We start from the raw sequence: 144,179 nt of genomic DNA, 5'->3' as shown, positions 1-144,179 counted from the left end.
CAAGACAGACAGAGAGAGAGAGAGAGGGCAGAGAGAGACAAGACAGACAGAGAGAGAGAGGGGGACAGAGAGAGACAAGACAGACAGAGAGAGAAAGGGACAGAGAGAGACAAGACAGACAGACAGAGAGAGAGGGACAGAGAGAGACAAGACAGACAGACGAGAGAGAGAGGGACAGAGAGAGACAAGACAGACAGACAGAGAGAGAGAGAGGGACAGAGAGAGACAAGACAGACAGACGAGAGAGAGGGACAGAGAGAGACAAGACAGACAGAGAGAGAGAGAGGGACAGAGAGAGACAAGACAGACAGAGAGAGAGAGGGACAGAGAGAGACAAGACAGACAGAGAGAGAGAGGGGACAGAGAGAGACAAGACAGACAGAGAGAGAAAGGGACAGAGAGAGACAAGACAGACAGAGAGAGAGAGAGAGGGACAGAGAGAGACAAGACAGACAGAGAGAGAGAGAGGGGGACAGAGAGAGACAAGACAGACAGAGAGAGAGAGAGGGGGACAGAGAGAGACAAGACAGACAGAGAGAGAGAGAGGGGGACAGAGAGAGACAAGACAGACAGAGAGAGAGAGGGGGACAGAGAGAGACAAGACAGACAGAGAGAGAGGGGGACAGAGAGAGACAAGACAGACAGACAGAGAGAGAGGGGGACAGAGAGAGACAAGACAGACAGAGAGAGAGGGGGACAGAGAGAGACAAGACAGACAGAGAGAGAGAGGGACAGAGAGAGACAAGACAGACAGAGAGAGAGAGGGACAGAGAGAGACAAGACAGACAGACAGAGAGAGAGGGGGACAGAGAGAGACAAGACAGACAGAGAGAGAAAGGGACAGAGAGAGATAAGACAGACAGAGAGAGAGAGGGACAGAGAGAGACAAGACAGACAGACAGACAGACAGAGAGAGAGGGGGACAGAGAGAGACAAGACAGACAGAGAGAGGGAGAGAGAGAGAGAAAAAGAGAGATACACACAGAGAGAGAGACAGATATCCCCCATTTATCCTAACTACTATTAATGTAATTTAATGCTTGTACAGAGACTGAGGCACCATTATTTGCTGTAGTATCACAGTTTGATGAATAAGTCATTGGCCCATTTTCATTTGTTTCAAGATTCCACAGCTACTTACCATAAATCAACCTGCTAACACAGAGAATACCCTCTACTGAACACTGAAGTAATACGAGCATCATTATCTGGCTGCAGTGTGTGTGTGTGTGTGTGTGTGTGTGTGTGTGTGTGTGTGTGTGTGTGTGTGTGTGTGTGTGTGTGTGTGTGTGTGTGTGTGTGTGTGTGTCTATGTGTGTGTGTGTGTGTGTGTGTGTGTGTGTGTGTGTGTGTGTGTCTATGTGTGTGTGTGTGTGTGTGTGTGTGTGTGTGTGTGTGTGTGTGTGTGTGTGTATGTGTGTGCGTGTATGTTATTCTCTTCTGTCAAGCCCTACTCAGACAGCTGCCATAGGTTTGTTATGACAGAGAATACACTACTAACACACGTGCCTGCGCTCACGCACATGCACATGTTACAGAAACACATACACCGTCTTGTATAAATAACCTTGTGGAGACAAACAATTCAGTCCCATTCAAAATCCTATTTCCCCTAACCCCTAACCCCTAACCTTAACCCTAAACCCCCTAGAAATAGCATTTGAACTCGTGGGGACCAACAAAATGTCCCCAGTTGGTCCATTTTGTTTTCATTTACTATAGTTAAATATGTCCACACACACACACACACACACACACACACACACACACACACACACACACACACACACACACACACACACACATAGACACACACACACACACACACACACATAGACACACACACACACACACACACACACACACACACACACACACACACACACATAGACACACACACACACACACATAGACACACACACACACACACACACACACACACACACATAGACACACACACACACACACATAGACACACACACACACACACACACACACACACACACACACACACACACACACACACACACACACACACACACACACACACACACACATAGACACACACACACACACACACACACACACACACACACACACACACACACACACACACACATAGACACACACACACACACACACACACACACACACACACACACACCACACACACACACACACACACACACACACACACACACACATAGCACACACACACACACACACACACACACACACACACACACACACACACACACACACACACACACACACACACACACACACACACACACACACACACACACACACACACACACACACCATCCCTGCAGGATCAATACTACCAACACAGAACACTGGGGAGGAGAGCCGTTATACATTACACACCTTCATCAGGAGGAGGAATGACTTCAGATGACTGATTTTTATGGTTATGGACTTTAACCACAGTGTAGGTTAATTGGGATCTCGTTCAACTACTGAATAATGTTGATGAATAATGATGATGTATTTCAGAATCATGATTCTACTCTTAAAACATAGCCTAAGTTCCATTTTTTTTGTCTCAAATAGCCTGGTTTCTACGATCAGACTTTCTGCTGGTGTTTTCTAGTCAGGTCACATGATCTGGAAAACTCCTGGCCCTATAAAAGCTACACTGAACCATCCATTTAAGACATCTCCTCTAAGTGATAAACCTCTAAGATGAAAACAAAAGTTCAGAGCTGGACAGCTGAGTAAGAAATAACAAAGCAACTCCGACAGCATTTCCACACTATCCTAAATTCGTCTGACATCTCATCTTCTATGATCTCTCTTCTTTACCCATTTTACCCCTATACATGATCTATCTTCATCACTTCTGTCTGATCAACCTGTTATATCCCCTGTATTCTGTGACATTTCACTACTAGTCTCAGTCCCAAATCGCACCCTATCCCCTACATAGTGCACAACTTTTGACCAGGGCCCTACAGGGAGTAGGGTGCCATGTGGAATGCACCCCTAGTCACCTGCCAGTCAACCTGCATTGTGGAGAACACTCCAACCCTATCCCATTCACACAGATGGGCTAAATGTCTGTGGCAGAGAGAGACAGAGAAACAGACAGAGAGAGACAGAGAGAGATGGACAAACGGACAGAGAAACAGACAGAGAAACAGACAGAGAGAGACGGAGAAACAGACAGAGAGATATGGAGAAACAGACAGAGAGAGACGGAGAAACAGACAGAGAAACAGACAGAGAGAGATGGAGAAACAGACAGAGAGAGACGGAGAAACAGACAGAGAGAGACGGAGAAACAGACAGAGAGAGATGGAGAAACAGACAGAGAGAGACGGAGAAACAGACAGAGAAACAGACAGAGAGAGATGGAGAAACAGACAGAGAGAGACGGAGAAACAGACAGAGAAACAGACAGAGAGAGATGGAGAACAGACAGAGAGAGACGGAGAAACAGACAGAGAGAGACGGAGAAACAGACAGAGAGAGACGGAGAAACAGACAGAGAAACAGACAGAGAGAGACGGAGAAACAGACAGAGAAACAGACAGAGAGAGACGGAGAAACAGACAGAGAGAGACGGAGAAACAGACAGAGAAACAGACAGAGAGAGACGGAGAAACGGACAGAGAGAGACGGAGAAACAGACAGAGAAACGGACAGAGAAACAGACAGAGAGAGACGGAGAAACAGACAGAGAGAGACGGAGAAACAGACAGAGAGAGATGGAGAAACAGACAGAGAAACAGACAGAGAGAGACGGAGAAACAGACAGAGAAACAGACAGAGAGAGACGGAGAAACAGACAGAGAGAGACGGAGAAACAGACAGAGAGAGATGGAGAAACAGACAGAGAAACAGACAGAGAGAGACGGAGAAACAGACAGAGAGACGGAGAAACAGACAGAGAAACAGACAGAGAGAGACGGAGAAACAGACAGAGAGAGACGGAGAAACAGACAGAGAGAGACGGAGAAACAGACAGAGAGAGACGGAGAAACAGACAGAGAGAGACGGAGAAACAGACAGAGAGAGACGGAGAAACAGACAGAGAAACAGACAGAGAGAGACGGACAAACGGACAGAGAAACAGACAGAGAGAGACGGAGAAACAGACAGAGAGAGATGGAGAAACAGACAGAGAGAGACGGAGAAACAGACAGAGAGAGACGGAGAAACAGACAGAGAGAGACGGAGAAACAGACAGAGAAACAGACAGAGAGAGACGGAGAAACAGACAGAGAGAGACGGAGAAACAGACAGAGAGAGACGGAGAAACAGACAGAGAGAGACGGAGAAACAGACAGAGAGAGACGGAGAAACAGACAGAGAGAGATGGAGAAACAGACAGAGAGAGACGGAGAAACAGACAGAGAGAGACGGAGAAACAGACAGAGAAACAGACAGAGAGAGACAGAGAAACAGACAGAGAGAGACGGAGAAACAGACAGAGAGAGACGGAGAAACAGACAGAGAGAGATGGAGAAACAGACAGAGAGAGACGGAGAAACAGACAGAGAAACAGACAGAGAGAGACGGAGAAACAGACAGAGAGAGACGGAGAAACAGACAGAGAGAGACGGAGAAACAGACAGAGAGAGACGGAGAAACAGACAGAGAGAGACGGAGAAACAGACAGAGAAACAGACAGAGAGAGACGGAGAAACAGACAGAGAGAGACGGAGAAACAGACAGAGAGAGACGGAGAAACAGACAGAGAAACAGACAGAGAGAGACGGAGAAACAGACAGAGAAACAGACAGAGAGAGATGGAGAAACAGACAGAGAGATGGAGAAACAGACAGAGAGAGACGGAGAAACAGACAGAGAGAGATGGAGAAACAGACAGAGAGAGACGGAGAAACAGACAGAGAGAGACGGAGAAACAGACAGAGAGAGATGGAGAAACAGACAGAGAGAGACGGAGAAACAGACAGAGAGAGATGGAGAAACAGACAGAGAGAGACGGAGAAACAGACAGAGAAACAGACAGAGAGAGATGGAGAAACAGACAGAGAGAGACGGAGAAACAGACAGAGAGAGACGGAGAAACAGACAGAGAGAGATGGAGAAACAGACAGAGAGAGACGGAGAAACAGACAGAGAGAGAAACTGAGGTCAAGTCAATCTTGCAGAACCCTGCAAATGAAACATCAGGATATGATTTGAATACAAAACACTTCGGGTTTGACTGACTGCAAAGAGCTATAGTACCCATTAACAGCTGCACTGATTTACTGAGGTATTGAGGTATTGGTGTTTCTTTGAAGTTCATCATTTGCGATGTTTGATTATTGTTCTGCGTTGGATAAGGGTAGGGATGTGCTCATGAGGGATAAAAGGAAAGATTAGAGGTAACATTCAGTCCAAACATACACACACACACATAGACCTTTAAAAGCGAACGTCTCTCCCAGCATGCATCATCACATCAATAAACATGGCCTTCGGACATAGCTCAGGCCATTATCGGTGTGTCACAGGCTACCTAACAATACACACACACACACACACACACACACACACACACACACACACACACACACACACACACACACACACACACACACACAGGCTCTGAGCATCCCCGACCCTGTCAGACAATAAATGTCAAAACAGTGATCCGTGAATAGACATCTGGGGATGTGAACCAATTTCTTACAGATCTCACGGGTTGTCTCTTTAGTAGTATTCTTTCCTAACCATTTTTATTTTAGAAATATTTATATGCAATCAATACAATTATGTTTGCAGATACTGAGATTTACAAAATACAACCTCAAACTATTGACTATTTAAAAAAAGAACAGTGTCATCCATTCCTTTTCGGAATAGAAAACGCTCTGTCACCACCAATGTAGCCAACAAACCAACTTTATGTGGGGGTAAAAATCCCAGACATGCAATATACTACATAACAACCTCCCCACGCCTCCTGCATAACACTTGAAGAGTTTCATTCCAAAACGCTATATACATGTATCCACTTCCGAAATGTTGGTAAATTAGCTTTTGTTGTTTAATAAAGAAATAATGAAAGCGATCGGTAGGGATTTTCACTATGTAATCCTGGCATGGGGTTGTTCAATGACAGACATGCATTTGTCTCAATTCTACCTCTTGATGGTTTCATTTCAGAAAGACAAATGTTTTTTGGCAAAATGCTAATATATATCTGCCTCACTCTCAGAGAAAAAACTTGTACTGCTAGGTTTTACAAAGTCAAATGTAACAAATAAATACATTTTTGTAAAAACAACTGTACAAAATGTACATTTGCGACATCAATTGTATATATATTTTTTCATTTCATGCAGTAATATGAGATCTGTATGTAAAACATTTACATTTTACATTTTAGTCATTTAGCAGATGCTCTTATCCAGAGCAACTTACAGTTAGTGCATTCATCAGATAAGATAGCTAGGTGAGACAACCACATAATCACAGTCAAATATACAGGATACAAACATTCCATTCCAACTAAACAACGGATATATAGCGTTTTGCAACAAAAAAAACCACATATTCATCCACACCTAAAATCTATTTATTAAAATCTGAGAACAGTAATATTATTCAGACACAAGAAGGTGGTGATAAGCAATCATTTCTGATGAAAAAACACAAATATGTAAAAATTGGTGGATATAGTGTTTTTGGAAATAAACTCTTCCCTTGTTTTCCAACATTCGCTGTTGCTTCCTAAAATAATGTCAGACAGCTGCGGTACAGGTGATTGTTGTTAGAGATGAAAAACACTGCTACTGTAGACTAGCTCCCTCTCCCACCTGTCAGGCACTTCTAATGGGACAAGAGGAGATGAGAGAAGAGGTGTGTGTGTGTGTGTGTGTGTGTGTGTGTGTGTGTGTGTGTGTGTGTGTGTGTGTGATGTGTGTGTGTGTGTGTGTGTGTGTGTGTGTGTGTGTGTGTGTGTGTGTGTGTGTGTGTGTGTGCGTGTGTGTGAAACACAAGCTCAGTCACCACCACTCAGCCCCGACAATTACATGTCTAGCGCAGATGACAGTGTACTGTTTCACCGTTCCCTGCACAGGTGAAAGATTGTAGGCCACAAGACCACATTTAAGGTCTGGAGACAATAGATATCTGATACACAGACAGTCAAGGGCAATGGCAAGTGAATGTGGGTTGCCAAGGAAACGACAGGCGGCAGAGGGAACTAAATGTATCTAGCTAACTACGGGTTTCATTTTGAATTGAGAAGGAAAACAATAAAGTCCTTCAGTATCACCATTTCATTTTTATACATTTGGCTATTTTAGAGGACAAAATGGGGTGAAATGATGCAGTAATTCAAGTACAGGCTATACTGTAGATGTGAGCCGTTTATCAAGCTTAACTTTTTATTGGTTAGGGAGGATATATTGTATGTATTCACACCTCTGAGTCAATACTTTGTAGAAGCACCTTTGGCGGAGATAACAGCTTTGGGTATGTCTATCAGCTTTGCACATCTGTATTTGGGGATTTTCTCCCATTCCTCCTTTAAGATTTTCTCAAGCTCTGTTAAGTTAGTTGGGGATCGGCAGTGAACAGCAATCTTCAAATCTTTCCACAGATTTTCAATCGGACTCAAGTCTGGGCTTTGGCTGGGCCCCTCAAGGACTTTCACATTCTTGTTCTGAAGACATTTCAGCTTTGCTTTGGCTGTATGCTTGGGGTCATTGACCGGCTGGAACGTAAATCTTCACCCCCCCCCCCCCCATCAGACCACAGAATATTTTGTCTTATGATCTCAGTCTTTCACATGCATTTTTTGCGAAGTGTTATTTGGGTAGTTCCATACTTTTTCCATTTCCCAATGATGGAGACCACTGTGCTCTTGGAAACGTTCAACATTAGAAATTGTTTTATACCCTTCCCCAGATATATGCCTCATCACAATTCTATCTCGGCGCTCTACAGCCAGTTCCTTTGACTTCACAGTATAGTTTCTGCTTAGACATGCACTGTCAACTGTGGGACCTTCTATAGACAGGTGTGTTTCTTTCTAAATCATGTCCAAACAATTGAATTGGCCACATGTGGACTCTAATCAAGTTGTAGTGACAGCTCAAGGATGATCAAAGGAAATTGGATGCACCTGAGCTTAATTTGGAGCGTCATAGCAAAGGGGTGTGAATACTTACGTAAATTAGATATTTCTGTATTTAATTTTCAATAAATTAGCAAACATTTCTTAAAACATTTCTAAAAACATGTATGTGACACATGCTCGTTGAATATCTCATTCCAAAATCATGGGCATTAATATGGAGTTGGTCCCTCATTTACTGCTATAATAGCCTCCAGTCTTCTGGGAAGGCTTTCCGCTCGCAGTCGGCGTTCCAATTCATCCCAAAGGTGTTCGATGGGGTTGAGGTCAGGCCTCTGTGCAGGCCAGCCAAGTTCTTCCATACGATCTCGACAAACCATTTCTGTATGGACCTCGCTTTGTACACGGGGGAATTGTCATGCTGAAATAGGAAAGGGCCTTCCCCAAACGGTTGCCACAAAGTTGGAAGCACACTACCTGCCCGAATTGCACTATGCATTCGGGCAGGTAGTGTTCTCCTGGCATCCACCAAACCCAGATTCGTCCATCAGACTGCCAGATAGTGAAGCGTGATTCATCACTCCAGCCAACTTGGCATTGCGCATGGTGATCTTAGGCTTGTGTGCGGCTGCTCAGCCATGGAAACCCATTTCATGAAGCTCCTGACGAACAATTCTTGTGCTGACGTTACTTTCAGAGGCAGTTTGGAACTCGGAAGTGAGTGATGTAACCAAGGACAGACAATTTTTACACGCTACGTGCTTCAGCACTTGGCGGTCCCGTTCTGTGAGCTTGTGTGGCCTACCAATTCGTGGCTGAGCCGTTGTTGCTCCTAGATGTTTTCACTTCACAATAACAGCACTTACAGTTTACTGGGGCAGCTCTAGCAGGGCAGGCATTTTACGAACTGACTTGTTGGTGGCATCCTATGACGGTGCACCAGTCAGCAACGAGTGTGGCTGAAATAGCCGAATCCACTCATTTGAAGGGGTGTACACATACCATATAGTGTATGTCATAGCAATATGTCAGTCAATGACACAGTCGATGACATGGCACCGTACCTTTGATTGATGCATGCAACAGCTGAGCAGGGGAACGCGACCATGTTGTGGTGAGCTGATACGTAAAGTACCTACCTAGGTGTTGAAAGATCTGGCATGCATCAGCAACGCCTGGGCTGAGGAACATGTCCAATGGGAATTTCCCTGCTCAGATGCTGCATCCATCAACCAATGGTTGCGTGCCACGTCATGGACTGTTTTCTGTAATATATTATTGTGTTAGTTGTAAAATGCTTTTCCAGGCTTTGTAAGATCTGGCATGTGTCAGTAACACCTGGGCAGAGGAATCTGCAGTGTGATTAGTGAATGAGTTGCAAAAATCTGACCAATTGTGTTCAGACATAGACTGAGCAGTAGGAACCCATACTGTAGGTTATTTTATATATAAAAGCCTCCTTCATTTTTCCTTCTGTAAACCCCAATGAACTATGTAAGAGACCAATACAATTCGTTTTTATTTGAAAGTAAGGATGAGGGGCCTAAATGTGTTGGGTTTATCAACAAAAAAGCATCTTTATCACCTTTACTACCATCCAAGAGTTGCTGTCACGTCCTGGCCAGTATAAGGTTAATTGGTATTGTAGTTTGGTCAGGACGTGGCAGAGGGTATTTGTTTTATGTGGTTCGGGGTGGTGTTTTGGAAAATAGGGTGTTTGATTTAGTATTTCCGGGTTTTTGGTTTATGGTCTGTGTTTATGTATTTCTATGTGTTATCTAGTTAGTTGTATGTCTATGTTTGGTTAATTGGGGTGGACTTCCAATTGAAGGCAGCTGTGTGGTGTTGCCTTTGATTGGAAGTCCTATATTAGTTGGGTGTGTTTGTTTGTCTAATTGTGGGAGATTGTCTTTGGATTGCTGTGTTGCCTTCAAGGCTGTCATTTTGTCGTTCATCGGTTTGCTTATTTTTTGTATACGTGTTTGGTTTTTTTCCTTCTTTTCCGTTAAATAAAGAAGATGAGTATACACATACCTGCTGCGTTTTGGTCCGCCATTTCTAACGACAAGCGTGACAGTTGCTCCTCAGTTTGCTCCTCAATTCATACACCTTGGTTGGAGAGTGAGGTCGTGGCAGTATTCCCTTCCCTTTGCAGTGATTACAAAAATAAATGGCAATGTTGTGCAGTTTTTTTCTGCTCAAGTGTTGATACAGTGTGTTTGATATGCTTTGCAATTGATGGAAAACTTGAAATGATGCCATGCACATTCTTTGTGAGTCATGTGTCCAAAGAGGGAAATACCAGTCCCTTGGGGCCCTTTGGTAAGTATGAAAATAGATTTTCTTCACATGCCTGTCTGTAAAAGGAATACATATATGTTGGTAATGGTTGACAGTTACTCAAAATGGATTTAAGTTTTCAAGTGGTATACAGTATGTGTATTGCTGTTGTTTTTGTTTTCTTTTTTTTTTTCTTCAATAACAACTTTCACCAGATTGGGTCTGCTGGATGGTTGGAATTTCTCCCTAAGGATTAGCCCTCTAACTTCCTGACCCTGTAACTCTGCAGTGAGATCACCAAGATGATAGGAGAGTATAGGCCAATTTGGGAGATTTTTTTTCTTTTAACTATGTGTTGTTATTCTCTTTGACATTTGTGTTAGACATTTGTATTAAGAATATTGGTAGTAGTAATAATTTGTCATACAGTAAATCATTTGTCTGGATTTCCTGAATCATAAATGCCCTAAACTAAACTGGTCTGTCCTCTCTCAAGGTTATGGCGAAGGTGACCACAGATGGTATCTAGATGTATGGAAGGGATAATTTGACTAAGAACAGTGTGAACCTCAACAACCCCCCCCCCCCCCCCCAACCAGCTGAAATAATGTCGACAATGGCGTTCAGTATGGTCCTTCACCACTTCTACTGTGAGACCTGAGTCTGAGCCAGCAACCTGTACACAGCATCCAGTCAAAACTATCAACTGCCTTTTCTCTCATGCCTTTTCTCTCCATGAGTCCACATGGAGTGAGCATGGAGAGAGATTCAGTCCAAACGTCTCTCATTCTGCTGGTGTACTGGTAGGAAAATGGACAAATACATAATGGACTGTAAAGGACAGTGGCGGCTCAGATGAGAGACATTACCAAGGGTCATCCACTTTGAACATGTGCCATTGGGAGGACGAACTGAAATACCAAAAGGATGAGTGCCGGGAGGGAGGGGGTGGTCAACTGTGCCCGTAATTGATTGAGGCATATCAGAAATTGTTTATTTGGGGTATCAGGTTGATTGTGGAGATCTGCACACTGTGAAGTTTATAGTAATTTAGACTAAGAATGCATTGAAATACCAATCTGTCATTACCACAAATGGGGGGCGTGATGGGAAAACTTTTCCAGTACTGAGTCCAACATCGCCTATCGTAGTCTGGGACTACCAGCACGAGTGTTGTTGAGCACGGGGTGTTTTATATGTATAGGAAGTAGCGGCAAGAGAACCGTTGAAGATACATATGGTGCATAGGATGTAACGATAGAAAAGTCTACGTGTCTTAGAACCACTGATAACAGCACAAGGTGTTATTGTAGGCATTTAGAATCATTGAAGATGCACATGGAGTGGTGTGGATGTGAATACCTAAGTATAGTTATATAAGGAATATAATGAATACCCCAACCAGTTCTGTGTGAGCTAAGTTTTCAGATCTATGATGTTATCTAGGGGTTCTGTCCATCACCGCCCATCGATATACAGGTAGTGAGCACTGACAGGAGAAGCCATTGAAATATCTGAGAGGGCAACAGCCCCCGGACCATGATTTCCTCTATATGAAAGACATGTGTACTTCTCGGGCTGCTGCGCTGTGATCATTGCTGCGGTGTGGACATGAATAAGGTGGCAAGTAGCCTAGTGGTTAGAGCGTTGAGAGAGCTAGTAACCGAAAGGTTGCAAGATCGAATCCCCAACCTGACAAGATAAAAATCTGTTGTTCTGCCCCTGAACAATGCAGTTAACTCACTGTTCCTAGGCTGTCATTGAAAATAAGAATTTGTTCTTAACTGACTTGCCTAGTTAAATAAAGGTAAAATATATATATTTTTAATAACTAAAGATTTATATCGTTATATAGGGATTCTGTATGATATGAAAGAAGAGAGTATTATTTCTGAATATGCTGTTAAATAGAACACAAGTGAATATTTAAACCACTGTATGAATAGAACACTGGTGTAGAGGAGGAATCTATTAACTGTACATCATTTAAATAAATACACCTGACCAGCAGTAGGGGTCACAAGGGGCAGTGGAGTGGTTTCTCTTACTTAGACAACCTTGTCCAAATGAAAACCTTTGCCTGCTTTTTAAAGCTATTTTTACTTTTTCTTTGCTTGATCTCCAAGGGAAGGCTATTCCATAGACAAATGCCTGTGTGGAAAAACGTGCTCCTCGTAGTACTGTTTACTCTTGGGATTTTACAAGACATAACACTAGCTCTGGTATTGTGACTGTGTTGGTTATAGACCACATCAATGTGGTTTTTCATGTAACCTGGGGCACGATCATTTAAGATGTCAAACATATGATTAAGTTTAAGTTGGTCCACTCTGGACTCCAAAGGCAACAAGCCCACTTCCCGGAACTCCTGTACCCCCATGTGGGTACTAGGGGGGACATTCAGCATATACCTGATAACATTATTTTGCATGACCTGCATTCTCCTTTTCAGCTTTTTTAATAGCCCAAGCAGAGCAGGCATAATGACAAAATGACACTGAATCAAGGTTGAGACAAGCAGTTTCTTAACTTTAATGTTAAAATATCTGGTGTTACGATATAAAAATGTAAATTTGTTCACCATCTTAGAAAGAACTTTAGCAGTAATCAGGTCTCCAGAAAGGGATTGATCTAGGGACACACCAAGATAAGATACACTTGTTTTAGATTCAATCTTCTTGTCCTAACAGTTTATCGTTATCTTATCAGCCCTAAGCAATCTACGTTTTCTTCCAAACAAAATCGATTCAGTTTTTCCAGAATGTACTGACAATTTGTTGTCAGACAACCAATCTCTAACAAAATGCAATTCCTTACTCAGGGTCTCCTCTATGTAAACTATATCCTTCCCTGATACCAGTATGGCTGAATCATCAGCATAAAGCAAGAGTTTGCACTTTACTGTATCTGGCATATCATTAACATATATAAGAAATAAGAGTGGTCCTAAAATGGATCCCTGCAGTACTCCACAGGATATTTCTTTGGGCTCTGACAGAACATTACCAACATTACATACTTGTGTTCTGTTGGTCAGATAAGACCTAAACCAATTTAATGCTACATAATTTAGACCCATGCATTTCAGTTTCATTTCAGAATATCATGGTCCACAGTGTCAAAAGCTTTCTGCAAGTCTAGCATGACCATACCTGTATAGTTCCCCTTCTCACTTCCCTGCTTAATGTGGTCAAAAAGGTGGATAAGGCAAGTATCAGTGGAATGAGCTGTTCTAAAGCCAGATTGTAGGTCATAAAGAACTTTGTGCTCAAGAAAGTATCCCTCAAGTTGATTAAAAACTAATCTCTCAACCACTTTGGAAAATGTGCTGAGGATTGACACCGGTCTGTAGTTTCCTAAATGTGTTTTTACTGCTTAGCAGCAAGTAATATTGCTGATAATAAATAGTGATGTATTTAAGATTGACTTCATGTGTCCCTGTGTAGAATTTCCACGACAATAATATAGATAAATATTAAATTAAATAAATAATAGTGTGTTACATTTTGCCTTTTTGTTTGGCCTTAACGAGGTGCGACAGCTTGCTTGGTGGGTTCCATGGGGACTGTCAGTGAAAGGATCGTCCGTCTACCTCCCCTCTTCAGCTCTTTGAGTGTACCCTCCACACATCCACACACACACACACACACACACACACACACACACACACACACACACACACACACACACACACACACACACACACACACACACACACACACACAAAGCCGTTAGCTTCTGGATTTGATTACCTGTGAAACACCTCACGGTTAGCCTCTCCCAGTCAAAGGTGTGCCTGCGAGGGGAACTAGAGGAAACTAGAGGCTTTGAGGTATGGTTCCCTCCATTACAGCGGGGCCTGCTGCTGGGGGCTACCTGGTGTGATGTGTGCTACCTGAGTCAAAATGTGACACCATGCCCCCTGTGTTACAACACCAACATGGCAAAAGCTGCTGAGCTGCCTTGTTAAACATCCACTACCGTTGATCTGCTCACTCTAAGCTGTTTCTCTTCACTCCTGAGAGGCATTCAGTGTATAGCCACACACACACACACACACACACACACACACACACACACACACACACACACACACACACACACACACACACACACACACACACACACCTCATAGTTAGTATTTGTATCATGAACTGGATGCTGTTTTATGACCAGGGGCCAATGCTGCATACTCACCTAGCTGCTATTGCAGAGAGCCTATGGCCGCAGGGGTGGAAAGAGTACTGAAATATCCTACTCAATTAGAAGTAGGCTACTTTTACTTGAATTCAATTGTACTCACGTAGAAGTAAAACTAATGGAGTAAAAAAAAACAGAATCAAGTAAAAGTAAAAAGTAGCTCATTTACATAAGTGCACAGAGTACAAGTTGACAAACTTTTTGAATAAAAACACTGACCTTGATAATTAGCTAATTTCACAGAGGTTACCTGAACATTGTTACACATGGTCTTCTCCATGCATTACATTGATAAAGGATGAGAGGAAATGAATGTCCAGTAGGAACAGTTCATTTATCTTACGAGTTGCGACAAGGCACATCTGTATGTAAAACAATACTACAACGATTTGGCAAAAATATACTATTAACATTTGAAAATAAATTAAGCAATCAAAGCAATTACAATGTATTGATCAATAAAAAAGCAATACAAAATAAAATTGCCAGACTTCAGTATACAATAAATTTCACCCATTCAATCCCTCATTCACCCCTCCATGGGAGTGGCTGACATTCACTCACTCACCCATTCACACTCTTTCCCTCAGTCACTCACGCACTCCCTTTTATTCTCTCACACAAACTCTTTCACTCACAAATTCCGTCTTTCACTCACTCACCAGGGTGGGCTGTTACTTTAATGAAAGTAAAATGACTGACTTTGAGAGAAAAAAAAAGCACTCGGAAAAATGACAGTGAAAAGAGTAGTTGTAATTAGCTTCTTTACACCTCTGCCTATGGGTTCATGACCTTTTAAACAAAGCGTATGTATTCTTATGGCTTCAATCACAGTAAAAAAAAAGACCGACAATACGAGGCTGGGTCAAAGTTCACACAGCTGACCTCCCAACAGGACTCTTCCATGTCGCTGCAGAACCGCCTGAGCAACATGCCAGCTGAAAAGGTCAGGGGTTAGAGGTCACAATGATGAGGAGTGACGTATCGCCTGTGAAACCCAAATGTCAACTGCCTATTATGTAAATTGTGTTTTTATTAATAATCAGCAAGAGCTGGTAAAGATAAGTAGGCCACAACCTGAGGCTGGCTAGTCAATGGTATTGTCCTATATACATCATGGAATTAATGGAATAGGCCCTTATGACCCAAAACGTAATTCAACTCATATGTAACGTATGTAACATATAACAGCCTTGAATTCAACTGATAATCTTTTGTGTTTGTGTTCGAATAGCAATGCGTGTTGTCCAGCAGGCAAAAGTAGGCACGGGAAGTCCCAATTACATAATTGTCCAATTGTGCCCGTTGAGATATGATGTGTATCTTTCTGCTTTCTCTCTCTAACCCTCAGCGTGAGGAGGGCATACCCAAGCTGGCGGAGCTGTATCAACAACCAGGGTTCAGAGACGACATGCCCGTGCCCCTGCCACACAGCACCGCCTTCTCTACCATTGTCATCCACGTAGTGAGGGCACAGCCACAACTCACCCACAAGATACAGCACTGCCCCGTCTGTCAGGAAGCTCCTCATACTCAAATATGACGTCCTGAATTTAAGCATAGGTTTGAGTCTTTTCTGCTCTATCCAACACGTCTGGTTTTATGAGACAATTGTGGAGTGTTGAATCTGAAACAGTAGTTTTATACTCAGGCAATATAGCTGTTTAACATTCATTTTAATGTTCAATATTCCACAGTGGATTTTGAACCAATTTCAACCCTTTCCTGTAGCATAGGTACAAGGCAGTGTTCCAAAGTATCCTGTTTCTATGATGGAGGTGATTTTCTTTGATTTTTACTTGTTGGACATAAAAGACTGTAAAAACACCAGCAAATCAGCTCCAACTGATTTGAATGTTGGAAATCTGTTCCAACGTATTTCTACGCATAATAGAAAGAGAGATGTGATCATAACTTTTAAAATTATTGTGGTTTTTTTTGTCAACTATTACATCTGTGTGGAAAGATATCCCCTCGAGATTGTAGATTGTAGTTGTAGTCTGAATCTAGTTGATGATCCCTGCAGTACAGTCTACTGACGTGGAACCTGTAGCTGTCCCTCTCCTGTGTACAATGATAAGGAATAATCACGCGCACAACATTCAGTATTGTAGGATTCAACCGAGCACATGCACAGTGGTTTTTTATGTTTACAGTTGAGTTATTTAGCAGATGCTCTTCTCCAGAGCGACTCGTGTTAAGTGCCTTCCCTCAAGGGCACATCAACAGGTTATTCACCTAGTCAGGGATTCAAACCAGCAACCTTCCGGTTAGTGGCCCAATGCTCATAACCACTACGATACCTGCGGCCTATATGATCAAACCATTTTCCATATTGATATTATACAGTATATTATAACATCATATTCTAAATAGTAGTATTTCCTCGTCTCTGTCCTATACAGGAGTTCCCCAGTACCCTGGCCCAGACCGTAGCACAGCAGCACCATCCGCAGTGACACCCTCCTCATTCCGGTGTGCTTCACTGCCTACCAGTGGGCAGGAGGTGACGCTGCACACACTCATTGAGAATTAGACAAACAGAAATTACAGCAATTACAGATAATAACACCCAGAGAGAAAGGGAAGATTGCCACTTCCATGGGGTAGTAATCAGTACATTTTGTCATGGAATACCAATGAAGGAATGGTTGACCTTTTTGGTCTGTCTCTCTCTCACACCAGGTATCTGTCCAGCCCCTGATGTCTTTAAGAAGTGGGACTTTGAGACTCTGGAGCTAGAGGAGGCCACTAATGTAGATTTTGTGTCTGGGAATGAGAGGAATGAGGAAGAGTGAGGGAGAACCCAGTGAGATGCACACACACACACACACACACAAACCACATTGCTGATGCTGTATCTTGTGTTTCTCCGAGGTCATTCATTGCTGGGTAGTAGTAGTCACACCAGCCATCTAAAAGCACAGTTAACACAACCAGCAGCAGATCAGTCTCAGAAGGTACACCTCTCTGTCTCAATTTGGTAAGAGGAAGTAGAGCAAATGTAGCTAGTGGTTTCTCTACATAGTCTCTCTCTCTCTCTCTCTCTCTCTCTCTCTCTCTCTCTCTCTCTCTCTCTCTCTCTCTCTCTCTCTCTCTCTCTCTCTCTCTCTCTCTCTCTCTCCTCTCTCTCTCTCTCTCTCTCTCTCTCTCTCTCTCTCTCTCTCTCTCTCTCTCTCTCTCTCTCTCTCTCTCTCACTCTCACTCACTCTCACACAGAGAGAGAGAGAGAGAGAGAGAAAATGAGCACTGCCACTGGGGACCAGCCTATTCGAGGGGCTGAGACTTCCACAGGCTTCTCAAATGTTGCTGTTAGTTACCCACCAACAACTTGAGACCCAGATACACACACACACACACACACACATTGTGTGCACACACTCACACACACATAATATGCTTCACTTGCTCACACACACACACACACACTGGATCTCTCTCTCTCTCACACACACACACACACACACACACACACACACACAGAGAAAATGAGCACTGCCACTGGGGACCAGCCTATTCGAGGGGCTGAGACTTCCACAGGCTTCTCAAATGTTGCTGTTAGTTACCCACCAACAACTTGAGACCCAGATACACACACACACACATTGTGTGCACACGCTCACACACACATAATATGCTTCACTTGCTCACACACACACACACTGGCTCTCTCTCTCTCTCTCTCTCTCACACACACACACACAGAGAAAATGAGCACTGCCACTGGGGACCAGCCTATTCGAGGGGCTGAGACTTCCACAGGCTTCTCAAATGTTGCTGTTAGTTACCCACCAACAACTTGAGACCCAGATACACACACACACACATTGTGTGCACACGCTCACACACACATAATATGCTTCACTTGCTCACACACACACACACACACACACTAGCTCTAACACAGGAGGCAGAATTATCAGGAATATGATGGATTACAACAGGTTTTGTAATTAAGTTGCTGTAGCCTGCAGAAACATGCATGGCTGCCTTCCATGACAGGCATGTGACAGACACACACACATCCCAGTGGTAATGTCACCCGATGAATAACCAATGAGTGTATGAGCTGGGACTGTGAACATCACCATGCAGGCAACACTGCTACAGATACGTGCGCAGTCACACACAAACAGACACACACACTCACCTTTCTCTTTTTTTCATACCTCTCTCATTCTCACTGTTTCTCCCCCCTCCCCTCCAGTCCCATGTAATGTACTGGGGGGTGGAGTAACGTGTAAGGCAACAGTCCTCTGGGGCAGTAATTACATGTCTCTCTCTCACGTCCTCCCTCTCCACCCTCCCATCTCTCTCCCTGAGTGAAGGCTCCTGTTTTAGCCATTCTTGGACCTTCATATGCATACATGACATCACAGTCAGTGTTCCTTCCTTGAGGGACATTCTGATCCATGCCCAGGAGCGTTCTGTGGCCCACCGCAGGGACCAGAGGACCATGTGGGGCAATTAATCCCAGGACCTCTACCCACTCTACCAGAGGAAGCTGGAGGAGCGCTACGAAAACTTCAGGTGCAGTTAACATTCCCAACGCTACAGTAACATACATCTCTTCTAGACCTTGCAAGGCCTTCTGACTGAGAGCTGTAGTAGGATGGACTACAGTACCCATAATGCTCTGTGTAACATATCCGGTTTTATGTTAGTAAAGATGTTTCTGAAGTTAACATAATGATATCTCTCCTTTTCAATATGAGAACAACATTGATAATACATTTATTATGTTGTATATGTTCATGTTACCCTCTCCCCGAATGTATCTTTGCCTTTTTTTTGTCTTTTTCAGTAGCTGAAAGTTAACAAATGCATGCTTGACACTGTCCTGTATTGATGACGCTCCTTTCTCCCTCTGACTCAGGAAACAGAAAAAGGATTCTGTGCCAGCTACTGATCTCAGAGACCATTGTAAGTTCTACATGACTGCCCTGTAAGACCTCACTAGTGTCATATTAAAGGTGGTACTGTTGTGTTGTGTTACAGAATGTAGGGCTTAACCCGATCTATATGAATTTCTGTAAGGGGCGGCAGTGCCCTTACTACTGTAGAAAGAATGTAGCTATGCTAACCTATAAAACAGCTTCAGGTAGCTGTATGGCCCATTATTGACAGTTATGTCATTCTCATTGTAGAATGAAGAGGACACCATGACTCGCTCTGAGGGAATGGCTGTGTCTAGACTGGACAAAGTAACCCCTCACCCCCCAGTCTGACCTCTGACCCCCACGGTGTGTCCCTCAACCATGAACATGAACCCTTACTAACCTCATATTGGTAATGCATAAAAAAAAACTTGCTTCACATGTATTGGCTTTGATTGTATTTGGCTCTTCAAGGTACACTCTGTCTGTGCAGGGATGTTGTAACGAACTAAAGTAGCCACAAGGTGGCGGTATATACATGGCTAAAAACATCAGTGTCGATGTGGTTGACCGAGCTATCGTTTAAACTAGGACTGAAACAGTTTAAAACCTAGGATCCAATATGGTGGAAGTTTTGGACAGAGATCTTGGCTTGATGATAGACAAGATTTAATTTACCTCCCAGATGATACAACTCGAGGTCGACAGCACTGCTTTTGGAAACGAGAACAGAGATAGCACTGTAGATTGATTACATGAAACATAGATGATCAGAGAGATGAATTACTGAGTAAAAGTACATATCTGATAAAGAAAACTAATTAGGCTATTTTCATTCTCTGACGCCAGTTTAAGCTGAGGGCTGGATCAACAACACTTAGCTTGATCTGACCTGTGTCATCTAGAAAGAGACAGAGCGCGTGTGTGTGTGTGTGTGTGTGTGTGTGTGTGTGTGTGTGTGTGTGTGTGTGTGTGTGTGTGTGTGTGTGTGAGAGAGTGACAGACAGCCCAAATGACCTACAGATGGCCATTGGAATTCCCTAAATGTGATTTATAAACATGTGTTATTGTAAAAAAACATCTATCGCATGACATAGAAATATCACACTTCCGAGCCAAGAGAGACAGTGCTGTGAGTCCACAGGCCCTTTAAGGAGATTTAGTTGAACCAAACTGCTTCCTTTGGCCCTGTCTCTTGATTCTGAAGTGAATGTTTAAAAGGGGATTTCTGAGTCCGTTATGAATCTGTGGCATTACAGTTCAAGGCTGTTTGTTTACTCTGTAACACTCTCTCAAATAACAGACGCGAATGAAGGACTGAAACAATAAATTGAGCTCATAACTGTTTCAAACACCGGGCCTGTATTCACAGACATTCTCAGAGTAGGAGTACTGATCTAAGACCAGCCCCCCCCCCCCCCCCCCCTTATGATTTCAAAAAGCACAACTAATCCTAGATCAGATGATTGGAGATTTATCACCTGATATACAGTAGGTCACAGCTGTAGCCACACACCCCACGCACCTGTTGCGAAACGCAATGAACTGCAATGACGATTACAATGGAACAATGTCATTTTGAGTAGAGGGGTTGAAGGAGACGCATCGTTTGTTCATAAGTGGACACAGCATCTTGAAACTCCCCTGTAGACCAAAGTACTTACCTTGCTTTGAAAAGTACAGTACTTGAAGCCTACGCAAATCACTGACCTCGTCAACCTTAAAAAGGCAAAATAAAAAATACGGACATAAATAATAAATGATAAACCTGCTTTTCCGTAACATCACTTATGTAGCTCCTTTAATAGGGAGCACTTGTGCACTTGTATAATCCACTGTTCAAGTTCCAGCACACTCAAGTCTATCAGAGCACGACTAGGGTCCAGTTGTGAGTTAGAGAGGGCTAGTGAGAGAGAGAGAGATAGTCTAGTCGGTGGTGTGTGTACGTGTTCGTGAATGCACACTCCTGTGTGAATGTCCAATCATCCTAATATGCGGTCAGTAATCAATACAGCTGGACAGAATTAGTGGGAAGGTATTATTATCAGTACCTGAATATCTTTACATCTAATGAAGCTGCAGTTGGTCATGTTTTGTAGCAGAATGTGGTTTGAGCCGACATGCATTCCTATCAAATAATCTATCCAGGCTTTAGAAGATTCAGCTTGATCCTGTCATGAGTGATTCTTGTCTCGGGTTGCAAATGATGGCAACTTTCCCTAAATTCGCTGGTTCTCCAGGAATCCTGGTTGGAAGACTCCGGATGTCTTGCTTATTCCCGGGGAATCTTCCAAAACTCGATTTCTGGAAAACCTAAGAATGTTTGGAAAGTTGCAAATTTGCAACCCTACGTCTTGTCTAGCACTTACTGGTGGACAGAAGAGTGGATATTACTCTTTCCCTTGGGCCTGGCCAGGGTCACGCAGAGGTTGTCTCATCTGTCTGGGAGAAAAATAACCAAAGGGTATGGAGCTGGTGTGGTAAGTCTCAGTGTAATAGTTTTAGATGTCTTTATTTACACCACAGAATGAGGCGATCAACTGGTGTCTGGCTCGTTCAAATTCCTTTGGTGTTGTGACATCAAACAATGTCTCTCTTTGCTGTGAGCAATGGATCTGTCCTGGGAGGGACTGATATGTTCTCACTAGCAGATAGAGAGCTGGTTAAGTTACGTTCAGACATTTGTTCATCAAACTTAATGAGAGTGTCCATACACTCAGGAACCTGTATCTAAGCTCTTCAATGATCCACTGAGTAAGAGCACACGTTTTTATTCTCCTGGGTTCTCAGAGGAATACCGAGAATACATTTTCTTTGAACTAGAACTTGTTAGTCGCTCAGAGCATCATCGACTAGTAAAATGTGCTAAAACCTCCCTTGGGGATGAATGGAATGCGAGTGGCTTGACTGGCCACTTAAGTGTCCATCCACACAGATAAGACAAACCACTTAGCACACAGCGTAGCTACCGGCAAGTCCCTGTTCACCAGATAGACCTTAAAGCAGATGTCATCTCTGACATCATCCACTGAGCGGACGCGTGTGTCGACGTGTGTTGTGTTCCTGTCTCTCTCGCTGTTCCCACTGGGCAAAAGGGGTTGAATCAACGTTGTTTCTACGTCATTTCAACCCATACAATCTGTGATGACATTGAATCAACTTGGAGAACTGATTAGATTTACAAAAAGTCATCAACGTAAGGGCATATCGTTTTTTTTCCACCCAACTTTTAACCTAAATCCTATGACATGGTGAATTTTTTAGTTGATTTCACATTGAATTCACGTTAGTTGACAACTCAACCAAATGTAATTCAAAGCTAGATGTTGAACTGTTTTTCCTCTCTCCCTCTCTGGTCGCTTGTCTTCATGGAGGCGAGGGCTGTCTGGGATGTCCCATAGAGCTCTACTGTTTGTGTTATATCTCTCTCATTCTCTCTCTCTTTCTCTCTCTCTCTCTCTTACATCCAAGTAAATACACGTCTGTAACCTTACTGCGGATATCAAAATATGTCATAGGTGAGGACTGTAGTGCTATTAAAACGGCAAAGTGCATTTCACATTCAATCAGACTGCATGTTCACCACCCCAAGGCAGTGAAATGTACACTGCGTTCCAATCCAGTTTACTGTCAACACGGTGTATAGTAGCTGTATTGTAATGATATGGAAACTGTTCACTGACATGTGATGAGTCGCTGACAGAAAAGACAGATTGGAAAAGGATTTAAGGATTCCTGTTACAGACAAAATAATCTCTTATAATGTTAACTGCAGTGCTCATCCCAGTCTGATAGGAGATGGTGATGTACACCGGAACAAAAATATAAACGCGACATGCAAGAATTTGAAAGATTTTACTAAGTTACAGTTCATATAAGGAAATCAGTCAATTGAAATAAATGCATTAGGCCCTAATCTATGGATTTCACTTGACTGGGAATACAGATATGCATCTGTTGGTCACAGATACCTTAACAAAAAGGTAGTAGGGGTGTGGATCAGAAAACCAGTCAGTATCTGGTGTGACCATCATTTGCCTCATACAGCGCGACACATCTCCTTCGCATAGAGTTGATCAGGTTGTTGATTGTGGCCTGTGGAATGTTGTCCCTCTCCTCTTCACTTGCTGTGCGAAGTTGCTGGATATTGTCAGGAACTAGAACACGCTGTCGTACACATCGATCCAAAGTATCCCAAACATCATCAATGGGTGACATGTCTGTTGAGTATGCAGGCCATGGAGAAAATGGGACATTTTCAGCTTCCAGGAATTGTGTACAGATCCTTGCGACATGGGGCCGTGCATTATCATGCTGAAACATGAGGTGTTGGTGGTGGATGAATCGCACGACAGTGGGCCTCAGGATCTCGTCACGGTATCTCTGTGCATTCAAATTGCCATTGATAAAATGCAATTGTGTTTGTTGTCCGTAGCTTATGCCTGTCCATACCATAACCCCACCGTCACCATTGGGCACTCTGTTCACAACGTTGACATCAGCAAACCGCTTGCCCACAAGATGCCATACACGCTGTCTGCCATTTGTCCAGTACAGTTGAAACCAGGATTCATCCGTGACCAGCACACTGCTCCAGCAGGCCAGTGGCCATCGAAGGTGAGCATTTGCCCACTGAAGTCAGTTATGGCGCTGAACTACAGTCAGGTCAAGATCCCGGTGAGGACGACAAGTACGCAGATGAGCTTCTATGAGACGGTTTCTGACAGTTTGTGCAGAAATTCTTCAGTTGTGCAAACCCACAGTTTCATCAGCTGTCCGGGTGGCTCATTTCAGACCATCCCGCAGGTGAAGAAGCCGGATGTGGAGGCCCTGGGCTGGCGTGGTTACATGTGGTCTGCGGTTGTGAAGCCGGTTGGACGTACTGCCAAATTCTCTAACATTCTGGCAACAGCTCTGGTGGACATGCAGTCAGCATGCCAATTGCATGCTCCCTCAAAACTTGAGACATCTGTTGCATTGTGTTGTGTGGCAAAACTGCACATTTTAGAGTGATTATGCTGTTTAATCAGTTTATTGATATGCCACTCGTCAGGTGGATGGATTATCTTGGCAAAGGAGAAATGCTCACTAACAGGGATGTAAATACATTTGTGCACAAAATTTGACAGAAATAAGCTTTTTGTGCTTATGGAAAGTTCTTCTCTTTTATTTCAGCTCATGAAACATGGGACCAACACTTTACATGTTGTATTTATATTTTTGTTCAGTATAGTTTAGAGTGAGGCTGGCAAACTCCCTCAAAAAAGGCCCAGAATAAAATGCATTGTTGACTAACAAACGTAAAGATTTTTTGTGTCTGTGTGAACCCTGCTTTTCTCTCTTTGACTGCTCTCCTGTTGGTTTGTCCTGTCTTGGAATTTCCCTTCTGCAGGTTGATAAAGTTCATTCATTCGTTCATCAATCACACAAACATCCACCACAAAATGAACATGACACAGGGCATCTTTAAAATCTTACAAGGCATATAATTGACACAAGGTTCCAGGAACAAACAACAGCAAATTACACATATTTATTCAACCTCTTTTTTTCTTGCATCTATTGTCACCATAAACACAAAATCTCCATAGGTTTTTTTCTGAAAACAAATAGAACCAAAAAAAAAAAAAAAAGAATTTCCAATGGTTTTCTTTCAAATTGGCACCTTTCAGAAATGCCTGCCACATTCAACTCATGTAGGGGAAATAAACATGTCCAGGACCCCTGGTTATATTAGACCTGGGTTCGAATACTATTTGAAATCATTTCAAATACTTTATCTGTGCTTGATTGAGCTGGCCTGGCTTAATGGACCAATAGAATAGTCCCAAAACTGCAACCTCCGCCCATCTGCAAACCCAAGGCAGGGTAGAGCAAACACAAAGTGTTTGAAAGATTTCAAATAGTAGTTGAACCCAGGTTCAAGTTATACATTATGCTATTTCACCCTTCTCAAACTGCAGCCATCTCAGTGGTCCATATTTATCTGCATACACAAATACTCATCGATAGACGTTTATGGAGAGTGTCGACTCACCTATCGATCGCCATCTTGTGATCTCTGATCTCAGTCTTTGTGCAGACAATACCATCCTATCGACTTCCTAGGCCTCTTACGTCATAAAAGTGCAGCGTTTAAAAAGAGGGGGGATTTTGAATTATACAGACGAGAGCGGGAGAGGGGTTAGAGGAGGACAGGAGAGGGGGAGGAAGGGTGCTGGGGGAGGGGGGGGGTGTTGTGCAAATTTGTTCGGTGGCATTGAGAGGCGTGGCCATTAAAAGTGAGTGAAGTCGGCGTGAGTGAGTGAGTGAGTGGTTAACTGTGTTTTCGCATTGGAATGTCACTGTGGGGCAGCCACGGGCAGTTCACATGGTACGCTCCAGGGAACCCTATGCCTACTCACATAGTAACCTGTTCATCAGATCACTACCCAGTGTCACTATCATAATGCTTGTTTCTAGGCGTTTTCACCTATACAATAGATGTGTTCTGAGACCAAGGTTCATAGTCGGTCCGAGAGGACTCTTGTAGGTTTTCACCCAACCTTTACTTAATTATGTTCAATTGAGCCAATTGATTGAATAATGAAGTGCATATCAGATCAATGGAATAGAATTGTGTGAAGGCTGGAAGGAAAACCTGGATGCAAAGGACTCCGCCAGGACCGGCTTTGATGACAGCTGCAGTCCTCCTGCTTGAGTGCTCTGAACTCTATGGTTCTGAATGGGGTCATGTTATTTCCTGTGTGTTCCTCCTAAATTTTCACCATTTTCTGCCTCAGAAGCCAAAGTATAGGCATAGCGGACGTGTCCCACAGCTTCCTCGGTTCTGGTGTACAGCCATAGACTGAAGACCCTCAATTATAGTGTATGACCATATCTCTGGAGCCCTAACTCTCCCCAATCTCCTCCTTCATCGCACTTTCGATGTTGGCTATTGACGAGCACAGACAGTATCAAAACATCTCCATCTGTCTAATGGAAATGTCCACAACATTGTGTAGGAATCTATTGCTGTTCAAGAGACAATGCTTTCAATATCATGCGGAGTAAAACATGGAATCAGTTCTATATGCAAAATGTTTCTATCCGTTTCCATCTTGTTGAATAAGACCAAATAGACCTTCTTTATCATGCGACCACACACTTTTGCAGTTTAATGAAGCACTGTGTCATTGTCACGAAGCCACGCTGTCATGTCAAAGCGTTGGAGAACACGGAAGGTCATCATAACAAATGAATAGTATGCCATGAAGGACAGCCTGGGAGGGAGAGATAAAAGAGAGGGGGAGTGTGAGGGAGAAGAGGAAGAAGAACGTGGGAGATAAGACGGAAGGGAACGAGATCGGGGACAGAGGGAGGTGGGAGAATGCAACGGAAAGACAAAGAGAGGGGGGGTTAGAGACAAACACGAGAAAAAGTCAGCGTCACGGAATTTCCAATCGCTAAGTCAACTAGTTCAATAAGCGGTCGTTCAGACATGCACACAGTCTGCTTTGCAACAAGTGGTTCGAGTGCAGTATAACCCCTCCACTGTAGCTGACTGGCTCAGTCTGAAAATATTGGTCATAGGTACCATAACAACTCAGTCATTAGCTAGAAAGTAACACATTATAACGCTAACTGAGCTCCATTACCTGAAGACAGAACAAACACACACCCAGCCCTCTCCTAGTTTCCCTTCTTTCTGTAAGGTAGAGCACAAACTTCAACCTAAATATAGGTTCTACCATATACTGCCAATATAGTGTCGATACTGAGGACTACTGTGGTCACATTGACACAAATATGTTTTATGTTTCCAACAAATTCCCCAATCCAACTAAAGCCTAGAGAAACATATCTGCTTTGGGAAAGATAGAATGAGGGGTGGAGGGATGGAAGGAAAGATGGATAGAGGGATGGAAGGGTCAAGTTAGTCCCACAGCAGAGGATCAAGTCTTTGTGAATATGATCACGACTAATAGTACAGCTTACATTACTGCTGATGCAAAGCACTTTCATTTTCTCACTGTTGTGCCATGTGATGTTGTGTGGGTTTAACGCTAAGAGGTTTTCAGGGTCTTACCAAAACCCCTGGGGCCAGATTATCCTCCTTAAAACTCATCAATACTTTATTTCATTTGAGTTTGGGGTAGAAATACTTTTTGCCCAAAGACGCTTCAGGGGGTTTTATATGCTGTTTTTAATAAATAATGTCCTCAGACATAAAGACTGTTTAAATGAGTGGGAAAACAAACGTTTGGCTCAACGTGGCTGAAAAGTCCCCCCTACACAGTCTAAACCAACACTTACATCCTCTATATCGCTATGGTCTATAGACTGACTCCTAACATGTCTTAGGTACAGATATGTTAGAGCACCCAAACACCAGAAAGCAAAACTAAAGAAAAATGTGAAAAGACCAGCTGTAGTGGTGCCGTATACCGTAAAACAAAAGACAAGAACAGAACCCCAAAATCTATGAATAATATAATACTCATTACTCCATTTTTGTTCTGATCTGAGACCAAAAGGAAGTATTTTTCCTTATTTTTGTTTTATTTTGGCAAATTAACTAGGTAAACCCCCGACATCTTCTCCTCGCCTCTCCTCCCACCCCTCGTCCTGCCCCCCATGTACCAAACTCAGTCCCGATTGGTGGAATCCCCTGGAATCCCCTGTCAATTACCGCCGGAGCAACAACGTGACCAATGAGAGCAGGTAGAGGGCGATGAAGGGGAGATTGTGGTTGGCTGAGCCTTTCACAACCTTCTTGTTCTCCGGGGGGTAGGCATAGAGTTTGGGTCTGTCTGTGTTTGGGGCCATGAGGCGTGGGCCCCGAGCACAGTTATCGTCAGCGCACATGCCACTTCCTGAACCACTGACATCATCACCTGGGGACAGAGCAGAAAAACAAATACATTTTTAGAGAAAGAATCTGATCTGTATGGTATAGCAAGAAAATGTCTCTGCCTTATGTGCCAGTAAGCACTAAGGCGAAAAGGCAATACCACCCCTTTTCAATCTTACATTCATTATCTCCAGCACCATACCAGTGTCTACATGTGAAGAAACTCATTACAGGTTTCGAAAATCCCTGTTTTTTTACATTTAATCCCACTCTGATGTCATTGAGAAGTACTTTTTAAGGACCTTTCTTACCGTTTTAACCACAGAACATATAAATGAGCCGTTTTCACATATGAAGACACTGATATTGTGCTGGAGATAATTAATATGAGTTGAAAAGTGGTGGAATTGCTCTTTAAAGAGTTGATAATACATGCAAGCTCTGTGGCTGAAAAGTGCTTTTCCATTTGCAGCACTCTTTGTACATATAGATACTTCATTGGCTGGACTCCCAAAATGAAGATATATATTCTCTAATACCTTATCCTGTTATAAATTCCTAGTAACTACAAACAGCATTTAAATCAGGTATTTGATAGACACCTCAGAAGCAGGAAGAGGGCACTCAGGTTCATGCCCCAGATATAAGGAAATAAGACTGACATAATGCAGCACAAAAATCTGCCCTCAATTATTAGAAACGGCATCAGAATTTAGGCCAAGTTCTTTTCTCCGTAACTTAATTCCAGCTCAATCCTATAAAAACTGAAATTGCACTGTCTATTTAAATCAAACACACGTCAGAGAAGTAGGAATGTGAGCTCTTCACTGATGACAGGCTTGTTAAATATTCTCTCTTTCTCTAGGCCTCCTTTATCATGTAGAACAATAGCTTTCAGAATAGCTATAAAAGGGACAATTTATTTTCTACGCCAAACAACAAGCTGGAGACAATTAAAACAACATATCAAATATTTCCAGTAGTCATATGATGTCAACATGACACAATCTCCTTCATAGTGTTTTGACCATGAGGGAGACCTCTCTGAACTCCACACAGCTGGATGACGTTGTACCTGAATCAGTATTCACATTGTATTAGCTGATCCTAGGTCTGTACTCACTGGTGTCCTGAAAGTCTACATCGTTGCCATTGAAAGCGTTTCTGAGGCGATTGGTCATGATCTTGAGCTGCATGATCTGTTGGCGTATAGTCATGTCTGGCTTGGTGATGTCGATCTCTACCTCAGGGTTGTTGATCTGACTAGCCAGGCCGTCACCCATCACCTCTGGAAGGTACCTGGGAGACAAGGAGAGAGGGTGACTGGCGGGCACTCAAATACACACACACACTCACACATGCACGCACGCACACACGCAGAGACACCTGAAAGCATGCACACTGACTCACACATATACACACACATGCATACAGTATACTGTATACACACACATATAGCATGCTTGCGCGCATACACACACAGACGTGGTTTAAGGTCATACCTGGCACGAGCCATCCCGTTCCAGCACTTGTCGTCACCCTGGGCCCTGGTGGCCACCCTGTCACTGCAAAGGGTGCTGGGTAACGAGACCCAGTAGGACTGCATGTCCCTCAGCCTTCTCGACACGTCAGAAACCTGGGGACCATGACATTATGTCATTAGTACATACAGTAGAAAAATGTTTTGCAATGGAAAATGAAAACGAACATTTCTTATTGGACAAGTTCAGGTAGACCCTCCCTGTTTCAGTCCCTTTTCTTTCATTTGGTGCCTAATGAAAACAACCTGTGTACTGGAAACTGCTATCAAAAGCTATTCAATATCAAGTTTGTTCAAGCATTTACATTTTCTGCAGGCAGCTTCTGTACTGGCAACAAACAACAACAAACAGTTGGTTTATTGTAGGAAAACAATGGTTGTTTCCATTCCCTCACATTTGATATGCATCTGACTCACTGCATTCTTGACTGTAGCTTTGCTATTTATGCATTCTTCACAGAGTAAAAATAAACATGACTAAACAGGAACAGTATCATATCTCAAGTGACTGAGAAATGAGAGCGAGAACGAGAGAGAGAGAGAGAGAGAGAGAGAGAACGCTATCGACAGTATCACTGACCAGTTTCTCCAGTCTGGCCCCAGAGGTTGGGCTGTCCTGCACTGTAACCTTCCCCCTCTTCTTCACCTCCTCCAACCCATTGTTGCTGGTTCCTCCCTCCCTCAGGTTCCCACAAGCCTGAAACACCTGAGAATAGAGAGAACGGGAGAGAAAGGGGAGAGTAAGAAAGAGAGAAAGAGAGAATAGAGGGAGAAAGTGAGAAAAATATTCAGTTTAATATTTAGGGACAAAAACTACAAAGTCAAAATGACAGTTGAACTCAACCTTCAGCATCGTAATGAAACTTTCTCCTCTAAACCCTTACTCTCCAGCACTGAAACTTCACCTTCTGAATGGAAAACTCTAAACCCAGTACTTAGCCACCTTAAACATGACGGAACAATACAGAATTGTGTGTGATCTCTTTAACATCTCACACAACACAAACACACAACACTTACAGTAGTTAAAACTACTAGTCCTAACGCACTACTTACAGTAGTTAGCTCTACTAGCACTACTACTCTAGCACTACTTACAGTAGTTAAAACTACTAGCCCTAACGCACTACTTACAGTATTTAGCGCTACTAGCACTATGTACAGGAGTTAGTAGTACTAGCACTACGTACAGTAGTTAGTAGTACTAGCACTACGTACAGTAGTTAAAACTACTAGCCCTAACGCACTACTTACAGTAGTTAAAACTACTAGCCCTAACACACTACTTACAGTAGTTAGCACTACTAGCACTACTACTCTAGCGCTACTTACAGTAGTTAAAACTACTAGTCCTAATGCACGACTTACAGTAGTTAAAACTACTAGCCCTAACGCACTACTTACAGTAGTTAAAACTACTAGCACTACTACTCTAGCACTACTTACAGTAGTTAAAACTACTAGCCCTAACGCATTACTTACAGTAGTTAGCACTACTAGCACTATGTACAGTAGCTAGTAGTACTAGCACTACGTACAGTAGTTAGTAGTACTAGCACTAGCCCTACTTACAATAGTTAGTACTACTAGCCCTGCTTACAATAGTTAGTAGTACTAGCACTACTTACAGTAGTTAGCACTACTAGCACTACTTACAGTAGTTAGCACTACTAGCACTACTTACAGTAGTTAGCACTACTAGCACTACTTACAGTAGTTAGCACTACTAGCCTGCTTACAGTAGTTAGCACTACTAGCACTATGTACAGTAGCTAGTAGTACTAGCACTACGTACAGTAGTTAGTAGTACTAGCACTAGCCCTACTTACAATAGTTAGTACTACTAGCCCTGCTTACAATAGTTAGTAGTACTAGCACTACTTACAGTAGTTAGCACTACTAGCACTACTTACAGTAGTTAGCACTACTAGCACTACTTACAGTAGTTAGCACTACTAGCCTGCTTACAGTAGTTAGCACTACTGGCACTACTACCGTAGCACTACTTACAGTAGTTAGCACTACTAGCCCTGCTTATAGTAGTTAGCACTACTGGCCCTACTACCATAGCACTACTTACAGTAGTTAGCACTACTAGCACTACTTACTGTAGTTAGCACAACTAGCACTACTAGCCCTGCTTACAGTGGTTAGCACTACTAGCACTACTACTGTAGCACTACTTACAATAGTTAGCACTACTAGCCCTGCTTACAATAGTTAGCACTACTAGCACTACTTACAGTAGTTAGCACTACTAGCACTACTAACAGTAGTTAGCACTACTAGCACCACATACAATAGTTAGCACTACTAGCACTACTTACAGTAGTTAGCACTACTAGCTCTACTTACAGTAGTTAGCACTACTAGCACTACTTACAGTAGTTAGCACTACTAGCACTACTTACAGTAGTTAGCACTACTAGCACTACTTACAGTAGTTAGCACTACTAGCACTACTTACAGTAGTTAGCACTACTAGCACTACTTACAGTAGTTAGCACTACTTAGCACCATTACAGTAATTAGCACTACTAGCACTACTTACAGTAGTTAGCACTACATAGCACCATTTACAGAAAATAGCACGACTAGCACTACTTACAGTAGTTAGCACTACTTAGCACCATTTACAGTAATTGGCACTACATTTTAGTCATTTTAGCAGACGCTCTTATCCAGAGCGACTTACAGTAGTGAATGCATACATTTCATACAATTTCATACATTTTACTTGCACTACTTACAGTAGTTAGCACTACGTAGCATCACTTACAGTAGTTAACACTACTAGCCCTGCTTACAGTAGTTAGCACTACTAGCACTACTACTGTAGCACTACTTACAGTAATTAGCACTACAAGCACTACTTACAATAGTTAGCACTACTTACAATAGTTAGCACTACTTAGCACCACTTACGGTAGTTAGCACTACTAGCACCACTTACAGTAGTTAGCACTACTGGCACTACTTACAGTAGTTAGCACTACTAGCACTACTACTGTAGACCTACTTACAGTAGTTTGCACTACTAGCCCTGCTTACAGTAGTTAGCACTACTAGCACTACTACTGTAGACCTACTTACAGTAGTTAGCACTACTAATCACCACTTACGGTAGTTAGCACTACTAGAACTACTTAGCACGCCTTACAGTAGTTAGCACTACTAGAACTACGTACAGTAGTTAGCACTACTCGAACTACTTAGCACGCCTTACAGTAGTTAGCACTACTAGAACTACGTACAGTAGTTAGCACTACTAGCACTACGTACAGTAGTTAGCACTACTAGAACTACTTAGCACACCTTACAGTAGTTAGCACTACTAGAACTACGTACAGTAGTTATCACTACTAGCACTACGTACAGTAGTTAGCACTACTAGAACTACTTAGCACGCCTTACAGTAGTTAGCACTACTAGAACTACGTACAGTAGTTAGCACTACTAGCACTACTTATAGTAGTTAGCACTACTAGCACTACTTATAGTAGTTAGCACTACTAGCACTACTTACAGTAGTTAGCACTACTAGCACTACTTACAGTAGTTAGCACTACTAGCACCACGTACAGTAGTTAGCACTACTAGAACTACTTAGCACTACGTACAGTAGTTAGCATTACTAGCACTACGTACAGTAGTTAGCACTACTAGAACTACTTAGCACGCCTTACAGTAGTTAGCACTACTAGAACTACGTACAGTAGTTAGCACTACTAGAACTACTTAGCACGCCTTACAGTAGTTAGCACTACTAGCACTACTTACAGTAGTTAGCACTACTAGCACCACGTACAGTAGTTAGCACTACTAGCACCACGTACAGTAGTTAGCACTACTAGCACCATGTACAGTAGTTAGCGCTACTAGCACCACGTACAGTAGTTAGCGCTACTAGCACCACATACAGTAGTTAGCACTACTAGCACCACGTACACTAGTTAGCACTACTAGCACCACGTACAGTAGTTAGCACTACTAGCACCACGTACAGTAGTTAGCACTACTAGCACCACGTACAGTAGTTAGCACAACTAGCACCACGTACAGTAGTTAGCACAACTAGCACCACGTACAGTAGTTAGCACTACTAGCACCACGTACAGTAGTTAGCACTACTAGCACTACGTACAGTAGTTAGCACTACTAGAACTACTTAGCACGCCTTACAGTAGTTAGCACTACTAGCACTACTTACAGTAGTTAGCACAACTAGCACCACGTACAGTAGTTAGCACTACTTAGCACCATTTACAGTAGTTAGCACTACTAGCACTACTTACAGTAGTTAGCACTACTAGCACTACGTACAGTAGTTAGCACTACTAGCACCACGTACAGCAGTTAGCACTACTAGCACCACGTACAGTAGTTAGCACTACTAGCACCACGTACAGCAGTTAGCACTACTAGCACCACGTACAGTAGTTAGCACTACTAGAACTACTTAGCACGCCTTACAGTAGTTAGCACTACTAGAACTACTTAGCACGCCTTACAGTAGTTAGCACTACTTACAACGCCAGAGGACTCAGATTTAACATCATATAGTAACCTAAGAATTTCAATGCCAAGAACACACACACCTCCTATGCTCCTTCAGACTTAAGTGAAACTGTCCTCTTGTTTAGTCTGTTTTGGATAGCTCTGAGGCTCTCTGCCTCTCCTGCGTAAATAACTGTTCTATAAAACACACACACACACACACACACACACACACACACACACACACACACACACACACACACACACACACACACACACACACACACACACACACACACACACACACACACACACACACACCTCTAAGATATATGGTACCAACCTGAGGTAGAAGGTGCCCCTACTCACAAATTTGTCCTACTCCCAATCCTAACTGTAACTCTGTTGACACGTGATAACTAATGAAAGCAGAGCAGCTGCAATAGCAGTAGTTGCATATTGAAACACTTTATGAATCAAACTGACTTTCTAGATCTGGTAGGACAAATAAGCCTATACATCATCTATAGAAGACTGTTAATAAGCAGGTGAAGCTGTCCATAGACACTGATCTCAGGTCAGTTGATTTCCTCCCTAGTGGTTAAGGTTAGAATCATGTAATCTGATCCTTGCTGGTGTTGTGAAGGCTAGTCTGCCAAATCTGGCCTCGACACCTGCGCAGTACAGAGAAGCCTTTGTTCCCCAACACTATTTACATATTTTCCCAGCTTCACTAAATAAAAAATTAAGATTTCATGGCTCCTTATGCTTTTTAACAGGCACATAAAAGTGGTGCTCGTACACCATTAAAAGGAGAAGTTAATGGTTGGCCTTGAGACTGTGTTATGAGTCCCTGTTCAGGTATGTGGAACATTATTACATTAAATCAGAACAGGTATTCAACATCAGGCTCTGAATATGTGATATGGCTATGAGCCCTGATCAACACCGTATAAGTGTGATCGGTAATAATATTATAAAGTGTGGACTGGCGGTAGTATATCTGTAAGTGTGTGTGTGTGTGCGTGTGTGTGGGTGTTTTGTGTGTGAGTGTGCGTGTTTTGTGTGTGAGTGTGCGTGTGTGAGTGTGCGTGTGTTGACTGCTGTACTGACCTTGGTGTTAAAGGTGTCTATGTTGTCCATCATGGTGGTGATAGCCTCTGAGATGCGCTTGGGGAGAGAGAGGAACACCACATTCACGCTGGATGCACCCTCAAACCTGTTAGCCACCTGCAGCATGGCATCTACAGAGATGGGGGGGAATACAATATTAAAATGTGAATGCATGCTTATAGGCATTAAATGAAATGAGTGTGCAAATGTGTGTGTGTGTGTGTGTGTGTGTGTGTGTGTGTGTGTGTGTGTGTGTGTGTGTGTGTGTGTGTGTGTGTGTGTGTGTGTGTCGTGCGTGTGTGTCTATATGTCTCACCAGCCAGGTTTCTCCACTCTGTGTCCAGGTCGGCGTGGTTGGCGAGGCAGCCCTTCAGCACGTTTGCACAGTAGTTGGCACAGGGCCTGGCAGAGGGCACGCCACGGCAGTGGCGACAGTACGTCATCTTCATGATGGCACGCACACACTCTGGGCTCAGGGGCACCTGGGAGAGGAAGCACACAACAAAACAGATGATACATACAGTACCAGTCAAAGGTTTGGACACACCTACTCATTGAAAAGTTGTTCTTGCACTTCAATGAACAGGTGTGCCTTGTTAAAAGTTTGTGGAATTTGTTTCCTTCTTAATGCATTAGAGCCAATCAGTTGTGTTGTGACAAGGTAGGGGGGTATACAGAATATAGCCCTCATTGGTAAAAGACCAAGTCCATATTATGGCAAGAACAGCTCAAATAAGCAAAGAGAAATGACAGTCCGTCATTACTTTAAGACAGGAAGGTCAGTTAATCTGGAAAATTTCAAGAACTCTTCAAGTGCAGTCGCAAAAACCATCAAGCGCTATGATGAAACTGTCTCTCATGAGGACTGCCACAGGAAAAGAAGACCCAGAGGTACGTCTGCTGCAGAGGATAAGTTCATTAGAGTTAACTACCTCAGATTGCAGCCCAAATAAATGCTTCACAGAGTTCAAGTAACAGACACATCTCAACATCAACTGTTCAGAGGAGACTGCGTGAATCAGACCTTCATGGTCAAATTGCTGCAAAGAAACCACTACTAAAGGAAACCAATAAGAAGAAGAGACTTGCTTGGGCCAAGAAACATGAGCAATGGAGATTAGACCGGTGGAAATCTGTCCTTTAGTATGATGAGTCCAAATTTGAGATTTCTGGTTCCAACCGCCGTGTCTTTGTGAGACGCAGAGGAGTTCAACGGATGACCTCTGCATGTGTGCTTCCCACCGTGAAGCATGGAGGAGGTGTGATGGTGTTTTGCTGGTGACACTGTCAGCGATTTATTTAGAATTCAAGGCACACTTAACCAGCATGGCTACCACAGCATTCTGCAGCGATACGCCATCCCATCTGGTTTGCGCTTAGTGGGACTCTCATTTGTTTTTCAACAGGACAATGACCCAACACACTTTTGACTGGTACTGTATATCATAAATACCTCTCAATATTAATGCATACAGTACGCTCAATTGAGGTACTTTACACGGTGTAGGGAAGACACAAATGCCCCTGTGAGCATTGACAAATCAGAGGCAGAAACAGCCTGGCATCCAGGCTAAATACAGACAACATTTTTCCCTTCAATCATGAAATGAATGTCCCTGTGAGTTCTTATGGTTTTCTTTTCATACAAAACCTTGACCGTTCCAACACCTCTATGAGCAATAGCATATGTTCCAATGACAAACAAGACTGATAGAAATACATCAGGCCCTTCAGTGACTGTCCCTGCCATTCCAACGGTTACTACTGCTTCTGCCACTACTACAATAGTTCCATTATCGTCATTTACTATCATGGGACCTGAGATATGTGGAAAGGAGAACAGCTTAAGATCCTGTGAACGCGTTTCCTTGGCGATGGGCGAACAAACGACACACACACACACACACACACACACACACACACACCACACACACACACACACACACACACACACACACACACACACACACACACACACACACACACACACACACACACACACACACACACACACACACACACACACAATACAGAGGGAGGTCACTTCCCATGGCCATCCTTTTACGCTAGCGCCACGCTTGTAGGTTTTAGTCAACCTGGTTACCGTGGAAACCGATCAGCCGAGAGAATGAGCTTTTTTCCCCCTGCATGACACATCCGTCTTCACTTTCCACCAGATCCCTCCATCCTTCTTTTCTTCCGCCTCTCTCTCTCGCTATCCCACTGGGCTGTTCCCTCAGGAAAGGGCCTTGGTGCATTATAACTGAAACTGGGTTAATACCAGTAAGCCCTGCTAGCAAGAGAGCCCCGGCTACGCATACAAAACTCCAGAATAAGTGTGTGTGTATCTGTGTGAGAGGGAGACTGAGAGCTCAGCTCGGAATACCAAACTCTTCTTAGCTGACATCTGGGGCGGTGTGATGCTTTTCCTGGAAACCGCCACCCTTGTCATACCAAAGTCAGACAAAGCCTAGATAGCAGAAACATGCAGACATTCGCTAACAGTATCCAATGTTAAAGACAAATGAACATGGTCTCAGGACCACCGACAGAAGCCTCTTCCTCTAATGATACCAGACAGTGACGGCGCTGATGAGCTAGGTTCCTTATCTACTAATTATAATGGGATTGTTAACCTGCTATTGATATCGTACCAGGAGACAGTTCACTTTACATCCATAGACTGTTGATGATATTGATGTTGACAGCAGGCAGTGACTATCTATTGATTAGGAAACAGTCAATATGAATCAATGGGAATGCAGGGTTCTGGTGATGACATGAAATAGTGTTTGTTTCACATCCTGACTCTACAGCACGCCCCCGCGTCCCCCCTCCCCTCCTCCTTTACTCCTTTTCTCCTCCGCTCGTTAGGCAAAAGAATGAGTCAGGCAATCACTGTTTTGATGAGAGAGAGAGACATTTTTTGGGGGGGTGGAAAGACATATATGGAGCCCGAAGAAAAGAGTTGAAAAAAAGAAGGTTCCAGAAAGCAAACGGAGAGACGGGAGAGAGAACATGAAGAACTAGAGTCAGGGAGTAGACACAAAGGAAGAGACAGAATATTTGAAAGGAAGGAATTTTCCTTCATTTGAGTTAATATTATCATCCTGCACACATTCAATGAAGTGAGGGCTTTATAGCACGACTGCAGCCAGAGAAGCCCATTATCGTCACTGTCTGATGGAAAACTCTTATCTCCAAAACAGAAACTTTTCAGGAAATGGACAAATATTTTCCCATTACAGAACATACAATTCTGAAACGGCAGAAGCTATTTTCAATACATTTTCTTGGTCCTAGAGTCTTGCAATATTCAGAGTACATGGAAGGGGGCTTTCAATAAATGTTTTAAAAAAAATGTCAACTGTCAAAGATGAGAGGTTTTCATTAGACAGCGATGCTATACTGTTAGCCTGATCCCAGATCTGTTTGTGCTGTCTTGTCAACTCCTTTTCATTCATTGTCATGCCAAACAATGAGGCAATGAGAGGGACACAAACAAATCTGGGTTCATGCTAGCATACTGTAGCTCCGACATCCCAAACCATAGACAATAGGCTTAATGGAGTGAGCAAATCATCCATGCCCTGATTGCTTGAGGTTAATGCTCACAGTTTCCCTCCCTGTAATTATTTGGATGCACACCAAGCAGAGAAAGAGAAAGAGAGAGAGAGAGAGAGAGAGAGAGAGAGAGAGAGAGAGAGAGAGAGAGAGCGAGAGAGAGAGAGAGAGAGATGCTGGGCCTGGCTAACTGATACAGACACAAACTACACAGTTCTACACACTGACCTTACACTAATTAGGTAACCTTTGGAGAATTGTGAATTAAGAGCAAGTGTGTGTGTGTGTGTGTGTGTGTGTGTGTGTGTGTGCGCGCGCGCCAATGACATTATCAGTACTACATGTAAACAGTACATTATTCAACCTTACCACTGTGACCCTGACTACACTACATCTCCATATACTGTATACATGTCAGAGAGTTCCTGGGAATAGGGTGGCCTCTCTCTCTCTCTCTCTCTCATTGTGTAATTAATGAAGATATATGAGTAGCCTCTTCCCACTGCGTTAGACGTACTAGACTCCAAGCCTCGTAGTGATATATGTGGCGCGTGCTGTGGCCTACTTCCTACTGTACTGTACCATCAGGACAGAGAGTGTCCCTGAAAACTGGTGGTGATGTTGGAAGCTAGGGAATACCACAGGGAGGAGAGAGAACTACCTCTGAGCAAAAACGTTTCTCTCTTTATCTCTCTCTCTCTCAGTTTCTCCCATCCTTTATCTGTACACACACACACACACACACACACACACACACACACACACACACCACACACACACACACACACACACACACACACACCACACACACACACACACACACACACACACACACACACACACACACACACACACACACACACACACACACACACCTGCAGGCGGTTGGAAAGGAGAGGCACCATAAAGTACAGCCCTGGGCTCAGGCAATCAGCTCCTGCTACAGCAGTTAATGTCAACGCACCCATGAGAAATGGCCCCCTCCACACACAAGACAAGAGTAAGGTTAAAATCAGAGCACTACTACTGAGAAATATCCGCTCTTCTGTAGGGGGTCAATATTGATGCGACGGTGAAAAATGTCCCCCCGACACGTATAGTGCAAGGGGAGTGTTAAAATCAGCGCACCAACGACATTTGTTGATATTACCGCAATAGGGAAAGGTACAGTTCACACTCTCCTATTCTGAAGTAAGGAAAGTGCAGGGTTATTAAATTGTTATTAGGCTTTTATAAACTGTTCGAGGTCATCTCTTTGCAACAGTCATGAGGAGGTGTAGCCTACTAAAAGTGTGTTCACTACTATATAATTGTCCTCTCCATAAGGCAAGGTGAGGGTTAATAGTATTGTGCTGATGTGAAGGTTAGCGTGTTAGCGTGATGCATCTCTCTCAGCCTCAGTTTCTCTGTGTGTCCCTATAGAAGGGATAAGATATGCAGCCCACACAGAGGGACCTTCGGATAACTCAATTAAGCGCACAACGTAGCATTGCCTAGCTGCAAGCATAAGGGAATAAAGCCTAGAATTACCGTGGCCACAGGTAGCGAAGCCTAGCGAAGCTTAGCGAAGCCTAGCGAAGCGAAGCCGCGAGCATAAGGGAATAAGGCCCAGAATTACCATGGCCACAGCTAGCGTAGTGTAGCCTAGCGTAGCCGGGGGAATAAGGGAAAGCATGGCAGAAGTTAGCCTCGCCATGCCACAGGCATACTGTAAGTGGGCATTAGAGTTAGCATGGGCTTAAGGGAATAAGGCCAGGCATTAGCATGGCAACAGTTAGTGTAGCCTAGCCTAGCAGGGGAACAAGGAATAGTATTAGCATGGGCAGACAGCCAGACACGCTAAGCTGGCATTTCTATTTATGACGTATGCCCTGTGGATCCACTCTCCAGACCTGCCAGGCTGGACTACAGAGCACTGCCAGCCCGCAGGGTGTCAGGCTGATAAGCAGTTGCTAGCTATCTCACCCCCACACACCTATTCTACCTATTCCCCTCCCTTCTCCTCCTCTCCCCCCGAGCTGCTTGATCTGATCCATATTCCCTGAGTGTAGCCGTGTTGCTGCTGCCGAAGGACATTGAGCGATGTGTCCATTAAATGACATTGGCTGGGAAAAATGCGTAAGTAATTAGTGCGGCTTTTACAAATTACAAAATGTCATCCCTGCACTAATGCCAGGGCGCAGGGCAACCGCTGCTATTCTCAATGAGGTCAGGGAGTATTCTGGCACGCATTAACACAGGCACACAGACAGTACTCTGGGATACAGTGTGATTTGATGGCAGGGGAGGGGGGGAGAGAAGGTGTACATCTCACAGTGATCTCTTGTCACAGCCAAGGTCAACATGTGTGTACATGAGTGTCCCTTTCACTCCGACTCTCTCTCATTCGCTCTTTCCTCCCCACCTCATCTAAAACCCTCTCTACCCTCTCTTTCTCTCTCCGTTTCCCTTTCTCCTATCCACACAATCCCCCACAATCCCAATTACAGTCTGATTGGAACTACAGGGAGGAGAGCGAGAGGGGGGTGGGGAGCGTACCCATATCCCAGCATGCCATCTGGCATTCTGCTCAGCCCGCTGCCTCCCTGGCTGGTCCAATCAGACTCGAAACTCCACATAATGCATAAATCTCCCCTTTCTCCTCCTCACCTTCCTCTCTGCTCCATTCCTCTACTCTCCACTCATCCTCTCCTACCTTCCCTTCCTCTACCTCAGGTAGTAGCTCCATTGACATTGTCCAGAGCTGTGGCTCACTCTCTCCCTTCTCTCCTGTGGACACTGTATGTGTGAACGACCTAGTGTTCTTCTCTTAGATTTCTCCCTCCTCTGATGCGCTGTAACTCTATCAGATATTAATTGGCCAGTAATGAGACGCACAGCCCTATTTATAGGCTGTTAATGGGCCCCGTGACTGAGTGTGTTTACCGCACACTGTTCTAGAGAAGCAGTATAGAGCCGCTGGAGAACTACTGTACACAGTGTGACGCACAGCGCTACAAAGGTCTGGAGCCACAGACAGCATGACAAGACAAAATAAATGCAGGATGCTGTAGGATTCGTGGAGGATTTGAGACATCCATTTAGCTGCTTGTAGTGTGGAAGAAGAGGCACCGTAGCATTAGTTTGGTAGAATGTTTCTCAAAACTTATCTCAAAGCACCAAATACTTGGTGTATAAAGTGCCAGATTGATTGATGTACAGTAGGTTTAATTGACAGGATGAGAGAGCGACAGCGACAGCGGAGAGAGAGAGAGAGAGAGAGAGAGAGAGAGAGGAGAGAGAGAGAGAGAGAGAGAGAAAAAAAGACAAAGATAAAGATAAGAGGGAGAAAGATGGTCTGTCTTACTTGTGACACCTTGCGAACAACCTCCCCGCTGATCACCAGTCCCTGGACAAAGGAGCGTGCCGCCACAAATGTACGCGTCACCTTCAACTTGAGGTCGCGGGGGGTGTCACCAAAGGGTCGCAGCGTCTCCGACTGCTTGGACACACACTCCAGGTAGTCATCACCTACAATCAAAATAACTTTATTGGTTAAACACCCTTCATACATCCCTCATAATGATAGCTAAAGCAATATAACAACCTCACATAGTTAAGAATAAAAGTTGAAAGCAAACAAGATGAAAATCATGACAATATTTACCAGGGTTGAGGTAATTCAATTTCAACGCAAGAGTTTGTGGGGCAAAAAATAGAGAGTGAACAAATGTGAACAATGACGAAGGCCAGTGATAGACGCCAGCCTGGCATGTTCATACAATTTGGCATTTTCTGGATGGATGGCTGTATATTTGCATCTCATAGGAGAGAGTCACACCTTCGCCGTGGCAATCTCGGGAAACAGACGTTCCCACAGAAGTCCTTGGGGTCATTGGCACTAGGAGAGTTGTGATGACTGATGAAAACTCGAACAAATTAAATTCATGTTACCGTGTGAATTCAATTGTAGTGTTGGGTTGTTCTTAACTGACTTGCCTGGTTAAATAAAAAGGTTAAATAAAAGTCTTAGCTTATTGGTGATAGTCACTTATTCAGAGTAGTTTGTCATGTATCGGGTATTTCATGTACACTGTAATTGTTTGAGTGTCAATTCTTTTGGGACTAATACATTCTATTAGTAAATGCATTCCTCCTTCCACAGAGTAATTACTTGATTGGCTATATGCCTTTAATTTGATAGTTGTTAATTATCTACCCTACACACATAGCACATGCTTGGGTACCAACTTAACATCCCTGAGCTGCTTGCCGCAATAAATTCATGCTGGAACATTGGTCGCCAGGATTAGCCATTTGTACCAAACCTCTTAATAATTGCATAACGGTGCAAGACATGTTCATTATAGTCATACTGAGTCACTGATGCAATTATTCGCTATCTTGCTAGATCCTCCAGAGACGCACAAGGCCTGTTGCATTTATTCACATAACATTGGAGTCAGATCGATGAAATCATTTTATTATTATTCTACTTAATGTTTGGATAAGTTGGGAAAAAAAGCCGCATTTATTTTCAATTGAGATTTTAAAAGTGAAATATTTCAAAGATCATATTTAAGTTCAATGTGTAATGTTTACGTTACCTATGAGGTATTGTCCGTTGGCTCCCTTGAACAGCCTCTCCAGCAGGCGGGCCCAGAACTCGTTGAGCGCCTCCTCTATGTTGATGTTGGAGCCGCGGTAGTACCGTCTCAGCTCCGTGTACAGCTCAGTGAACACGCGGGTGTTCTGGGTGTACAGGAAACCCAGCACCGGGGGGTAGGACTCTTGCAGGACAACCTCAGAACGGTTCAGCAGCTCCAGGAGGTAATCTGGAATGTGACAGGAAACAGGAAGTGTAAAACAGGAAGTCCAATCTGGTGGGATTACATTTAGAGTTTAGTAGACACTTATCCAGAGCAACTAGGATTAAGTGCCTTGCTCAAGGGCACATTGATAGATTTTTTTACTTAGTCATCTTGGGGATTCAAACCAGAAACATTTTGGTTACTGGCCCAATGCTCTAAACAATTAGGCCAGTGGTTCTCAACCTTGGTCATGGGGACACAAAGGGGGCACATTTTAGTTTTTGCCCTAGCACTACACACCTGATTCAAGTCATCAAAGCCTTTTGATGAGTTGATCATTTGAATCAGCTGTGTAGTGCTAGGGCAAAAACTAAAATGTGCCCCCCTTTGGGTCCCCAGGACCAGGATTGAGAACCAGTGAACTAGGCTACTAGCCGTCCTAGTAGGAGGATTTAGATAGTGAAGTCTGTAGAGAACATAGACTGCCTTTCAGGCAGTGGTAGTGCTTTACATTGTTGTGCATAGCTTTAGTGGTTCTTAGCTGAGCTGTTGATTGATGTTTTCCTCCTTGTTCTTCTTCTGTTTTCTCTCTCACCCTCTTTACATGACAGTCATCTCTTCACAGGGGGTTTGGAAGCCAAGTAAATGCAAAAAATGAAAGGGTATAATTTCCCTTTTATGTGTTTTTTTCTGAATCCTCCTTGCGACAAACAACAGTAGGACATAGGTCAGTCTCAAAGAGCGGTGTTGCCTATGATACAGCTCCCTGCCGTTTAATGTAGTTTAGCTGTGAGGACTGGGGCTCTGCACCGACTTCCCAGAAACTTTACACCAGTTATCTCTCTGCGTCTCATGGCTTTGAACTGCGTATGAAAGATGCCACAGAGATGAACCCGGAGAGGAAGTGTTTAAATGTATTCTCTGGATGAGGATAGGATGTGCAGTGGAAGATACTGTTGCCAAACACATAAAACACAATGAGTGGGATACAGAGACAGTAGAAAAAACCCAGTCAGAGGCACAGAGCATAAACTGGCACCAACAGACACAGGCACATACAGGCCTGCAGAGACACACACAAACAAAAGCAGAGAGCAACATCAACAGCAGACAAACCCAGTCCTGCTGGAATGGGACTCTCCAATCTGTCAGTACCATGGCTCTGACCAAAACCACGCTACACAATAACAGGCTGCGCTGCGACTGCACTGTTCAAGAATATGTTTTCATTGCATCGTCTTTAATGCGTGTGCGTGCGTCTGACTGTGTCTTTTTCTTTGAAGGCATTCTTATCTCCTCCGGCCCGCCATACACCCTAGATGGGGAGCAGCTGAGGAGAGGAATCACTGAGCCTCTATGAAACCCCCAAGTATGGGTTAGAGAATTCCCTTAGCTCAGCAGTATTGTCTCTCTCTGTGTGTGTCTCTCTCTGTCTTTCTCTCTCCCTCTCTATTATATATGCAGTTGAAGTCAGAAGTTTACATACACCTTAGCCAAATACATTTCAACTCAAGTTTTCACAATTCCTGACATTTATTCCTAGTAAAAATCCCCTGTCTTAGGTCAGTTAGGATCACCACTTTATTTTAAGAATGTGAAATGTCAGAATAATAGTAGAGAGAATTATTTATTTCAGCTTTTATTTCTTTCATCACATTCCCAGTGGGTCAGAAGTTTACATGCACTCAATTAGTATTTGGTAGCATTGCCTTTAAATTGTTTAACTTGGGTCAAACGTTTCGGGTAGCCTTCCATAAGCTTCCCACAATAAGTTGGGTGAATTTTGACTCATTCCTCCTGACAGAGCTGGTGTAACTGAGTCAGGTTTGTAGGCCTCCTTGCTCGCACACACTTTTTCAGTTCTGCCCACAAATTTTCTATAGGATTGAGGTCAGAGCTTTGTGATGGCCACTCCAATACCTTGACTTTGTTGTCCTTAAGTCATTTTGCCACAACTTTGGAAGTGTGCTTGGGGTCATTGTACATTTGGAAGACCCATTTGCGACCAAGCTTTAACTTCCTGACTGATGTCTTGAGATGTTGCTTCAATATATCCACATAATTTTCCTCCTCATGATGCCATCTATTTTGTGAAGTGCACCAGTCCCTCCTGCAGCAAAGCACCCCCACAACATGATGCTGCCACCCCCGTGCTTCACGGTTAGGATGGTGTTCTTCGGCTTGCAGCCTCCCACAACTCGTCTGTCCTTGTCAAGGATGGGCTATTGCAGCAGACGACCACACAGGGTTCCACTCATATCAGCTAAAAACAAGAAGAAGTGGCTCCAGTGGGCACATGATGACCAACACCGGACAACTGAGGAGTGGAAAAACATTGCCTCACCAATAGTAATGTTTTGTTCTCTCTCTCACTCTCTCTGTCACTCACCACCGTTAGATTGTGGTCCCTATGGGGTCAAACACACACACACACACGCAGCAAACATTCACCACACACATCCAGTACACACGCAGACACACTGCCTGAAGATGATACGACAGTGTTGAATAAATGACAGAATATAACGGTAATCATTGCTCAGCGTTATCTAAGCATGGCCTTGTCTTATGATGTGTCACTATTCTCCTATAGTCCTACTCATTATTACTAACCATTAAAGGGGGCAAAACGTATATTTTTGGGAATATGTGCTTTCTACTGTTTCGCTGGGGAATGATTACGAAACATTACAAAAACAAAGTATCCTCATTAAAGCCAACACTACCAGTAAACACAACAGACAGAAATAATGGCCAGAGGCGAACAGAGTGTTTACTGGAAGTCTTTACTGCTAATGGGCTTTGTTATGGGGACATTTCAGGGCTAGCTAGGAGACTAAGTTTAGCTTTTTAAGGCAATGCAAACGTTGCTGTATAACGCAACTGATGTGTAGCGGATTCTAAGCTAGCAGTAAGCATCGCTAAAGGCTCTTGTTTTGAATTCAACCAAATGCCTACACAGTGGGACAGGTGGGCGACTGAGGGTGAGACACAGACACCGCGAGAAGACCTACAATACCAACATACTGTATCCCCAGCAGCTACCTGAACGCTCAGGGCAAAACAACACAAAAAGGCCTGATATTCCAGGCCTTTCTGAGCAGAGCAAAGTGCTTGGTCGCTGTGTTTCTGACTGGATGACAGATCGTTCCCCTGCCACCTGACCAAATGCCAGTCAGACGGACTTCTCCAGAACTCTGCGTCTGTTAGGATTAGCCGGGAGTGCCGCTCTGCTGTCACACACAGGCAGGGACGCAGGACCCACACACTCACATAGATGCGCACACACGTACAAATCAAAATGTAAATACTTTAAAAAAAAATCTAAATCAAATACTTATTTCCCTCATTAAAATGTAAATCATTTTATAACATTTTTGACATGCGTTTTCAGGATTTTTTTTGTTGTTATTCTGTCTCTCACTGTTCAAATAAACCTACCATTAAAATGATAGACTGATCCTTTCTTTGTAAGTGGGCAAACGTACAAAATCAGCAGGGGATCATATACTTTTCCCCCCCACTGTAGCTTTCAAATAGGCACATTCATCTCTTCTCCTCTCCCCTGTAACTCTTCCCCGGGTCCTTAGTGTACAAGAGAAAGTAGTGCACTATGTTGTCAACTCCTCCCCGGGTCCTTAGTGTACAAGAATTTTCTGCAAATATACCTGGTAAAATAATGGTACTTAAACAACTCTAAGGAGGCCCCTATAAAATCTGTGATTTTCCCCCTGCAAATTCTGTTTTATATTTTCACAAATGACGTTCTCAGTTTTACTTTTCAATCTTAAAATTCCAATTGTTCATAGAGAAACAACAGAAATGTGATGTTCTGAGTCCATGTCTATGCTTAAATCACATCAGAAGACTTTTGATTGTTGATTGTAATTCCCCTTTAATTGCACATCTAGCAAGTGAGGAATGTGCATCTACCGTGCCGGTCCAGTGATGGTTCGGTACTGCTGCTGCTCATTTCATGGCAAAGTTACCAAATAACAAATAATAGATACAAATGATAGACTTACTCATGAAATACTTCTGCCAGGTAAGCCTACTTTGCAGGTAACATTTAAGGTTTTGGGGATAGCAGTTCTGTCAACCCAAAAGACGGTTATCACATCAACTGGCTTCACACAGAGTGAGAGACAAAGGCGCGTACCACACAGACATACAGGGGAAATATTGTTGGAAATGAATTGGCAGATATTGTGTTAGGTTTGGCTTTTTAAGCCAATAGTGGCTGACCAGGGGTGGGATAACGGCAATGTTGCGTTGATTAGATAGCAGCTGGGAGCTTGGCTGTGTCTGATACTTGTGAGATTTGTTTATGACAGTTTTGTGGTAGAACACGTGAAGATTCCATGCACTTTCTGAATTGTTTGGCGAGCTCCTCATAGGTGGCCTACGAGACCTGTTGGAGACCCCTGTCCTAGAGTAAACAGTACTGTCAGCCTGTGACGAGCAGACTGTTGCTGGGGGCTACACTGTTCTCTTAGCTGGCTTGGAACACACACTGGCTAAAATAGAAAAAGACAGGACAGCCATGCTTTGGCTCAAAGTCATGTATATTTTTTATACAACAGAGTAAATAGCAGTCAGATAATACATGGTATCCCTTCAGATAAGATTTACACATAGGTATGTCAGAAATCCTAGACATTTCCTTCCAGAACAGGGCGAGTGTTTAGTACTCTCCTACTGTTCCATAGGGCAGCCAGTCCCCAGCCAGTGCCCTTCAGCCCTGGTGACTAATGACCATCATTAACATGACACAGTGTGTGCGTGCCTGGGCACGAACATGTGTGTGTGTATGACCTTGCTCTTCCATTTTCTTTCTAAGGGACCCCAGAGGGACCACAATCTAGCCCTCCAACTCCCCTTCATCCCCCTCTCAACCTTTCCCACTCCACCTCTCCCTCATCAGCACCATGACCTCCGGGGGTGGGGGGAGGAGGGGGGGTTGAGGGATAATCATCCCCAGTGACAGAGCACCAGGTTGTGGTGACCAGAGGGATAGGAGAGGGCCTACAGGTGGCTGTAGGTGCTGTAAAGCTATATGCTGCTCTATACTGTGCATATGCTAACACAATAACCCAGGTATAATGTACTATTAGGAATATTCTTTCACATGCATATAATAACCCACACTTCTACCTGCTCACACACTTCTACATCTAGGCCAATTCAGCCTCTCATTCAGGTTTTGTACGCACTTTGTGATTTAGCGCCATTTGCTGCCCATATCATGTATGGCACCTAGTTAATCGTATTTCTTCTATGGTACTTTGTTCTGCGGCGCTGTAAAACAGGAAGCAGGAAGTGTTTCGTTTGATTAAGCACATTTGTCAGGCCAGCAATGGACTCATGATTATATGCCATCCTTTTATGCCTGTGTAAGCATGGCTTGTGAATATTAAAATGTTTAATTAGCCATTCATCTAATTATATTAGGAAGTATTTTGCATTTTTAATGCTTAGAACATTGTGATTATATACCTTTACCTTTACCTTTACTTTATTTGGCGCTAGCAATTCCTGTTATGTATAGAGAGCTGGTCGGGACAATGCTTTCGTACTGTATCTATCTTTTCGGGTTCACTCCGTATTCATTGACTTCCCGTATGACTTCAATAAACCACTGGAGGTAGGAGGCTATTTTCTGACCCATGTCGTTTGGCTGGCTGTCTAATTTTGGTTGGAAACATCTCAAGGAGGACAGTACACTGCAGATTGAGGACCTTTTTGATGAAGAATGTGTTCTTCTATGATCCTGTTTTGTATTTTGTAGTTGATGTGTATCTTTGTAATTTTTGTAATCTTTACAAAAGAGGCCTTGGTCTCAACATGACTCCCTGTCAAAGTAAAGGTTAAATATATTCTCTCTCTCTCACACACACACACACACACACACACACACACACACACACACACACACACACACACACACACACACACACACACACACACACACACACACACACACACACACACACACACACACACACACACACACACACACACACACACACACACACACACACCTTGCATCCCACTGCAGGTTTGCCTCTGAAGCTAAGCACGGTTGGTCCTGGTCGGTCCTTGGATGGAAGATCAGATGCTGCTGGAAGTGGTGTTGCAGGGCCAGTAGGAGGCACCCTTTCCTCTGGTTTAAAATAAAATATCCCAATGCCCCAGGGAAGTGATTGGGGACATTGCCCTGTGTAGGGTGCCGTCCTTTCGGATGGGACGCTGAACGGGTGTCCTGACTCTCTGTGTTCAGTAAAGATCCCATGGCACTTATTGTAAGAGTAGGGGTGTTAACCCTGGTGTCCTGGCTAAATTCCCAATCTGGCCCCTAATCAACCCCAGCTTCCAACTGGCTCATTCATTCCCCCTCCTCTCCCCAGTAACTATTCCCCAGGTCATTGTTGTAAATGAGAATGTGTTCTCAGTCAACTTAGCTGTTGAAAGGAAAGAGGGGTTGAAACCAGGATTAACCCGTGAAGGGCCCATTTCTACAGTGTTCCAATGGCCATCGAAGGGGAGCATTTGCCCACTGAAGTCGCTTACAACGCCGAACTGCAGTCAGTTCAAGACCCTGGTGAGGACGATGAGCACGGAGATGAGCTTCCATGAGGTAGTTTATGACAGTTTGTACAGAAATTCTTTGGTTGTGCAAACCCACAGTTTTATCAGCTGTCAGGGTGGCTCGTCTCAGACCATCACGCAGGTGAAGAAGCCGGATGTGGAGGTTCTGGTGTGGTTACATATGGTCTACGGTTTTGAGGCTGGTTGGATGTACTGCCAACATTTCTAAAACAACATTGGAGGTGGCATCTGGTAGAGAAATGGACATTCAGCTCTGGTGGACATTCCTGCAGTCAGCCTGCCAATTCCACACTCCCTCAAAACTTGAGACATCATTGGCATTGTGTTGTGTGACAAAACACATTTTAGAGTAGCCTTATATTGTCCCCAGCACGAGGTGCACCTGTGTAACGATCATTCTGTTTAATCAGCTTCTTGGTATGCCACACCTGACAGGTGGATGGATTATCTTGGCAAAGGATGAATGCTCAATAACATGAAAGTAACCAAATTTGTCTGCAAAATTTGAGAGAAATAAGCTTTTTATGCGTTTGGAAAATGTCTGGGATATTTTTATTTCAGCTCATGAAACATGGGACCAACAATTTACATGTTGCGTTTCTATTTTTGTTCAGTATACAGTACCGTTCAAAAGTTTGGGGTCACTTACAAATGTCCTTGTTTTTGAAAGAAAAGCATACTTTTTTGTCCATTACAATAACATCAAATTGATCAGAAATACAGTGTAGACATTGTTAATGGTGTAAATGACTATTGTAGCTGGAAATGGCAGATTTTTTTATGGAAGATCTACATAGTCATACAGAGGCCCATTATCAGCAACCATCACTCCTGTGTTCCAATGGCACGTTGTGTTAGCTAATCCAAGTTCATCATTTTAAAAGGCTAATTGATCATTTGAAAACCCTTTTGCAATTATCTTAGCACAGCTGAAAACTGTGGTGCTGATTAAAGAAGCAATAAAACGGGCCTTCTTTAGACTAGTTGAGTATCTGGAGAATCAGTATTTGTGGGTACGATTACAGGCTCAAAATGGCCAGAAACAAAGAACTTTCTTCTGAAACTCGTCAGTATATTCTTGTTCTGAGAAATTAAGGCTATTCCATGCGAGAAATTGCCAAGAAACTGAAGATCTCGTACAACGCTGTGTACTACTCCCTTCATAGAACAGCGCAAACTGGCTCTAACCAGAATAGAAAGAGGAGTGGGAGGCCCCGGTGCACAACTGAGCAAGAGGAGAAGTACATTAGAGTGTCTAGTTTGAGAAACAGATGCCTCACAACTGGCAGCTTCATTAAATAGTAGCCGCAAAACACCAGTCTCAATGTCAAGAGTGAAGAGGCGACTTCGGGATGCTGGTGTATAAGGAGCATCAGCATTTGTGGGTTCGATTACAGGCTCAAAATGGCCAGAAACAAAGACTTTCTTCTGAAACAATGTCTACACTGTATTTCTGGTCAATTTGATGTTATTTTAATGGACAAAAAAAATTGCTTTTCTTTCAAAAACAAGGACATTTCTAAGTGACCCCAAACTTTGGAACGGTAGTGTAACTCCAACTCCCTCTCTCTGTTTGAAATATTCACCCTTCATACCTGACTACTGGAAACCATATACTCAATACCAGCCACTTTGCATAGTCCACTAAAACATGCACCCATGGACACACACACACACACACACACACACACACACACACACACACACACACACACACACACACACACACACACACACACACACACACACACACACACACACACACACACACACACACACACACACACACACAGTGTTCTCAGTAGTTTATGCTCTCTATCTTTGGCCATAATCCTGTTGATTCTCTCGTTCTCTCCTCCATTCCGTTCTCTCTCCTCTCACCCCTCACAAGATAAGCCCTGGTATTGATGTGGGATTCGGTGCCTTTGTGTTTAAGAGTTGATGTTGATCCTCCTCCCACTACCAATTACTCCTACTGGAAGCTTACTGGGCCTACCCTGTACCTCCTCTGCTCATTGCAGGCTGATCCTGAATCAGTTTCTCCCTCAGAGGGCTTACTGTGGCCTGGCTACAAACAACTGATCTTGAATCAGGTTCTGACACAGGGGGCTCAGTGTACTGCACCACTGCTATTCATCCTAATGATCCTGGATTACTGTCCCCCACAGGAGCCTTATACATAGTGATCCTGATGTGATCACTCACCACTCTGACCTGATGATACCGTATGACATTACTACCACCAGAGCTATATCCAGAGGGGTGTGTGCGTGCGTGCGTGTGCGTGTGCGTGCGTGCGTGCGTGCGTGCGTGCGTGCGTGCGTGCGTGTGTGTGTGTGTGTGTGTGTTATGTGTGTAACCTTGAGTGAAAATAGGACAGCACAAGGCATGATATCCTCCTGGGTCATTCTCAGGTCATTCTCAGGATAAGAAACAGACTAGCTGTATCTGTTGTTAGGCCCTTCTCCTGACTCTGTCCTATACAGAACACCACTAATGAGGGTAATCTGACACCTCTGCATCTCACAAAACACGTACAGATGTAGAATCATCATTGGATCACCCTGTTGCAGGGGAACTTTCCTGCAACGCAGGACATTTAAAACGTATAGTGTATTTGAGGTTTAAAAAGGCTTCTGAACTTTGTGATTTCCAGTTAAACATTTCAGACTAGGTTTTCCCTTACAACATTTTCTTCAAACCCTACAAAAATATCCATGAATTATAATCCACATAATAATTCAAATTTCCTGTTGCTGCAGGATTGCTTTCCCGCTGTAGCAAACAGGCATACACATTTGCACACACATACAGACACACACACACACACACACACACACACACACACACACACACACACACACACACACACACACACACACACACACACACACACACACACACACACACACACACACACAGTAATAGCTCTGTATGGTTCTGGACACGAATAGCCTGTGTATTAATTTGTGGTGAGGCAGGAAATGGAGAGACACAGAGGGAGAGAGAGATAAATGGAGAGAGGGAGGAGGAGTGAACTGTCGAGGCCTCGGCGCCAATGTATCCCGTCCTCCTAATTGCATTTGTCTAGTTTGACAAGTGAATGATCAGATTAACAGTATGCTCCTTGGCTGAGGGAAGGAGGGAGGGAGATGGTGTGAGTGAGTCAGTGAGGAGATCGAGGGAAGAGAGGAGGAGGGAGAGTTGGATTGGATACATGTGGTTACTTTAGGCCTGGCTAGCTTGGCCATTCATTGATGACCCAGCCCCAGTCCCCTCAACAGCAGATTGTTCTAGGCCCTTCCTCTATGGCTGTCCACCTCTCTCTCCCTCTCTCCCTCTCTCTCTCTCTCTCTCTCTCTCTCTCTTTCTCTCGCTTGCTCCCTCCCTCTTTCCCTCTCTCTCCCTCTTTTTTCTTATTACTCCGGGCACTCCAACAAATTTACTCTGGGCTTTGGTTGGGCCAAAAAAAGAGTCCAAGAGTAACCTATTCTGTTACAAAACACTCCATCACAACAGCCTACCATAATGACCCTTGATGCTTCAACGCCCTCATAATTCTATCAAATCATACATCTCAATGTGTCTCAACTACCTCCAGCTGTATATTCCCATTGCCCAAACAATGGACCACATTCCCAAGGCCATAGTCAGACAGTGGAAGAGGATGTTGTGGTGAGAGACGGAGAGAGATAAATAGAGAGAGAGAGAGAGAGAGAGAGAGAGAGAGAGAGACACAACAGAGGGATGTTAGCCTGCAGACATCAGTTGATGAATGGTGTCTCTCAGCGTGTGTGTGTGTGTGTCTGTTTAATATAGTGGTCTTTAATGGCATCTAAATGCTTCTTAAGGGGCCGTTGCACTCCTCGGCTTATGGCGCTAACCGCACCGCTGATAAGTGTTGTGATAGATGGAGAGCTGTTCGGACACACCACACTCCGATGCCTCAGTCTCTCTCTCTCTCAAACTATGTTTCTGTGTGTCTCTGTCTCTCTCTCTCAAACTATGTTTCTCTGTCTCGCTCTCTCTTTCTCATGCACTATTTACCCTCTATCCACTCCCTCCTCTTTTTTTCATCTGTTTTCCCCTCCTCCACTCCCTCCTTCTTTCACTGTCCCTCTCCAAAATGTCATATTTCTCCATCTCTCTCCCACTTCGTTGCTCGCTGTCCATCCCTTTCCGCCTCGCTCTTCTCCTTCCAACTCTCTCCTTCTCCTCTACCTCTTTCCTCTCTCTCCCTCTCCTGTCTCTCCGTTCTTCCCTCTTCTCCTTCTAACCTTCTCTCGTCCCTCTCTCCATCTTTCTCTCTCCACCTTTCCTCTCTTTGTCTCCTGCCTGCTTCCCTCCTCTCTCTCTCCCCCATCCTCTTTTCATAGTAAGTAATGTGTTTGGTGTATTAAGAAAGCTGTAACACTGGCTGCTGCCCGACGTGATTTGCATGCTGAGACCACGAGCCAATCAGGCGGCATAATGGAGCATATGTCCTTGGCACTTATGACATCAGCAGACCCTGAAAGCATGACATTTTTCTGAGATTGAATCAAATATGTTGTCTATAATTTGGAAGAGTTGCTGGGTCTAATTTAGGGGGGGGGGGGGGAAATCACGTTATGTGGACAATCCTAATGTTTACTGATGGTCCCAAGACACTTAAATGAATGTATTAAACCTCATTGATCTGCTTATAAATCATAACAGATTACGTTATGATATGATTCTTTCTGCTTTCAGGTGGTATAATCCTAGATCTGTATAATCATTTCGTCATTAGATGAAAAGCCTACTGTTTTGTTCAGACAACCATGAAAACAACTTCTTAGGGACATTCAATCCCAGCCAACCCAATTTGAAACCGAGTTTCTTAAAGGGGCAATCTGCGGTTTAAACAATATCACAGAGGTTACCCCATCACTGTTTCTGTAAAAAAAAAAAAACTGAGGGATGGGGCTGGAAATGTAACCCCTCTCAAATTCATAGACAGAACTACGGATGCAATTGCTGACCATCCATGATATCAGCATTATACATTGAACCATCATTTGAGGCTGTACAGTGTTTGTTTACAACTAGGCCTACATTGTTTACAAACAAAGGAATAAAACAAGCTGGTATTGGGGGCTCTGATAGGGGTAAGACAGCTGAACTAAGCCCGTGAGTCATTTCTAAATTATAAGCTTCATGAATCAATATCTACATATCATGAATGTAAAAGTCACACGGGGAATCTTTCCAGTTCAAAAAGGTCCCTCGAAGAACTCTGAAAAGGGTGTTCAGGGCTGTGTAAAGGTTCAAAACGGAACCTTTATGTAATGCGAGGGGTTCCATTTTGAACCTTTATTAATGAGGGTCGTGTTCCAGAGCTTAGACGTTGCTGACGCCTGACAGATCTTACAACGCCTGTATAGTTATTTTAAGTATCAGCTAGCCACATCATATGCTATAGAAATGTGTTAGTCGATCACACAGTCGATGGCGTGGCACGCAACCATTGGTTGTCGCGTCGCCTCGGCGTAGCTGTGGAACGCGCTCAAAGCATTGAACATCTCCAGGGTTCATGGAGTCACCTTTCATTCTAAGTGTAGAACTGAGTGTGCCCGTCAGCCAGAGCTCTGTGATCAAATCTACTTAAATGAGGAGTAATCTGCATCGCAGACAAAAAAAAATAGGCTGACATACACAAGGCAATAACCCACTGGCTAGTGATACTGGAGTGTTGTGTCTGTCGAGTGTGTGTGTGTGTGTGTGTGTGTGTATGAAGGGCTGCTGTTCAAAGTGCCAGGGTCGCATTCTCTCTCTCACTCTCTCGCTCTCTCTCACTCACTCACTCTCACACAGATGCCTGGCATGACACCATTAGCCCTTCCACCACCTGCCAGGATAACGGCACCTTCTGTCTGGCACAGCTGCCCGCCATCCAACACCTCTCCCTTAGGTGTCTTTCCTTGGTGTCCTCTTTGACCTCTACTCCTCCACCTCTCTCTCTCGTTGACTTTCAGCCCCCAACTTTCGTTTGGTCTCTTCAGGTGTTTGTCACGCGGCCTCACCTGTCACTTTCTGACTCCCTCTCATCCTCACACACACACTCGCCCTCTATCGTGATCTATTTCTCTCTTTCGCTCATTTTCTCTTTCGTCACATAGCTCCAACCCACTTTCTTCTGTGGGCAGTGGAAGCTGACCCCTACTGTCCTTTTCTTTCCATTGTTAGCAGCTGGCAGCTGGTAGTACCCACTGCTCTGTCTCCACACACACATGGGCGCACACACGCTCTTCTGACTCCACGGCTCCACAGTCTTTTCCATAGGACCAGGCAGAAAATGTGCTTTTCCAGTCGAAAATTAGAGGAGTCATTGAGAAGGGAAACTATGATAAACCCCTCATTTATGAAGAATTAGAGGTTTTGGCTAAGCTGATGCTTCGGTGCAAATCTATTTAACAGATATATGTGCCCAGGCCTGACGAAATGTTTATGTCTCTCGATTTGTGTTTATAGTGATACAAAGGAGGGTGGATCTGTTGTAAACAGACGCATGCAGACACACACACAAACACGCACACACACACGCACACGCACACACACACACACACACACACACACACACACACACACACACACACACACACACACACACGTGTGGCAAAGGTGACTCAGGCAGAGGAAGGAGGAGTGTACACACAGACATTTTACATGTTACAGTCCCCCTAACTTAGCGAGTTAATACAGATCTGCTATCTTAATTTGATCCCTCCGTTGTCACAGGGAATTTTCCTGCACGGCAGGAAATGCAAATCGTCCACATAATAATTCACATTCACTGTTGCTGCAAAATTATTTTCCTGCTGCTGCAAAATTATTTTCCTGCTGTGAGAAGCAGGGTCAAATTTAAGACAGCACATCTATATTTCCTCTTGGTGAGAGTCACACTTGCAGTGTGGAATAGAGTCTTCTGAAACAGATGTGCTCTGCTCTTAACTCTAGGGGTTAGAGTTAGACCTCCACAGTCCTTTGGGTCTACAGTATAAAGGCCTGCCTATCCCGGCTGGGACGGTAACACCCTACACTTAGCCACATGGCACAGGCCCACACCCAGCTAAACACACACTGATGAGGAGAGACTCCAGACGGGACTAGGACATAAGTCATACACTTCCCCACTGGGCACAGACGTCATGTCAATGTTAGTTTTAGTTGATTCAATGTCATCACATTGAATTGTTTGGTTGAAATGATGTGGAAACAACCGACTAGGCCACTTGTAATCTTATGCACTTGTACATTCCTCCATCAACACTTCTGTCACTTAACTACTTAACCATCACCACAGCAAGCAAAAATACTAAACTACTACCGGATTATGAATTGCTCGGATAGAGTAAAAGTCACTGAAGTCCTCAAACCTCATACATTTCATGATACACCCAATTCATGCCCTCTGCACATTCAAAAAGACAAATAAGTTATTGTTATCATGGGAGGGCACAGCTAAGACTCTGTCCAGTCCAACAGACAGTCCAGTAATGGTAGGGTACAGCTGGACAAGCCTGGACAAGTCAAAGGGGGCCCTTGCCTACCAATAGAGGTCCACAATGGAAACACGTCTTTTGATTTATTTTGTGTATATTCACTAGATATAGACCACACCTTTAACATAATAGTTTTAAGGATTTTCTTTGTAAGGGAATGGGGTGGTAGTTGAGGTAGCTTGGTGAAGGGGGGATCGTAATGATCGAGGTAGGCACAGGTGTTGTTATCCGTAGGATGATGAAGAGTGCCAGTTTCTTTTGGTGGAGGGGTGTGGTTCTCTGGCAGGTTGCAAGCAAGGGCACCAGATGATGGAAGATTTGGTATGAAGCCATCACAAAGAAGGCTTTGGAGGCTGAGACAGGAGCCGGCTGAAGGCTGAGGGATGGTGGTGAGCTGTGTGGGGGAATGGAGGGACACGTCGTCGCTCATCGGATGTGAACCGGGTGAACAGGATGGACAGGCTTCAGTGAAGTGTGTGGAGGACATTGGGAGGTTGAAGGCCCGAGGAGTGTGATCGCAAACGGACAGGATATGGTTGGTACATGGAGCAGAGGAAGTTGCTTTGCGGTGTGGCCTGCTGGAGCAGGAAATAGGTTGTTATCTTAGAGGTCATGTCCGAGGCTAATCCGCGCCTGTGGGCTTGCGTTGGAGGCTAATTCGGAGGCTGTGGGCACGAAGGATGACGGGCTGGGTCGTTGGCCAACGGGGCTGGTTCGAAGGCTGAAGAGGCTGGTGTTGAACAACGACGAGGCTGGGTTGAAGACTGCTAAAGGCTAGGTCTACGGCTGATGAGGGTGGGTCGAAGGCTGGGACGAAGACTGGTGAAGGCTGGGTCGACCGCTGATGAGACTGGGTCGAAGGCTGGGACAAAGACTGGTGGGGCCGGGTCGGAGGCTGGTGTCAAACGCCGACGAGGCTGTGTGGAAGACTGGGCTGGGTTGAAGACTGATGAAGGCTGGGTCAAAGACGTAGGTGAGCAGGGAGATGGTTGGGATAGTGAAGCTGTTGATGTGTGGATGGAACGGCGGCGATGGGGTGGTGGGTTCAGGTCTCCGGGCCAACCGGCGTGGAGGGTGCCTGTGAAGAAGGGATGAGGGGGGAGGTTGGATATAGCGAGTTTAGGGACAGAGAGAGCTGGGATAGGCAGGGGATGAAAAGAGGAAGGCTGGAGCAGTGGTGGTGTCAGGAACCGTATCCGAAAGAGATTGGAAGGAAGAGAGATAGATTTAACCTCTTGTCGTTCGCCTAGGATAGGGGGCGCTACTCAGAAGCTAGGATATGCATATAATTAATACTTGTGGATAGAAAACACCCTAAAGTTTCTAAAACTGTTTGAATGGTGTCTGTGAGTATAACAGAACTCATATGGCAGTCAAAACCCCGAGACCGATCGTAACAGGAAGTGGAATTCTGAATTGCGGACTCAACTTCATCAGTTTGCCTGTAAATCACACAGTGAGCAATGGTTCATTGAGCACTTCCTATTGCTTCCACTAGATGTCCCCAGTCTTTACAAAGTGATTTGAGCCTTCTACTGTGAAAACTGAATGAATGAGACGCAGTGGAACGTGGTCACACGGAGAGGGCCATCACGATTATGACGCCGGCTCCCCTGGCTACCCTCCCCTTTCGAAACGTTTTGAAACACAATGCAATCGTCCCCCTTGAATCTTATTGGAGCTCTGGTTGAAAAAGGCCCTAAAGATTTATGTTATACAACGTTTGACATGTTTGAACGAACCTAAATAAAAAAAATAAAAATAATAATTGAAAGTGGAGTCCCGCGCACGACGCAACTTTTGGTGCAGCCTTCAGAACGCGCTAACAAGAACAAGCTATTGGAACATAAAGGATTAACTTTTTCGAACGAAAATACATTTGTTGTGGACCTGGGATTCCTAGAAGTGCTTTCTGATGAAGATAATCAAAGGTAAGGGATTATTGACAATAGTATACAAGACTAGATTTGATATGCGATTGTTCCAAGATGGTGCTGACCTGTAACGGTAGCCTATTTTCTGAGTATCGCATCCCCTTTTATCGCAAAGTGTGATTACCCAGTAAAGTTATTTTTAAATCTGGCATTACAGGTGCTTTCAAGAGATATTCATCTATAAATCTTAGAATGACAATATTACATTTTAAAAATGTTTTCGAATAGTAATTTAGTAAATTGTAGCGCTGTTTCACCGGATGCATTTGAGGGAAAATAGTTAGTCAACGTTACGCGCCGATGTAAAATGCTGTTTTTATATATAAATATGAACTTTATCGAACAAAAGAATGCATGTATTGTGTAACATGATGTCCTAGGGGTGTCATCTGATGAAGATTGTCAAAGGTTAGTGCTGCATTTAGCTGTTTTTTGGTTATTTGTGATGCATGTAGTTGGTCGGAAAATGGCTATGTGGCTACTTTTACGATATACTCCTCTAACATAATCTAATGTTTTGCTTTTGCTGTAAAGCCTTTTTGAAATCAGACAACGTGGTTCGATTCAGGAGAGGTGTATCTATAAAACGATATAACATAGTCCTATATTTGGAAAAAAAATATAACATTTCGTTATGCTAATGGCGATAGGATTTTTCGCTGGATGTCCATGTCGAGCCCGACCAGGGGTTAATGATTAGGGTGGGGTGTTGCACGTTGCGCTGAGGGGTGTTTGCACTGGGGTTGGGGGGTGTTGCGTGTTGTGCTGGGGTGGGGGAGGATGGAGTTGTGGCCTCCGGGCATGAGAACGAGATGACTGCACCCTCTGAGCCAGCAGGGGGAGCAGAGCCAGAGATGCAGCAGGAACTGACAACAGAGAAGACGGAGAATATGGAGAGGGGAGCAAGCACGGGGGAAGACAGACACCAATGTGTTGTCTGCGATCTCCTGGCCAGCAGGGGGAGCAGTTACAGAATCGTCAGGAAGTGATCCTGCATCCTGGACCGGTAGAGGGAGCTGTGGAGTTATTGGTGGAAACAGCTAGGCTAGCAAGTGAAGCAGACGCTGCAGCGCTGCCATCTGGAGACTGGTAGGTGACTTCACGGTGAATGGGATTGTGGGGCATGATGTCATCATCGGCAGTCCATTGTTCGACGCTGCATGTGCTTGTGGGGCCCTCTCCGCCGAGGGACCTGGTGTAGAACGAAAAACAGCACCGCTTTGGGATCTCCCCAGTAAAAATTGATTGCCTGCTCGCGGAGGAACCTCTTGAGGCCGACCACCATCCAGTCTGTGATGGCTAGTGGCTTGCACTTGTTGCCGCAGATCGCCTTCGAGAGTAGCGCGAGGAGTTAGCCAAGGTAGCTGGTGTGGTGGGCCTTATGGCGCTTGTCAGGTGACCCCGGGGATGTGCGGCGTTGGCAAGACAGTCAAGTGGAGGAGGCTGGGAGTCGCTCTGAGACGACAGGGATTCACGGGGCCGGCGGATGGGTCTGGAAGGTCTGGCTGGGTATCTGGGCCTGGGGTCCTAGGTGCTCAGAAGTGGTGCTCAGAAGAAGCCGGCGCATGGCTTTTTTCAGGTGGATTGTGGAGATCTCGTTGGCTCCCAGTGTCTGTCTGGAGTGACGGGGGCGCGGGTCTTGAAGTCGGTTTTGTTTAGTGGGGGAGCCAGTGGATGGTTGGACCGCCTGGCTCGGTCTGGCTGAGCGCTGTAACTGGGTATCCTAGAACAAGTCTTCATCGGAAGGAGAGAGCTGTTCCATGGCGGAGGTAGTGAGTAACAAACAAACAAATCATTATTGAATAACTAGGCAGAAACTGTGAAAACAAAGACCTAGCGGTTAAAGTGGCTAGTTGGTAAAATTAGCAATAGAAATGGCAATTGCAAAAGCTGTCGGGCAGGCAAGAGTAGCGAACTACGAAAGCTTGCGACTTTTGGTATAACGCAGGAAGGAAACACAGACGTTAGTGGTAGAAAAAGTATAAATGCAGGCAATGATTAGAGGGGAGGGATTGAGAATGTTTTGGGTGTGGTCTTTCCTCCCAAACTTTGGCTACATAAATATAGATGCAGTAGTCCTATGCTATTTTGGTATTGCCTAGTGTAACATTTTAATCTATTCAAAATCATCAAATCAAATCAAATGTCTATCCAGACGGTCTGATCTGTCCACAGAGGTAACTAGGAGGAGGCAGGGAAGTGATGAGCTGTGATACTGTATCTAATGTGGCTTATCACACTCCAATTAACACGCTCCACTTCTAATCTCATAATAAAAGATACTCAACAACAGATGGTTTACATCTGACCGTCTCTCTCTTCGCTCTCATCCCTCCATCCCTCTGTGATCCCACCCCCCTATCCTGCTGTCTTCTACTTCTGATGCTCAGGGAAGGGAGATAGATGAGGGGGTGGGAAGGAGGGTGGAGGGGATGTGGCTGGTCACTGTTTAGGGTCAGGTAGGGTTAAACAGTCTTTTTCACAGAGAAGGTAAAAGTATGCTAGTTAGGAATGAAGGAAGAAGAGGGGAGAAAGGGGAGGTTAGGGAGGTTGAGGATGTCTACTAATGATGCATTTTAATGTTGAGAATAGTGGCACACACACACAATCCATTGGGGAGAAACAAGCAGAGAGAGGGCACACAAAAAGTGAGAGATCGCATGACTGGAGGTAATGAGAGAGAATGGACAGGGCTGTACACTTTAACCACTACATGAACTCTGAAAGAACACGACACAAAAACAATCAACTGAGAGAAAACGACCTTGACTTGACCTGCAAACCAAACCAAATTCTGACATCCATCACTCATCTGGTGTATGCAGTACACTGCAATCCCAATAAGAAATCTACCGTGTTAGTGGACTGATGCAACACCGCTCCTGCTTTGAGCTACTGATCGCTTGAGTGGGCTGTGTGTCTGTGTGTGTATGCTATTTCTGTGCTAATATTCTGCCACTGTCCCAGCTAGAACATTTCGTTCCTTGGAAGATGTGGGAACGTACGTTTTTGGTTTCCCATTGGTTCTGGGAACAAAGCTATAAGTTTGCTGACTGGTAAAATAGAAATTTAAATAAAATGTTGCCTGTTCTGGGAAGTTACATTTTTAGGTTGCAGAGAGGTTCTGAGAGAACCTGGGAGGTTTTATTAACGTTCTGAGAACGGAAATGATCGGTTATTTGAAGGTAATTAAAAAAATCTAATCAAATGTATTGGTCACATACACATATTTAGCAGATGTTATTGTGGGTGTAGCTAAATGCTTGTGTTCCTAGCTCCAACAATGCAGTAATATCTAACAATACACAACAACACACACAAATCTAAAAGCAAAAACAATGGAATTAAGAAAAATATAAATATTAGTGCGAGCAATGTCGGAGTCCGGAGTATAAATATAAATACATATATACACTACCGGTCAAAAGTTTTAGAACACCTACTCATTCAGGGGGTTTTCTTTATTTTTACAATTTTTTACATTATAGAATAGTAGTGAAGACATCAAAACTTTGAAATAACACATGGAATCATGTAGTAACCAAAAAAAGTGTTAAATAAATCAAAATATATTTCATATTTGAGATTATTCAAATATTATTCAAATTATTCAAATGTTCCTTGATGACAGCTTTGCACACTCTTGGCATTCTCTCAACCAGCTTCACCTGGAATGTTTTTCCAACAGTCTTGAAGGAGTTCCCACATATGCTGAGCACTTTTTGGCTGCTTTGCCTTCACTCTGCAGTCCGACTCATCCCACACCATCTCAATTTGGTTAAGGTCGGGGGATTGTGGAGGCCAGGTCATCTGATGCAGCATTCCATCACTCTCCTTCTTGGTAAAATAGCCCGTACACCGCCTGGAGGTGTGTTGGGTCATTGTCTTGTTGAAAAACAAATGATAGTCCCACTAAGCCCAAACCAGATGGGATGGCGTATCACTGCAGAATGCTGTGGGAGCCATGCTGGTTAAGTGTGCCTTGAATTCTAAATAAATCACTGACAGTGTCACCAGAAAAGCACCCCCACACCATAACACCTCCTCCTCCATGCTTTACGGTGGGAAATATACATGAAGAGATCATCCGTTCACCCACACCGCGTCTCACAAAGACACGGCGGTTGGAACCAGAAATCTCCAATTTGGACTCCAGACCAAAGGACAAATTTCCACTGATCAGATGTCCATTGCTCGTGTTTCTTGGCCCAAGCAAGTCTCTTCTTATTGGTGTCTTTTAATAGTGGGTTCTTTGCAGCAATTTGACCATGAAGGCTTGATTCATACAGTCTCCTCTGAACAGTTCATGTTGACATGTGTCTGTTATTTGAGCTCTGTGAAGCATTTATTTGGGCTGCAATTTCTGAGGCTGGTAACTCTAATGACCCTATCCTCTGCAGCAGAGGTAACTCTGGGTCTTCCATTCCTGTGGTGGTCCTCATGAGAGCCAATTTCATCAAAGCGCTTGATGGTTTTTGCGACTGCACTTGAAGAAACTTTCAAAGTTCTTGACATTTTCCGTATTGACTGACCTTCATGTCTTAAAGTAATGATGGGCTGTCATTTCTCTTTGCTTATTTGAACTGTTCTTGCCATAATATGGAGTTGGTCTTTTACCAAATAGGGCTGTCTTCTGTATACCCCCCCCCCACCTTGTCACAACACAACTGAATGGCTCAAATGCATTAAGAAGGAAAGAAATTACAAAAATTAACTTTTTAGAAGGCACACCTGTTAATTGAAATGTATTCCAGGTGACTACCTTATGAAGTTGGTTGAGAGAATGCCAAGTGTGTGCAAAGCTGTCATCAAGGCAAAGGGTGGCTATGTTTAACACTTTTTTGGTTACTACATGATTCCATATGTGTTATTTCATAGTTTTGATGTCTTCAATAGTATTGTACAATGTAGAAAATAGTACAAATAAAGAAAAACCCTTGAATGAGTAACTGTTCTAAAACTTTGGACCGGTAGTGTGTGTGTGTGTATATATATATATATATATATATATATATATTATATATATATATATAATATATATATATATGTGATGGGATGTATAGATATTATGGACAGTATGTGGATAGAATATGTGGTATATTTGAAGAATACGTAGGATAGAATAGTATATGTACAGGAATAGTTGAATAGGATGGCATTAACTAGAATACAGTATATACAGTACATATGCAATGGGTAAAACAGTATGTAAACATTATTAAAGTTACCAGTTTTCCATGTCTATAAGGCAGCAGTCTCTAAGGTGCAGGTTTGAGTAACTGGGTGGTAGCCAGCTAGTGACAGTGACTAAGTTCAGGGCAGGGTACTAGGTGGAGGCCAGCTAGTGATGGCCTTGAGATAGGAGCAGTTTTTCAGTCTCTCGGTCCCAGCTTTGATGCACCTGTACTGACGTTCCGAGAACATGTTTCAATAAGACTTTTACTAACACTGCTAGCTTAGGTTAACTGTTTTAAACTCCTAGCACAGATACGGCACATGAGAAATCGGTTGCTTAGGCATTAATCTTGCAAACACATTTATTTGTTATTGTGGCACAGCTTCAATAAGATTCAAACCTATGATCTTCTGTTCTCTATCCATGGAATTAGTCCACGGCGCCACCAGGGTTGAGCTAGCATGCCATGTTTGTTTTTTTACTCATACAAAGCTGTTCATTTTAGACTATTCAAACAGACCCCATTTCAAACGAAACAAGCACTCATTAAGATCAGGTGTGGCCAATTACTGGTTGCAGCCAACCCACCTGAACACACTTAACAAGATAGAGGATAGAGAGATTCTGTTGAGAACGGAATGTTTGTTTTCAAATAGGATTCTTAGAACATTCTCTGAATGCTACTAAAATGTTTTGTCAGGTTCTTCAACGATAGATGGAACAGTTTAACTTTGATTGTATACAAGTGAAGACCAATAAAATCCAACTTATTACATGGAATGTGAACACTTAAAGAGATTGTCAGCAGATGTGGTTTTCTTGCAAGAGTTACATTACAAAAAAGGAGAAATGTAATATTTAAAGAGGAGGTGGGTTGGAAAGGCCTATGCTGCCACGTACTGTAGTAACAGCAGGGGTGTAGGTTAGGGCTGTTGTGGTGACCATATTACTGCCATACTGGCAGTCACCAGTCATGAAGGCAGTTAAATGCCATGTAATTAGGCTTCTACAAGCTCTGATGTTACTGATGGTCATTACTAGCCTACCAAACTTGCTAACTGCCTGCTCCTCAGCACTATACTGTCCATTTAATCACTCTGACCTCAATGCAAATGTAATCGAAAATCTAATCAAACACTTCAAGAGAGCCTATAAGCTCATGTTGTGCAACATTTCAATAGGCTATGCAATTGTGTGAGAAAACAGAGTGATGGCCTGTATTAAAAAGAGGAGGGTCCCATCAGCTTTCTATAGGCTAGGCCTACTATATTTATTTATCAACTTTCCTAATATTAAGCACATTGCTTATCTTTATAACAGGAGTATTGGCTACCTGGCTGGGATGAAAATGAACCACAGGAAAAGCGTCCTCCATTCGCCATTTAAGTACACACAAAAAGCATCCTCCCTGCACCTGTTTCGAGACAGGTGCATGATAACGGTACATTCTAAATCAAAACAAATTTCACACATACTGTTGAAGTCGTAAGTTTACATACACTTAGGTTGGAGTCATTAAAACTCGTTTTTCAACCACTCCAAACATTTCTTGTTAACAAACTATGACACAAGTCATTTTTCCAACAATTGTTTACAGACAGATTATTTCACTTATAACTCAGTGTATCACAATTCCAGTGGGTCAGAAGTCTACATACACTAAGTTGACTGTACCTTTAAACAGCTGGAAAAATCCAGAAAATGATGTCATGGCTAGAAGCTTCTGATAGGCTAATTGACATATTTTGAGTCAATTGGAGGTGTACCTGTGGATGTATTTCAAGGCCTACCTTCAAACTCAGTGCCTCTTTGCTTGACATCATGGGAAAATCAAAAGAAATCAGCCAAGACCAAAGAAAAAATATTGTAGACCTCCACAAGTCTGGTTCATCCTTGGGAGCAATTTCCAAATGCCTGAAGGTACCACGTTCATCTGTACAAACAATAGTACTCAAGTATAAACACCATGGGACCACAAAGCCTTCATACCGCTCAGGAAGGAGACACATTCTGTCTCTTAGAGATGAGCATATTTTGATGTGAAAAGTGCAAATCAATCCCAGAACAACAGCAAAGGACCTTGTGAAGATGCTGGAGGAAACATGTACAAAAGTATCTATATCCACAGTAAAACGAGTCCTATATTGACATAACCTGAAAGGCCGCTCAGCACGGAAGAAGCCACTGCTCAAAAACCGCCATAAAAAAGCCAGACTACGGTTTGCAACTGCACATGGGGGACAACGATCATAGTTTTTGGAGAAATGTCCTCTGGTGTGATGAAACAAAAATACAACTGTTTGGCCATAATGACCATAGTTATGTTTGGAGGAAAAAGGGGGAGGCTTGCAAGCCAAAGAACACCATCCCAACCGTAAAGCACGGGGGTGGCAGCATCATGTTGTGGGGGTGCTTTGCTGCAGGAGGGACTGGTGCACTTCACAAAATAGATGGCATCATGAGGAAAGAAAATGATGTGGATATATTGAAGCAACATCTCAAGATATCAGTCAGGAAATGAAAGCTTGGTCGCAAATGGGTCTTCCAAATGCACAATGACCCCAAGCATCTATCCAAAGTTGTGGCAAAATGGCTTAAAGACAACAAAGTCAAGGTATTTGAGTGGCCATCACAAAGCCCTGACCTCAATCCTATAGAAAATTTGTGGGCAGAACTGAAAAAGCATGTGCAAGCAAGGAGTTACACCAGCTCAGGAGGAATGAGCCAAAATTCTCCAACTTATTGTGGGAAGGTTGTGGAAGGCTACCCAAAACGTTTGATCCAAGTTAAACAATTTAACCTCTCTTGGGTAGGGGGTAGTATTTTCACCTCCGGATGAAAAGCGTGCCCAAAGTAAACTGCCTGTTACTCAGTCCCAGAAGATACGATATGCATATAAAACACTCCTACGTTTCCAAAACTGTTAAAATAATGTCTGTGAGTATAACAGAACTGATATGGCAGGCGAAAACCTGGGTAAAATCCATCCAGGAAGTGGAATTATTTTCATGTGGCTGTTTTTCAACTCAGTGCCTATAGAGAATCCAATGGGTTAGGAATCAGATTGTAGTTCCTATGGCTTCCACTAGATGTCAACAGTCTTTAGACATGGTTTCAGGCTTTTATTTTGAAAAACGACGAGTAAAAAGCCATTTTGGTCAGAGGACAGAGGCAGTATGCAGACCCACGCCGTTTGTTATTTTTCCTTTCTATTGAAAACGGTATTGTCCGGTTGAAATATTATTGATTACAAAGACAATAAACAACCTGAGGATTAATTATAAACATCGTTTGACATGTTTCGACGAACTTTACCGGTACTTTTAGTATGTATTCGTCTGCCTGTTGTGACCGCCTTGGAGCCATTGGATTACTGAACAAAACGCGTCGACAAAACTGAGTTTTTGGGACATGAGGGACTTTATCATTTAAAAATAACTTTACTGGGAAATCACACTTTGCAATAAACGACGTGGTATGCCCAGAAAAAAGTCTAGGCTATAAATGTTGGAGCCATCTTGGAACGATCAACCATCAAAAATACTATTGTAAATAATCCCTTACCTTTGATTATCTTTATCGGAAGGCACTTCTAGGAATCCCAGGTCCATAACAAATGTAGTTTTGTTCAAAAAAGTTAATAATTTATGTCCCAATAGTGTTAGCGCGCTCCGAAGGCTAGTGAAAATGTACCGTGCAAAAAAAATATATTTAAGTTCGTTCAAACATGTCAAACGTTGTATAACATAAATCTTTAGGGGCTTTTTCAACCAGGGCTTCAATAATATTCCATTGGGACGGTTGCATTGTCTTTCAAAACGTTTCGAAAAGGGAGAGTACCCATGGGCGCCGACGTCACAATGGTAATGGCCCATCCCCTGTGACAAAGGTAAACATCCTCTCTTTCAGTCAATTTTGATGGTAGGAGGCTCAAACCACTTTGTAAAGACTGGGGACATCTAGTGGAAGCTTTAGGAAGTGCTAAATGAATCCCAAGCCCCTGTGTGTTTCAATGGCAAATGTTTGAAGTGATATCCACACATCAGATTTCAGTTTCCTGTCAGGATTTGTCTCAGGGTTTTGACTGCCATATGAGTTCTGTTATACTCACAGACACCATTCAAACAGTTTTAGAAACTTTACGGTGTTTTCTATCCAAATCAAACAATGATATGCATATTCTAGTTACTGGGCAGGAGTAGTAACCAGATTAAATCGGGAACGTTTTTTTATCCGGCCGTGCAAATACTGCCCCCTAGCCCTAACAGGCTAAATGTATTTGGCTAAGATGTATGTAAACTTCCGACTTCAACTGTATATTATTTTGTATATGTAAAGACAAGATTAAATCAAGAATAGTCTGATGGGTGACAATATTAGCCTATCACTTGTGAATTATATACAGTATTATCAATTGTGAATGATGCCCAGTTTAAGCAAGAAACAATCCCTTTTTTTGTATGACTTTTTCTAATCATAGTCGCACACCTCATGTAGCCTAGCCGATAGGCCTATTTGTTTTGATAAGGTCTGTATCACAACTAAAGTGGCCAAATAACTTCTTAAAATGAAGCACATTAATCCGCTTTACAAGGAGTGTAGAGCCTAACTGGCATACATAAGCAGCGCGTGAGTTTCATGTTTGTGGAAGATAATTTAACCATTAAATTGCACCTTTATAATAAAAGCATTACATGCATAATCACATTTGCGGTCACTTTTGATAATGGTGTTTTTCCTGCTAATGGAACATTCACGCTTATAGCCTACTGCCATGTGCGCTTTGCTGCTCTCATAATGTGAAGAAATAGCCTAATAGTTGATCAACATTTTAAGCTAAACGTTCTGATCTGTTGCGTCAGACACATTGCGTAAAACTATTTTTTTGATGCTAGTGGTTGTATTAATTTGGAATCTCTCATCCCACAACTGTCCCAGACTATGTTTGGAATATTTATTTCTCGCACAGAATAGAATAAGTCAACTTTTGTACTATGGGGGATAGTAGATTGACATAGGCTAGTGCTTTTTCTGTTTGTTAGGCCTGCTCATGTTGTTGGCTGACAAAAAGTAAATGTGGACAGTTCTTCCAATATCTTCAATATGCACCTCTGAATTGGATAAGGATGCGCGCAGTTGCATCCCCAATGTGTATGTCTTCACTTGTAGCCTGTGAGAAAGACCCGATCGAGTGATGGAGAGCCATGTGAGTGAGAGGTGCTTCGGAGCACGCACCACTCAGGGAGTAGGGCACAATGCAGCACTCCGAGCCAAGCGGGCTGTCATGTGCCTTTTACTGAGGAGTATCTTCCGTCTGGCTACTGATTGGTGGAGTGCTGCAGAGATGGTTGTCCTTCTGGAAGGTTTCTCCCATCTCCACAAAGAAACTTTGGAGCTCTGTCAGTGACCATCGGATTCTTGGTCACCTCCCTGACCATGGCCCTTCTCCCCCGATTGCTCATTTTGGCTAGGCGGCCAGTTCTAGGAAGTGTCTTGGTGGTTCCAAACTTCCATTTAAGAATGATGGAGGCCACTGTGTTCTTGGGGACATTCAATGCTGCAGAAATGTTTTGGTGCCCTTCCCCAGATCTGTGCCTCGACACATTCCTGTCTCGGAACTCTACGGATAATTCCTTTGACTTCATTGCTTGGTTTTTGCTGTCAACTGTGGGACGGGACCTTACATAGACAAGTGTGTTCCTTTCCAAATCATGTCCAATCAATTGAATTTACCACAGGTGGACTCCAATCAGGTTGTAGAAACATCTCAAGGATGATCAATGGAAATAGGATGCACCTGGGCTCAATTTCGAGTCTCATAGCAAAGAGTCCGAATACTTATTATTTACACATCACATATGTCACTCAATTCAGTGCTTTCTATTTCCATGTGTTATACAGTTATTTCAGTTATAATAAAACCAGGAAAATATGAAGAGTCCCCTACTGATTACAGACCCATAAGTTAAATAAATTGTGACAATAAAATAATAACAATGCTCATAAGCAATAGAATGGCAAAAGTCTTGCAAGACTTAATACATACAGTGCCTTCAGAAAGCATTCACAATCCTTAACTTTTTCCACATTTTGTTGTGTTACAGCCTGAATTTAAAATGCATTAAATTGAAATGTTGTATGACTGGCCCACACATAATACCCCATAATGTCAAAGCGAAATGTATTTAAATAAAAACTGAAATGTCTTGAGTCATTAAGTATTCATCCCCTTTGTTATGGTAAGCCAGGAGTAAAAAACAAGTCACATAATATGTTGCATGAACTCACTCTGTGTGCAATAATAGTGTTTAACATTATTTTTGAACTACTACCTCATCTCTGTACCCTACACATACTGTAAACCCAGCAAAAAAAGAAAATGTCCCTTTTTCAGGACCCTGTCTTTCAAAGATAATTCGTAAAAATCCAAATAACTTCACAGATCTTCATTGTAAAGGGTTTAAACACTGTTTCCCATGGTTGTTCAATGAACCATAAACAATTAATGAACATGCACCTGTGGAAGAGTCGTTAAGACACTAACAGCTTACAGACGGTAGGCAATTAAGGTCACAGTTATGAAAACTTAGGACACTAAAGAGGCCTTTCTGCTGACTCTGAAAAACACCAAAACAGAGATTCCCAGGGTCCCTGCTCATCCGTGTGAACGTGCCTTAGGAATGCTGCAAGGAGGCATGAGGACTGCAGATGTGGCCAGGGCAATACATTGCAATGTCCGTACTGTGAGACACCTAAGACAGAGCTACAGGAAGACAAGACAAACAGCTGATCGTCCTCGCACTGGCAGACCATGTGTAACAACACCTGCACAGGATCGGTACATCCTAACATCACACCAGACTGTCCGTAATAGGTTGAGAGAGGCTGGACTGAGGGCTTGTAGGCCTGTTGTAAGGCAGGTCCTCACCAGACATCACCGACAGGTACAAGATGGCAACAACAACTGCCCGAGTTACACCAGGAACACACAATCACTCCGTCAGTGCTCAGACTGTCCGCAATAGGCTGAGAGAGGCTAGACTGAGGGCTTGTAGGCCTGTTGTAAGGCAGGTCCTCACCAGACATCACTCGCAACAACGTCGCCTACGGGCACACACCCACCGTCGCTGGACCAGACAGGACTGGCAAAAAGTGCTCTTCACTGACGAGTCGCGGTTTTGTCTCACCAGGGGTGATGGTCGGATTCGCGTTTATCGTCAAAGGAATGAGCGTTACACCGAGGCCTGTACTCTGGAGGGGGATCGATTTGGAGGTGGAGGGTCCGTCATGGTCTGGGGCGGTGTGTCACAGCATCATCGGACTAAGCTTGTTGTTATTGCAGGCAATCTCAACGCTGTGCGTTACAGGGAAGACATCCTCCTCCCTCATGTGGTACCCTTCCTGCAGGCTCATCCTGACATAACCCTCCAGCATGACAATGCCACCAGCCATACTGCTCGTTCTGTGCGTGATTTCCTGCAAGACAGGAATGTCAGTGTTCTGCCATGGCCAGCGAGGAGCCCGGATCTCAATCCCATTGACCACGTCTGGGACCTGTTTGATCGGAGGGTGAGGGCTAGGGCCATTCCCCCCAGAAAAGTCTGGGAACTTGCAGGTGCCTTGGTGGAAGAGTGGGGTAACATCTCACAGCAAGAACTGGCAAATCTGGTGCAGTCCATGAGGAGGAGATGCACTGCAGTGCTTAATGCAGCTGGTGGCCACACCAGATACGGACTGTAACTTTGATTTTGACCCCCCCTTTGTTCAGGGACACATTATTCCATTTATGTTAGTCACATGTCTGTGGAATTTGTTCAGTTTATGTCTCTGTTGTTGAATAGTATGTTCATACTAATATTTACACATGTTAAGTTTGCTGAAAACAAACACAGTTGACAGTGAGAGGACGTCTCTTTTTTTGCTGAGTTTACAATGATCTGTAAGGTCCATCAGTCGAGAAGTGAATTTCAAACACAGATTCAACCACAAAGCCCAGGAATGTTTTCCAATGCCCTGCAAAAAAGGGCACCTATTGGTAGATAAACCTTTTTTTTAAAGCAGACATTGAATTTCCCTTTGAGCATAGTGAATTTATTAATTACACTTTGGATGGTGCATCGATACACCCAGTAACTACAAAGATACAGGCCTCCTTCCTAACTCAGTTGGCGGAGAGAAAGGAAACCACTCAGGGATTTCACCATGAGGCCAATGGTGACTTTAAAACAGTTAGAGTTTAATGGCTGTGATAGGAGGAAACTGAGAATGGATCAACAACAATGTACTTACTCCACAATACTAACCTAAATGACAGTGAAAAGAAGGAAGCCTGTACAGAATAAAAAATATTCCAAAACATGCATCCTGTTTGAAATAAGACACTAAAGTAAAACTGCAAAAAATGTGGCAAAGAAATGTACTTTATTTGCTGAATACAAAGCGCTATGTTTGGGGCAAGCAAATCACTGAGTACCGCTCTTCATATTTTCAAGCATGGTGGTGGCTATGCTTGTCATCAGCAAGGACTAGGGAGTTTTTTCAATAAAAAGAAAGGAAATAGAGATAAGCACAGGCAAAGTTCTAGAAGAAAACCTGGTTCTGTCTGCTTTCCAACAGATACTGGGAGACAAATTCCTCTTTCAGCAGGACAATAACCTAAAATACAAGGCCAAATATACACTGGAGTTGCTTACCAAGACCACATTGAATGTTCCTTAGTGGCCTAGTTACAGTTTTGACTTAAATCATCTTGAAAATATATAGCAAGACTTGAAAATGGCTGTCTAGCAACAACCAACTTGACAGAGCTTGAATAATTTTTTAAGAATAATGTGCAAATATTGTACAATCCAGATGTGCAAAAGACTCACATCTGTAACTTCTGCCAAAGGTGATTCTAACATGTATTGACTCAGGGGGTTGAATACTTATGTAGTCAAGATATATTAGTGTTTTTAAATTTTATTTTAGAATTTTTCTTCCACTTTGACATTACAGAGTATTTTGAGTAGATCGTTGACAAAAAATTTACAATTAAATCCATTTTAATCCCACCTTGTAACAAAACAAAATGTGGAAAAAGTCAAGGGTTGTGAATTCTTTCTTAAGGCACTGTATCAATCAAACAGGGTTTATTAAAAATAGACGCAAATACAAGAACATGTTTTCAGTTTAATACAATACACAAAAAAAACACTGGCTGTTTATGCAAAACACAAGTCTCAACGTCAACAGTGAAGAGGCGACTCCAGAATGCTGGGCTTCTAGGCAGAGTTGCAAAGAAAAAGTCATATCTCAGACTGGCCAATAAAAAAAAGATAAAGATGGGCAAAAGAACAGACACTGGACAGAGGAACTCTGCCTAGAAGGCCAGCATCCTGAAGTCGCCTCTTCACTCTTGACATTGAGACTGGTGTTTTGCGGGTACTATTTAATGAAGCTGCCAGTTGTGAGGCATCTGTTTCTCAAACTAGACACTCTAATGTGCTTGTCCTCTTGCTCAGTTGTGCACCGGGGCCTCCCACTCCTCTTTCTATTCTGGTTAGAGCCAGTTTGCGCTGTTCTATGAAGGGAGTAGTACACAGCAGTGTACGAGATCTTCAGTTTCTTGGCAATTTCTCAAATGGAATAGCCTTAATTTCTCGGAACAAGAATAGACTGATAAGCTTCAGAAGAAAGTTCTTTGTTTCTGGACATTTTGAGCCTGTAATCAAACCCACAAATGCTGATGCTCTAGATACTCAACTAGTCTAAAGAAGGCCAGTTTTATTGCTTCTTTAATCAGAACAACCGTTTTCAGCTGTGCTAAGATAATTGCAAAAGGGTTTTCTAATGATCAATCAGCCTTTTAAAATGATAAACTTGGATTAGCTAACACAACGTGCCATTGGAACACAGGAGTGATGGTTGCTGATAACACTGTATTTCTGATCAATTTGATGTTATTTTAATGGACACAACATTTGCTTTTCTTTCAAAAACAAGGACAATTCTAAGTGACCCCAAACTTTTGAACAGTAGTATACTGTATATCTGATGAAATTGCTTTAGAAAGGGGCACAAGAAAGGGATGTCTTCTCTCCCCCATCGTTTGCACTGGAAATTGAATCGCTTGCTGAAAGACCCCAACGTAACAGGTATCAGAATTGGTAAACATGAAAATAAACTAAACTTATTTGCACATGATCTTCTGATGTACCTGACCAATATTGAAAACACAATGCCCTCCTCGCTAAAAATGTCAGAATACTCTATCGAATTAAATGGAACAATCTTCCCATAAATCTTACATGTAGAATAAACCTCTTCAGAAGGGCATGGCTCCTTAAGTTAATATATTTACTCTCGGTAATACCAATTACCCCACCGAAGACATTCTTTAAAAAAGTATCCTCGGTCATAACAGACTTTATATGAGCAAATAAAATTCATAGAATAAAAAGTTACGTTTTACATCTTCCTATGTCAGAGGATGGTTTTAACCTTCCAGACTTGGAATTGTATCCCCAGAACCTTATTAAGTGTCGATTTTCTCAGGATAAATCTAAGAACATTAACAACTTCATAATTAAGAACACTAAATCAATATGGAAGACAATTTAATTAATTCTACGCCCTAAAAACACAACCCAGTGGAACAATCCAGAGGCTAGCCGATAAATTGCTCTAAAGGCATAACATTTTTTAAATTACTTGGTAATCGGAAATCAATATATTTCAATGACAGAAATAAAAAGCTATTTTGGACTGATCAATGTAGATATTTTCAAATACATGCAACTTAATAGTTTCATATCAAGACATTTCAAATTGAAATCTTTTGGACATCAGAGTAATCTTGAGAGAACCCTATTTGAGTCAGAATTTTTTTTTATATGATAGGTAAGATTTACAAATCCTTGCAGAGGTTGACAGCCAACTGACAATCTCTTAGAAAAAAATATAAACTGCTGGAACTGATAACTTATAATTGGAGGGAATGTGGAGGGAATGTTGGAACATAACTAACAAAATTACAGTTAACGAAAATGTATGATTAATCCAGTATAAACTAATGTATAGAATGTATTAAACAAGAGACAAAATTCTACAGCACAACGGCATAGTCATGTCTTAAAGTGTAAAACTAACACTGACTCAATAATCCATGCCTTCTGGGAATGCTATAAAGTTCAAAAGTTATGGGCAGAGTTAGAAAGTTGGCTGTCAGAATACATTGTAAATGTACTTTTAATCCGTCTGCCTGCATAGGCTGTCAATGTAAATAAGAATTTGTTCTTAACTGACTTGCCTAGTTAAATAAAGGTTAAGTAAAAATAAATAAATATTTCAAGACATGGCATATGACGGTGCAGTGAGATACCCGATGGGTTGGACGATACTTTTCTCGTCAATCATCTTGAAAAAAACGTATTATAAAAAACTGGAAATCAACCAATCCTCCATTGTTAACACAATGAAAATGTAAAATGCTTTATTATCTAAATGTTGAAAGCATGTTGGTGATGGAGAGAAACAAAATGGTGCAGTTTGAGGCCATGTGGTGAAGAGTGATACGGGCGCTGGAGATGGGGGTGTGAGCAGGTGGGTCTGGGTAGGGGTGATGTTGTGGATGTTTGTGTGCATCTGTATGTTGTCATTTGTATGTATGTGTATGTTTGGTATTGAAAATAAAAATACAAATCTAACCATAAAAAATATGCTTTCTTAACATTCTCTGAACAATTTGAGAACATGACTTTAAATAGAACCATGAGGAAACCTGTAGGAAACGTTATGCTGAAGTACTGAAATTCCAACGAATTTTCTTAACGTTCTCTGAACACAATGTCAAACCAGTTGGATAACGTTCCTAGAACATTACCATCATCAAATGAAATGTAACCATGTTTGAACATTTTGAAAACCTTCTGTTAAAGTAATGAAATACCAAGAAAAATATTTTTTTTCAAGTTCCTTAAAGGTGCTGAGAATGTTCCAAAGCCAAGCAACTACTCTGCACCAATCCTAGAATGTTGTGGGAAGGTTGTACGCAAAATAACCATAGGGCACCATAACGCTTTCACCAAGATCTAAGACACATATGGTTCTCAGAACGTTTTGTGCTAGCTGTGGTGTTAGTGGCTTCCATCGATTTAGAAATCAAAATATTTATATGGTGGATCCAATGTAAAAATTATTTTACATGATGATGCACATCACACCCATGAATTTCTCTTTTTCCATTGTCAAGGCAATTCAGAATCCTAAAAATACAAAATCATGCAAAGCAAAGTTGGTAGAACGCGTGGCTGATAAGAGCAACAGTGTAGATTTAAAACTCATTCCATGGAGATTTAATTCAGAAGATGACAGTTATGATGATATCACAATTGAGATGAATCAGAATTTTAGAATGTTCGGTTGATAGGCAATATTGATTTGGAACTCAGTTTTAGTGGCGACAACCCCCAAGCCTAGACATGCGACATGCTATGCAAGATTTTCAATATCCAACAATGAGCTTCAACACCCAGCGATTAAACCAGTCTGGACAATGAATGGCACAGGGACAGTATCAGTATCTTCCTGCCATCATCAATGGTACGAATCAAAAAGTACATTCTTAACACAAGTTGGTTAATTGCTTATTTTGGTGTATTTCACAACAATTCATGTTTAGAATGAATTTAGGTACATCTACAACTGGATTTATGTGTGCCTTTAGGTCAGGTGTCTCAGAGATCTTGCATTGTGAGTGATACTGGAAGTCCCTAAACAAAGCCAGCTTTCGCTACCACAACCAGCACAGCCAGCCTGAGCAGGAGAACAACGTCTTTTCCACAAGCACACGGAGATGAGACCCAAGATGGAGTTTTCCAGGAGAGTGAGGAGTGGTTCTTTTCTGATGAGGAGATGGGGAAACTGGAAGCCATTCCGACGGTTGGAGTTGGCTCTGATCACTGTGTGTTGGTTAACCAAGAAGATGTCGGAAGGTGTGTGTGTGTGTGTGTGTGTGTGTGTGTGTGTGTGTGTGTGTGTGTGTGTGTGTGTGTGTGTGTGTGTGTGTGTGTGTGCGCGTGTGTGTGAAGCACTTCGTTAGTGTGTTTACGCAGCTGAGTGAGTGATGCTTGACGGAGCATTTCTGTGTGCTTTGTGTAGTTTATCAGGGCTCTGTGATTGTGGAAGAGTTGTTTTCTGCATGCTGGGTGCCTTCCAGATACTTCTCAAGCACATAAACGTGTTTGTGTGTCTTGGACGGGCCATGTTGGTGTGTGTGTGTGTGTGTGTGTGTGTGTGTGTGTGTGTGTGTGTGTGTGTGTGTGTGTGTGTGTGTGTGTGTGTGTGTGTGTGTGTGTATTTGAACGTTTTGGACAGGTTGTCCATGAAATGAGACGGATGCTGCTCTGGCATTGCTATAACACCCTGGGTACAGAGAGGACGAAGAGAGAGCTAGAAAGAGAGAAAGAAAGAAAGAAAGGAAGAGAATGAGAGTGAGAGTGAGAGTGAGAGTGAGAGTGAGAGAGAGAGAGAGAGAGAGAGAGAGAGAGAGAGAGAGAGAGAGGAGAGAGAGAGAGAGAGAGAGAGAATGCCCTGTACACAGACGTCACTCAGCCACTAATCAGGATGGGCCCAGAAAGGTCAGGCTGACAAACAGATCCATATGACAGATCAATCAACCAGAGGAACGAGTAGAGCAGAGGCAGATGCTTAGTCACTTCCTGTCGACTGGAACAGATTGTACTGTAACATTAAACGTAAATAATCACATCATCAATGTCCCAATCACTGTACGTTCTAATCACTTTAATCTGGGTTCAGTCGGACCCCTGAATCACAGAACAGCTTGACTTTCACCCTCACTAAAAAGAAATACACTACTGTTCATTAAAAATACAGTAATCATATGAATGTATATAAAATGGTAGGATATCAATGTATTTAATATGGCATGATATCATACTTCGGTATACTGTACATGCTACACAAACAGACTCCTACTTCAGAAATGGTGTATGTTATGATATTACTGTATATTGATACTGCCCAAGCTTGACCATCTCTCTCTCTCTCTCTCTGTGTCTCTGTCTCTGTCTCTCTTTCTCTCTCTCTCTCGTGTACTTATGATGGCTTAATATTATGGAACCTCTTTACTCTGCATTGATCAGTCAGTTATGCCGCAGGACCATGAGTGTGTGTGAGATTCCTCATCAATCAGGGAGGATTAAAGCAATATTATCTTCTCACACACAGGAATACTCTGGAGCGAGTGTGTGTGTGTGTGGGGGGGGGGGGGGGGGATTTCCCTCCATAGGACTCAAGGCGATTAATAGCAATCCTATGTGGCTTGATAGTAGAGTGACAGTTGAGTGTGACTTGAGTAGGCGGAGGAGAGGAAAAGCAAGGGATGATTTGTCAAGTGTGTTGTGTATGGAGAGCGGGTTAGAACGGAGGGATTGAGGGAGTGGCGGGGGAGACAGCCCAGCTGTCCTGTCTGGACTTGAGGACAACAAGTACCAGCATTACTCAAAGAGTGCGCTAGGAAAAACACTTCCCCTGAAATAAATTGACTGGTTCCACAGTAAATAGCTCACAGTGATATACTGACAACCAGCTGGTTGTATTTATATACAGACACATACCGCAACGTACAAGCACATGAACGCAAAGCAATCACACACACTCAGTCTAACACACATACAAACATATACATGCAGTCAAACACCCCCTCTCTCACTGTCACTGTCACACACACACACACCACACACACACACACCTTCCGACAACTTCTTGGTTAACCAACACACAGTGATCAGAGCCAATCAGACCGATGGAGAAACTAATTAACGAGAACAGAGATGACACAGGCCTGATTGAGATAGCAGAGATGTGGAGGGAAAGAGACACAGGGTTTCTTCTCCCTCTCAATCTCTGTCTGTTCTTCCCTCCCTTTCTCCTACTCAGCGTCAAAAGCCTTGTAAAGCCAATAAGGGATGCTTGACCAGTCCCTCCATCTGTCTCTTTCCCTCCTTCTGCCCCCCCCCCTCCCCACTCACCGTCGAAGGCCTTGTACTGTCCGTTGAGGGAGGCTTGCAGGGCTCGTCCAGCATCTCTGATCAGGCCCTGCATCTCGGTGCGGCTCAGGTTGGATAGGCTGTCCTCCATGACACTGGTGCAACACGTGTAGCCCTGGGGACAGATCCTCAGGTGCTCTCCTAGTGGAGGGAGAGAGAGAGAGAGAGAGAGTAGAGAGTCGATTAACACTATAGGTCACTTAGCATCATAGGTTTGACTGGTACGGTTCGGCCACACTGTAGTTGCTTAGTCTTGTCAGTGTCATCGACCGATCGATTGATTATCTGGTATCGTCCACAGATCAACACAAAACATTTCCGTTATACCTAAGAACATAGAGCACGGCAAGAGCCTTACTGAAGCGACAGCAAGTTGCACTGCGATACATACGCTATTGACGAGCCCTTGTTTACTATTCACTAGCCCTAGACGAGAGCTCGTCGCGCGATGAAGCAGGAACGGCATAGCAAACACCAAGATCAGGGCCCGAACCCGCAAAGTGTCTCAGAGTAAGAGTGCTGATCTAGGACCTGTCGTTATAATATTATTCATTGTAATCTAAAAGGCGAAATGCTACTCTGAGACGGTTCATCTCTGGAAGCATCGGAGCGAGATGGATGGATGGGATAGGGTCAGGAACTCATGTCAACGGGGATATACGGTCAAGAAAAGCTTCAACTACAACCTTGAAATGAAAACATTGTTCTTTACATGAAAAAGGTATGGACGTACAGTTGAAGTCGGAAGTTTACATACACTTAGGTTGGAGTCATTAAAACTTGTTTTTCAACCACTCCACACATTTCTTGTTAACAAACTACAGTTTTGGCAAGTCGGTTAGGACGTCTACTTCATGCATGACACAAGTAATTTTTCCAACAATTGTTTACAGAGAGATTATTTCACTTATAACTCACTGTATCACAATTCCAGTGGGTCAGAAGTCTACATACACTAAGTTGACTGTGCCTTTAAACAGCTGGAAAATTCCAGAAAATTAGGTCATGGCTTTAGAAGCTTCTGATAGGCTAATTGACATAATTTGAGTCAATTGGAAGTGTACCTGTGGATGTATTTCAAGGCCTACCTTCAAACTCAGTGCCTCTTTGCTTGACATCATGGGAAAATCAAAAGAAATCAGCCAAGACCAAAGAAAGAAAATTGTTCATCCTTGGGAGCAATTTCCAAATGCTTGAAGGTACCACGTTCATCTGTACAAACAATAGTACGCAAGTATAAACACCATGGGACCACGCAGCTGTCATACCGCTCAGGAAGGAGACGCGTTCTGTCTCCTAGAGATTAACGAACTTTGGTGTGAAAAGTGCTAATCAATCCCAGAACAACAGCAAAGGACCTTGTGAAGATTCTGGAGGAAACAGGTACAAAAGTATCTATATCCACAGTAAAACGAGTCCTGTATCGACATAACCTGAAAGGGTGCTCAGCAAGGAAGAAGCCACTGCTCCAAAACAGCCATAAAAAAGCCAGACTACGGTTTGCAACTGCACATGGGGACAAAGATCGTACTTCTTGGAGAAATGTCCTCTGGTCTGATGAAACAAAAATTCAACTGTTTGGCCATAATGACCATCGTTATGTTTGGAGGAAAAAGGGGGACGCTTGCAAGCCGAAGAACACCATCCCAACCTTGAAGCACGGGGGTGGCAGCATCATGTTGTGAGGGTGCTTTGCTGCAGGAGGGACTGATGCACTTCACAAAATAGATGGCATCACAAGAAAGGAAAATTATGTGTATATATTGAAGCAACAAATCAAGACATCAGTCAGGAAGTTAAAGCTTGGTCGCAAATGACCCCAAGCGTACTTCCAAAGTTGTGGCAAAATGGCTTAAGGACAACAAAGTCAAGGTATTGGAGTGGCCATCACAAAGCCCTGACCTCAATCCTACAGAAAATTTGTGGGCAGAACTGAAAAAGCTTGTGCGAGCAAGGAGGCCTTCAAACCTGACTCAGTTACACCAGCTCCGTCAGGAGGAATGGGCCAAAGCTTGTGGAAGGCTACCCAAAACGTTTGACCCATGTTAAACAATTTAAAGGCAATTCTACCAAATACTAATTGAGTGTATGTAAACTTCTGACCCACTGGGAATGTGATGAAAGAAATAAAAGCTGTAATAAATCATTCTCTCTACTATTATTCTGACTTTTCACATTCTTGAAATAAAGTGGTGACCCTAACTGACCTAAGACAGGGACTTTTTACTAGGATTAAATGTCAGGAATTGAGAAAAACTGAGTTTAAATATATTTGGCTAAGGTGTATGTAAACTTCCGACTTCAACTGTATATGACGTATTATACACTTTGCTGTTATTTGGCCTCAAGCAATAAACCTTCTGCAAACATTCACACATAGGCCTCACACAGTGTGGAGATTGGGAACAGTTATCAGCCAATCAAAAATAGACACAATATCTAAGAGGTTCAACTGCATAGATTCTTTATCACATTCCGAATGTGTTCACATCTACCCACACGCTATGCATACTGTCAGATGGAGCATGTCAACATCCTTTCACTGTTTAATTACATTCCCTTTCTTAAGAGGCTGTATTAAGCCTCTGGCACACAAACCTCTCTCTCTCTCTGATCACTGCTCTAGTCCTGCCAAGGTGAGACAGAGAGTGTGGGCTGTATCTAACAAAGAAAACCATTTTGTATTCACATCATGTTGCTCTCTCTCTCGCTAAAGTAGAGAGAGGTCTGACTAACCAACAACTCTTAAATGACTGGAAATCTTTTGTTCTGTGACTCATTGTGTATACAGAAAGCTCTACACGCACACGCACACGCACACGCACACACACACACACACACCGGGACCGACACGCAGAGACTGCCTGTCGATTGAGTAACACCTGGCTGCACACTGATCAATGATAGTCTATTACACAACATTACACAGTGAATATGACGTAGTGAACACACACTAACTGCTAGTCGTAGTGATTTTCTTTCAGGTGTCCAGTAGTGTCCATTTAGCATGCACATGCTGTATCTTGCTGATACCAGATCTCATAGTTCCCCTTAGAAATTCCACGTATTACAGACAAACGTCTATTTTTGGCGCATTCATTCCGCATGGTTACCGGGTTAATTCCGCGTGGTTGACAGGGTTTAAACTGAAACAACTCAAAGGGTTAAGTTCAGGTATTCATTCCCGAGGGGTTAAGGTTCGGGCTATGGTTTGGGAAAGGCGTAAAAGGAAATCATTTAAAAACAACACGCTGTTTTCCAATCAACTATCATCAAGTATTCCCGTGCCTTGTTAGAGCATTGTGAACTGTGGTGGCGCGGTGGCCTAAACAGAGTGCTCCGGCTCCGAACATCACCAGTGCTGGGCAATTGTATTTTTGTTGTTGTTGTGAGCACTGAGGAAGGTATACGGTATATCGACGTTCTCAGGACCTTTTCAGACGTCTGAAATCGCCGTCTATTTCTAGTGACCAGGCTGGCATCTATTGAAGGGTATGTTTGGCCCACAAAGGGGAATATCAGAATAAAAGCCCAACAGTTTTACTGATCAAAGATATTGATCTGCTCTGCAGGACCTCAACTGTTAAGGCTAGAGGTCGACCGATTAATCAGAATGGCCGAATAATTAGGGCCGATTTCAAGTTTTCATAACAATTGGTAATCGGTATTTTTGGCCACCGATTTGCCGATTTTTATTTTTTATTTTTTAATATTTTTTTTACACACCTTTATTTAACTAGGCAAGTCAGATTAAGAACACATTCTTATTTTCAATGACGGCCTAGGAACGTTTTTTTTTGCAACCTTCTGGTTACTAGTCCAACGCTCTAACCACCTGCCTTACATTGCACTCCACGAGGAGCCTGCATGGCAGGCTGACTACCTGTTAAGCGAGGGCAGCAAGAAGCCAAGGTAAGTTGCTAGCTAGCATTAAACTTATCTTATAAAAAACTATAAAATGTTAACATAATCACTAGTTAACTACACATAGTTGATGATATTACTAGTTTATCTAACGTGTCCTGCGTTGCATATAATCGATGCGGTGCCTGTTAATTTCTCATCGAATCACAGCCTACTTCGACAAACGGGTGATGATTTAACAAGCGCATTTGCGAAAAAAGCACTGTCGTTGCACCAATGTACCTAACCATAAACATCAATGCCTTTCTTTAAAATCAATACACAAGTATATATTTTTAAACCTGCATATTTAGTTAATATTGCCTGCTAACATGAAATTGTGTCACTGCTCTTGCGTTCATTGCATGCAGAGTCAGGGTATATGCAACAGTTTGGGCTGCCTGACTCGTTGCGAACTAATTTGCCTGAATTTTACGTAATTATCTACATTTTAGTCATTTAGCAGACGCTCTTATCCAGCGACTTACAGTAGTGAATACATACATTTCATTTTCATTTCATGCATTTTTTTTTTGTACTGGCCCCCCGTGGGAATCGAATCCACAACCCTGGCGTTGCACACACCATGCTGGCGTAGGCAAACACCATGCTCTACCAACTGAGCCACAGTTATGACATACGATTGAAGGTTGTGCAATGTAACAGGAATGTAACAGGAATATTTAGACTTAGGGATGCCACCCGTTAGATAAAATACGGACCGGTTCCGTATTTCACTGAAAGAAAAAAACTTTTTGTTTTCGAGATGATAGTTTCCGGATTCGACCATATTAATGGCCTAAGGCTCGTATTTCTGTGTGTTTATTATATTATAATTAAGTCTATGATTTGATAGAGCAGTCTGACTGAGCGGTGGTAGGCACCAGCAGGCTCCTGAGCATTCATTCAAACTGCACTTTCGTGCGTTTTGCCAGCAGCTCTACGCAATGCATTGCGCTGTTTATGACTTCAAGCCTATCAACTCCCAAGATTAGGCTGGTGTAACCGATGTGAAATGGCTAGCTAGTTAGCGGGTGCGCGCTAATAGCATTTGAAACGTCACTCGCTCTGAGACTTGGAGTAGTTGTTCCCCTTGCTCTACATGGGTAACGCTGCTTCGAGGGTGGCTGTTGTCGATGTGTTCCTGGTTCGAGCGAGGAGAGGGACGGAAGCTATACTGTTACACTGGCAATACTAAAGTGCCTATAAGAACATCCAATAGTCAAAGGTATATGAAATACAAATCGTATAGAGAGAAATAGTCCTATAATTCCTATAATAACTACAACCTAAAACTTCTTACCTGGGAATATTGAAGACTCATGTTAAAAGGAACCACCAGCTTTCATATGTTCCCATGTTCTGAGCAAGGCACTTAAACGTTAGCTTTCTTACATGGCACATATTGCACTTTTACTTTCTTCTCCAACACTTTGTTTTTGCATTATTTAAACCAAATTGAACATGTTTCATTATTTATTTGAGGCTAAATTGATTTTATTTATGTATTATATTAAGTTAAAATAAGTGTTCATTCAGTATTGTTGTAATTGTCATTATTACAAATAAAGTAAAAAAAAAATTAAAAATCTGCCGATTAATCGGTATCGGGTTTTTAGGCCCTCTAATAATCGGCACCAGCGTTGAAAAATCATAATCGGTCAACCTCTAGTTAAAGGCAAGCATTTTGCCCTTATTTAGCTGTAGCCTGCTATTAATCGATATGTGTATGTGGTTGTTTCTACATTTGTGTCTGTGTGTGCTGGGGGGGGGGGGGGGTGGTGTCTGTGTGTGCGTGGGTGTGTGTTTGCCTGGTCTATTGCCTGCTGCCTGCTGTCTGAAGGACGTCTGAACTAAGTGAGCTGGCACACACACACTCTCACACATACACACACACAGCCTCCTAATCCTCCGCCTTGCACAGCTCATCCGTAATAGTGTTGTTTCTCCAGTCGGTTTGTCTCGAAGCAGAACAGACCTCCGCATTACACTCATACACTCAGAAGTGTGTATGAGTGTGTGTAAGTTTGTATGAGTGTGTATGAGTGTGCGTGTGCATTTGTCCGTGCCTGTGCCTGTGCGTGGGCAAGCCAGCCAAATCACTTTCAATCAGACGGTAGAGCAGATTGAAGAAGCAGCGTTCCTTAACGGTACTCTCTGTCCCCTCCTCGCCAGTCATCACTCACACTCCATTTCCTTCCCAGAGGACACTGGGGTAATCACAACAGTATTCTTACTGAAGAACACATACCTTACTGTCGTAGAGTCACACGACCTTTAAGATGGTATTGGGAGGTATTGATAGTGCTTTCAAAGGGCATTGGGAGGTATAGTGCTTGGGAGGTATTGGTTGTGGACAAGTTATATTCTTTTGAATGCTGTGGAATTACCCTATCGGAAGGCACAGGGAAAATGAGGATAAGGGATGGGTATATGGAATGGCTCCATAAAAGTGACCTTTCTTTTTAAATATTTAACAGCAAATAAGCTGGGGAATAAGCACAAAGATGTTGTGCCAGCCACGCACGTTATTTATGGTTAGAGTAACGACAACAAACACACACAAACTTGACCTGGTCTGACCCTTCCTACACACCCCAGCAAAGCAGCCTCCCATGTCCTTGTGTCTCCCCACCTCACCCCTTAGCCCCCTGAGAGAGGGTGTTAGAGGGGGCGTGAGCGAGAGGAGGGATGTTATGAAGCACTTAAGTTTCCTTGTTCCCCTCGAGCCACTTCCTCCTTGCACACACACACACACACACACACACACACACACACACACACACACACACACACACACACACACACACACACACACACACACACACACACACACACACACACACACACACACACACACACACACACACACACACACACACACACACAGTCACTAAACAGGGAACAATTCTCAGGCCATTAACTTATCATAGGCCACCAGGGAGGAAAACCCCTATTAAAAACCAATCGGGGGGGAAGCTAAATAATGTTGCGCACACTCCAATAAACCCGGGCCAGAAACAGATAGACAGGGCTTTTAAAGAATGGGAGGATGTTGGGGAAATAAAAGAGAGAAATAAAGAGAGAATCAAAGGGGTTCATTGCCGGATTGTTTCAATTATCGGTCTGGGCTACTGTGACAGAGGTTAACACAAGAGTCAGGGGAAAAAGAGAGAGAGGAAGGGAAGAGAGAGGGATAGAGAGAAAAGAGAGGGCGGCGGTGCCCAAGGGAGCTCCACAATGAAATAATGACCCGTTTGAAAGGACCACCGTCTAAGACGGCCAGTCAAGTAGGCTGTCTAAAAACTATTTGAATAATACTTGTCAATATAGAACTTCCATATAGAACAAATTACACAAAGTTGAAGGAGTGACACTGGCTATAGCCTACATTTAGAAATGGTTGTCTTTCACCTTCACAAACAGTCTGCCTTTTTGCTTGAATCTACACATTACAGGAAGAGCAATTTGTCAGAGCTGTCCTTCAATGTGTCATATCTCTGATGCCCCGTTGTGACAAATTACTCAGAGATTTACAACAAAACAACCTGTTGAAACAGACTGTCCAAGACGCTGATTACCAAAAAATCCTTTGGCTTTGTTGAAGGAGGGTTGGTATTTAGTATTTTATTAGGATCCCCATTAGCTGTTGCAAAAGCAGCCTACATATCAATGTATACACACAAACTATCTAGGTCAAATAGGGTAGAGGTGTTGTGCTGCGAGGTGATGCTTTATCTGTTTTTTTATACCAGGTTTGCTGTTTATTTGAGCAATATGAGATGGAAGGAAGTTCCATGCAATAAGGGCTCTATATAATACTGTATGTTTTCTTGAATTTGTTCTGGATTTGTGGACTATGAAAAGACCCCTGGTGGCATGTCTGGTGGGATAAGTGTGTGTGTCAGAGCTGTGTGGAAGTTGACTATGCAAACAATTTGTGATTTTCAACACAATGTTTCTTATAAAAAGAAGAAGTTATGCAGTCAGTCCCTCCTCAAGTCTTAGCCATGAGAGACTGACATGCATAGTATTTATATCAGCCCTCTGATTACAATTAAGAGCAAAACGTGCTGCTCTTTTCTGGGCCAGCTGCAGCTTAACTAGGTCTTTCCTTGCAGCACTGGACCACACAACTGGACATCAACCAAGATTAGACAAAACTAGACAAAACTTTGATTATAAACATTGATTGACTTGTTTGGATAAGTTTATTGGTAATGTTTGGGATTCATTTTGTATGCATTTTGAAGGAGGGAAACCGAGTGGATTATTGATTGAGCGCACCAGCTAAACTGAGTTTTTATGGATATAAAAAAGGACTTTATCGAACAAAAGGACCATTTGTAATGAAACTGGGACCTTTTGGAGTGCCAACAGAAGATCTTCAAAGGTAAGGCATATATTATATCGCTATTTCTGACTTTCGTGTCGCAACTCCCTGGTTGAAAATGATTTGTTATGCTTTTGTGTGCTGGGCGCTGTCCTAAGATAATCGCATGGTTTGCTTTCGCCGTAAAGCCTTTTTGAAATCTGACATGGCGGCTGGATTAACAAGAAGTTAAGCTTTATTTTGATGTAGTGCACTTGTGATTTCATGAAAGTTGAATATTTATAGTAATTTAATTTGAATTTGGCGCTCTGCAATTTCATTAGCGTCCCACTAATCCGCAAGAAGTTAAGGGTTTCAGTGACTTCATTAACTGTGGTTGCTGATGTGTATATGGTTGAATCATGAGCATACATGGACACACATGCTTTGTTTAATGCCAGTGGCAGGTCATTGGTAAAAATAGAAAAGAGTAGAGGGCCTAGAGAGCTGCCCTGCAGTACAACACAATTTACATGTTTGACAGAGATGCCTCCATTAAAGAAAACCCTTTGAGTTCTATTGGACAGATAGCTCTGAATCCACGATATGGCAGAGGTTGAAAAGCCATAGCACTTTAGTTTTGAATCAGTTCAGCAGTAATACCTCAGATAGAACGATGAGGCAGATATTTCACTGGATGTGTAAATGTGAAGCATCCACTTAGTGTTTCCACCCACTACCAAATATGGTAGTGAGAGGAAGCCCAGTGGCCGGCAGTGGGAGAAGATGGAACGAGATGGATTTTGGCAGACATTCTTCAAATTTTGTCATTGATAAAACCTTTGATCTCAATACAGTTTTCTGTTCCCAAAACTATAATTTGTTATGAACAGAGGGGACTAAGTTTTCTAGACTACCCTTTGCTAAAAAAAATTTTTTAAATTGAGTTGTTTAGAGGGAATGCAAAAGTGAATTGAGTTATTGCAAATGCGCACTTCACAGAGTAGACGTTCCTTAACAGAAATATGCAAATGTGGGCAAAAATGCACCAATAGGATCTCGTTAGCTCGTGCTTGACTCTGCCCACCTCCTTGCTTGTTCTGCCCACTTTGACTCATTTGTTCCCATTGGAAATTACAGGCTGTGGCCTATCTTTGTTTACTCATAAAAATATTTGGTAATACTCTCTAAACTGTGACAGCAGGTAGCCTAGTGGTTAGAGCGTTGGGGAGTAACCGAAAGGTTGCAAGATCAAATCCCCGAGCTGACAAGGTAAAAATCTGTCGTTCTGCCCCTGAACAAGTTAGTTAACCCACTGTTCCTAGGCCGTCATTGAAAAATAAGAATTTGTTCTTAACTGACTTGCCTAGTTAAATAAAGGTAAAAAATATAATACTTTTTTTTAAATGCAAATTTCCGGTAACATTCCCAACATTTTTGCCAGTGTGTGTGTAATCCACAGCTGGGCACATTGACGTCACTGCTAGGGGAACTACCCAACATCACCAGGGATGAGATGATGACACCATCAATCAATCAAATGTATTTATAACGCCCTTTTTACATCAGCCGATGTCACAAAGTGCTATACAGAAACCCAGCCTAGAACTCCAAACAGCAACCAGTGCAGATGTAGAATCACTGTGTCCCGCTGAGGATTATAAAACATACCAGGTGAAAACTCCACAGGGTTGATAGAAAGTTACAGCAGTGGTCACTGAGCTTGTTGCACAGTGACCCACCGAGAGTTCTTTCCAATAATCCTGGGATTTACCTAAAAACTGTCCAATAATCCTGGGATTTACCTAAAGACTGTCCAATAATCCTGCGACTGTGACCTACGTAATAGAAATAAAAAATGATTTTAACCACAACTCAGTCCCTAGCCCTTAGCCGCGGCCCAAGAGAGACTGGCTGTCACTCACAAGTGGGTTCGGAATTGGCATTTGGAAATCACTGGGATATAGTGTGGAGAGGTTAGTGTAGTGGACTCTATTTTTCTCTGTTTCTCTCTCTCTCTCACACACACACAAACACACACCCACACACGTCTTCAGCCCACCCAGGCAATAATATCCCCTTGGTGCATGTGTCTGATCACCAGGTTGGTATTGTAATGTGATCTAGAGGTTGGCAACAGAAATAGCTTCCTCCCTCCAGCAGCAATAGCAGCAGGCCATAACACATGACTACTGGTGGCTGGCTGGGCTGGCTGACCTCTGGGCAATGTTCTTCCTAAACCAATCCACCTTCTCACAGGCCACCTGACACCCACACACACCACGTACCAGAACATACACATTTTACATACTTTATTTGAATCCACAAATCACAAATCATACCATAATGATTCAAAGATTTCCGGAAAGGGATATCTGGACACCTAGGGAAAGAGATAGCACCTTGTTCTCCGGACAGCAAGGCTGTCCATGACTGCTGACAAGAAGCAGTACCTCTCTAGCTGCTTCGCCTTTGTCTTATGCCGGTCTGCAGTCTGGGGGGCTGAGACTTCCACAGGCTCCTCAAATGTTGCTGTTAGGTACCCACCAACAACTTGAGACCCAGATACACACACACACACACACACATTGTGTGCACACCCTCACACACACATAATATGCTTCACTTGCTCACACACACACACACACACACACACACACACACACACACACACACACACACACACACACACACACACACACACACACACACACACACACACACACACACACACACACAGGCTCTAACACATGAGGCAGAATTATCAGGAATATGATGGATTACAACAGGTTTTGTAATTAAGTTGCTGTAGCCTGCAGAAACATGCATGGCTGCCTTCCATGACAGGCATGTGACAGACACACACACATCCCAGTGGTAATGTCACCCGATGAATAACCAATGAGTGTATGAGCTGGGACTGTGAACATCACCATGCAGGCAACACTGTTACAGATGTGTGTGTGTGTAGAGCATCTGAGCAGTCACGGGGATCCTCAGGCTTCTAAAGTGTTTGACACACATGCGTTTGGGTGTTCTGTCTAAACGTTGAGTCCTGGTCTGGGTCAGACGTACCGTATGTCAATTTGTGAGCCATGCTGTCTAGTGTCTAAACACAACAGGAACCAGTCACAACGCACAGCAGCGTGAAAACATCTAAATGAGGTCACCGTAGTATGTTGTCGTATTGTATTTTTGATGAACCAAGAAGACACGGTGGCAACACAGCTTCCTAGGTCTCTAAAACATCACCAAAACAGACGGCTCACCATCCTGTACTAGTTAGCCCCTTCATAAACAAACCTCTGGGTCATAGACATGACTGGGCAAGTGTGTGTGTCTGTGTTATCTGTGTGTGTGTGTGTGTGTGTGTGTGTGTGTGTGTGTGTGTGTGTGTGTGTGTGTGTGTGTGTGACCCGTAACAGTTTCAGTCTGTCTTGGGTCATTTAAAAAGCAAGACAACAACCGCCTGTGATGACCTGATTTCTGTTTTCCTCCTGCTGTATGGCGTGACTGGTTCTCTGGTCTTTAGACAGCATGACTCACAGGTTGACACGCTTCATACTGAACACCCCTGTCACATGACTGGGGACAGTCTGTCAGAGAAGCAATGTAATAGTTTGGGCTGGCAGCAAACTCACAGAGCTGCCAACTCTCACGCATTGGCGGTGAGACACAAGTATTTGACCATCTTCTCACGCCTACACGCCACACCTCTTATATCTCATGCATTGAAAAGTACTGTTGTTTTTTTTGTCGAATGAATCCATTGTATAGTCAGTGCGTTACCTTTTCAACTGTGCCCCAAACCATTTTGAAATCGAAGCATCTGCGCCTGCAACTTAACATTACGAGCAGACCCACTATAATTGTCCTTTCTTGCCACAGCATTGTGAAACGCAGCTCATTGAAGCATATGAATGGTCTAGTTATGTAAGGGATAAAGGGGATTGGATGCGCATTTTAAAGAAACGCCCCAAGATTAGAGTGGAGCTGAATGAGGAGAGAGAACGTTCTCCGCTGAGTTTATAAAACCGTAAAAAGAGCACCACGGTAGCATTGTTTTATGTACAATGTTGTCAACAAAATGAGGTTGCTGTTACTCCCGTCCCTGTTTTAGAATGTAGTCTCTTGACAGCATGTACGAAAATCGATTTCATCCACATTTTCATTAATCCCCTCGTTTGTGATTGGCATTTAGGCTGTGACAACGAAAAGGCATCAGACAGACCTACGGTATGTTTTAGCAGGGAAGTTTGGTAGGGTGAACTGATTTGGTCCCCCAAATCAGTTCGCTGCTATAACAGCCTCCACTCTTCTGGGAAGGCTTTCCACTAGATGTTGGAACATTGCTGCAGGGACTTGCTTCCATTCAGCCACAAGAGCATTATTGAGGTCGGGCACTCTCAGTCGGCGTTCCAATTCACCCCAATGGTGTTTGATGGGGTTGAGGTCAGGGCTCTGTGCAGGCCAGTCGAGTTCTTCCACACTGATCTCGACAATCCATTTCTGTATGGACCTCGCTTTGTGAACGTGGGCATTGTAATGCTGAAACAGGAAAGGGCCTTCCCCAAAGTGTTGCCACAAAGTTGGAAGTACAGAATCGTCTAGAATGTCATTGTATGCTGTAGCGTTAAGATTTCCCTTCACTGGAACTTAGGGGCCTACCCTGAACCTGGGGAAGGTAGCGTTATCCTGGCATCTGCCAAACCCAAATTCGTTCGTCGGACTGCCAAATGGTGAAGCGTGATTCATCACTCCAGATAACGCGTTTCCACTGCTCCAGAGTCCAATGGCGGCGAGCTTTACACCACTCCAGCCGACGCTTGGCATTGTGCATGGTGATCTTAAGGTTGTGTGCAGCTGCTCTGCCATGGAAACCCATTTCATGAAGCTCCCAACGAACAGTTCTTGTGCTGACGTTGCTTCCAGAGGCTGTTTGGAACTCGGTAATGGGTGTTGCAACCGAGGACAGACGATTTTTACGTGCTTCAGCACTCGGCGATCCCATTCTGTGAGCTTGATTGGCCTACCACTTCGCAGCTGAGTTGTTGTTGCTCCTAGATGTTTCCACTTCACAATAAAAGCACTTACATTTGACTGGGGCAGCTCTAGCTGGGCAGAAATGTTATAAAGTGACTTGTTGGAAAGATGTCATCCTATGACAGTGCCACGTTGAAAGTCACTGAGCTCTTCTGTAAGGCCATTCTACTGTGAATGTTTGTCTATGGAGATTGCATGGCTGTGTGCTCTATTTTATACATCTGTCAGCAACGGGTGTGGCTGAAATAGCGAATCCACTAATTTCAGGGGGTGTCCACAGTTTATATGAGGAAATCAATCAATTGAAATACATTTATTAGGCCCTGGATTTCACGACTGGGCAGGGGCGCAGCCATGGGTGTGCCTGGGGGGGCATAGGCCCACCCACTGGGGAGCCAGACAGAAACACTCCTCAGTTTCATCAGCTGTCCGGGTGGCTGGTCTCAGACAAAAATTTGAGAGAAATAAGCTTTTTGTCTGTATGGAAATTTTCTGGAATCTTATTTCAGCTCGTGAAACATGGGGCTAACACTTTACATGTTGCATTTATATTTTTGTTCAGTGTATATACCACTATTGATCTTTTATTTAACCAAACCAGAAAGTCCCATTGTCAATCAGGCCTCTTTCCCAAAGGAGAACTGGAAATTGAAATTCATGCTTTGCAGCAGTATTTGGTTTGAGTTGGGTCAATATATTGTAAGTAGCAGTGCTGTCAGTGTTGGGTAGTCTGGTAGCAGTGCTGTCAGTGTTGGGTAGTCTGCAGCTCTGTTCAGAATACAACAACCCACACCTAAAGCAATTCCTAAACAGGGAAAACAATGAAGCATGAATAAATGAGTGGCTCTAACGGTCTTGGTACTACCAACGTGTGTTTTACATACCGCTTTGACGGACAAGGTCTTCAATGCATCTGTGTACAGTTGTACTGTGGCTTCCTCTACATAGCAGTCCTAGAGGATGAATCCTAACATGCAGCGTCCCATGCAGCGTTCTCTGGTTGAGAGAGACTCACTGACATGGGAAATCATGTTTCACACTGACAATAATGTTGTTAGAATGTTGTGAGTACGTCGCATATGAAGAGCAGGCTGGGTGGTCTCATTTCTAAACGGCTCAGGACAGGCTAGTTCTCCAGGCTTCTATTAGTCTCACTGATTGAAACAGAGACAGACAGAGAGAGAGAGAGAGAGAGAGAGAGAGAGAGGTAAAAAAAGAGGTAGGTGAGAGAGGGGGACAGAGAGATGAGAGAGAAAGATACAGAATAAAGGGATAAAGACAGAGTGAGAGGTAAACGGAGAGAGAAAGAAAGACAGAGAAAGAGCGTGATCATTTAGAATGTAGACCACCATATTTTCCATCCAAACCACAATGACACAAACCCCGAAACAGCACACAACATCACAGTACAGCAGCTACTTCCGAATACTAGGCCACCACCACTGCCCATTGTTCAATGTAGGCCACAGGCTAATGTAAGCCACAACATTTCCTGTTCATTGCAGAGCAGCGTGGAGCTTGACCAGTAATTCAAAATCATGTATCAGAGACCGCAACTCCCAGCTTCCCCTATGGTCACAGAGCAAATACCAGGCAAAATTGGGAAGATGAGTCATTTGACCTTTGGTAGCAGTAGGGGGATCGGATGGGATAGGGTTGGGTCTCTGTTGTTTAGATCGTTTAGGTCAGGGCTCTCCAACCTTGTTCCCGGAGAGCAACCATCCTGTAGGTTTTTACTCCAACCCTAATCTAGCACACCTGATTGTAATAATTAGCTGGTTGATGAGCTGAACCAGGTTAGTTACAACTGGGGTTGGCTTCTCTCCAGGAACGGGATTGGAGACCCCTGGTTTAGTGTGATCATGTAAGGCATAGAGTGTCATCATCATATGGGAAAGTCCATTGATATCGCTCTCAACAATTCCTTCCTCTGATATGGGAGCACCAATGTGAATCACACATTACTGTCACTGTTGTTTTGGTAAGTTCGTCTTCCTTATTTTTAGTATGAGGTTTGGGCCTACATAGCTCAAGTCTGCACATACATTGCAGTTGTTTGCTCGGAAATCTCTTCAGTGACCATAAGTCCTCCTCCCAAATGTTTTTATGGTGTTATATTTGAGTGAAAACAAGCTCCAACCACCTCCCTGGAAGCAGCAGAAAGCCAGCCCAGCAGCACCAGCTCAAACGGGGATGGTTAATCTTTCTTTTGACCTGTCAGAGCCAGACCTGTGTGCCATTCCTGGAAGAAAAGACCTGCACACATTCCACAGGGAAAATCCCCCCCGAGTCCTGACCACTCAACCATTTGTTAAGGCCTGCTGCCTGCATGCGCCTGAATACAGTAATGTTGGAGGGAACACCAAATTACTCCACAGCAATCACACACCTACTTAGGCACGCACACACACGCACGCACGCACACACACACACAACCTGGAATGTGTCACGTCCTGACCATGGTAAGCTGTTATTTTGTATGGTAGAGTAGGTCAGGGCGTGACAGGGGGGTTTATTCTATGTGTTCTATTTCTATGTTCTTAGGTTCTAGTTTTTGTATTTCTATGCGGCGGCCTGCAGCGAGTGAAGCAGCAAACACCGTGTGATGCGCACTGTGTCGCCAGTGCGCATTCACAGCCCGGTGCGATCTGTTCCCGCGCCCCACATTCGCTGTGCTAGGTTGAGGATTCAGCCAGGAAGGGTGGTGCCAGCTCAGCGCTCCTGGTCTCAGGTTCGCCTTCTCGGTCCAGGATATCCTGCGCCGGCGCTGCGCACTGTGTCGCCACTGCATGTTCACAGCCCAGTTCGTCCTGTGCCAGCTCCCCGCGTTTGTCGGGCGAAAGTAAGCATCCAGCCAGGAGGGGTTCTGCCAGCTATACGCTCGAGACCTCCAGTGCACCTCCACATCCCAGTATATCCTGTGCCTGCCCCACGTATCCGGCCTCCAGTAACTCTATCCAGCCTGGTATGTCCTGTGCCTGCTCCTTTCACTTGCCCTGAGGTGCGTGTCACCAGTTTGGCACCACCTGTGCCACTCCCACGCATCAGGCCTCCAGTGCGCCTGCCCAGTCCAGGGTGTCCTGTTCCTGCTCCCCGCACTTGCCCTGAGGTGCGTGTTACTAGTCTGGCGTCACCTGTGCCAGCCCCATGCATCACGCCTCCAGTGCACATTCCCAGTCCAGAGTCTCCGGCGTCGGCCAGCAGCCCAGAGTCTCCGGCGTCGGCCGGCAGCCCAGAGTCTCCGGCGTCGGCCGGCAGCCCAGAGTCTCCGGCGTCGGCCGGCAGCCCAGAGTCTCCGGCGGCGGCCTGCGGCCCAGAACCTCTGGCGATGATCTACGGTCCGGTGGCACAGAAGCAGAGGGATCAGCGGACGGAGCGGGGGTTATGCCCCGAACCAGAGCCGCCTCCTCTACTGGAGGATGCGCTGGATGATAAGGTTCTGGGTACTGCACCAGAGCCGCCATAGACACTGGTTACCCTCCCTACCCTACCTTTTGTTTTTTTAGTTTTGTTTTTTTAGTTGCATTCGGAGTCTGCACCTTTGGGGGGGGGTACTGTCACGTCCTGACCATGGTAAGCTGTTATTTTCTATGGTAGAGTAGGTCAGTGCGTGACAGGGGGGTTTATTCTATGTGTTCTATTTCTATGTTCTTAGGTTCTAGTTTTTGTATTTCTATGTTGGTTTGTTTGGGATGATCTCCAATTAGAGGCAGCTAGTCCTCGTTGTCTCTAATTGGAGATCATACTTAAGTAGGGGTTTTTCTTCCTGGGATTTTGTGGGTGATTATTTTTGAGTAGTGTTTGTTTCTCCTCTGCGTCACGGTTTGTTTTGTCTATTCAGTTATTTTGATGTATTGCATAGTTTCATTAAATGTGGAACTACACACACGCTGCACCTTGGTCCTCTCCTTTTGACAGCCGTGACAGAATGGTGTTAACGCAACGCCACACACACACACACACACACACCTTGTTTAACTGTGGACACACACAATTGATTCCCATTCAAAATCCTATTTCCCTAACCCGTAAACTCAAACCTAATCCTAAACGTAATCCTAACCGCAACACCAAAACCTAACCCTAATTCTAAACTTAACCCTAAACCCCCTTGAAATAGTTTTTTCCTTGTGGGGACTGGCAATGTCCCCAGTTGGTCAAATGTGTTTGTTTACTATTCTTGTGGGGACTTCTGGTCCCCACAAGTATAGTTAATTAAACATGTCTACACTGACACACACACACACACACACACACACAAGTGATAGGGTAATAAATGTATACAGTTTAATATTGCAATATTCTTTTGGATTTTTTGTGTGCTAGGTAGCGTTAGCTAGCGCTAGTCGGCTGTACCTGAGACAAAACTCCGGTATTTTTCATCCTATAGCTTATCCTCCAACTTCTTTATAAATAGACAGCACTTTTATTTCCATGACTGATTAAAACTGTCTCGTGCTCTCTGGTCCCTCTGCAGCAGACATAGTGAGCAATATGTTTGGAACATCATCACAATACATTGAGAATCACAATATATATCATATCTTCACCTAAGTATCGTGATAATATTGTATCGTGAGGCCCCTGGCAATTCCCAACCCTCACACACACTTGAATGATCTTAACGGCGCAACATGTTGTGAGTTTCCATCCCGCTGGTAGCGAAAGTTACATTTTATTTACAGAGAGACAATAATGTCCTGCGCAGTGCAATCCTAGCATTCGTCACACATTTATCAGCTGTAACCGCAACTTATCATTCTTCATGATGCCCACAGGGGCCACATCATCCACAGAACCACAGGGTCAGAGGGGAAGAACCTCAGAGTGCCACATTTAGTTCATATTCAGGAGGACACACACACACACACACTCAAGAGGATCATGGGCCAAATACCTCACCATTAACTTGGAGATAGAGAAAAGCAGGCTGAGGCTAAAGAACGCCGTGTTCAAAACAAACCATAGAAAATCTCTGTCGAGTCTGTAGAGTTCAAAAGATTGGCCTGCGGCCCACACGAATCCAACTTTATTGAGACACCATGACAAGGTAAATGCACAAGGTGTGCAGAAGAATGTTTGCATTTTTCTTTGGCCTAGTCTCTCGCTAATCCGCCCTGTCAACGGCGTACTGAAAGACGCTTTTCACAGAGCTCTCTTCGGAGAAAGGATGAAAGCATAGGATGAAAAAAAAACTAAACGCTTCTGTCGAATCTACAGTCATTCTGAACCTGGAAGACAACACAGCTCTTTCCCGCCCGCTCTTCCCTCGCGCTCTCGTTCATTTCCCTCGTTCTCCTCTGTTCACAATTCCTTTCATTCCCTTGTGACACACTCTTTCTGCTAACTTTGTTTCTCGTTCTTTTGCATTTGTGTCTCCGAAACTTCCTCTCTTTCTCTTCTTTCTCTTTCTGTATCCCTATACAGTATGTCCCTTTATTCCAGCTTGTTTCATGTCAATCTTTCCCAAACATAGAATTATCTCGGTCTGTACCTTTTGTTGTGGGTTTCTTTTGCTTTTCATTCTCTTAACCCCCTCATTCTCTTTCTCCCTCCCCCTTACTCATTGTACCTGTCAAGTTGTCTGATCTAGCACTTTGACAGCCAGGTGGCTGCCTTCCCCCGGCAGAGTAAATGCTAGGACGTGCTTGCGGTGTCAAAGTGTCTGGTTGTCTTTCTGACTCAGATCCTACTCCCTATAGAAATACATATGAATAGATCTCAATGGTAAAAAAATGTGAGACGCTTGCTAGCGAGCTAAGAGGCATTTGTGTGCCACTGCTATGTTTGTTTGACTATGACTATGGCCAGGAGTTCTTCCTGACAATGTGTGATCAGGAAAAACTCCTGGCCATGTATGCATGAAGTAACTATGCTGAACAAAAATACAAATGCAACATGCAACAATTTCAACGATTTTACTGAATTTAAATAAATAAATTGGGCCCTAACCTATGGATTTCACATGACTGGACAGGGGCGCAGCATGGGTGGGCCTGGGATGGCATAGGCTCACCAACTGGGAGCGGGTCCACCCACAGGGTCCACCCAAAAATGTTCCCCACAAAAGGGCTTTATTACAGACAGAAATACTCCGGTTTAATCCTCTGTCTGGGTGGCTGGTCTCAGACGATCCCACAGGTGAAGAAGCCAGGTGTGGAGGTCCTGGACTGCCTTGGTTACACATGGTCTGCGGTTTTGAGGTCTGTTGAACGTACTGCCAAATTCTCCAATAGAACGTTGGAGGCGGCTTATGGTAGAGAAATTAACATTCGATTCTCTGGCAACAACTCTGGTGGACATTCCTGCAGTCAGCATGCTAATTGCACGCACCCTCAACTTGAGACATCTGTGGCATTGCGTTTTGTGACAAAACTGCACATTTTAGAGTGGCCTTTTATTGTCCCCAGCACAAGGTGCACCTGTGTAATGATCATGCTGTTTAATCAGCTTCTTCATATCCCACACCTGTCAGGTGGATGGATTATATTGGCAAAGGAGAAATGCTCACTAACATGGATGTAAACAAATGTGTGCACAAATGTTGAGAGAAATAAGCTTTCTGTGCATATGTAAAAAGAAATCTGATATTTTATTTTAGCTCATGAAACATAACTGATATTCCAATGGTATCTGGTGAATAAGGCGTTAGCCATGAGGCTAATTCATTACTGCCTACCTGACAAAACCTGCGCAACCATGCTAACCTGTCCTCTGAAAATGACCTGTAAAATGATTACATGAGAGGCTCATCTATAGACCAATCAGCCTTGTTAATACAGCACGCCCTCTCATCCAACCAACACATTAAAATTAGACAAACTTATCTCGCTGCTGCCCAAATATTAATCAGAAAATAACCTCCTCTTTCCTGAGCTGTTAGAACGCACCACAGTGGAGAGGACAACGGTGGTATTCTCCACTATCACTACCATGCTCCAAACACTCATTACTGAGAGATGGCTTCTGCTGAAAGGGTAGATGGTTATCTACCTCTGTACTTTCTCTACTAAGAGAAAGAGATGGAGAGAGAGCGGTAGCGGAGGAAGAAAGAGGGAAAGGAGAAAGTATGAAAGAAAGAGAGCTGGCCTCTGCTGAAAGGGTAGATGGTTATCCTTGCCTAAAGAGAGTGAGTGAGTGACAGAGAGAGAGAGAGAGAAAAATAGTGTGAGAGAGAGTAAGGGAGAGAAAGAGGAGAAGAGGAATAGACAGCAGGGCTGGGAATGACCAGGAACCTCATGATACGATATAACCACTATACCAGTGGCGGTCGGCGCAGTTTAAGATGAGGGAGAATTATATATATTTTTTTATGAACATGGCCTTATTTCTATTACAGCATGTTGGATGACGGTCATTCATATTTCATTCACCCTGGTCAATGTAACATTGATAGGTTTAGGCTACTACATGATACTCAAATTTGTCCTATACCCATCATGAGGTTGCTACAACCAGGCCTACAAATGAAAGTTTACAACGTAGATGAACAGGTTGCCAGACAAATTGGAGTAATCAAGGTGCCAGACATTGACACATTCAATACCGCCTTGGACACTCTTGCCTTCATCTAGCTGATCTACGGTGTAATCATTAGTCCAAACAGTTGCAGACGAGAGTTTCTATTGGACAAATTCAGGTGTGTTTATCCCCATTTCGTACCGTTTCCTTCCGTTTAAGAAACGTTTTTCAACAGAATTGGCAGAATGAATACAGCCCGGATCACCCGCAAACACAGTTCACTTTCAAGTAGCCACATACAACCGCATGATCACTTTGCTCGTTGTATAATTCCTTCTCACATCTACGCGCTCTGCTCCTCTCACCATTTCCCTTCACTTGTGGACTTCAGTACACAACACAACAGCTGTCTGTGACCAGGGGAAAAAGCTTTCCAAGCCAAACCTTCATACCATAACCGCTAACAGCACACACAGCCTACATCATTGTCACCATATTAGCTAACGTCATAGTCAACATAGTTACTAGGACTAACGCATTAGTAAACCCGCTACAATCATGCAGTACAGTGTCGGGCCCCGGTGGCAATAAATTAATAAAACCAAAAGCTTACCTTGACTTGGAAGAGTTCCAGTGTTGGATAGCCATAGCCAGGTAGCTGATATAGCATCCCTCTCTATTTGAGCCGGGTGTTTGAGTAGGCTAAACTATGTAGCTGCATTTGCTAGCTAAGTGAAAGTGACAGCTAAAAAATACAACAAAATATAGCTAGCTCTCTCTCTATCTCCTCCTTTTTGAAGATATTAATTTGTTCAGAAATGTTAAGCTATTGTCTTTCTCTTTCTTTGAGTCAACTACTCACCACATTTTATGCACTGCAGTGCTAGCTAGCTGTAGCTTATGCTTTCAGTACTAGATTAGTTCTCTGGTGAACAACATGTCAGTTCACGCTGCAAGATTTCTGATAGGTTGGAGGACGTCCTCTAGAAGTTGTCATAATACTGTGTAAGTCTATGGAAGAGGGTGAGAACCATGAGCCTCCTAGGTTTTGTATTGAAGTCAATGTATCCAGAGGAGGACGGAAGCTAGCTGTCTTCCGGCTACAACATGGTGCTACCCTGCAGAGCGCTGTTGAGGCTACTGTAGACCTTCATTGCAAAACAGTGTGTTTTAATAAATGCTTTGGTGACGTGAATATAGCATAGTTTTATCTGAAAAGGATAACTTTTTTAATGTTTCACTTTTTATTTTTCTGAAATTCACTGAGGAGGATGGTCCTCCCCTTCCTCCTCTGAGGAGCCTCTACTTCACGATACTTAGGTGTCGATACGATATGTATTGCGATACTCACGATTCATTATGTGTTGTGATTCGATACTAAGATTTTATTGTGATTCGATGTTCCAAACATACAGTGGCAAGAAAAAGTATTTGAAACCTTTGGAAATACCTGGATTTCCACATAAATTGGTCATAAATTTTGATCTGAACTTCATCTACAGTGAGGGAAAAAAGTATTTGATCCCCTGCTGATTTTGTACATTTGCCCACTGACAAAGAAATGATCCGTCTATAATTTTAATGGTAGGTTATAAAGGGAGTGCTCCTAATCTCACCTTGTTACCTGTATAAAATACACCTGTCCACAGAAGCAATCAATCAATCAGATTCCAAACTCTCCACCATGGCCAAGACCAAAGAGCTCTCCAAAGATGTCAGGGACAAGACTATAGACCTACACAAGGCTGGAATGGGCTACAAGACCATCGCCAAGCAGCTTGGTGAGAAGGTGACAACAGTTGGTGCGATTATTCGCAAATGGAAGGAACACAAAAGAACTGTCAATCTCCCTCGGCCTGGGGCTCCATGCAAGATCTCACCTCGTGAAGTTGCAATGATCATGAGAACGGTGAGGAATCAGCCCAGAACTACACGGGAGGATATTGTCAATGATCTCAAGGCAGCTGGGACCATAGTCACCAAGAAAACAATTGGTAACACACTACGCCGTGAAGGACTGAAATCCTGCAGTGCCCGCAAGGTCCCCCTGCTCAAGAAAGCACTTATACATGCCCGTCTGAAGTTTGCCAATGAACATCTGAATGATTCAGAGGACAACTGGGTGAAAGTGATGTGGTCAGATGAGACCAAAATGGAGCTCTTTGGCATCAATTCAACTCGCCGTGTTTGGAGGAGGAGGAATGCTGCCTATGACCCCAAGAACACCATCCCCACCGTCAAACATGGAGGTGGAAACATTATGCTTTGGGGGTGTTTTTCTGCCAAGGGGACAGGACAACTTCACCACATCAAAGGGACGATGGATGGGGCCATGTACCGAGGGAGCTGAACGTTCGAGTTGCCAAACGTCAGCCTCAAAACCTTAATGACTTGGAGAAGATCTGCAAAGAGGAGTGGGACAAAATCCCTCCAGAGATGTGTGCAAACCTGGTGGCCAACTACAAGAAATGTCTGACCTCTGTGATTGCCAACAAGGGTTTTGCCACTAAGTACTAAGTCATGTTTTGCAGAGGGGTCAAATACTTATTTCCCTCATTAAAATGCAAATCATTTTATAACATTTTTGACATGCGTTTTTCTGGATTTTTTTGTTGTTATTCTGTCTCTCACTGTTCAAATAAACCTACCATTAAAATTATAGACTGATAATTTCTTTGTCAGTGGGCAAACATACAAAATCAGCAGGGGATCAAATACTTTTTTCCCTCACTGTAGGTCACAACAATAGACAAAAACAGTCTGCTTAAACTAATAACACACAAACAATTATACGTTTTCATGTCTTTATTGAACACAGCGTGTAAACATTCACAGTGCAGGGTGGAAAAGGTACTCTTCCTAATCCATGTCAAACTGATATCATCATCATTAGTATTCTAAACTTTATCTTGTTAATCCCTTGTCATAATGAAATCACCATCATCATCTTCATTATCATCATCTTCATCCCAACCACTCTGAGATGCAGAGTGAAAGTGTGTCTGAGTGTGTTTTGAGTGGGCGTGAGAATCGCCCGTTGCGTGTAGCTACACACAACGGGCGTGTATTCCTCTGACATCATTGCACTCTTTCCCCTGCACCACAGCCAGCCACAAAGCCCTCCTTTGTGTGTCAAGCTCTCCAACCGTGGCTCGCCAGTCGCTTCCTGAGATCATGCCACACTGGCATCAGAGAATGACACTGAATGGACGGAATAGCACGTTTAATTAACTTCTTATCTGTCAGACACGACAAGCCATGCCAGAAAGAGCATGTCAGATCATGCAACATTTGATCTTTAGGGGGATTTTATCTTTGGGAGTTTATGGGAGAGCAGGATGGGATGGTGATTCGAAAGTCAACCAGGAAGTTCATACAGTCTCATGACCAGTGAGAGACTGCTGTGGTCGATCTCTTTTGTATAGGTTACTTAGGTTATATTGTTGCACTTGATTTCAATGAACACAAAAATATGCCCACAGGCACAAGTATGCAAGTGTGTGTGTGTGTGTGTGTGTGTGTGTGTGTGTGTGTGTGTGTGTGCGTGCGTGTGTGTTTTCTCTTTGTGTCTACAGTACAGTAATGAACATGTCTTCAAACAGCAGCCTCTTTCTACATGTCCAGACTGGATTGCATAACTCTGACTTCACTGATGCTTTGTTGATAACTAGCCAGACTTTCTATACAATGTTCATCAATCAATGCCACTATCGGCTACATGAAATTACTTAAAAGGCCCAGTGCAGTCAAGAACACGATTTTCCTGTGCTTTATAGTTCCACACTATGAGGTTAGAATAATACTGTGGAATTGTGAAAATTATAACAATGCTCTTTCAGTGTAAAAGCTGTTTGAAAAGACTGCCTGAAATTTCTGCCTGTTTTGGTGGGATGGAGTTTTGGTCTGCCTGGTGACATCACCAGGTGGTAAATTAGTTAATAGACCAATAAGAAAGAGTTCCAAACCTCTCTTCCAATAACAGCTGGTTTTCAGTTTTCCCCTCCCCACTCAGACCACGCCCAGATAGTCCTAACAAAATTCTTGCTTTAGAAATTGCTCTTTGCTAAGAAGCTATTTGTCACGGGTGTCATAGGGATTAGACCAAAATGCAGCGGGACTGTGTATACTCATCTTCTTTTATTCGGCAGAAAGAAGGAAAACCAAAACAAAAGTATACAAAAATAACGACGATAACAGTCTTTTCAGGCACACAGCTAAACAAGAAACAACTACCCACAAAATCCCATAGAAAAACACCCCTCTTAAATAGGACCTTCAATTAGAAGCAACGAGGAGCAGCTGCTTCTAATTGAAGGTCAACCCAACAAACACCACATAGAAATAGACATACTAGAACTAACATAGAAATAGACGAACAATAACATAACCCAACAAACCCCAAAACACTCTAAACAAACACCCCTCTTAAATAATAACATAGCCCAACAAACCCCGAAACACTAAACAAACACACCCCTGCCACGTCCTGACCAAACTACAATAACAAATAACCCCTTATACTGGTCAGGACGTGAAACTATTTTTGTTTATTTTAACCATTTCAATTGAAAACAATCACAGTAAGATACTTAATTGTTACCCGGAAATTACTTGATATTGAGATAAAAACGGCTGCATTGGACCATTAATGCACTGGGATAATTTCCATGTTCATTTGAAGTGAGGAAAGCTTAACATTTGTTGATGAAACTGTACAAAGAGCAGTGTGTCAACTGAGAAACAGACACACCTGCATGTCAGCACACGCTCAGACCAATTACAGGTCCTGGAGACACAGTGACCATCAACACCATCATCCACAACAACACAGAGTATTCTGGGTATTTATGAACATTCATTCATTCAATTCCTTCAATTAACTTAAATTCATTAAAAAAACGCATTCATTCACTTTGTCAAGCTACTATACAAATGACTAACACAGGAGTTGAGGAGAATTTTGTGTTGGATCACATTGTATCTAATCAAAAGGGGGCAGTGGCGTTCTCCCAGAAGCTTGGCTGCTGCGTAAAACCCATGAAACAAACAAAAGGTGTAATGAGTCCGCACTAAAAAAAAAAATTGGCATAAAGCTTACTTCATTTTTTTTCTTTTTTCACTGCATTGGGGATAGAGTACACAGACGTTTCGGCTTTACAGCCTTCTTCAGTGTGTAGGTTCACAATGTATCTCCTTGTAACACTTCCCCTAAGTGTTTGAACTTTACAGTCATGCAAGAGGAGGTAAGTTGTAAGAAAGGCAAATTGGCTTAGTGTGACCTTTTGCGTTAAACATCTCTTTTTCCAGTTTTGCCATCATAACTACAGAGTGTTACATGCATTTTTCTCCAACAGCCCAGAAATCATGAGGGTACAAAATGCGCTGGCATACAATAGCTCCACCTGAGTTTAACACTCCTGCTGTGTGAATAATATAGCAGTGCTCATATAACAAGGCCAGCCATAAAGCACAGCTCTGTTCCCACCTGCAGCTTCTAAATTGGAGAGAAACCTTTTTTTGTACAGTGGTGAAGCAGAGGTGCTGAGAGAAGGACTGGAGATCAAAGACTAACAGAGGGAGCTGGGGAGAGAGAGAAACAGGAGGAGAGGGGAGAAAGGGCACTGGCTTACAGCAGGCCACACCCATGAAAGAGAGAGCAAGAGGGGGGGGAGAGAAAGAGAGAGAGTGGAACAGAGAAGCAGAAAGGTAAAAAGTGAGAGAAAATACGTGGGAGAAACGATCAAGTAGACAACGGAAGACAGAAATTAAAGTTAGAGAGAACAGATAACGTAGGCTAATGCGATTAGCATGAGGTTGTAAGAAACAAGAAAATTCCCCAGGACATAGACATATCTGATATTGGCAGAAAGCTTAAATTCTTGTTAATCTAACTGCACTGTCCAATTTACAGTAGCTATTACAGTGAAAGAATACCATGCTATTGTTTGAGGAGAGTGCACAGTTATGAACTTGAAAAGTTATTAACCAATTAGGCGCATTTGGGCAGTCTTGATACAAAATTTTGAACAGAAATGCAACAGTTGATTAGTTCAGTCTAAAACTTTGCACATACACTGCTGCCATCTAGTGCCCAAAATCGAAATTCCACCTGGGCTGGAATAGTACATTATGGCATTTCTCTTGTATTTCAAAAAAGATTGTACAAAAAAAATACAAAAAAAAACGGTTGGTTTTCTTTGTATTATCTTTTACCAGATCTAATGTGTTATATTCTCCTACATTCATTTCAAATTTCCACAAACTTCAAAGTGTTTCCTTTCAAATGGTATCAAGAATATACATATCCTTGCTTCAGGTCCTGAGCTACAGGCAGTTAGATTTGGGTATGTCATTTTAGGCAAACATTTGAAAAAAGGGGTGGATCCTTAACAGTCTTGTCCTAACAAAAAAAGAACACCTCTTCCTTTAACTTTCTCAGCCCTGTGACAGTCTCATTAACAGTACAGCCATCGAAGTGACTTGTTCCTTTCCTTCCCAGCAGCTCTAAACCACTGTATCAATGTAACAGCAGTAGTCCTTAACTACACCAACCAAGCCAAGACAGATGTCTTTATTACCTAAAAGTCCTCTGGAGTTCCTTTACAGCAGCACTGACTTTCTCTTTACAGAAAGGACACTTTTCATTAGAGAGTAGAAATGCTGTACTCAGTAGGAGGTCGGACACACACACACACACCCCATCAACACACACACACCCCATCCATCCACACCACACTCACCCCATCCACACACACACACACACACACACACACACACACACACACACCCCATCAACACACACACACCCCATCCATCCACACCACACTCACCCCATCCACACACACACACACACACACAAAACACACATTCACACACACCACACTCCACATACAAAACACACACACACAGGCACACACATACACACACACACACCAAGTACGCACACACACATCCACACATACAAAACAGATTTCTTCATTAAAACCTCATTACAACCCAACAACCCAATATCCGTTTGGGTCCAGAAACACCAATAAAAGGACACTTAGCCATCTAAACCCCATGTTGCTACTTCCCATTAGATGAGGTAGGCTACTTCTGCACCCTCGGGTGAGTCTGCGGTCGGTGAAGTTTGTGTTTTAGACACAGATTATAGCCGTGGCGTTCCCAGGAAAATTCCATTATGAAAACAGAGCGTCTAATCCGATGGTAAACACTGGATGGACTGAGTGGCCTGGTAATTTCCCTGACCCAACGCTGTGTGTGTGTGTGTGTGTGTGTGTGTGTGTGTGTGTGTGTGCTTTCCTTGTTTCCTTTTTCTTAAGTAGAATTAGCTACTGAGATGGGAATGAGCCTGCGGACCTTCACTGCCTGTCTGTGCTACACTGACCAAAATGTACTACAACAACATAACTCATAAGCACATTATATAGTGCAGTACAGTATACTACAAGACAAACGTTATTCATCCCCTGGGGGCCAGTTAAGAAAAACACTAACCAATCTCCACTGCTGTCCAACTTTGAGAATAATCAGACTGGACAATACAGTGAGAAGTCCATGGAGACTCTCCCTCTCTTGCTCACTCTCTACCTTTACCGTTCTCTTACACACACTCTGACAAAGACACACACTCTGATAAAGACACAAACTCTCTCTCTCTCTCTCTCTCTCTCTCTCTCTCTCTCTCTCTCTCTCTCTCTCTCTCTCTCTCTCTCTCTCTCTCATAACATAATCTGAGACAGACAGAGAGTGGAAGTGGGCCCATGCCAGCATTGAAGAGCACTGAACATCGGTCTGGACTGTGAAATGAATCATTATCTAATGGCAGCAGCATATACCAGAGAGCGTCTAAGTGTCATCTAGGGTCTGTGTCTGCTGTATATTTAGTTGTATAACGGTGCATTAGGCGCTGTGTTCCCACGAGACGTCTCTTCACATTGAAGCCTACAGCGTGAAGAGACAGCCCTAGGGTGGTGTTCAACCCTCCCGCTCCTAACAGCGGCTGCGTGTCGTCTGTCAGACGAAAGACGACGGAGACTCTGAGGCCGTCAAATACAATAAGCGCGCGTGTCCGTTAAAAACTGAAGAAACGAGAGTGGACTGAGGGAAAGGTAAAGAAAGGATTGGTGAAAAAATGTAGGGAAAGAGAGGTAGAAGAGTATTTTTGTTGTTGTTGTTCATTGTGGAGAGTATCTTCACTAGACGTCTGAGTGGTTTGGTTTCGCATCGCTTTGTAGCAGTGTCCTACTTAGTGAAGGATTTCTTTGGTTATCTGCCTAACGCTGTAGTCTACAACAACACTGCGGCATCCGCATGCTGCTCACATCCACCCAGACTCAATGAGAAACAGACACTGTAATAAAGCAGCAAAAATAATCACACTGCTTTAGGTTCATGCTCTACGGACTGTTCAGAGGGACAGTAAGCTCAGACTAGTGCCAGGAGTTTTCCCTGGCCATGTAACCTGATCAGCAACACTATCCAGAGTTTTTCCTTGTTGAGTCATGTGCTCAGGACAATCTCCTGGCCCTGGCTCAAAATGGCTGTGTATGCTAGAGCCTTACTCTCTTTTTCCCTACACAGACGCAACATCTCTCCCTCTCTCTTTCTCTCTCCCCCTCTTCTTCCCTCTGACTCTCTCTCTCTCTCTCTCCAGAGGTCAAACTTCTTACCCCCAGCCTGGGAGAGCAACAAATGATTTACACTGCCGTCACCTCAATGTCACAGCCACGTCCACCCTGGCGCATGCACCATGCTCTAACTGTCTTGGCACCCTGCTGTGGACCTACACACACACACACACACACACACACACACACACACACACACACACACACACACACACACACACACACACACACACACACAATGCACTCACGCACATGCACACACACTGCATTGGCCAACCAGGTCGCTCAAGATCAACTTCGAAATCCGACGTCCGTCCAGGACATTGAGAGATGCCTTCAACTGTCCACTAGGGGCAGCGGTGAGCGCTATTACCATCAAGTAGATTTGGGCGTTGTGTACATTGGTGTCGGGTGGGCCTAAGCCAGCGATAGGCTCTTATTTTAACATTTTTATCCAAAACTTTAACCCTTAACTTAACCATTCGGAATAAATGCCTAAACTTAACCAGCCGCGAGACGTAGGCGATAGCAATGGACAAACGTTGGAATCTGAAGTCAAATTTGTCAAACTGTGAGATCTTCTTGTAGGCATTGGCACCCTAAAGACAGACACACACTCTGACACACTTATATACACACACAGTTTTCATAAACACTCTCCTTCGCACTATATAGCTCTCGCACACGCACAAACACATACACAAACCTCTGCCTGGAAGATTTAAGAAAGCAAAACACAGCAGCAGCAGAAGCGCCAGCCAAATCTATTCCTACCCACCCAGACCAATCCTTTAGTCAGGGTTTGATTTTATTGGCCTGCCAAAATATGAAAGATAATAATCAACTCTGGGAGAAGCAATGGAGGGACGAGACGTGTTTGGAGAAGGAGGACATGATTGACTTGAGTTTAATGGCTGGCGTACGCCACACAACACAGTTAGACACATTCACACACACACATGCATGCAGGCACACACACACACACACACACACACACTCACAGACTCACACACTGGCTGGCCCGAGACGAAGTGCAGTGGAAAGCAAATGAGCTGTGTGTCAAATGCATAAACAAGGGAGAGTGACGTCAGGCCAAATCAACAGCGCTAGCTAGGAGCCTGAGAACCACAGCTAATTTATGTAACAATGTAACAAGAACGGTTTCGGATGAGGGTGACAGCTGGGCTTAATCAAGTGAACAAAGCCAAGAGAGCGGGAGACTGAGCGAGAGAGGTGAACAGAGAGAGCGAGAGAGAGAGAGGGAGAGAGAGAGAAATGGAACAGGAGAGAGAGAGAAGGATAGAGAGAGGGATTTGAAAGGGTAGAGGTATCAGCCATTGGTGAACAGAAACCTCCTTAAACTTTTGATAAGAACAGGGGGGTGGGGTGAGTAGAAAGACAAGGAGAGAAGTGAAAGACAGGGACAGATATATACTGTATATATATATATATATATATATATGTGTGTATATATATATATATTATATATATATATATTGAAGTTGGAAATGTACATACACCTTAGCCAAATACATTTAAACTTTTCACAATTCCTGATATTTAAGCCAAGTAAAAATTCCCTGTCTTAGGTCAGATAGGATCACCACTTTATTTTAAGAATGTGAAATATCTGCCGGTTTGGAGCGAGCAGTCGCACTACGCTTCGCTCCACAGGTAATATTACACTTCATTACATTACAACGGTTTGATTTGTTTGATCTGAGCAATTTTTCTTAGCTAGCTACATAGCCGTCTTTGTATCAAAGATAATCGTGTAGTTTAGAATAATTAGAGTAATTATCGAGTAATTATCGAGGTTAGCTATCTTCGTCCTCCTAACGTAGTCATCACTGCTAGCTAGCTAGTCAACACTGCTAGCTAGCCAACCAGCAGCACTGTAGAAACTATTACATTACAACGGAACGACTTGATTAGTGTAGTGTTAGTGTTAGTTAGCCAGCTACATAGTTGTATTTGCATCTAAGATAATTGTGTAGTTTAGAGTAATTATCGAGGCTAGCTAGCCAGCCGCGACGCGACGCCAGACTTAGTCAACACACCTAGTCATCATTAACCCACTGCTAGCTAGCCAACCGTTACCGACTAGCAGCGCTGTAGATACTAATACTTTACAACGGAACGATTTGACTAGTGCAGTGTTAGCTAGCTAGCTACATAGTTGTCTTTGTCATAGCTTGATAATTGTGTAGTTTAGTAATTATCGAGGTTAGCTAGCCAGCTATTTCCGTCCCCCGCGACGCCATTTTTCCAAACCCAGCCAACTATTACCGACGAGCAGCATTGTAGAAACTAAATACATTACAAAGGAACGTCTTGATTAGTGTTATGTTCGCTAGCTACAAAGTTGCTTTTGTATCATGACAAGGTGTAGTACTGAAACTATCGAGGTTACCTAGCCAGCTACACGTTCAAAGTCAACAACGCAGCCACGGCTAGCTAGCCTACTCCACCAGCCAGCAGTACTGTATCATTTTCGTCATTTTTAGTCAATAAGATTTTTGCAACGTAAGCTTAACTTTCTGAACATTCGAGACGTGTAGTCCACTTGTCATTCCAATCTCCTTTGCATTAGCGTAGCCTCTTCTGTAGCTTGTCAACTATGTGTCTGTCTATCCCTGTTCTCTCCCCTCTGCACAGGCCATACAAACGCTCCACACCGCGTGGCCGCTGCCACTCTAACCTGGTGGTCCCAGCGCGCACGACCCACGTGGAGTTCCAGATCTCCGGCAGACTCTGGAACTGCCGGTCTGCGGCCAACAAGGCTGAGTTCATCTCAGCCTATGCTACCCTCCAGTCCCTAGACTTCCTGGCGCTGACGGAAACATGGATTACCACAGATAACACTGCTACTCCTACTGCTCTCTCCTCGTCTGCCCACGTGTTCTCGCATACCCCTAGAGCATCGAGCCAGCGGGGTGGTGGCACTGGAATCCTCATCTCTCCCAAGTGGACATTCTCTCTTTCTCCCCTGACCCATCTGTCTATCTCCTCATTTGAATTCCATGCTGTCACAGTTACCAGCCCTTTCAAGCTTAACATCCTTATCATTTATCGCCCTCCAGGTTCCCTTGGAGAGTTCATCAATGAGCTTGACGCCTTGATAAGTTCCTTTCCTGAGGATGGCTCACCTCTCACAGTTCTGGGTGACTTTAACCTCCCCACGTCTACCTTTGACTCATTCCTCTCTGCCTCCTTCTTTCCACTCCTCTCCTCTTTTGACCTCACCCTCTCACCTTCCCCCCCTACTCACAAGGCAGGCAATACGCTTGACCTCATCTTTACTAGATGCTGTTCTTCCACTAATCTCATTGCAACTCCCCTCCAAGTCTCTGACCACTACCTTGTATCCTTTTCCCTCTCGCTCTCATCCAACACTTCTCACTCTGCCCCTACTCGGATGGTATTGCGCCGTCCCAACCTTCGCTCTCTCTCTCCCGCTACTCTCTCCTCTTCCATCCTATCATCTCTTCCCTCTGCTCAAACCTATCTCCTGATTCTGCCTCCTCAACCCTCCTCTCCTCCCTCTCTGCATCCTTTGATTTTCTCTGTCCCCTATCCTCCAGGCCGGCTCGGTCCTCCCCTCCTGCTCCGTGGCTCGACGACTCACTGCGAGCTCACAGAACAGGGCTCCGGGCAGCCGAGCGGAAATGGGGAAAACTCGCCTCCCTGCGGACCTGGCATCCTTTCACTCCCTCCTCTCTACATTTTCCTCTTCTGTCTCTGCTGCTAAAGCCACTTTCTACCACTCTAAATTCCAAGCATCTGCCTCTAACCCTAGGAAGCTCTTTGCTACCTTCTCCTCCCTCCTGAATCCTCCCCCCCTCCCTCCTCCCTCTCTGCGGATGACTTCGTCAACCATTTTGAAAAGAAGGTTGACGACATCCGATCCTCGTTTGCTAAGTCAAACGACACCGCTGGTCCTGCTCACACTGCCCTACCCTGTGCTTTGACCTCTTTCTCCCCTCTCTCTCCAGATGAAATCTCGCGTCTTGTGACGGCCGGCCGCCCAACAACCTGCCCACTTGACCCTATCCCCTCCTCTCTTCTCCAGACCATTTCCGGAGACCTTCTCCCCTACCCTACCTCACCTCGCTCATCAACTCATCCTTGACCGCTGGCTATGTCCCTTCCGTCTTCAAGAGAGCGAGAGTTGCACCCCTTCTGAAAAAACCTACACTCGATCCCTCTGATGTCAACAACTACAGACCAGTATCCCTTCTTTCTTTTCTCTCCAAAACTCTTGAACGTGCCGTCCTTGGCCAGCTCTCTTGCTATCTCTCTCAGAATGACCTTCTTGATCCTAATCAGTCAGGTTTCAAGACTGGGCATTCAACTGAGACTGCTCTTCTCTGTGTCACGGAGGCTCTCCGCACTGCTAAAGCTAACTCTCTCTCCTCTGCTCTCATCCTTCTAGACCTATCTGCTGCCTTTGATACTGTGAACCATCAGATCCTCCTCTCCACCCTCTCCGAGCTGGGCATCTCCGGCGCGGCCCACGCTTGGATTGCGTCCTACCTGACAGGTCGCTCCTACCAGGTGGCGTGGCGAGAATCTGTCTCCGCACCACGTGCTCTCACCACTGGTGTCCCCCCGGGCTCTGTTCTAGGCCCTCTCCTATTCTCGCTATACACCAAGTCTCTTGGCTCTGTCATATCCTCACATGGTCTCTCCTATCATTGCTATGCAGACGACACACAATTAATCTTCTCCTTTCCCCCTTCTGACAACCAGGTGGCGAATCGCATCTCTGCATGTCTGGCAGACATATCAGTGTGGATGACGGATCACCACCTCAAGCTGAACCTCGGCAAGACGGAGCTGCTCTTCCTCCCGGGGAAGGACTGCCCGTTCCATGATCTCGCCATCACGGTTGACAACTCCCTTGTGTCCTCCTCCCAGAGTGCTAAGAGCCTCGGCGTGACCCTGGACAACACCCTGTCGTTCTCCACTAACATCAAGGCGGTGACCCGATCCTGTAGGTTCATGCTCCACAACATTCGCAGAGTACGACCCTGCCTCACACAGGAAGCGGCGCAGGTCCTAATCCAGGCACTTGTCATCTCCCGCCTGGATTACTGCAACTCGCTGTTGGCTGGGCTCCCTGCCTGTGCCACTACACCCCTACAACTCATCCAGAACGCCGCAGCCCGTCTGGTGTTCAACCTTCCCAAGTTCTCTCACGTCACCCCGCTCCTCCGCTCTCTCCACTGGCTTCCAGTTGAAGCTCGCATCCGCTACAACACCATGGTGCTTGCCTACAGAGCTGTGAGGGGAACGGCACCTCCGTACCTTCAGGCTCTGATCAGGCCCTACACCCAAACAAGGGCACTGCGTTCATCCACCTCTGGCCTGCTCGCCTCCCTACCTCTGAGGAAGCACAGTTCCCGCTCAGCCCAGTCAAAACTGTTCGCTGCTCTGGCACCCCAATGGTGGAACAAGCTCCCTCACGACGCCAGGACAGCGGAGTCAATCACCACCTTCCGGAGACACCTGAAACCCCAACTCTTTAAGGAATACCTGGGATAGGATAAAGTAATCCTTCTAACCCCCCCCCCCTTAAAAGATTTAGATGCACTATTGTAAAGTGGTTGTTCCACTGGATATTATAAGGTGAATGCACCAATTTGTAAGTCGCTCTGGATAAGAGCGTCTGCTAAATGTCTTAAATGTAAATGTAAAAGTAGAGAGAATGATTTATTTCAGCTTTTATTTCTTTCATCACATTCCCAGTGGGTCAAAAGTTTACATACACTCAATTAGTATTTGGTAGCATTGCCTTTAAATTGTTTAACTTGGGTCAAACGTTTTGGGTAGCCTTCCATAAGCTTCCCACAATAAGTTGGGTGAATGTTGGCCCATTCCTCCTGACAGAGCTGGTGTCACTAAGTCAGGTTTGTAGGCCTCCTTGCTCGCACAAGCTTTTTCAGTTCTGCCCACAAATGTTCTATAGGACTGAGATCAGGGCTTTGTGATGGCCACTCCAATACTTTGACTTTGTTGTCCTTAAGCCATTTTGCCACAACTTTGGAAGTATGCTTGGGGTCATTGTACATTTGGAAGACCCATTTGCGACCAAGCTTTAACTTTCTGACTGATGTCTGGAGATGTTGCTTCAATATATCCACATAATTTTCCTCCTCATGATGCCATCTATTTTGTGAAGTGCACCAGTCCCTCCTGCAGCAAAGCACCCCCACAACATGATGCTGCCACCTCCGTGCTTCACGGTTGGGATGGTGTTCTTTGGCTTGCAAGCCTCCCCCATTTTCCTCCAAACATAACGATGGTCATTATGGCCAAACAGTTCTATTTTTGTTTCATCGGACCAGAGGACATTTCTCCAAAAAGTACGATCTTTGTCCCGATGTGCAGTTGCAAACCGTAGTCTGGCTTTTTTATGGCGGTTTTGGGGCAGTGGCTTCTTCCTTGCTGAGCGGCCTTTCAGGTTATGTCGATATAGGACTCGTTTTACTGTGGATATAGATACTTATGTACCGGTTTCCTCCAGCATCTTCACAAGGTCCTTTGCTGTTGTTCTGGGATTGATTTGCACTTTTCGCACCAAAGTACGTTAATCTCCAGGAGACAGAACGCGTCTCCTTCCTGAGAGGTATGACGGCTGTGTGGTTCATGGTGTTTATACTTGCGTACTCTTGTTTGTACAGATAAACGTGGTACCTTCAGGCATTTGGAAATTGCTCCCAAGGATGAACCAGACTTGTGGAGGTCTACAATTTTTTTTCTGAGATCTTGGCTGATTTCTTTAGATTTTCCCATGATGTCAAGCAAAGAGGCACTGAGTTTGAAGGTAGGCCTTGAAATACATCCACAGGTACATCTCCAATTGACTCAAATGATGTCAATTAGCCTATCAGAAGCTTCTAGCCATGACATAATTTTCTTGAATTTTCCAGCTGTTTAAAGGCACAGTCAACTTAGTGTATGTAAACTTCTGACCCACTGGAATTGTGATACAGTGAATTATAAGTGAAATAATCTTGTCTGTAAACAATTGTTGGGAAAATTACTTGTGTCATGCACAAAGTAGATGTCCTAACTGACTTGCCAAAACTATAGTTTGTTAACAAGAAATTTGTGGAGTGGTTGAAAAATGAGTTTTAATGACTCCAACCTAAGTGTATGTAAACTTCCGACTTCAACTGTACATATATATTTTTACCTTGATTTAACTAGGCAGGTCAGTTAAGAACAAATTCTTATTTACATTGACGGCCTAGGAACAGTGGATTTACTGCCTTGTTCAGGGGCAGAACGACAGATTTTTACCTTGTCAGCTCAGGAATTCAATCTAGCAACCTTTCGGTTACTGGCCCAACGCTCTAAGCACTAGGCTACCTGCCGCCCCATATAGAGAGATAGAGTAATGGAGACATCTATTACTCATCCAAACTGTAATTCTCAACCAACCTAGCCACTGAGTCTGCAGGCCTGTTCCCTATGGCCGGGTACCTCCAAACAGTACAGTTCAGTAGTCCTACAGTAAAGTCCCCAGTAAATCTCAGTAGTATGCCAAGACCTTCTAGACCCAGCCATCCGTCAGTGCAGCCGTCAGACAGTGAGACCAGCAGGCCCTTTCATCTTGCTATTCTCTGCCTCTAGCACAGCTCTGTATTTCAATTTATCTGAGTGATGTCCTCAGGCCTGGGTTGTTGGGATGGGCTGTCGGGTTGGGGTGTTGGGTTGGGGTGTTGGATCGGGGTGTTGTGACGAGGGTAAAAGGACAGCACTGGTTTAATAGTCCGAGGGAGAGGAGAGGAGAGGAAATAAGATTTACACAGACACACACACACAGATATGTGCACGCACACACACTTTCACATACACACACACAGTTCAGAGTTAAGATAGTCCCACAGAACAGTCAGAGAACTAGAATAGTAAACTATTTCATCCTGGATCAGAGAAAAGCAGACAGAAAGGGAATATCATTAGGATAGGGTGAGAGAGAGGGGGCTATAGGGGAGATATACAGTACTCTCTAGGGTAAGGAGGATTGAGAAAGGAGGGATGGACAGAATGTAAGAGAAAAGAACAATTGGCGAAAGAGAGAAAGATAAAACTGGGGGGATTATGTGAAAGATAAGAGCGAGTGGAGATTAAAAATTCAGAGAGAGGGAGAGAAGGGCAAAGGGAGGGACGCAGAGAGAAGAGGGTGAGATGGAGAGAAGGACAAAAAGAAAGCTTGGTAGTGAATGGCTGTCTCCAAACCATGAGCCAGAGCCACAACTCGCTCTCTTCCTCCTTCCCTCTCTCTACCTTCCTCCGTTCCTCCCTCGCTCCATGTGTCTCAGGAGGGAGGCAGCGAGAGCATCAAAGATTTACAGAGACAGGCTCTTAGTAAAGCCTAGGCCTCTAAGACACACACATATTGGGCAGGGTTGGCTGAGCGACATAGCAGCTACTCCCGATCCAGAGCTGGCAACACCCCCGCCCCCCCCCCCCCCCCCCCCCAAAAAAAATATAGGCCTAGTCACTCACTGGAGAGACACACGAACTGAAAGACGCACGACTGCACACAAATGCGCACACACACACACACACACACACACACACACACACATTCCCTAGATGCTCTAACACCATGCCAATGGCATATACACTGCATACATACTTGTGAAGTGGCACAGAGATGCGTACTACAATCACATGGGACATCACAAACGTCTTAAATGTGCACACAGGCATAGAAATGAAGAAAGTAGAAATCAACACATTCATATCGAACACACACGCACAGATACCAAAATCACACAGGCCACCCAGCTGTGCACAAAGCTTGAGTTCAGGGGGTTCGTTTTGATAAGTCAAATATTTATGAGAGACAATTCTGCAGGGGGGGGTGAGATGAAAATTGAGAGGAACAGGGAGGGAGGTTGGGATAGAGCGAGAGAGAGACTGAGATGCCCTCCGTTACAGTAGAAGATACTGTATGAACGCTGAATAAGCCATTGTCATTTTGCCAGCCAGGTCACCCGTGATACAAGTCAGTATTAGACGTCCATCCATGTCTGAGGACGTCGGGAGATGACGTGGAAACTGGCCACTAGGGGCAACAGTGAGAGCTGTTACCTTCAAGTAGGTTTCTGTTTTGCTGGGATGTTGTGGACGCGGATGGCGGCTTGGCATCTGGGGCAAAAGGTTCAGTTTTGGAAACCAGTGATAGAAAGTTGTTTTTGAGATTTTGGTTTTAAGCCTGTCCCAAACGTTAACCCTTACCTTAACCATTCGTGGTTAATGCCTAACCTTAAGATTTGGGAGTCAATGCCTAAAGTTAAACATAACCTTAAAAAAGTCCGAGTTATTGCCTAAACTTGACCGTAAAAATGTTGAAATTGGACGTTTGGAACAACTTCTGAATTTGACATTTGGATGAACGTCTAATTCTGACGTGAGACTGAGAGCTTGTTGCATTTCACGTTCATTAGATAAATGCTCGCCTCTTACTTAGGGAAGAGAGAGAGGGGAGAGGGAGACAGGAGTGGGGAAAAGGGGAGAGAACCCTTTTAGGGAAAAGGGGAGAGAACCCTTTTAGTGCTTTTGAAGGCATGCCGTCAGCTCTCTGTCTTTCTCTGTATCCTGAATAATGTCTACAATTCTGTGACCATCCATACCAGAATTAGACCATCCATACCAGAATTAGACATTGGGTTCCAAGACCCAGATCCACACTTTGGATATATGTTAAAGGCCCAGTGCAGTCAAAATTCAGTTTCACCTGTGTTTTGTATCATATTATACAACAGCTGGTATAAGTAACATGTTAAAAGTGTGACAACATTCGATCAGTGTTATTTCCTGATAGTGGCCAAAGAGGCACTGAGTTTGAAGGTAGGCATTGAAATACATCCACAGGTACATCTCCAATTGACTCAAATGATGTCAATTAGCCTATCAGAAGCTTCTAAAACCATGACATGATTTTCTGGAATTTTCCAAGCTGTTTAAAGGTACAGTCAACTTAGTGTATGTACACTTCTGACCCACTGGAATTGTGATACAGGGAATTATAAGTGAAATAATCTGTCTGTAAACAATTGTAGTGGAAGGAAAAATTGGAAAAATTACTTGTGTCATGCACAAAGTAGATGTCCTAACCGACATGCCAAAACTATAGTTTGTTAACAAGAAATTTGTGGAGTGGTTTGAAAAATGAGTTTTGTTGGAAAAATGACTTGTGTTATGCACAAAGTAGGTGTCCTGTAAGTGGTCGCTTGTCAGAAAATGTTCCTTAAGGGGTTGTAAATGAACAGATTTGAATAAGATTTCATGTTGCTACAATGCTGTCAGCTCCACTTTTTTTCAAAGAGGTAGCTAACAACAGCAATCATGCTGCAATAAAAAACACAGTTCCACTCACCAGATGATGATCATTTGAAATGTAACTTCTTGTTGAAAGTAAAAATTTAATAGGGAGAAGCTAACATATTAGCAACAATATCTTCTAGCCGACAACAAAAGCTAGCTAGCTAGACCTTGGGAAAACTACTGCTTGCTATTGCGCAGTGACCTGTTGGCCTTCAAGAAGGCAGACGTTTCCATAGGTTTTTTGTAAAAACGGTCCCACCCATTAAGTCAAAATGTGATTGGTTGATTCCACTGTCACTCCAAAATGTTGCCCTAATACAGTCAAATGGCAGATGCCTTTATCTAGCTTCAGATGGCCTAGCAAATGACTGACTTAGCTAACTAGATTTATCTCCCCAGAGACCAACAAAGAAAAATAAAAATAATGATTGGATCTTAAGAGATTGTTCCCCTCCCGGTCTCGGTCTCTCTCCAAAATATGCTGTGTGTGTGTGTGTGTGTGTGTGTGTGTGTGTGTGTGTGTGTGTGTGTGTGTGCGTGCGTGCAGGCATGTATGATGTAATCTGTCGAGTTCTACATGCAATCTACAAAATAGAACAGTTTGTATACAAGCTCTGTCTAGACTATGGAATCAGGGTTTGGGTAAAGTAGGAGTGCTGATCTAGATTTACGTCCCCGCTGTCCATGTGATCTTATTCATCTGAAATGCAAAACTGATCCTAGATCAGGACTCTTACTCTGAGACAGAACGTGAATATGGCACATAGTCTTATTTACACACAATCTAGCCCAGTTTTCATTCAGGTAGCTACAACATAAGGTGTTCAATACAGACCTGCATGTTGCCAGGTAGAAGAAAATAAAAAAAGAGAGGATAGATCATCAATCACACTGGCAACATTATCGTCCCCAGAACAATTACCTACGATCTGATTCAATTTCTTCAGTCTGCATGAGAAAGGGAACGGAGAGAGAGAGAGAGAGAGAGAGAGAGAGAGAGAGAGAGAGAGAGAGAGAGAGAGAGAGAGAGAGAGAGAGAGAGAGAGAGAGAGAGAGAGAGAGAGAGAGAGAGAGAGAGAGAGAGAGAGAGAGAGAGAGAGAGAGAGAGAGAGAGAGAGAGAGAGAGAGAGAGAGAGAGAGAGAGAGAGAGAGAGAGAGAGAGAGAGAGAGAGAGAGAGGGTGAAGGAGAGCTGAAAGCAGAGAACGAGAGCTAAGGCACTCTCTAGGGCAAACGGAGGGAGGGAGGGAGGGAGGGAGGGAGGGAGGGAGGGAGGGAGGGAGATGAAAAGAGGAAAGCAAAAAAGGATTGCCAATGGGAGGTTTGTAGTGCTAAGCTGACATGGCTAACCTAGTGAAAGACTGTGTATATATTCACAGAGGGGGGATTTGGCCGACACACACTCAGTCGTCCTGTCAGCTAGCAGTACAGTGATCAGATCACACAGCATAGACCAAACCCTATTACAACCATAGAGAGACATCATGTAGTCTGATGTACAGATCGGACAATTCTCAACCTCTCACTGACATCCCTTCTTTTGCTCCCTCCTTTTCTCCCTCATTCGGTTTTATTCTCTCTCCCGCCCTGTATCTCCCTTTTGATTTCTCTCTCTCTCTCTCTCGAGCTCATTCTCTCTCTCGATCTCATTCTCTCTCTCTCTCTCTCTCTCTCTCTCTCTCTCTCTCTCTCTCTCTCTCTCTCTCTCTCTCTCTCTCTCTCTCTCTCTCTCTAGTGAAACTTAGAGCCTGAAGGCTGTCACAGTACAGAGGAGATCCATCAAACATGGCATCACCCACGTGAGGGGGCGGGCCAGTCTGGGTCACCTTAGTCAACGTTGTGTGTGTGCACGTACGTGCATTTAAGCCAGCCAAGTCAATCTTTTGTGGATCATGTCCTTGCTAGCAGTATTGTCAGTAGAACGTCTGAAGTGACAAGAAGCTACATTCATTTCCTCTGTATTACTTTTCTATTCCCTTTCTTTTACTGCTCTGGCATGTGCTCCAATCCTCAAACATTATTCACCTCTAAACCTGCCTGGAACCTTCACCTAGTTACTGCTTCCCCCACATCTCAACTTTATGGCAGCAAGTCTTTCCATGGAAAATGTCAGCCATGAAGTTTGCCTCACCCTAATCCTAACCCCAAAACTAACCCTAACTCCTAATCTTAAACCTAACTCCTAAACCTAATTCTAACTCCAATCCTAACCCCCGAAACCTAAAAAGGGGACCGGCGAAATGTCCCCACTTGTTTAAATCTTCTTTGTTTTATTATCCTTGTTAAACCAAACCACACACACCACACAAAGCCTTTGGCAGAGAGGAGCAGGGTTGACACAAGCCCTCTTGCTGTAATGAGGGGTTACAATTCTGCGTTTGACAGAACCCATTCCTCTGAAGACAAAAGCTGAGACACATTGCCACCCCCGCAGACACACACACACCCTGTCACAGTCACTGACACGCATACAAACACACTGACACCCAACCACAAACACGCACACACACAAACACACACACACACACACACACACACACACACACACACACACACACACACACACACACACACACACACACACACACACCCTCTGTCACAGTCACTGACATGCATACAAACACACTGACACCCAACCACAAACACGAGCACACACACACACACACACACACACACACACACACAAAGTGAGACATGCTGGGCAGCTCTTCCTCTGAACTGCTGTGACCCTGCAGGGGGCTTTTGTGTGTGTGTGTGTGTGTGTGTGTGTGTGTGTGTGTGTGTGTGTGTGTGTGTGTGTGTGTGTGTGTGTGTGTGTGTGTGTGTGTGTGTGTGTGTGTGTCTGCACCTGCCGGGGGCATAACAGCAACGGTGACCTCCCCCTCTCACATCTGAAGAGCAACAGGGGCCAATGAAATTGAAGGAAAAAAGAAGGGAAAACAAATAGGGGAGAACAGTAGCAGACCTTGAGGTGTCCAGCATTGTACAGGCCACTTGTCAGTTAACCTTTAGCCTACCATTTCCACGGCCTGTGGAAATCGAATTAACATAATAACAAATCCCCAACAAGCTCTGTCTGTTTAAGCTAGAGATATCTGTTTTTTGTTTTTTGCATGGGCTGCGTCTCAATCCACTGCATCCGCCGAATTTTCCCTTCCGCATCTGCGGTGAAAGGTGGCTAGAGCGGTGTTTTTCAGACCATGAGATATCCCGAAAAATCGGTCTTCTCACAAAACATCTGTAGCGTCCTAACGGTTTGGCCTACACGATGGTGTTCTCCATTATGCCCCAAAAAAGACTTGTCTGAAGGTCCCAGTTAAAGAAATGAATGGAAGTATATATGGAGATAGTTTAGTGCCTAATATAAGGGGATAAATACATGTCAGAGAATATATAAATAGTTTCCTGATCTTTCTTATACAGTGCCTTCAGAAAGTATTCAGACCCCTTAAATTTTTCTACATTTTGTTATGTTACAGCCTTATTCTAAAATTGTTTCGTTTTTTTCTTTAATCAATCTACACACAATACCCCATAATGACATAGTAAAAACTAGTTTTTAGACATTTTTGCAAATGTATTAAAAATAAAAAACTTAAATATCAAGTATTCAGACCCTTTACTCAGTACTTTGTTAAAGCAACTTTGGCAGCGATTAAAGCCTTGAGTCTTCTTGGGTATGACACTACAAGCTTGGCTACACCTGTATTTGGGGAGTTTGCTGCTGCCAGGTTTCCTCCAGCCGTGGCGCTTGGCATCAGGACAACGAGTTCAATCATGGTTTCAACAGACCAAATAATCTTGTTTCTCATGGTCTAAAGTCCTTTAGGTGCCTTTTGGCAAACTCCAAGCGGGCTGTCATGTGCCTTTTACTAAGGAGTGGCTTCCATCTGGCCACTCTACCATAAACACCTGACCGGCCAGCTCCAGGAAGAGTATTGGTGGTTCCAAACTTCTTCCATTTAAGAACGATGGAGGCCATTGTGTTCTTGGGGACCTTCAATGCTGCAGAAATGTTTTGGTACCCTTTCCCAGATCTGTGCCTCAACTAAATCTTGTCTCGGAGCTCTATGGACAATTCCTTCGGCTTCAAGGCTTGGTTTTTGCTCTGACATGCACTGTCAACTGTGGGACCTTAGACAGGTGTGTGCCTTTCCAAATCAAGTCCAATCAATTGAATTTATCACTGGTGGACTCCAATCAAGTTGTAGAAACATCTCAAGGTTGATCAATGGAGCTCAATTTCGAGTCTCATAGCAAAGGGTCTGAATACTTATGTAAATAAGGTATTTCTTTTTTCCCGTTTTAATACATTTGCAAGCATTTCTAAAAACCTGTTTTTGATTTGTCATTATGGGGTATTGTGTGTATATTGATGAGGATTTTATTTTTTTTCATCCATTTTAGAATAAGGCTGTAACGTAACAAAATGTGGAAAAAGGCAAGGGGTCTGAATACTTTCCGAATGCGCTGTATCTCTCAGATATAGGACAGACACTTCAGAACAAACTTCCTTTAGATTTTTTTTGGCCTATGTAGTGAATCCATTATTCAATGCGTTTCTATTGGCTAATAGCAGTAATGCCAAATTCAATGTTTAATCCAATATTTGTTTTAGAGATTTTTTTGATACCTTAAGGGGTCTTAAAATTCCAAATCAACTAGCTAAATAATCCTTGGTATGACCAACTTCAAACAGGTTGGCCAAGTTGACCAACTTAAAACAATTCAATTGACCACCTCCATAACCTCTTTCTTTTGTTAAAGAACCCCAGAGTAATGCCAAACAACATTACTTCACCCCTCCTCCTTTATCTATTCCCCCTATCCTCTCTCTTCACCAATGTGGAACATCGAGCAGGACCAATCAAGGATCGTCCACCTCCTCTTCCTCTTCCATTCCCCCTTCTCTCTTCGTCCTGTCTTCTCTTCCCCAATATTCAGGCCAGAACCTGGCCAGAGTACAGGGCCAAGCAGAGCAGAGCTCCCCAACCTCCTGTGTTCCCCTCTGGAGAACATCAAACACACGGTGGTCTGTTTCATGCTCCCGGCACACCATCACGGCTTAATGCTTCAAGAGACTGACTACTGACACCAGCATTTTAACAACTCCTGCACGTCCACCACACACACACACACACACACACACACACACACCAATGCACAGTAGCATGCTGACTTTCAACTGCTGAGGATTTATTACGAGACAAACATACGCACGCGCACACACGCTCAAACACCCATGTTCACACACGCTCAAACACCCATATTCACACACGTCAACACCCAGCTCACACACGTCAACACCCAGCTCACACACGTCAACACCCACACGCTCAAACACCCATATTCACACACGTCCACACCCAGCTCACACATGTCAAACACCCAGCTCACACACGTCAACACCCACACGCTCAAACACCCATATTCACACACGTCAACACCCAGCTCACACATGTCAACACCCAGCTCACACATGTCAACACCCAGCTCACACACGTCAACACCCAGCTCACACACGCTCAAACACCCATGTTCACACACGTCAACACCCATGTTCACACACACTCAAACACCCATGTTCACACACGTCAACACCCAGCTCACACACGTCAACACCCAGCTCACACACGCTCAAACACCCATGTTCACACACGTCAACACCCATGTTCACACACACTCAAACACCCATGTTCACACACGTCCACACCCAGCTCACACACGTCAACACCCATGTTCACACACGTCAACACCCATGTTCACACACATCAACACCCATGTTCACACACGTCAACACCCATGTTCACACACGTCAACACCCATGTTCACACACGTCAACACCCATATTCACACACGTCAACACCCATGTTCACACACGTCAACACCCATGTTCACACACGTCAACACCCATGTTCACACACGTCAACACCCATGTTCACACACGTCAACACCCATGTTCACACACGTCAACACCCATGTTCACACACGCTCAAACACCCAGCTCACACACACTCAAAGACCCATGTTCACACACGCTCAAACACCCATGTTCACACACGCTCAAACACCCATGTTCATACACGCTCAAACACCCAGCTCACACACGTCAACACCCATGTTCACACACGTCAACACCCAGCTCACACACGTCAACACCCAGCTCACACACGTCAACACCCAGCTCACAGACTTTGAACTGCTGAAGGATTTATTGCTAGACAGACAGTGAGACAGACAAACAGACAGGCAGACAGTGAGATAGCACAAGTCCTTTTATCTAACACACATCTATCTAGCAGATGTCTATAGCCTAACACATTGCCATATGCTAACATTAACCTTCAAATGGTCCTCATTAATCCTTATCTTGAAGTCAAGTACACTTAGAAAAAAGGGTTCTTTACAGAGGGATAGGGTTTTACTCAGAACTGTTTTCATCTGAAAAACCCTTTTTGGAAGATGAGGGTTCTTTGTAAGGTAAAGGGTTTTACCTTTAACCTTTAACATCCTAAGAACCCTTTTTGGAAGAAAGTGTTCTTTGGTGATTCTTAGGAAAGCGTGAAGGGTCCTACATAGAACCCCTTCTGAGTCTGAATAAGCTTCTTTATTGTAATGTACTTCATGAGATTGTTCTTTCTGTGAGAGTGGTAGAATAGGAGGGCGTATGAATGAACCAGCGTTGTGTTATATGGTACACAGCAAATTGGCCAGATTTACCCAGTGTTGGATAATCTGTGTAACATTTCTACTGTTGATTTAGGAGTTACATGAACTTAACAGTCAGTGGTATAAAACGTTAGCAGCCAGCCTAGTACTACACGACATGATGTATACAAAAAGGGCCCCAGTGAACAGTGTTTTTCAGTCTGTGTGTGACGGCGGCAGGTAGCCTAGCGATTAAGAGTGTTGGGGTCAGTAACTGAAAGGTTGCTGGTTCAAATCCCAGACCTGACTAGGTGAAACATCTGTCCGTGCCCTTTAGGAAGGCACTTATTAACCCTAGTCGCTCTGGATAAGAGTGTCTGCTAAATTATGCGAATGTAAAATGGGCCGGTCCCTAGGTTTATTGTACTTAGTAATTTATTGATCTGGACTTTACTGGCTTCATGGGGGAGTTACTTCCAATCGGATTGATCTTAAATTGGTCAGCAGTATTGAAAACATGTTATTATGGGATCCTGCTTTAACTTCTCCAGCTTCACATTCTAGTAATCAACACTGTGTTGCTTTGTCGTGTAGAGCGGAGCTACATGTTTTCATTTCAATAGCTACAGGTTTGGGAAGATAAACGTTTTCTTTTCCCTTCCTTACAGACACTAATACATACTTTTTTTTTAAACAATACATAGTATTGTATTAACAAAACAGAAGCCTGTAATTTCTCAATAAAAATGGAAAATGTTTTATATTAGAGTTCTTATGTTTCAGTCCCCACTACAACAAAGACATACTTAAACGCATGTATTTTTTTAAACATGACATTGAAATACTGTAAATTCCCGTGAATTCCTATGGAGGCCGTTCCTTATGAGGAGGAACATAATGGCGGACAGTGACTTCTGAACAGCGCCCCCTTTCAGTCATCATCTGAATACATACAGTAAATCATTTGTTCTATCTAGCACCAAAAGAGTTCCGTACATGGTTCTACTTAGCACCTTTTTTTCCCAAAGAGTGTAAGCAATCTTCACTCACAAAACAGAAGGGAGAGTCAGTTGAGGAAATCTTCTTTCAAAATACATTTTACAGTAGTTTAAAAGCTCTACAACATCCGTAGGCTACAATACTTAGTAGTATTCGCTTCATAGCATGTTGTAGTTGACTAGTTCTGAGTCATCAGCTGGTCCTCATTGTTGCGCCAGTGTGCAGTGTACCAAATGTCTGTATTTAACCTCTGGGCTGAGAGCAGTGTGTAAGGGCAGCAGCCACATAGACACTATTAGCATATCATTAGCCCCCAGTCTAAGAGGTGAAATTGAGCAGCCCACTGGGAGTGTGTGTGTTGCTCCTTCATGCTTCACACCACACACACACACAAGCGTGTGGAAGCGTGCACGCACGTACTCACGTCAAGTGCATACACAAACACGCACAGACAGGCTGGTCACTAGAAATAGACGGCGATTTCGGACGTTTGAAAAGGTCCAAAGAACGTCAATATATGCCTTCCTAGTCGCTTACAACAACAAAAATTGGCCTTGCTCCGGGCGCGAACTCATGATGCACGGAGCGGCGCGTGCTGTTTAGACCACTGCGCTACAGCAGTTCACAATGCTCTAGAACGCCGTGGAAATACTGTGAATACTGATGATACCAAACATGTCATTTTTTATTATTTTGTTGTAGCCCTTTCCTGCAGTCACATGACCAGAAGATGGAACATGGATGGAATGTTCATCATATTTTTCAGGATTTCATAATTAATAAACATGTATTTATTTTTTACCTCCGAAAGTCCGGTGTTTCTATGTCAAACGGTTTTGTTATATTTCAGTCTTCTGTGACGTATATAAAGTGTAATACTGGGATGCAAACTCAAAATGTAATACAGTTCAACTCTATAGCTGACATGGTACAGGTGTCTTCTTGTGATGAGGTTTACACTTTTGTTTGACCTTGTGTGACCCAAAATTTAGCCCTCTGCAGTAAAAGGTTAAAGGGAAACTAGCTATGTGTTTCCAATTACATCATCGGTGTGCATCTTGTGATTTTGACCAATTGTGAGTGGGCTTGCCTACTAATTGTCTATTAATTGTCTATAAATTGGTTGATGATGTCATTGGAAACACTTATCTTTCTCTATCTTTTTTTACTACAAAACATAGAAACAAGCCATTTTTTACATATGTTGATAGTCACGCCTGCTCCCGCTCTCCCTCTCTGGTGCTCGAGGGCGCCAGGCTGCCCATCATTACTCACACCTGTCACCATCATTACGTGCATCAGCGCTCATTGGATTCACCTGGACTCCTTCAGGTTTTGATTGCCTTTATCGGTCTGTTCCTCTGTTTCATCCCCATGTCAGTGTTATTGTCATTTTGTTTCCCCTGTCCAGACGCTGTCCGTGTTCTGTTTCATGTCCGTCGTTTATTAAATGTTCACTCCCTGTACTTGCTTCTTGTCTCCCTGCGTCTGTCCTTACATTGATGTTGGGGTGGTGCCGGAGATGATGAATATGAAGTTGAAAAATTCTGTTAAGCCTTCCCCAAACCATAACTCTAACCGTAACCACTCAGAATGAATACCTAAACTGTTAACCTTTTTAAGTTGTTTCTGTTTTAACCCTGTAAACATGTGGAATTAACCCTGTAACCATGCTGAACTAATGCGTCAAAAATAGCTATTCTTCCATAATACGTTGAATTTCGAAGGGAAACTATGAAATCTTGTTGCTCACAAAGGCATGCACACACACACGCCTCACACACACATACACACGTATACACATACACACACACACACACACCTCTCCCAAGGCTACTGTCTCAGCTAGGGGGCGCTATCCTGAAAAGCTGACAATTGCATTTAGCCTTCCAAACACTTTTGTTTAGTGATAGTCAGGGCATAAGTGCTTGAAGAATGGCACAAAAACAACAAAGACAAGGTTACATCAAGTAACACCAGAGGTGTCTAAGGGCTAAACAAAATCGACCAGACACCCAATGACGGCTTTGATGAATCAAGGTCTGAAATCTCATTCATTTCCGTCGATCAGTTTGATAAGCGTCATAATGTCATCTTCTCAAAGACAAAACGATCGTTAAGCCATCATGAGGGTAATGAGCATGAGGGACAGGGTGTGTGTATGTGTTGTGTGTGTGTGTGTGTGTGTGTGCATGCGTATCTGTGTGATGAGGAATGATCCACACAAAATCATTACCTCCACTCACAGTAAACACAGTGAACATCTGTGATGATAATCAGGCATGATAATGTGCACTTTACATTCCATAAATCTTACACAGTAGGCTAGTAACACTAGAAATACACACTAAAGTACGATTTATTGATATGTAATTATTATTTACAGTATTACTTCCATGTGTATTTCAGAGTTTTTACTAGGTCTGTAATGGAAAGTGGACTCCTCAAGACATCTGCTAACCCACTGCTCATGACTATGCTGCCTATCCTGTCGTCTGACGATGCCTCTTCCAATCAAAACTGAGAAGGAGTGCGGCTGTGTCTCAATAGTATTAACTACCCTCCTTTCCTTGTGTCCTTTACTCCACAATCAATGATCTGACAACACCTGCCAGGTGTTAAGCAACATGGTGGAAACCTATTCTAAGCAACATGGTGGAAACCTATTCTAAGCAACATGGTGGAAACCTATTCTAGTCCCTTCACCAACCAGAGATAAAGAATAAGGACGGGAGATTTCCCTGTTCCTACCCCATGACCTGACCAGGAAAAACTCCAGGTCCTAATGATGACAAACAAGAAAGAGTAAAAGCGAAGGCGTCCATATTACAGTATTGAGACCCAGCCACCAGCTCCTATAACCCCTCCTTCTCCTCTCTCTCCCAGAGTGAATCACAATGATGGACTTGGTGTGCAACCTTGAGGCAGTCTCAGCCAATACATTAGTCTGATCAAGCCCACAGTCTTACTGCCCCTGCCTGGGAAGAAAGAACGGCCAAGATGCAACATTCAGGTGTCTCATAATTGGGAGACTACTTCACTGAGCTGTTTAATATGCCAGAGAAAGACATTATTTTTGTTAGCTCAGAGGACACTGATATAAACTATCTCTCTCATTCTCTCTCTCTCTCTCTCTCTCTCTCTCTCTCTCTCTCTCTGTTTGTCTTTCTCACTCTTTCTCTTCTCTTTGTTTTTCTCTCACTCCCTTGCCCACTCTGTTGCAGTCTCTCTCCTCCTTTCTTTCTCTTCCTCTCATCTCTCCCCTCTCTCCGTCATTCTCTCTCCCACAATCTCTCTCTCTCTCATCTCATCTCTCTCTCTCTCTCTCTGACCTCAGACTAGCGTGAAGTCCACAGCACCAAAGAAAAGAAATAAATCACGTTCTGTCAAGACAGATTTGTTCTCAACACCCTATGGATTAGACATTTAAACAAAAAAAGGGGTTGTCACTGGCGTTAAATCCGCCCATTGATTTACACGGTATGGTTAATCAACTTGATTAAGACTGTCCCATTAGCACGGCGACCTCCCGGCTTTATGATGTATGGCTGCTGACACATTCACCACATTACATCTCCCTCCACATGTCAATACAGCAACATTACAATCACTTCCCGATCCCATTTTATCAATCACATCACACGACTCCTTTATGCAATCACATCACACGACTCCTGTTAGCAATCCCAATCACATAGTGGCTGCATTCCAAGCACTTAGAACACACACCCTATCCTCTCAGCCCTCAAATTAAGTGGACACTTCTGATGACGTATCATGACGTCTGACGAGTTGACACTTGAGGGGCGAGGGAAGAATTCATTTTAAAAATGGACCGCTCTTGCCCGGAAGTTTGTCACTCGTTCATCCCACGGTTGTGTTTTCAGTCATCGTGGAACTGTTGTGTGTGTGCCTTATATGAGCTACAGTCAATTCTGATTGCGTTTCATATCTTGGCTAGAAGACAACGCATCCTCGGACATTGAATGTTAGCCACCCTACTATATCAGGTAAAGTGAAAATGACAATGTATAATTGTGATGTCAGGGAAAGTTATGTGAGCAAGTTAACGTTTCCAAAAGCTAACCAAACAAAAACATAATTACTTTTATGATACGTGTTTGAGCCGTCATGTGTATTAGTAGCACACTTTCTAACTTATTTACATTTGTTTTTACTTACACTTGTATGTTGACTTCTCCATATTAATGTTGGTTTTAAGTTTTGGCTGACTTTTCTTAGCGGGTGTACAATCATTGCAAGTTGAATTGTGGGGAGTTTCAGGCCCCGGAGTGAACATAATTGTACGCTCGCAAACTCGATCAAAAACGAGGGCTGAGGGGCTTACGATGCCAACTTCCCTTGCTTGGCTAATCATTTGGACCAACGACAAAGATGGCCGCGGGGATTCCCCCAAGGGCATAAGACGAGGGTAAGTGGAGGAGGGTGTGTCTTTTATGAGTTTGAAACGCAGCCCCATAGTGATTAACTTTAGCATTAGGCTATGGATTGAGCATAGCGGTAAAGATATTTTCAGGAAGAGAAGTACTTGAAAATATATTAGCATTAGAAGAAAGTACATAATATTACCTCTATAATGCTAATACTAATGTAAACTATGGGTATCGTTATATATGGAATACTGTACATTATACAACGGATGGATCTAATCCTGAATGCTGATTAGTTAAAAGCACATTCCAGCCAGTGTCTATTCCTCAAGTTAACGCCGGCTAAATCTATGACGTTAAAATGCCTATTTACTCTGCTCCATCTGACTGTGCAATCCACTGTCTCATCAGCCCAGCCAGGCAATTTATCAACTTGATCTCCACTATAAAAAGCATCTAGACATTATCTCACTTTTTTTTTAGACTAACATTAACGCTAAATTGAAATTATTTCGCCTCTATGGCCTATTTATTGCCTTACCTCCCTAATCTTCTACATTTGCACACACTGTACATAGATTTTTATATTCTGTTACTGACTGTATGTTTGTTTATGTGTAACTCTGTGTTGTTGTTTTTGTCACACTGCTTTGCTTTATCTTGGCCAGGTCGCAGTTGTAACTTGTTCTCAACTGGCCTACGTGGTGAAATAAAGGTGAAATAAAATAAAAATAAACATTTAGTTTTCGGAGATTTGTACAAACCTTACTGTCTATCTCTCTGACATTTGCAACTTTGTTTCAATATTCAAATTCGCTCTCCAGCTGTCCCATAGTAATGAATCAGTCGGGACGAGACCGACAGGCAGGCAACGTTTCTCATCCAGTCGGAATCATGGATCAGCTGGCATCATTTTTATGGATAAATACAAAGAAATGTCAATTGAAAAAAGGTCAAACGAAACAAAATGCAGCTAGTTTGCAGTCTTTCCAGCTTCAGTTTGAAGTGATTGTGTTAGCTGTGTTGTTGGCTAGCTCCTCTGAACAACAGTTTCCTAACGAGAGAGCACATTTTCTATGCCAGGTGAAATCGCACCTCATTAGCTCATTGTTATGGATGTATCCAAATAAATGTCACTAGAAAACAGCTTAAACAAATGCAGCTACTTTGCTGTTATTCTGGCTGCACTTTTTGATGTGACTGTAAGTTAGCCGTAGTTGGCTAGCTAGCAAGCAAGGGATAAAAACGTTGCCAGCCAGTATGTCAATGGAACATTTAGAACGATCGACTGGATCGCTCCATAGATACAGAACAAAAAGACTGAACGACTGGGTCGCGTCTCTGGCAACCGAACCAATAGAACGAACAACCAGCCGGCTTGGGTAGCAACCCTAGGTTTGTGTCGGGACAATATCTTGTGGAAGGAGGAAATATCAAATCGAATCAAATCAAATGTATTTATATAGCCCTTCTTACATCAGCTGATATCTCAAAGTGCTGTACAGAAACCCAGCCTAAAACCCCAAACAGCAAGCAATGCAGATGTAGAAGCACGGTGGCTAGGAAAAACTCCCTAGAAAGGCCAGAACCTAGGAAGAAACCTAGAGAGGAACCAGGCTATGGGGGATGGCCAGTCCTCTTCTGGCTGTGCCAACAAATAGTTGGAATAAATTCATCAAAATAACATTTTTTATGAAAATATGTCAATCACTATTTGAATATGTTGGTAACCCGTTGTAAAAAAGTGATAATACCTCCGAAGCAGATGTTTGGAGGATATATAGACATGGATAGCTGACTTTAGCCTACTGTATATTATTTAGTGATTGCTTTCTCAATGTGGCTAGAGTGTGGACTGCGGAGCCAGCACCGTGTGGTAACTAACCACCATGGCTACGTCCCAAATGGCACCCTATTCCATATATAGTGCACTACTTTTGACCAGGGCCAATAGGCATCTGGTCAAAAGTAGTGTACTATATAGGGAATAAGGTGCCATTTGTGACAGCCCATGCTTGGTGAATTCCTGGGAAGGCACACATATAATCAGCTGTTCTGAATGCTGACTTGTGACTGTGTCTATGAAAAGAGCTAGCTCTGACATCACATAGTGCAATACACACACACACACACACACACACAGTGTGTGCATCATATTTGTGCGGTTATGCTTGTGGTCAAGTGATCGTCTGGCTAGCGGGAGTTTCCAGGGAAACAAACACGAGATAGAGAGAGAGAGAGCGACATAAGACAATGCATATCCTCGCAATAACACGACTGAACATAGCCAACAGTTTCTAAGGGCGTGACAAGGAATCCTGAAGCACAATAACTATCAATTGAACCTGCAAACCCGAGTGAACCTAAGTAGCCTAGTCTATTTTCAGGGGAAGGGAAGTTTGGGGTTCTGTTATTGGAACATCATTTTTTTCAGACAGGTACTTTAACAATCCATAGATGCTGATGCTCAGGTGGTCAGGGGCGTTACAAGATTCATATATTTCGTACACAAATAAAGTAAATTCATCATTACAGTGACAGAGATAGACTAACCTACCTGATATTTCCGACTGGGGCACTCCTTTCAGACTAAAACCATTGCCGTTGTAGAACTGTCGGATATCCGAACAACTCTGAGCTTTTCCGCTCCCCGTATCCCCGAATCCCGGCACCGTCAGGGCGCAAAGCACCAGAGCTATAACCACAGCGAAATCCATCCTACAGTATTACAGCCACACGGCCAAGTGCAAATCCGACAGAGGGGTGTAGTGTGATTGAGTTAAGTCCTAAACGACGGGAGACATCCACTCCCGCTGCCCGATAGCAGGCGTTCGTCAAAACTTCTCCGTTGCGTCGGGCTTCGCAATACTGTTGTGGTTGGTTCGCTGCGTCCAGTCTCAGCGCTGTGCTGCACGGAATGAGAGGGAGTGTGTGTGTGCGCAGGGGGAGAGCAGTCCCGTCTCTTCTCTGGGCAGCTCGCAGGCCTTTTTGGTCGCAGTGTAGGTAAATCAACCACTGGAGCAATTTCACACAAATGATCTGCGCCTCCTCATAGACAGTTCAGTTAACAATGTTCAGTCACCTGAGGAAAGGCAATATAAACATGATTAGTAGCCAAAACAGGAATTTACAAAATTCCAGAAAATCAACAGGTGACATTAATGGAAAAGAACGTCTCTTTATGGTATTACCGGCGATGACAGCCCAACAGGCAGCTTTCAGCGGAGGAGCGCCCGGTAAAACGGCAGTAAGGGAGACCGTTAAGTCTAGTTCAAGTTAATGATGCTCTCCCGGCGCTGCCACTCAGTCGAATGAGGAGAAGGAGGCGGAGAGTCAGAACGAAAGAGAGAGAGAGAGAGAGAGAGAGAGAGAGAGAGAGAGAGAGAGAGAGAGAGAGAGAGAGAGAGGAGAGAGAGAGAGAAAGAGGGGGGAGAGAAAGAGAGAGGCACCGACTGCAGGAGGACACGGCGGAGCTCGTGACTGCGACGGAGCTTCCCCACAGGATGTTGCATCAAACCAACCGTTGATCGGGCCAATGAAACGGACTTCGTTCGTTTTTAGGGATGTTTTACGCACTATAACATCTTTTGAATGATTAAATGCAATACAGAAAATACATTAGCCGAGGCTACATTGGACATGTGGACTTATCCATGCATGTGTAAAGTACTCTCAAAAAAATGATGGGTTAGAAACAACCAAGTGCTGGCTAAATAGTGGACACGTTAGGTTATTTTTGACCCAGACAGTTGGGTCACTTAGTTGTGGATCATATCTCCACAACCAGGTCGCAATTGCCAGGTCGCAATTGTAAATGAGAACTTGTTCTCAACTTGCCTACCTGGTTAAATAAAGGTGAAATAAATAAATAAATAAAACCCAAGGTCAGATCAGACAACTGGAAGTGTGGTTTAGTAGGGGCTATATTTCTGTTTGCCAATCGTCAGAGTAAATGTCATCCCGGTTAATCTGTTCTGTTGTATTGTCAACACATGTTAAGGTTAAGCACTGACACTTCTGTAGCATAATGAGGTGTACACAAGTTGAGTTCCTCAAGTGCCTACAGTATGTGTGTCCCAATGTTTGGATAGTTACCACTTTGATATGATATTTAAATAATAATGATGTTAATTGTATATTCAAATATGTAATGTGCAAAAATATTTAAGGGAAATGTCAACTTGCAGTGTACAAACATGATGAAAAGTAATTACATTTACTCTCATGGGTGGCCCACAAAACCTCTTTGAAAGCGTTCAGCAGAGGAGCGTCCAGTAAAATTGCAGTAACGGAGACCGTCCAGTCTAGTTCACTTTAATGATGCTCTCCCGGCGCTGCTACAGCCAAATGAGGAGGAAGAGGAGGCAGAGAGTCAGAATGAGAGAGAGAGAGACAGAGGGGCCACAGCTCCTGAAAATAACCTATGGATTACATTAAAGATGCACTTTGAAGAAATCGCTCTGCCATTTCCTGGTTTCCAAAATTCTAATAGTTTGCCTTATTTCAGTTTATGTGACAAAACAAGCAGTCATTTTGTAGAGAATCATTGTACCATCTAAACTGCTCTGATACAGTGAGGGAAAAAAGTATTTGATCCCCTGCTGATTTTGTACTTTTGCCCACTGACAAAGAAATGATCAGTCTATAATTTTAATGGTAGGTTTATTTGAACAGTGAGAGACAGAATAACAACCAAAAATCCAGAAAAACGCATGTCAAAAATGTTATAAAATGATTTGCATTTTAATGAGGGAAATAAGTATTTGACCCCTCTGCAAAACATGACTTAGGTGGCAAAACCCTTGTTGGCAATCAGAGGTCCGATGTTCATTGGCAAACTTCAGACGGGCATGTATATGTGCTTTCTTGAGCAGGGGGACCTTGCGGGCGCTGCAGGATTCCAGTCCTTCACGGCTTAGTGTGTTACCAATTGTTTTCTTGGTAACTATGGTCCCAGCTGCCTTGAGATCATTGGCAAGATCCTCCCGTGTAGTTCTGGGCTGATTCCTCACCGTTCCCATGATCATTGCAACTCCACGAGGTGAGAGCTTGCATGGAGCCCCAGGCCGAGGGAGATTGACAGTTCTTTTGTGTTTCTTCCATTTGCGAATAATCGCACCAACTGTTGTCACCTTCTCACCAAGCTGCTTGGCGATGGTCTTGTAGCCCATTCCAGCCTTGTGTAGGTCTACAATCTTGTCCCTGACATCCTTGGAGAGCTCTTTGGTCTTGGCCATGGTGGAGAGTTTGGAATCTGATTGATTGATTGCTTCTGTGGACAGGTGTCTTTTATACAGGTAACACGCTGAGATTAGGAGCACTCCCTTTAAGAGTGTGCTCCTAATCTCAGCTCGTTACCTGTATAAAAGACACCTGGGAGCCAGAAATCTTTCTGATTGAGAGGGGGTCAAATACTTATTTCCCTCATTAAAATGCAAATCAATTTAAAACATTTTTGACATGTGTTTTCCTGGATTTTTTGTTATTATTCTGTCTCTCACTGTTGAAATAAACCTACCATTCAAATTATAGACTCATAATTTCTTTGTCAGTGGGCAAACGTACAAAATCAGCAGGGGATCGAATACTTTTTTCCCTCACTGTATATATTTTTCATAACCAAAAATATTCTATATTCAGCTGTTTGAAGTTGGTGGACAAAACCGAAAGTAAAAGACACCAAAACGAAACTTCAGAACAGGAAGCATAAAAATATCACACATAGAACATATCTACCACTTCTTAGACTTGCTTTAAATGGGAATGAAATATCTATTACTCACCTTTCTATGTCAATTTGGTCAGGTCCCCAAAAGGTTACATATTGTAGCTTTAAAAAAGACCCATCTGCTGGGTCAAGCCAGCATGAAAGTGTTTAAAAACCCAATTGATGATTAAATGAACACATGTTTGAGTAATCCAAAGGTATGGCCTATTGGGGGCGTGGCTTTCAGATAGTTATTTTTGGCTCACAAGTGAAAGTTAATGTCATTCATGTTCATCATGTTAAGTTTTTACAGTGCACATTTCAATTTTCCTTAAATATGTTTAGCAAATTACATATTTTATTCTATAATTAATAACATGGTTATTTTCATATTATAACAAAGTGGTAACTATCCCAACATTGGGATATGCATAGAAACTCATACTCTCTTGCCTTATCACCTGTCTTCGATACACAAGAGTTTTCTACATTTCAGTTTCACAGATTTGTACCTTTTTCCAATCCCCCTTCTGTCTGTCTGTCTGTCTGTCTGTCTGTCTGTCTGTCTGTCTGTCTGTCTGTCTGTCTGTCTGTCTGTCTGTCTGTCTGTCTGTCTGTCTGTCTGTCTGTCTGTCTGTCTGTCTGTCTGTCTGTCTGTCTGTGTCTGTCTGTCTGTCTGTCTGTCTGTCTGTCTGTCTGTCTGTCTGTCTGTCTGTCTGTCTGTCTGTCTGTCTGTCTGTCTGTCTCTTTCTCCTACCATCTGTCTCTCTCTCTCTCTCCCTTCTTCTCATGCCCCTCTCTTGGCGGCGTATCCCTTTGTGTGGTTATGTAAGTGTGATGTCTGTGTATTTTTAAGGGCAGTACACGTGTGAGCGGGTGCGTCAGTGAGAAAGCGTCCTACTGGTTATCTCGCCAGCCGGCTGCGTAATCACACACTTCAGTTCTTTGGTCCTTCGTTCCTCTCACACCTTCCTCTCTAAAGCCGGTCTTACTCAACCACATCTCTTTCTCGGTTGTATCTTTTTTAACTAACAGATCTAATGGGACTCAATGGCCAGTGCGGCACAATAAAATACATCTCTACTGGCTTACTTGCACAAAACCATACTCTGAAGTGCACTGTATAATGATATAAATATCCATCATTGAATTGGAGCATCCTTTTCCTTGTTCGATCACAGAATTCTAAAAGGGGGGGATGTGTCATAGAACTGTCCTGGTCTGAAAACCGGGCCTCGCTGAGAGAGAGAGAGAGAGAGAGCGAGAGAGAGAGGAAGGAGGGCTAGAGAGAGAGAGGATGGAGGGCTAGAGAGAGAGAGCGAGAGAGGGAGGAAGGAGGGCTAGATAGAGAGAGAGAGGGGGGGAAGGAGGGCTAGATAGAGAGAGAGGAAGGAGGACTAGAGAGAGAGAGAGAGAGAGAGAGGGGGAAGGAGGGCTAGATAGAGAGGAGTGGGGACAAAAGAGAGAGGGAGGAAGGAGGACTAGAGAGAGAGAGGAAGGAGGACTAGAGAGAGAGAGAGGAAGGAGGACTAGAGAGAGAGAGAGGAAGGAGGACTAGAGAGAGAGAGAGGAAGGAGCGCTAGAGAGAGAGAGAGGAAGGAGGACTAGAGAGAGAGAGAGAGGAAGGAGGACTAGAGAGAGAGAGAGAGGAAGGAGGACTAGAGAGAGAGAGAGGAAGGAGGACTAGAGAGAGAGAGAGGAAGGAGGACTAGAGAGAGAGAGAGAGGAAGGAGGACTAGAGAGAGAGAGAGGAAGGAGGACTAGAGAGAGAGAGAGGAAGGAGGACTAGAGAGAGAGAGAGGAAGGAGGACTAGAGAGAGAGAGAGAGGAAGGAGGACTAGAGAGAGAGAGAGGAAGGAGGACTAGAGAGAGAGAGAGAGGAAGGAGGACTAGAGAGAGAGAGAGGAAGGAGGACTAGAGAGAGAGAGAGGAAGGAGGACTAGAGAGAGAGAGAGGAAGGAGGACTAGAGAGAGAGAGAGAGGAAGGAGGACTAGAGAGAGAGAGAGGAAGGAGGACTAGAGAGAGAGAGAGAGGAAGGAGGACTAGAGAGAGAGAGAGAGGAAGGAGGACTAGAGAGAGAGAGAGAGGAAGGAGGACTAGAGAGAGAGAGAGGAAGGAGGACTAGAGAGAGAGAGAGGAAGGAGGACTAGAGAGAGAGAGAGAGGAAGGAGGACTAGAGAGAGAGAGAGAGGAAGGAGGACTAGAGAGAGAGAGAGGAAGGAGCGCTAGAGAGAGAGGGGGAAGGAGGGCTAGATAGAGAGGAGTGGGAACAAAAGAGAGAGGGCGGGAGTGAAAGACAGAAGGAGAGGACCAGTGAGATAGAGGAAGACAGGGGAAGACTGAGGGAGGGAAGGGAAGAACAACAGAGAGAGAGAGAGAGAGAGAGAGAGAGAGAGAGAAAGTGTGCCATACACCATAAATAGTCATATCCATCCTACCTCATGAACCTATTTGTGATCATATGATAATGTTTAGGAATACATTAACGACAGTCACTCTATTCTTAGGTGTTCCATGTGACCTGATCACTCCTAACATTAGCTACAGGCTAATATAATATATATAACATATCACAGTACACCCGCAAATAAATAGACCCCCCCCTTCACCCCCCTCTCCTATAACACGTAATAGTTATTCTTAGTGGAAATGAATTGCTATTGTAATATTAACTGTTCTGCATTGTAAAGCCTCATTTTATTGTTTTACTTTGTAGTTAGATATTCTGTGTCACACGGGCACGGCCTGAGATAGTCCTAGTTAGCCCACATAGGCTACTGTAGACCCAGCAAAATGCTGCGAGGTACAGTCGAGACATCTTTTTCTCCTTGTTATTCTCTTTCCCTCGCTTTATCCTGTGTGACTTACTACCCTACCAGACTGTCTCACATATGGCCTTAGGTTGGTGCGTGTGCCTCAGGTCTCTGGTGACACCTTCATTTGGGAGGACGGGTTCATAGCAACGGCAGGAACAGAATAAATGGAACGTTATCGAACATCACACGCGTGGTTTCCATTATTAGGAGCCGTCCTCCCCTCATCGAAAATTGCACTTGTCTTTTCCTACCAGCACTGACTTTGCTGATAGCTACTTTATTGAGGCAAAATGTTCTTACTACGACTGTGATATGTGGTTGTCCCACCTAGTTATCTGAAGATGAATGCGCTAACTGTAAGTCTCTCTGGGTAAGAGCGTCTGCTAAATGACTCAAATGGAAATGGAGTGTTTATCAAACACGTGTGGCCCTAGGTTGGCCCTAGGTTGGCCCTTGGTTGTGGTATATATGGACAGCCTGGTAGGGAAGCTCTCCGGTGGCTGGTATGGGGATTATTAACGTGGGTTAAAGCCACAACACAGGCATGTTGTCTCCAGGCTCCACCATTGAAGTTTTATTGGGCCTGACCATAAAAGCCTTCCTAACGAGTAGCAGGATGCAGGGTGTGTGTGTGTGTGTGTGTGTGTGTGTGTGTGTGTGTGTGTGTGTGTGTGTGTGTGTGTGTGTGTGTGTGTGTGTGTGTGTTTGTGTTTGGTTGGAGGGGGAGGTGAGGGGGAGGAGGCGGGAGGAGTGAGGCCCGGGGGTGAGAGGGTGAGAGGGAACACACATCTTCCACACTGTTATTACATGACAGGCATTTTTAGGGCGTGATATACTGTTCTTTATAAATTATACTGCTCTAGTAAACTCAAATCATAGAGTTAAAAACATTTTAGGATTAGTCAGATGCGCACACACACACACACAGACACACACACACAGACACACACACACACACACACACACACACACACACACACACACACACACACACACACACACACACACACACACACACACACACACACACACAGACACAGACACACACACAGACACACACACACACACACACACCGTGAGTCATGCACAAAACACATACCACCAGCATACCATGTGCTGTTCTAAGGCTTTTCCTCCAAATGGTTTCTATAAAGCAGAGAGACGATATCGCAGTGAGCGGATGCTATCTGTTTCACCCCGGGATTACACCTAAGGAGAGGAGACACACACACACACACACACTGTGATCCCTCTGTACTAAAGGCTGATTCGATCTGTTAAGCCAGCACACAGGCATTTACATAGAAACCCCACTGATGCACTGGGGTAGGCGCTGTCAGCTGGCCATAGCCGCTGCTCTGAGTGTATGTGTGTGTGTGTGTGTGTGTGTGTGTGTGTGTGTGTGTGTGTGTGTGTGTGTGTGTGTGTGTGTGTGTGTGTGTGTGTGTGTGTGTGTGTGTGTGTGTGTGTGTGGCGTGTGTGTGTGTGTCGCTTTCTCTCAATTCAGTTCAATTCAAAGGGCTTTATTGGCATGGGAAACATATGTTAACATTGCCAAAGCAAGTGAAATAGATAATAAACAAAAATGAAATAATCAATAAAAAATGAACAGTAATTATTACACTAACAAGTTTCAAAGGAATAGACATATTTCAAATGTCATATTATGGCTATGTACAGTGTTATAATGATGTGCAAATAGTTAAAGTACAAAAGGGAAAATAAATCAACATAAATATGGGTTGTATTTACAGTAGTGTTTGTTCTTCGCGGGTTGTCCTTTTGTTGTAGTAACAAGTTACAAATCTTGCTGTTGTGATGGCACACTGTGGTATTTCAAATCTCTCTCTCTCCCTGTCTCTCTCGCTCTTTATCTCTGTCTCCCTCTCTCAATTCAATTCAAGGGCTTTATTGGCATGGGAAACATATTTTTACATTGGCAAAGCAAGTGAAATAGATAATAAACAGAAATGAAATAAACATATATTTTTTTTACAGTAAACATTAAACTCACAAAAGTTCCAAAATAATAAAGACATTTCAGATGTCATATTATGTGCAAATAGTTAAAGTACAAACGGGAAAATAAATAAACATAAATATGGATTGTATTTACAATGGTGTTTGTTCTTCAATGGTTGCCCTTTTCTTGTGGCAACAAGTCACAAGTCTTGCTGCTGTGATGGCACACTGTAGTATTTCATCCAATAGATATGGGAGTTGATCAAAATTTGATTTGTTTTTGAATTCTTTGTGGGTCTGTGTAATCTGAGGGAAATATGTGTCTCTAATATGGTCTCTCTCTTTCTCTCTCTCTCTCTCTCTCCCCATCTCTCTTTCTCTGTCTCTTTCTCTCCCTGTCTCTCTCTCTCTCTGTCCCATCCCGTTCTCTCCCTCCAACCCTCTCCCACTCTCTTTCTCTCTCTCTGTCACATCACTCCCCCCCCTCTCTCAAATGTTCAAATTCAAGCTGCTTTATTGTCATGAAAAACATTGCGTCAACATTGCCAAAGCAACAATGCATACAATATACATTGTCATAAAATGAAGAATAAAGAAGAAGAATATAAAATGGTAGCAAATAGCAATACAAATAAAGAAAAAAGTTAAATAATAATAACAACAACAAAAACATCTCTGTCTCTGTCCCATCGCTCTCTCTCCCCTTCCTCTCACTCTCTCTCCCCTTCCTCTCACTCTCTCTCTCCTTCCTCTCACTCTCTCTCCCCTTCCTCTCACTCTCTCTCCCCTTCCTCTCACTCTCTCTCCCCTTCCTCTCACTCTCTCTCTCCTTCCTCTCACTCTCTCTCTCCTTCCTCTCACTCTCTCTCTCCTTCCTCTCACTCTCTCTCCCCTTCCTCTCACTCTCTCTCCCCTTCCTCTCACTCTCTCTCTCCTTCCTCTCACTCTCTCTCTCCTTCCTCTCACTCTCTCTCCCCTTCCTCTCACTCTCTCTCCCCTTCCTCTCACTCTCTCTCCCCTTCCTCTCACTCTCTCTCCCCTTCCTCTCACTCTCACTCTCTTTCTCTCACTCTCTCTCCCCTTCCTCTCACTCTCTTTCGCTCACTCTCTCTCCCCTTCCTCTCACTCTCTCTTCCCTTCCTCTCACTCTCTCTCCCTTCCTCTCACTCTCTCTCCCCTTCCTCTCACTCTCACTCTCTTTCTCTCACTCTCTCTCCCCTTCCTCTCACTCTCTCTCCCCTTCCTCTCACTCTCACTCTCTTTCTCTAGCTCATGTATAACTCAAAGCGATGTTTTCAGGATTCTCATTCTCCAGTCTCTGGGCCATTGGATACTTGCGCTATATCACACGGCGATTCCATTTGCACAGTGTCTACCTGTAACCACAGCGTCTACACAAATACCAGATCTGAATTATCCTCCACACAGAGAGATCAAGAGAGGAAGGAGGGCTAGAGAGAGAGAGAGAGGAAGGAGGGCTCTCCACTCAGGGCTCTCCACACACAGAGAGAGAGAGAGAGAGAGAGAGAGAGAGAGAGAGGAAGGAGGGCTCTCCACACACAGAGAGAGAGAGAGAGAGAGAGAGAGAGAGAGAGGAAGGAGGGCTCTCCACACAGAGCCCTGAGAGAGACAAAGAGGCTGAGAGGCAGCAAGGGAGAAATATCGATGAAAGTAGAGGGAGGAGAAAGAGAAGGCCGAGAAAAGAATAGAAAGAAATAGAATGGGGAGGCAGAGAGAGAGTGAGAAACTAGAACGATAGAGTGAGCACAGAAAACAGAAAAAACAATGAAAAGCCTATAGACAGAGACGTAAGAGGGAGAGAGAAACAGAGGGAGGATAGAAAGGAAAGAGGGAAAGGAGCGGAGGAGTAGAAGCCCTGCCAGCCAACTCCAGCCAACACCAGCCAA

The 144,179-nt window shown here is 43.7% G+C and overlaps 1 protein-coding gene across 1 annotated transcript; it reads right to left on the bottom strand.

Moving 5' to 3' along the window:
• Window positions 1-24,881: 24,881 nt before the first annotated feature.
• LOC106568852 (glypican-1) lies at window positions 24,882-135,135 on the bottom strand. The gene is made up of 11 exons (XM_014139581.3): window positions 134,978-135,135; window positions 134,344-134,868; window positions 80,034-80,192; window positions 43,553-43,780; window positions 42,313-42,476; window positions 35,719-35,884; window positions 35,403-35,533; window positions 30,373-30,498; window positions 29,755-29,888; window positions 29,376-29,551; window positions 24,882-28,295 (listed from the first exon to the last, which is right to left on the bottom strand). The coding sequence occupies exons 2-11, from the start codon at window positions 134,501-134,503 to the stop codon at window positions 28,087-28,089; spliced, it is 1,653 nt and encodes a 550-aa protein (XP_013995056.1). The 5' UTR covers window positions 134,504-134,868; window positions 134,978-135,135; the 3' UTR covers window positions 24,882-28,086.
• Between the last annotated feature and the right edge of the window lie 9,044 nt (window positions 135,136-144,179).

The sequence above is a fragment of the Salmo salar genome, chromosome 14, assembly GCF_965601325.2.
Source record: "Salmo salar chromosome 14, fSalSal1, whole genome shotgun sequence".
Lineage (NCBI taxonomy): Eukaryota > Metazoa > Chordata > Actinopteri > Salmoniformes > Salmonidae > Salmo > Salmo salar.
The sequence above is the reverse complement of the archived record's forward strand: the minus strand, read 5'-3'. Positions and strand labels throughout refer to the sequence as shown.

Excerpts from the sequence above, each read along its gene's own strand:
- LOC106568852 (XM_014139581.3), bottom strand. The coding sequence starts at position 134,503 with ATGGATTTCGCTGTGGTTATAGCTCTGGTGCTTTGCGCCCTGACGGTG. Across the intron at positions 43,781-80,033 it reads ACAGTACAAGGCCTTCGACG|ATTACCTCCTGGAGCTGCTG; the intron begins GTGAGTGGGGAG and ends GTCACATTCCAG. Across the intron at positions 35,885-42,312 it reads TTGTTCGCAAGGTGTCACAA|GTGCCCCTGAGCCCAGAGTG; the intron begins GTAAGACAGACC and ends TTCCTCTCCCAG.